This window comes from Nothoprocta perdicaria, unplaced genomic scaffold (genome assembly GCF_003342845.1).
Source record: "Nothoprocta perdicaria isolate Ctin4 unplaced genomic scaffold, notPer1 scaffold_95, whole genome shotgun sequence".
NCBI classification, from domain to species: domain Eukaryota; kingdom Metazoa; phylum Chordata; class Aves; order Tinamiformes; family Tinamidae; genus Nothoprocta; species Nothoprocta perdicaria.
The window spans coordinates 1,187,466-1,306,536 of record NW_020456254.1 but is presented as its reverse complement, the minus strand read 5'-3'; the positions used below and the strand labels follow the sequence as shown (position 1 = coordinate 1,306,536).

The 119,071-nt window shown below is 40.7% G+C and overlaps 2 protein-coding genes across 3 annotated transcripts; one reads left to right on the top strand and one right to left on the bottom strand.

The window, feature by feature from the left end:
* The first annotated feature begins 10,410 nt into the window (after window positions 1-10,410).
* Window positions 10,411-72,123, top strand: LMBR1 (limb development membrane protein 1). Its single transcript, XM_026052976.1, has 17 exons — window positions 10,411-10,520; window positions 23,293-23,365; window positions 25,065-25,104; window positions 26,926-27,065; window positions 31,656-31,759; window positions 47,841-47,967; window positions 48,364-48,432; window positions 49,404-49,468; window positions 50,521-50,593; window positions 56,241-56,321; window positions 57,355-57,431; window positions 57,658-57,735; window positions 58,323-58,396; window positions 58,631-58,721; window positions 60,178-60,244; window positions 64,538-64,699; window positions 66,172-72,123. Exons 1-17 carry the CDS (start codon window positions 10,458-10,460, stop codon window positions 66,252-66,254), a joined length of 1,467 nt encoding a protein of 488 aa, XP_025908761.1. The 5' UTR covers window positions 10,411-10,457; the 3' UTR covers window positions 66,255-72,123.
* Window positions 72,124-72,724: 601 nt separating this feature from the next.
* Window positions 72,725-86,120, bottom strand: RNF32 (ring finger protein 32). 2 transcript variants are annotated; one of them, XM_026052988.1, is made up of 8 exons: window positions 86,076-86,120; window positions 85,275-85,545; window positions 80,228-80,370; window positions 78,528-78,560; window positions 77,986-78,110; window positions 77,657-77,765; window positions 73,418-73,582; window positions 72,725-73,063 (listed from the first exon to the last, which is right to left on the bottom strand). In XM_026052988.1, exons 1-8 carry the CDS (start codon window positions 86,097-86,099, stop codon window positions 72,824-72,826), a joined length of 1,110 nt encoding a protein of 369 aa, XP_025908773.1. In that variant the 5' UTR covers window positions 86,100-86,120; the 3' UTR covers window positions 72,725-72,823. The 2 variants fall into 2 exon arrangements, with proteins under 2 accessions (XP_025908773.1, XP_025908774.1); XM_026052989.1 differs by lacking the exons at window positions 72,725-73,063; window positions 73,418-73,582 and adding an exon at window positions 76,043-76,205.
* Between the last annotated feature and the right edge of the window lie 32,951 nt (window positions 86,121-119,071).

The window sequence follows — 119,071 nt, the reverse complement described above, 5'->3', positions numbered from 1 at the left end:
AATGGAATTTGTTCTGCTCTAAGCTTAAAGTGAACTTCTACAGCAGAGATGACTGAATGTCACGGGGCGTCCGACAGATTTTACCTGCTTGTGATTCCAGATATTTGCTGGCAAACAGAAAGGCTATGGCTGGATTTCAAAAGAATGAAAAATTAGAAGTCAGCCCAGTTTCCACTTTTTGTGTAGAAACAGAGGTGATTAAGCAAAATTATTTCAAGGCTGATGTCGAACATTGTTTTAAAGATCACAGTTTAAGATTTATGTTACCAGCAGACTCTTGATGCAGGCTGGGAATGTAGCCATGGAGCAACCCCAGCCTCCAGCAGTGAGGAAGCAGATTCAAGGTCACTTGTGGGCATGCGTGCTTTATATAGCACATTTCACTGCCTCTTGGGCTCCGCACTGACCAGAGGTGCTGTGGTGCCGAGAACTGTCCTTTTACAACATAATCGCTACAAGTGACTATCATCATGTTGCCTTCATTAGCAGTGATGGACACTACAGCATCATTCTGAAAGAGATTTTGAAAACATTATAGCATTTTGTTCTTCAGTAACTAGGGTTAAAGAGCATATAATGCAGTATTACTCTCCAGTTCCTTCAAAAATAATTACACGCTAAAAATGTTATACATCAAAAACTTAATTACATTAAAAGTGCTTGCTAATGTTTTGTCACCAGTCTGTTTAATCTTGGCATTCGCATGCTATCTCCTAATCTATTCTGGTTCAGTAAAAACTGTAGGTCACATTGTGAAGTCCTTATTATATTCCTATGTAGTCAAAAGTTCATTTGTTTCCAGAGTGTGGCTTCTGTAAAGACACTGATTTGGGGTCCGTGGCTGTGTGAATGCAGTGATACATATAACAGAGAGATAATTAAGATAATGCATCATTTAATGCAGATTTCAGATGTCTGTATAAGCATAATGTTTCAGTTTATATTACTTAATATAAGAGATCTCACAAGCCTTTCTGGGTAACAGTGGTGGCTGGAGCAGCTCCCCCCGCTCAGTTACATCTCCCCTTCTAATTCCTCACATAATGGACTGGCCTGAGAATTTACTCTGAATACAATATCAAAAAAATGTTTTTTGCTCGATTATTTTCTCCCAATCTGTTTGGCCAAGATACTGTCCTGTCAATACTGCTGCAGGGGTAGTGGGAACGACTGGAAGAGAGCCCGGATGGGCAGGATCAGCCCTGTGGCCCAAGAGATACTTGCTTAGGTACCATCACAAAGCGATAAAATGAAAGCAGCTCTTGCGCTTTCTGGGTTCTTGGGAGATTATTAGCCTGCACTAATATAAAAATAAATTAGATGTGGAGAGCGTGGAATTGCACAGTGTGTGCTGCAGAATTACTTTACAAGTGCCAAATTATGTCATAAATTTTAGAACATGAACAATCAAAATAGTTCTCAATTCAGTCATTTGTTGAGGTCCTTCAGGCCATGGAGAAGGAACCTGGGGCTCCCCTCAAAAGCTGTTTACCAGGAAGGCTGTTGCTTTTTCAAACCTGCTGTGCAAGAAGGTGTGACCGGGCAACAAGGTGGACACAGGGATGTACTTCCAAGTTTTTCTCCTGCTCTTATTTGAATGTTGGTTTTTAGCATTTTGTAGAGTTTGTTAAGTTTTGCTGTTGTCTTTGTGACATATTTGTAAACTTATCAGTACCAAAAATGGATATATGGACATTTTCAACTTTACAGGGGTAAGGCTGAGAGATGTCCCACTCTTGCCATGTCCACCAGCAGCCTGTAGGGCATTAGGACACCCCTGGTCAGGCAAGGAGGGCCTGTCGTGTTTCAACAAGCTCGAGATGCTGAAAGTAGCAGTGCAGGCAGAGCCTCCTCCCTGCTCCTTCACTGAAGGACAAGGCAATGGGAGACACCTCCTTATGTGTAGGACTTGGCTGCTAGTAAAGGTGCTTGGAATGACTTCACCCAAGCCAAGGAAGAGGATTCCTGAAGGGAGGTGAGCAGACAGGGACATGCTGCAGCAGCAGAGAGCAGTGACACCTTCATGAAGAACATCTGACCATGCCTCTCCATCCTTATGGGATAAAACAGGGAAAAGGCCAGGTGGGATGGTGGGATAGTGACTTGGAGGGTGCACCAGGTAGAGTCTGGTCAAGCATCATCTCTGTGCCTTGTGGTTTAGAAACATGTGGGACATTCAGTGTGGAAGAGCTCTGCAAGTGCAATCACTCGCAGGCTATTAGCTAGTTTAACAAGCACCAGCTTCTTTTGGGTAAGAATTCAGCTATATCTGAGTCCAGCTGGTGAAAAGAAGTATTGCCCTATGCTATAATTCATTTTCATGTCAACATTTTCTGATAGACTGGTGGTAGATCTTATTAATACTATTTGTTCTGATTTCCTGCCCAAATACACTGGGACCTGCTCAGACCTTAGTTCTGAGTTAACTGAAGTTCTGAGAACTAAGTTAGGGACCTTAGTTTTTGGAAGGGGTAACAGCAGACAGGGCTCCTGATGAGCACAACCACACTGGTCCTTCTTGGCCTTCCAGCTTTTGAAGCTCAGTGTAAGTTTATAGGCTGAATCATGGGCAGAGCAATGAGAAACTTAGTCTGGCAGCTAAAAAATGCACCATAAATTGAATTTTATCTATGATTATTGCATGAAGGAATACCTGCGGAAATTTATTTGCGGTGTCCTTGAACACTATTGAATTCTCCAGATTAGGTGGTGCCGGTGGAGCAAACCTATTCATTTCATTAATGAGACAGAGGAGGAAGATAACGATTTTAAAAAATGCCTGGCATCGTATTTTATTAGTCACCCAATATAATTATTGACAGGGATCGAGGATGTTAAGTTCCAGAAAAGGGCTAGTTATTATCTTAACACTCTTGAGATGCATTAAACACATTTGTATTTAATTAGAAAGGAGTATCCATGATTTAAGAATAAATCTTGCTCCTATTAATTTTAAGAATTAAGATGATTTATTTCCTTTAAAAATTTGAGCATTTTGGATAAAAAAAGTCCTTCAGAAAAGGTGCATGGCTTACTGTCAAAAACAAAATTTATATAATGTAATTTTGCAAATATGACTGAGAAAGTGTTGTAGTTTAATAGTAGATGGATTTTTGAAATGCCTTCTCTGTGGTACTTAACAGTGCAGTCACCTTAGTCATGATGAGTCAGATACTGCATTTAAAGAGGTAAAAATAAAATAATTTAACTAATACCATTTTTTATTACTGCTTAAAGATTTGGCAATGCAATCTGTTTTATCCAGAAATTACTGTAAAATTTCATTTGTCAAAAATATAGAACTAATGAAAAGTATATTGAGGGTAGTTCAGAATAAGCACAGATGGCCCAGCTGATTAATGATGGTTTTTGAAAGGACAATACTAAGTAGTCAAGAATTGATAATAGGGGTGGATATTTGCATTTGCATCTTTATAATACAACTAATGCATGGCCATGTGCTTCATAATCAATAGTAAAGTGGCACAGGAAGATGCTAGGGAATGATGTTGAATGGTCCACAAATCAAAGGAGGATATTCAGTAAGGACAGGGAAATGATAAAAGGTAAACAAGGAGCAAAGCCCGCGGAGAAGGCACAGCCATAATGTTCTATGGAGCCCTATAGCCCGTGCAGCGTCTTGGATGCATGTAAAGCTCCAGTGCTGTAGAACCAAACAATGTGGTTGGAGCTGCAGTCGTTTTGAAAGGCGCTTCAAGAACGGGAACTTCAATACAGAAACTGCAAGAGCCTTCATAGTTTTGTAAGAAATACATAGGCCTCTAAGAAACTTGTTAGACTTCAGCTTGAGACATACGCAGGTGCTGTCAGTCAACCAGTGGTGAAAACTCATTAAAGCTTCTTATGATTATTTGTTAGCAGAAAATATGTCATCTCCAAATCAGATAACTCTTTTAGATGCCATTAAGATGTTGCCATGGAATTATGATACTGGCAAGATCATATTCCATAGGGGCAAACACAACACTCCCAACCAGTAAAATAGGTATTATGTGTGGTACGTGTGCTTGGCGCTTCAAGGAGTACCCACAGATGAGAAAAAAAAAAATGAGGAAAATCAATTTGGATTAAAAAAACAGAGATTGAAAAGATTTATTTTTAAGGATGTATTTATTCTGGCCCACAAACTATTGCTAGCAACAGTGGCAGATGATGCGCAAAAGTTGGCAAATACAGATAAATAACAGAATGGTGAATTACAAGGATAAGCTGAATGATTATTCAGAGCAGTCTGGAATACTTCGGAAGCAGCAAACAAAATACCCTTGAATTGAGTCAGCTGGAGACTCATGCAAGTGAGGAGCAAGGAAGCAAAGTCCTCTCTGCAGAACAGGGAGTGAATCGGGAAAACTATTCAGAAGAGGAATGGTGAGGACAGCTCATGAGAAGATTGGAGACATAGCCTGGATTTACGCAGTATGAGTGTGCCCCCGTTCCAGATCAGAGAGCTCTGGCCACCATTTTTTTCCCCACAGTGTGCGTGTGGTTTGGTTGGTTGGTCCATAGGACGGGTAGGCATCCAGCCTGGCTATAGGGTGAGGCTGCAGAGCATTGGGTGCAGCTCTGGGCTCCCCAGCGTGAGAGGGACATGGAGCTTGTAGAGAGGGTTGAGCACGGAGTGACAAAAATGATTAAAGCACTGGAGTATCTCTCGTATGAGGAAAGACTGAGCTGGGCCTGTTTAGCCTGGAGACATAGCAAACTATGCTTCTCCTCTGGTTCTACTGAAGTTTCCAGGATGACCTTCAGCAAGTTGCTTGCCCAAGAGAAGGTTAAGAGGGGATCTGAACAATATGTATAAATACCTGAGGGGAGAATGTAAGGAGGACGGGGCCAAACTCTTCTTGGTGGTGGCCAGTGACAGGACAAGGGGTAATGGGTTCAAATTGAAACACAGGAAGTTCCATGTCCATGTGAGGAAGAACTTCTTGACTGTGAGGGTGACAGAGCCCTGGAACAGGCTGCCCAGGGAGGTCGTGGTGTCTCCTTCTCTGGAGATCTTCTAACCCCCACGTGTGTGCGCCCCTGTGCCCCGTGCTCTGGGTGTTCCTGCTGGAGCAGGGAGGTTGGACTAGATGATCTCTAGAGGTCCCTTCCAACCTCAACCATTCTGTGATTCTGTGATGAGAGACCTAAGAGCATGTGAAACTCCACAGAACTCGTGCCTCAGGCTTCAGGGGTAGCCACTGTTTTCCATCTTGAGCAAGCAATTGCTGTAGGATTTGGATTAACATTACTCTAACGTCGGTTTTACTCTACATTAGGAAACAAACTGACATGACAACCCAAAACAGTTATAAAAAACAATTAACCTTACTTCAGATCAGGCATAAGCAAGACTTGTTAGCATAAACAGAGGGACAGACACAAATGTCTTCTGTTGCAAATCCCATTTCCTTCTGGAATAGCTTTCTTTACTGTATATCTAGTGGGAATCATATTTTTCACCTGCTTCTCAGAAGCTGGATGGTGTTTCCCAAGGTAATGACTAAAATGGTTTGTTACAGGGAGCATAAAATAAGAATGGAGAGACAATTTTACCCCTGTCCCTGGAACTGCTCAAATACTGCATTTTATTTTTTCTGCTTGCATTTTTAAAAACTGTGTTAAAAGTTTGGAGAGAATTCAGGGAAAGGAGAGGAAAGCTTGTGTTTGTGGTTAAGAAAATCATTAAAGAACTTAGAATCAATCCTTTTAACTGACTGAAAAGAAGGTTCTGAGGTGAATTGCTCTGATTACCAGGAAATACTGAATATTAAAAGGTTCTTTATTGTAGTGGGGAAGGACAGAACAAGAACCGCAGGTAGAAGCTGAAGGCAGTAAAATTCTTTTCATAAATAAAGTGCACTTTTTAATACGGGTGGCAATTAAATGTTTGATACACTGCAAAGAGAAGTAGTGAATTTTCTCTCTCTTGATCCATTTGCTCTAACTGAACCCCTTTCAGATGCTACTTTTAATTAAACACTAGTTTCTAGGCTCAAAATAGGCAGAGGAGGGTGAAGATGAGACTCTGACCTGAGCCTTTTCTTTTTGGCTTTCAGGTCTGTAAAAAGTATTGTTCCTGGCTGGAATTTAGGAGTTCTGCCCTTAAAAACCTCCCTAAAGACCAAAACAGACACGGACAGCAAGCAGGGAAGAGTCCCTGGGTTTGTTCATAGCATAAAATATTGACAAGACCTTCTCAAGAAGTGTGGTTGAAGTGTATGTACAGAAGGTAAACTCAGACACATACAAGTGTCCTTGAATATTTTCTTTTATCTCACTGTTGATTCTATTCTATTGTGATTCCGCACTATGAAATACAAAAGCAGCAGCCAAGGGGAATGGAAGCAACATGAGCTTTCAGTCCCTTGGAGCCTGCTAGACATCCAATTGAAGCTGTTTTCTCTTGGGGACGTGACTAAGCACTAGTGAAATGGCACAATGCTGAGCAGGTTGGGCATCAGGCAAGCCCTGCACTGCCTTTCCTTTGGGCATTGGCAGCTCCTGTGTGTGTCTGGCATCACAGTCATGTGCCGTGGCCAAAGATGGGAGCTGAGCCGAGTATTTGCTATTGCCATTTTTCTACACTAAATGTCCATCTTGGAAGTCTTCCGACTCTAGCGTCCCACCAATGAAGCAAATGTAAATTTTACAAATTTAAGGCATATAGAAGGCACTTAAGAAATGATTTTCTTAGTCACTGAATCTAGTTCCTCATTACAAGTCATCCCACCTTAACTAACCTTTTAACAATTAGACCAACCTTTAAGTTAAAAACAGTGGAGATATTTTATTCTACTTTTCCTCTTGAAAGCTTGTTCGAAACCTTACTTCAATGCTGCATTTTTCCCTCTATTTTGGGGTATTATAGATTGATGAATCTATTGATGGATAAAGTCTGGTCTGTACATAAACATGTCCATACCGAACCAGTTCATGTGCCAACATTCTCATTTAAGTTTCTTTCTCTTAGCTCTTTCAGAAATGTATGTATTTTATACATTATACATTTATACATATAAATATACATCTATACATACAAAAATTTATGTATTTTATGGTACAGTAATGGCTGTTAGCTGGGGAGCTACTGCTACTGGGTTGACACAAAGAAATGACACAGGTTGGAAGTATCCTTGAAACAAACAAAAAAAACTGTATAAAAAAAAAACAAGAAATGAAAAGAAAGAAGGAAGATGGGCACAAACACAAACTAAATGCCAGTCAGCAATATTTCAAGTTGAATCCAGACCAAGATTGATTGATCTGGCTTTCTCAAGTTATAATGCAATTACTGCTGTGCTTTGGCCTACAAAATATGGGCCTTTGAAATGATTGCCCAATATATAATCTTAATGTGCATAATAATGATAGTGTAGAATAGCTCAATCATGGTATAAAATAAAATGTAACTTTGCAGTCTCGTCTTGCATAACTGGGGTTTGAGTATGTAAAGTGCTGGGTATCAACTCTGTATACCTAGTTGTCTTTAAAAACAGTGGTCACCCTCAGCAACTTATTAGCTTGGGCTTTAAACTTCAATCTGGCCAAATCTTAAGCAGGATGTAAATGTAATCAGGGAGTAGTTTTAATAACTAAGTGAACTGCTTCCTATTTTCTGTTTAGCCCAAAGTGCATTTGGCTGAATAAGGACTGAAAAAAAAGCATTATCTGTTCAAATGATGCTGAATAACCTTAGATTTAAAGGGCATGGTGCCAACTTTACTTTTACAGCTAAAGATGGTAATCTAAAATCCATTACAAATTCTTTGGGAACCTTCCCAATAAAATAGTTCTAACTTTAGCAGCTTCAATTTTAGCCAATTCAATTAATTTCAGTAGCTTGACTATTCCGATGTCTTTCAGAGTTAATCAGTGCACATAAAATCTTCCTTGGGAGTTCAGAATACCAGACATTCATATTGGGTTATCCTGAGGTTAAAAAACTGTTATTTTAAAACTAGGCTGTGTATTTACTGGAAAAAGAAAATGAATTAAAAAAAGTCTTTTAAATCTACTCAGCTTTTACACTAAGGGATTAGGCAGCACTAAATTTTGGTTTAATAGATGTCTTTGCTTCGTTAGGTTCTCTCTCTTTGCATGTATATATGCATGTTTGCTGTTGGGTACAAGGCTTTAACATCCCCATGACCTCCCATGTCTTTTCAATGAAGATCCCATTCAAGAACCTTTAGGATAAGAATTGAGGGGAACAGTCATTCCATCATCTTCATTATTCCCCAAGTGTGAAGTAGGGAGGAAAGAAAAGACAAATGGCTTTTAAGCACCTTCTGCACAGACCTCAGGCCTAATTTTGGATTTTTTTTTCTCTTGGTATGCTACAAAATACTGCTTTTCCAAGCCCAAAGGGTCATCAGTCAGTTTGTTTGCCACAGCTGTCTTCACTAAACTGCATACCCTCAGGTATAAATAGATTTTGCTGAGGTGGCTGCCGTGACCTTCCTTGTTGATATAGAGACCTAAGGAACTGAGCAATAACTTCTGCACAGGAAAGGAACATGGCTGTTTTTTTTTCTGTAAAACTCAAAGATTTCTGTCTTTGTAGAAATAGGAATGTGTATCGTGTTTCTGATGATTCACCTGCTAAAAATAAAAGGAAGAACTTGCTAGTCCATAGGATGAAGCTGATTATGTTTCTGTATCTTCTCAGGTGTATTTCAAAATCAATATATTAAAAAGGAAACACATAGACCAAGTGGAAGAAGAAGATTCAGTTCTGCTGACATCTGCTATGTCTTAGAGTTTATTTCCCTAGCAGTTATAAAAGTACTGCTCCTTTTAACCTTTTGTTTTAGAGGTGTGTTTAGCATGTCTGCACATAAGGGTGGAAATGTATAAAATCCTTGGCACCTCAGTGCAAATCTCAGGCCTCATTAAAGAAATAAACTTAGTTTCGGATTTAATAAGCTGCTCCTTAGCAGAGGCTGAATCATTTCCCTAGTAGCTCAAAAACTCAATATGACCTGGAGCCCAGATTCATAACCAAATGGCAATAGGGATCTGTGTTTACTGGCAGAGGCTCCCCAAGAGTCTATGGATTGTCCTGAACCTAGTTCCTTTTCCTGACTCCTGACCAGGACTTCCTTGGTCTGTTTCTCCACACTGCTGCTCTGCTACTGCTTTCTGCAGGTCCTCCTGGTTTCCCAGATCCAATGACTATGGCCTGAATTCCAAACATGTCCCTCCTTTCTCTTGCTGTAGGTATGTGTTGGCTTTATGAGTGATTCCTCGCCTAATTTTTGAGCGTTCCCATGCTTTGAGTGTAACCTTCTTGCTCTCCCAATTCTTGTCCCTGTTCTGTTCGCACTACAACTTTTGTCTTTGTCACAAATCCAATTAGGGCTTAAATGCGGTTCACATCCTGCTCGTAATACTTTAAGAAGAGGCTTTGTCCTTGAGCTAGCGGCATTATCTCCACAGACAACTCAGAAAGGCAGGATTTGGCTTCTCTGCAGACAGGATCTTGCTAACAAACACTTGTCTAGCTCTTCCAGCTGTATTTCTTATTACAGTAAAATATATTACTTCCATCTATAAAACTTGTCTGCAGTTGTATTTGCCTACCCAGATCAAGTCCTAACAGGGACATCACACTTCCAGAATCAGAGGCTGGCAGGTAAATGTAACTGGAATTCTAACTGGCATCTAGAACATTATAGATAATAATTATAACGTTATAGTTGTTTGTGTTTAATGGATCGATAGAGGTGAGCAGGCATGAGGTGATGTTATCCATATTTAAGTGTTCTTTGAAATAAATTTACGTGTTTGGACAGCAGCCAGGTTTTTGGCTTGGTAAGTCACCAGCTAGAACTGACAGCGTGTCCTGGATGGGCAGTTTTGTGCATCTGGACTACTGAACTCCTTGCAAAGGGCATCCTGGTTTTCGATGGAAAGTGGTGGATGCAGCACCTCCCTCCTCTATCTGGAGGAGCGCTCCCCGCGAGGCCACAGGCTCGAAGCCTCTCCGAAACGGGCCCAAATCGCCCCGGTTCCGTTAAAACCGGCCGGCCGCCTCCTTCCCCCCGCCTTTCCCTCAGGGCCTCCCTCCCCGCGCCGACCCCTCCCTCCCGGATCTAAGCCCCGCCCCCGGGGCGCTTTAACCACGCCTCCTCGGGGGCGGGGCGCTGCCCTCGCTGGCCACACCCCCTGGCGGGCGGCCGTTACGCCGTGACGCAGGGGGGCGGGGCGAGCGCTGCCCGGTCTTCCTCCTGCCCTCCCCGCGCCCCCCCCCCCTCTCCTCCCCCGCGCCGCCGGTGACCGAGCGGCGCAGCCGCCGCCAGCGCCGCCGCCAGGGCCCGCGGGAGCAGCCGGCGCCGCCGCCGGCCATGGTGGCCCGCCCGCCGCCGCGGGGGCAGGCGCAGGAGCCGGGGCAGGCTCGGCGGCGGCCGCCGCCGCCATCGCGCGCGGGGGCCGCGGGACTATGAAGGATGGAGGCGGACGAGGTGACCATCCGCGAGCAGAACTTCCACAGCCAAGTGCGCGAGTACACGGTAGGTGCGGCGCCGCGCCGCCCCTGCGGCCGCGCCGGGGCCGCCCCGCGGCGGGAGGCGGGGGTCGCTGCCCCGGGCTCGGCCGCCGCCTCGCAGCGTGCAGAGGCGCGTGTCGCCAGTGAAAAACAGCCTCGTAATTCGGGTTTGTTTGCCGCGCTGTCAGCAGCCACTCGCGTGAATCGCTGCTGAGTGACCCCCTGGGCCCGGGGAGAGGCTGTCCTGCGCAGCAGAATTGCTCAATTGGGCCCCCGGTGGGTTAATCTCTTGTACGGGCTTTGAGGATCCCCATGTGGAGAACTCTTGGGTGTGACAAAATGTTGTTATATTCTGGTTTTTCTTAGCGCAAGCCTGTATGAAGGGGCATCTTATTCAAAGAGGTTTTTCTGGACTTTTCCTGAGTGAATGTGGGGTACCTTGTGAGAGCAGTGCCCAAGGGAGGGGAACTGAAGGAATAGTCTTCTTTTGGGTAAAGAAGTCATTAAACAAGGTCTTTATCTCATTGGTGATATGGAAACATACCTTTCTGTGGAAATCATGAATGTTTTCTACATCCACTTGGTTCTCTGGTGTCTATTTTTCTCTATATACATTTGTTTACACTCCAAATGCCTCTGTTAGTCTCTTGTGTGACAGAGACCCATCCTGTGTATAGGGTGCTACGTGTGGTGCTTTGCACTTTGTTAACATTTACAAGTGGAGAGTTTGCAGGAATGGCTCTGTGCAGCCTTACCAGGTATTGCTGACTACTGCTTTGAAGATTCCCCCCACACACCCCGACCTAACTTGGTGAACTTTCGTCTGTGGAGTCTTATGAAAAATCACATGTGGCATCATGAACATACATTTTTCAAGCACAGTGAATGCTTTGTTTGGACAGACAGAATATCCAGTGAGAGATTTCTTCTTCTTGAGCCTGTACCTTGACCTTTAGCTTAGTGACAGTCCCTCTCTGTTGCTGTTTTGACAGTGAGGATAATAGTAAGAACATCCTTTTGAAACCACGTGCTTACAGTTGTGTTTATTTATATGTAAAAGACAACAGGCTTTTCTGAGTGTGTAAATCGATGTCATCTACAGCTAAATAAGATCTCCTTGTCTTATGGTAGGTCCTAAAGAGCCACAGCAGGATATTGCAGGTGTGATTGCTGCATGGGCTGTTTTTTCCTGTGTGGTCAGTTTAAGCATCAAGAAGAAAGGAGATGAAGTACGTGGCTTATATGTAGTGTTAGGGTAACATTCCCTCCAGCCTTCCTGGTCTTGTGGTTATACAGTGAATATCCTTCCTTAAAATAAGCAAATAAACAGTGCGGTGCAAATCAGTTGTGCTGTGAGCAATGGGGAGTGGGTGTAATAACCCCTCTCCATATTCCCCTGCTAAATGTGCCCCTTCCTTGCTCAAGCCCAGGACTTTAATTCCATCTGCAGGCGTAGTGGGGGCAGCAGAGCTGCTAATAGAAGGATGTGAAGTTTTCTGTGTTCTCTAAGAGTGTAGGAACTTCTGCTTGCCTGTTTATACAATTAGGTCAGGTTTACGCAATCCGGCAGGATCTTAGTGCCTTTGGGACCTTTATCATTTGGCACAATCTTTGTGGAATCTTTGCTGAAAGATAAAAACAGTATCTTCATGAGAGGAGTCAAAGCAAGTTGATGCAAACTCTTCTTTTTCTCTCAATATTCTTCTTTAAATGGCTGCAGAATTTATAGATTCTGCTTTTTGAGGTTTCAAAGTTATGCTGAACTTTATTTCAATGAACTGTAATTCTGTTTTATCTGCTTTCTGAGCTGGCACGCTAGAAACTTCTCCCTAAAGTTCTGTTATATAACAGAAATCAAAAGCTCGTTATCCTTCTGCTGGCAGTGTCTGCCTCTCTGTAGGTGCCAAATTCTGATAGTTCCACTTGTGCAAGAGAAATGTTTCTGATGTGGTTATGGATAGAGCAAGGATGGTACAAGGTTTTTAATAAACCCATAGCCTACTAGTGGTGTGACCATCTCTGTGACCTAATGCAGAATCGAACTGAGGCCTTTTCATCTTTTGACCTGTCATTGGGGCTCTGTGTGGTACCTGCTCATGCAGCAGTGTTTCTGTTTGCAAGGAAGTCCTCTGGCTTGTGTTTTATCCCTGTGTTACTGATGGGAGTAACACTCTTCAAACATTTATCTGCTGGTTTTTGAGGACCCCTTGTTTGGAAGAGTTGCTTTAAAGAGAACCAACAAACACTTCAAGAATTGAAATAAGTGAAAACTCAATGTTAGAGACTAAAGACACAACTGAACCATGTTTTCTTTTGCCCCAAGTGAATGGGAGCTTGGACTTTAGTGCAACTGTGCCTGTGCTTGGTCCTAACTGAAAGGTTCATCTTTCTGAAAAACAGCTTTAGCTGGCTGCAAAATATAAGAAGATTTAAGCACTCTGTATTTGAGCAACAGTTACGCGAAAGAACTGGCACAGGCAAGGCAGTGTTTTGTTAGTCTGATACTATCTGTGATTTTTGTGTTATTGGTTTGCTTATCTTGATTCTTTGGGAGCGTGCTGAGATCCTGCATGTCTGTGAAAGATATTTAAGCTTTTGGTGAACTGCTTTTCCTAAATGTGTTGTTGTTGCATCTGTTTATACAACCTAATTATGAAGTGTTCCAGTTTCTGCTGGTGGTGTTGTGTATTGTTTACTCCAAACCATGCAAGTGCAATGATTGTTTCTGCCTTTGTGCTCCTCTGTATTTACTTTTAAGAAATATTCTAACTCTTTTTATTTTAGTTTAAGTGTTTTTTTCTGATGTATGTTTTTGAGTTTAGATGTACTTTTTATTCTTATTCTACCATTTACAGAACAAAACTTTTTGAACTTAGTACAGATATGAACTTGATAATGAGGTTTTCCTTGGCAAAATAAATGTAGGATGCTTGCATTTATAGTGTGGGGAAAGTACGGAAGAAAACAATTGCATAGCCATAAGCTTATTAGCTAAAAAAAACTGAAGAACTAGTCTAGTATATTTGGAAATGAATTAATTATACTAAACATATGAGAAAAATCAGTCCTGGCAGAATAGGTTCAAATACAAAAGAGCTATTATAACTATAATTACTTCATGCAAGACCAGGCAGACATTAGAACTGGTAAAATACGTAGTTTAATGATTAATGCTTCTGTATGAAGGACTAAGTGTTTTAGGAGGTGCTTGTTAGACTTCAGCTGCTAGATATTTGGAAGAAAAAATTCTCTATTTAATGTGGCTCCCTCTACAAGAGAGCCCCTTTAAACTATATTAAACCTTATTACTTAAACCTGTTTTTCATTCAGAGGTACTAAGTCTGTCTGCTACAGGTGATATGGTTATTTAATAGGGTGACAAATTCCATATTTAAAAATAATTTCAGACAGCTTAAAAAGGTTTAGGTAGTTGCAATTGTACGTGTGTGTCTTACATGTTTTGATTGCAAGTTCTCACTAATACCACCGAGTTTACTTTCTGTTTTCTCTGTCACTTGGAGCTTTTTTGTCCTCTTTCAGGGCACAGAGATATTCAGGATTCTTCTTCTGTATGAGCTAGTGCAGGGCTGTTACTGCTGGTGTTTGTCCCATATATGGCTGTAAACTGAGAGAGCCCATGGAGTCCCACATCCTGTTGGGAATGTGGTATTGTTCCTGACCAGTCCTGCTTCCTTAAATTTATGCCCTGGACAAAAGCTGTAGTCCTCCCAGAGCAGTGTTTGTGCCAGAAGCAATGCTGTTCAAGGACTGGGCCAGAAAGGAAGTGCTGATTAGAAGCGCTGGTGATTTTTGAGAGCAAACACTAAAATATCTTTGTTTGGATATTTGTACAAGTTTCTCTCTTACTCCATAAAACTAATGCTTTTCAGTTTTTATGTAAGCACTGAAAACTTCAGTAATGACTTGCATCTTGAGCATTTTATCTCGTGTATTTTTTCCTGCATTTCTCAGATTCTTCTATTTCCCCTTGTTTTGGAGAAGATTTGTAACAGTGGGTAAAGGAGTATTTACGGCAGTGGCTTAAAATCTAAACCTGAAAGTAGGTGCACATGTAGTTGTATATACAAAGTATTGGCATCGTGATGTCATCTACAGATGTTCTCTTGTAAACATGGTGCCGACCTCTGCTCAAAGTGATGAGTTGTCTTGTGGCTGCGAGAGGCCGAGGTCAGTCCTGGTGCAGCCAGCTGGAATCAACAGGAATCTCAAAACACTTGGCTGAGACGAGTGGCTAGAGACGCTTATTCCCCAGACAAATCAACGTTTGGAGAGTTTCACGTTTTCCATTTATATAAAAGTGTGGATGACTGAAGTATAAAAAATGTTTCTATTACAGTTCAAAATAATTCCTTTTGAGTACTGGTGCATTTATTTTTGCAGTAGCAGATGGCAAAAGGAAAGATCTATTTCATGCAAGGTACAGACATATGTTTAAGATCTTATTGTCCCGGAAAACTTAGCCTTGAGAATGACAAGGTGCAGTGAGGAGTTGAGAGACTGCGAAGGAGCTGACAGCAAGCACGTCAAGTCATTGTACGAGACCCCAGCCCTTCTGTCCCGGGTGACTTCTGTTGATTTGAGTGGCTGAACAGGTTGTATTGCTCTGTTCTTTGCCATCTGTACTGCCTCATACTTGTTATTTTACTGTGTTATAGTTGTGGTTATTTGGTAGGAAGGAAGCAGGAAGGAATGTTAGAAACTGCCAGGGAAAGGTGCTGACCCAGTGCGTCCAGGTTAAAAGACACTTTCCAGTTCAATAGCTGAGACAAATCATCAAAAAAAAAAAAAAAAAAAAGAACCAACTGTTTCTGCATCAGCACTAAATACAATATTACTGTTTTTTGGTTTGAGTTAGATTTTTTAGCTGTGTGCTTCTTTTTAATTAAAGAAAAGCATTGGAAATAAATGACAGGATTAAGCTGGAGAAGGATAATTCAGTTGTACTTATTTTGAATGTGGAAGCTTAGTTTAATTCCTTGGTCGATGTGGAGATAGGGTGAGGCTGGAGTTAAATCTTCTGAAAATGCTGCACAAGTCGCCTTGCACTTGGTTTTTTGTCAGGTGCACTTGTTTTTTTTTTGTGTCAGGTGCTATATGTGGGGTGCCCTAACTGGGTGAATATAGCCAGTATCGGGGTCGTATCTACTTACCACATGTAGCGACTGATCTGTGCAACACAAAGTAATGTCAATATAATCTTGGGATGGGACCTCTCTGGTGATGGATGAGTTTTCCAGATGAGCTTCCGTAACTGTAGCCTGTATAGAACCAGCTTTTTAGCAAGCTTATGACCAATTCCTCCCTGCCCCTCTAACGCATCTGAACAAAACAGTATTAGATGGATCTAAACAAGATGTAGAGGGATATAAGTGGAAAGTAGTAGGGGTTATAATGAACATCTCAGTCTTTGCTCCGGGGATGCTCTGTGTAAGTGACTCCAAGGCAAGAGGAGTCTCTGGAGACGTTGAGGGCCGAGTGGCGAGTGTGCAGCAAAGTGGCAGGGGACGTGGTGGCAATGTTGGAGTCGGGGGACAATCAGAAGTACGTTGTCAGTGACGTGGCAGGTGAGGAGCCCAAGTCAATGTGCTGTATCCAGCGGCACCTGCACTTGAGGAGACTGTCTAAATGAAACCTCCCAACACTATTTTAAGCTTATATAAGTTATCGTTTTCTTTTAAACTGCAGTGTCTTCTCCTGCCCTTTCTTTCTCACTTCCCTTTGTGTTCGGTATTTGTTGTCATTAGGAGGGCAGCGCTAAGTCTTGCTGAGGAAGCCTTAACTTGTGTAGTGTTCTTCTAGATCAAATGACCTGGATGCTGACTTCTCTGTAAACTTTAACTCTTGAATATTAAATGGTTTATGTAACTTGTACCACAGAAGCAGGAGAGACTTGAGAAGTTGCCATTATAGATTTTATACATATAATTATTAGAAGCCTCGGTTGTTGCATCACTGTAAAGTCTGAGCGTGCAGGAGGGTAGAGATGTCCTGCAATAAGATGCTTCTGTACCTGCTTATTAGTTCATGTGAAAATTAAAATTGCTGCTTGCTTTCAGTAGCTTTCCTGTTGCCTTTTGAGGCCTAGTTTGTTCTCATGAGGGTAGTAGCAAAACTCGTGTTGACATTTCATCAGCCTAGTGTTGAGTGTGTGCTGTAATGCTGCTGACCTGCTTCTCACACAAACCTTCCTAGTGTCTTGATTAACCAAAGGTGGCAGAAGTTGTTTTTAGTTCAGTCAACACTGATGCAAGAACAACCCCGATGCATTGTGCTCTTATAATACTTGAAGCCCATTGGTAAATGGGCTTCCAAATATTTTGCTTGGTTTGAAAATACTCTTCTGGAGCCCTTTTTTCAATTGATGTGCTGATATTTCCTGCGTTTCCCCTTGGTAGCTGTATAGATAGTGGTGAGGGCTGCACATTGGGGTGAATTTTGCATATGGTGCCTGGAAGCAGCAACTGGGCTGGCTGCCCCTCTGCTTCTGACTTGGAGGGCTCTGGTTTCCAGCCTTAGGCTCCGTGATCATCACCCAAACATGCTGCTTCACTTCTCTTGTTCATCCCAAGTGTGCATTCTTCCTTGTCGTTCCCATGTCTTTTATTACTTAATTATGCTGTCTGTTTTTGACATACTTAGCTGATATAGAGACAATGCTAATGAGTATGTATTAAATTTGACAGTAATATATCTAAAATTTGTTATTTGCAGAGATATTTGACTTTATGAATAGAAGTCTGCATAATGGGGGAATTACAAAAATGTACATGCATTGTAGCTTAAACTTTTTTTTGTGGGGAAAGAAGTGAGGTGCGCTGTTTAAACGCTGAAATATATATACACATAGGAAAAGGGAGAGGATTTTAGATGCATTAAGACAACAGCAACAAAAAAATCTATCTTCTGAGATTGAGCATCTTGTGCTGGTAGCTAATATTGCCTGAAATTGTGTCAATGCAAACAGATAATGCTGAAGAATTTTGTAATTTTGTATTGATGAGGCCTCCCTCATTGGTAATCATATTATTTGGTTTAACTGTTTAAAAAAAAATGAATTATGCCATTATTTGATGTTAGAATATTTGTCATCTAGGTCAGTTGCAGTGGTGTTAATTTTAGAGGATGTTTTACATATTTTTTTTTTCCTGACTTTCTGATGTATCTTGGGACTCTCTCCTTTCTGGGCAATGCTGGACACACAGCTTGTGAAGAATAAATGATTTATGTCTCACTTGGAGTGACATCACCTGCTTTGCATATAACCTGACCTTATACCAAGATCAGATTTAGAGTAGAGGTTGAGGGTGTGTGTGTGTGTGTACATATACATACATATAAATATTTGTGCGTATGGTTGTTTTATTTTAGGTAAGGTACTATTGATACATCCCAACCACATGGAGCTGCAGTGCTTTCTTAGATGTCCGTAGGGTAATGGAGTTTCTAGATATGATTGAGGAGAACTGTTTGTCTCCACCTGTGTCTTTCCCACTCTTTCCTCCTGCCAGTTCCGCATGTAAACAGAAGCTGCTGCCAAGTAGGACAGTGGGAGGAAGCTTTCTGGCTGCTGTGTGTCATTTAAATGCACGTTTTAAATCCTGTAGCAGCCTGGGAGCAGTAATAGGTGGGTGTGCAATGCTGTGTTGTTATTCAAATTGAACCTTAGAGCAGTGCTGCTTCTCTGTAGGTAGCAATCATTCAAGCACAGCATTTGCAGTTCTGATTCTGATTCTCACATGTTCTGCAGGATGCTGCTACATGGATCAACTTCTGCCTTCTCTTGCCTCTGTGCTTTTTCTTTGCTATTTAGGGAAAACGACCCATGCAGGCAGAACTGCAGGCAGGAGAGAGATTCTGCAGTATGTGCATAGCTTCTCCCATATTTTGTGAGCAGCAGTGCTGGCTGGATGCAATAGCAGTAGTCTTTTAATTCTAGCATAGATAATACTATAAAAATCGTTCCCTTTATTCCTTGGTTCTCTGGCTTGTCTTGCTCTTTTATTTCCTATATAGCAAAGTAAAAATACTATTGACTACTGCATGACTGCTTCGCTCCTCTGCATTTACTCTCCGTAGCTGGATCACTTGGCTACTTTCTTTCTCATGTTTGAAAGTGTTAAAAGCATCTAACTTCATAAGATTAAGCTTATCAATCTTAAAACTGTTGGCAGAGGAGCTTTCTAGAGTGTTTTTATAGTTTTTTCTTTGCCCTGTGACCCATGAACCAGTGAGGAAGTCCCTGAAGGCTGGAGCAAAGTCACTGTGCTCGTGTGTGAGTGAGGGGTGAGATGGGCAGTAATCCCCTGAGTTTGCAACTGTGTCAGTGTGAGTTACCCACGAGCTGAGGCAGAGGTTCTTTTAAATGCAGGTAACAAAAGGGCAGAAATAAAAAGCTCACATTTTCATACCGGAAGGGTGTTACCAGCCTAGTCACAAAGATCATTGCTTACACTAGTACTTTTAAACACATTAATTTATGAGCTGGAGAAGGGTGTCAGTCATGAGCTGTCCAACTTTGTGTTGATCTGAGGGTAGCAGGAGTGCTGACTCCTCCTGCTTCAAGCAAGAGGGGTGTGTGTAGGGGGGAAGCTGAGCTGCTTGGGGCTTTATCCTTCTGCGTCTTGAAAATCTTGAGGGATGGAGATTGTTCAACAACAAAGTGGAACAACCTGTTCCACTACTTGACTGTCTTCTTGGGAGTTTCTTATTTCTGAACTTCTCTTTTCAAATTGTGCTTCATCCTCCTCACAGGTACCACTCTGAGGAGCCTGGCACTGTTTTTGTAATGACCTCCCTGTAAGTCCTGGGAGGCTGCCCCAGCCTCCTGGCCAGTTCTGGCAGGTTCCCCCAAAACCTCATCAAACTTCAGGTTGAGCCAGCCTAGGTACTTCAGCTTCTCAGCACAGAGCAAGTGCTCCAAAGTGCACCTTTTTCCTCAATTTCTTTCATGTTAGCTTGTGCTTTTTGAGGGTTTTCTTACTTAAAATGAAAGTGGAGCTGTAGCACTTGCAGCAGAATATAATGATTTACCAATCCAGACCATTAATTAGAGTGCTGAGGTGCTGAAGTTCATCCATGTAGACAAATTAATGTCACTTGATCTTTAGTAGCTGCCAGTGGGATAAGTACCAGGTAATTTGAGTTGGTAAGAGCTTTAATGTCAAAATCCCCCGTGCCCCTGTGGCACACACGGACTCTGGGGTCCGCGTGGTTTGTCTGCAACTCCATCCTCACCAGAGCTTGGAACTGTCTGGTGTGGATCCAAGTGTCACCGCCTTTGGAAGAGGTGGATACAGAGTTCAGTGCAGGGCACTGCTAGTCACAGCATCACTTGGCAATCCCTTTGTGTACCCTAGAGCAAAGCATAAAGCCTGTCCTTTCCCACATGAAGACCTTCAAAGGGAGATGGATTTCTTCCATTCAGAGATGCAAATGAATTACGTGCTCAAAGTCCCCAGTTATTTAGTGTCCCTGATTGAAAGGGCGTCCCTGTATCTGGCACAGAATCCCTGTGATCTGCTTTCAGTTGCTGGGTAGTGTGTGAAGAGTAAAACCAACCCTAAAAAAAAAAAAGTAAAAACTGTTCTGGTTGGCTTTTTGGGTCTAACAGTATAGAAATCTCACATTGCTCTTAACTTCCTTAGTTGTTTTTTTTTTTTCTGGGTAAAAGATGAGTGAAGCTTTGTGTATGATGTGCTTGGAATTGCCTCCTGTTTCAGGACATCTCCCTAGCTGTGTGTGTTTCTAGTGTCAAGCCTGGCATCCGTGAAGTGCAGGAAGGCTGTTGTCCCTTTCTTACCTGTGTGAAGGGCTGTGTCCAGAAAATGTGTGGGCAGCTGTTAGCTGAGCTGGAGGAGATGTGCCTCAATAGAGGCTGTGAGGGAAATAAACTCCTTGCTGTGAAGGAAATAAACTCTGTAGTGTGTGGCAATAGGTACTGGCCTGGAAGCAAGCTGCTGCTGGAGAGCCTTGGAGATCAGTATTAGAAGCTATATTGCTTGAATTGCAAGAAAATGAAGTAAAAATTCCTGACTTCTAGATGACCATCAGCTTTCTAGAAGATGTAGTCAGTGCAGAGGAGGCTTAGAACATTGCCCAGAGAGGACTGGGTTACCCCGAAATAAGAGGTGTAGTATGAAGCTCAGGTGTGGGGAATATTTTTTTGGGGGGTGGAAAGATATGATGCCCTTGAATACAAATAATGAGGTTTCGTTGTAATTGGCGAGTTCAGCAGCTGCAGAGTGGATGGATTTGGTGTAATCAGGGTGCAATTTTAGATTGCTGATGTGGTTTTTCCAGGTGAGCATATTGCAGTAATGGCAGTAAAGAAAGGCAGGGTTCATACTGTTGCCACAGGACCTTACCTGGAGCAGTGTGTACAGTCTGACGTGTGTAAGAAACACACACTGAAACTAGAACATGTACAAGTAAGGACTCTATTTTCTGCTGTACACAATATCCTGAAACAAACAAACAAAAATCTGAAGAGTAGGAACAGAGGACTGCAGTGTGACTGGAATGTGGGGTCTCTTCTGTTGCCATTCTCGGCAACACATTCCTTGTCCCCAAATTAAGTTTTAGGATGCTAGGTTTGCAGCTTCAGGAAGCTCAGCATGTGGCTGCGAACATCTCAGGATCATGGGTTTCTCTAAGTATAAATGGGGGCTGAAAGAATATTTGAGTTTGCTTGTTGGTATAAAGAACTCAGGACTTCTGAATACTGAGCTTGCATCCTAATATCCTAACAGTTTTATTCATTAGAACTTATTTCTGTGTGTTGATCCAGGAAAAACTATTTGTATTCTGTAATAAACAATCTCTATCAAATATTTAGTCTCAAAATTGTATGTATCAACTCCAGCAAAGGAGAGGGTTAATTACACCGAGGTATATAATTACACCTTATTGCTGAGTTGCAGAGTGGGTGTCATGTCAAACTAGAAATCCAGTATTTGACAGTTCATGTTACTGGGCAACTCTCCGATGCTGTGCCCTCAAAACGGGGATCTCAGCAGTGCTTTCGAAGGACAAAGTCGACCCCCGCCCTTTTTTTTTCCTTTTAAAGTACACTGCAGATATAAGTCAGCCATTTCTTTGAAAATACAAACAAGATTGTCATATTATTACCAAAAGAGCTTAACCATACCCTATTTGTACAAGAAAAAGCGTATTTCTTACAGGAACTGGATTTTTGGGCTCTTAACTTGCAAAGGCTTTTTCTGGCCCTGTATGTGATACCCAGTTTTCAAAGGTGGATGCATAAGTTCAGATGTTACTGTCTGTTAGCTTGGTCTGGTTTTCAGAGAATTGGGAACTTGTCCCCTATTGGCACTGTGACATTAACTGCTCCTGACAGCCCCGGCAGTCTGGACACCTGAGGTGGCTCCCAGTTTACCTTCATTCTCTCAGATATGAAAATACACCAGTCTGTTTCTGTTAAATCTTATTTCTGTGGCAATAATACCTGGTGAGGCAATGTGCTCTTCTCCGGTCTTACTGGTCTGGATGCGATGCATTTGCTCGGGTGTGAATGTTATAGGGGATTTATTGCCCTCCCTTTTGCAGATGGACACAGAGCTGTTAACCCTTTAGCAATATGGCAAACTATTTCAGTATTAAAAAAAAACCACAACTGGACGACAAGTGCTGCCTTCTGAGCCTGGGAAACTGCCAGTATTGTGTGTGTGAGCAAAAGGATCCTAACAGATGAGAGACAGGGAATTTCTCAGGTTGTGCAGCACGGATAGTGTTTCCTGCAGGTTTATTAAAAGAGCAGCTAGGCTCGGACGCAGCCCCGCTACCCTTCAAGTGGCAGTGAAGGTCAGAGCCGCCGGCCTTGCTGGGTGCCCTGCTTGGCCGGGCAGCTTCCGACTGACTCTAGCTCTTTACCAGACATCAGCAAGCAAGATTAGGAAGCAGTGCCGGGGGGGTTTGTTTTCCTCAAGGTTTTGCAGGATTAAAGCTAGTTGGCCGTGTGATTCCTCTCAGCCCGTCTCTGTAGCTGTTTGGGTCCTGCCTTGTTTTTCTGTTCCAGTGCTCAATTTTGGAAACAACTTTGCTGTAATGGAAAGATAAGGTGCGGCTGCTTGCTTTTCTCTTCACCAATTGATAGATTACTTCAAAACAGGATTACAGGAGCTCATCTGTAATACACAAACCTTGCATAAGAAGGAATACAAAGGGTGACAGCTTTCCCAACTCAAAGGATTTCAGCTTAAAAATGAGACAATCAGAAACAAGGTGTATTTTCTCCAGCTGGAGTTGATATAACATCTTCTGGACTCACTTAAGGGTTATTTACATGCTGGGTCCAGGCAGCTGGCTTGAGCCCTGAGCTGACACTTCAAGTGAAGGATCAGTGGCTGCCTGAGCTCTGGGCAGTGTTGACCTTCATGATTCTTTTCAAATTGGCCTTTTGATGCGGTTGATTTTCTTTCCCTCTGCTGATAAGTTGCTTTTGCATGGGAAATAAAGACACCAAGAACTTGTTTTGAAAACTCTGTCCTAACTCTAAATACTTGAACAGTTTGGATCTAGAACTGTAACCTAGTTGGCTGTTTTTCAAGAAATATTGTTTAAACTAAGAGGTTATACTCATTTAACTATGTTAATATAGAAAACATGTAAATGTCAACACTTGTTTTATAGTATGATTTTGTTGACTTATGTAAATACTACAATACCACTTCGAATTTGTTCACACATTATGTTCTGTTTATTCGTATTATAATCAAAGTTTTTCCTCCCAAGCTAACAAAGCACCTTTTTCTTTCCAGATTTGTTTTCTCCTGTTTGCTGTTCTCTACATAGTTTCCTACTTCATAATCACAAGATACAAAAGAAAAGCAGGTGAGCAGGGTCTTTTTTTTTTTTATACCTTCAAATATCAATCTATTTTTCAGGGGCAACAGGTGATTCCTGCCCCATCTGTCTCTCCCTGGAAAGCAGAACCACCTGCTCAGAGCTCAGCTCAAACCTGTTTCTCAGCCTGCAGCTCCACAGCAGCCTGGGCAGATGTGTCTCTATCCTGCAGCCTTGCCCTCCACTTGTCCCTGCCCCACAAGTTGCTGTCCCCTCCCTTGTGCCAGCTTGGGCACTTGTCTCTTCCCTGAACTGTGGCTCCCTGTCAGCTTTGGTGTTCACTGATCCTCCTCCTGGGCTTCATCTCCGTGCATGAAGCTCCTAGGGCTGCAAGCTCTGACTGAAAATGCTCATTGAGCTGTAGCCACCTGTGTTGTGATGGAGGTGCTTTCTTTAATGGCTTCGTCAATAGAACTGTGAAGACCTCAAACTGAAAACTCTTCCCAAAACTGTCTTTTTACACGAGTGGCTAAACTAATGAATAGGACAGATTCTACCTGCTGATCTTGATATGTATCTGGGATACTACAAAGTTACTGCTGTTGGGAGGTGTGGAAGAAGGGGAGGAACTGGCTCAGCAAACGCTGGTGGCAGAGATGCTTTTTGACAGTTGTTCACATGGACAAGGAAGAAATGGAAAGGAAATGCTCAGATGCTGTCATGACTTTATGAAAGCTTTGAGCATTTAGCTAGATAGACTTTATAGCCTGCTAGGATCTTCCTGGTGGCACACATTTTAATTTAAATTAGCACTTCTGGAATTCCTTTGGGAAGAATTGCTGCTCTTCCCTCAACAAGCTCTTTAGCAGAAGTAAATCACAGAAGAGCTTGACCTGGACTTGGCCTCTCAAAACACTGTGAGATTCCTGTCATGAAACAGGAACAAGAGCCCCATACCTTAGCATTTCTCAAAGTAAATTATTTGGGAAATTACATGTTTACCTCAAGATTATTGCATATTATTTATTGCATAAAACTGGAACACCTGGCTTTTTCTTAGGATTTGCCTTTTATGTTTTCTTTCATGAAAAAGCTGTGAGACTTCAAATGCTGACTAGAAAATGATTTCAAATTTGGAAAAAAGATATATGTAGAAAAATACAAAAGATATATCTGTGATTGGTTTCTGAATTAAATGCTGATATTCTGAAAGGTCAGTGTTAATTAAGAAGTGGAGAAAAATGGTCTAAAATGCCAAGTATCTGAAGGGAAACCTGGGTATCACTTTAGGAGTGGTGGTGGAATGAACAAGAAGCAGCAGTTAAATGGTCATTACTATTATGGGCCATGCTACCTTGTTTGGGGAAAAAAAATATATCATTAATGCTGAAAAATGAAAGATCTACCTAGGGGGCATTAGTTAGTATGTATCCTGCAGCTTTTTCCTGTAGCTTGTTTGCTCTGGAAGACCCGTTATTTTATTTGAATACACAGATCCAAGCCAAGTCAAATAACTTTGTATTTATATCGATTAAAAAGTGCTTAAAACTATCAAGAGAATATGAAATCATTATTTTTTTCATTAGCAGTCTTCTAAAATATTCATGCTAGTAATTTATTTTTGCTTTAGTAATCCTAAATTTTAAATTTCAGCTAAAGTTAGTCCTTCATATATGCACTTTGGCCTGAAGAAATACAACTATACGTTGAATATAATCTGCTGTAACTTGCCGTTTATTTTTTCCAGATGAACAAGAGGACGAAGACGCCATTGTTAACAGAATTTCGTATGTATAACTCCTTTGTGCACTACTGCTTTTTCCTGTTCATATGTGACTATAGACAGAGTGCTATTTGCTTCTAGATTAAAAAAATCATCCATTTTAAATATTATGGCATGTGGATTGTGCTGTTGGGGAAGCATGAGGAGAAAGCTGATCAAATGGCAATATGGATTTTGAAAGGAATGTCAAGAAGGAAGCCAATTTGATCTAGGGCTTTTCCTCGTAGGCTTGAGGATCTGATGCTAGAGGTGAAATTCAGTTCAAGGCTTGCACCCAAGTTTCCAGTTTCTAGCTCTAGATGTTTACATGTGAGGTGAGTGTTTAAGTCTTGCTGCAGTCAGTGGAGATCTTGTCAAAGGAGGCAGTGGAGCCTGGAGAACAAGTCAGCTCATCCCGACTTAGACATCTGCATTTGGGTGCCTGAACAGGGCTTTAAAATAAAAGGAGAGGGCGAAGGAAGTTAACTACTTGTCAGACCTGCTGGTCTGCCAGGGCCTCACCTTTTTTTGTTCCTCTTTAAAGCTAGATATTTATCTCTCCTGTTTTAAGTAAGTAGCTGAAGACTTGCCAAGCGTTTGTGAACTGTCACTGACCTTCCATTTACTGACTTGGACAGTTGAGTTTGCTGAATTAGGGGGACTTGCCCCTTGTGCAGCATTCCCAGCTCTCCCAGTGGGGTTGTCACCCTACTGGAAGGGGAGCTCTTCGCTCATCGCACTGATTTGCCTGGTACTCTGGGAAGGTGCTGAGCACATTGCAAACTGTTCCTTTTCCGCTGGGCTTTCCTGGCAAGCTCAAAACATGTACAGAAGTGCTTGTGTGCACTTCAGGCCTTCTCCCAATAGTATTTGAGAACAACATTGTTTTTTATGAATTTGGAATACTGATTTTTCATCAACTACTTGAGATCTGCAGAGAGAAATACACGTTTTGTTGCACTCACTCTGAAGTGTCAAAAGCTTCTAAGAGACTTCCATTAAAATTATTCAGTTTTAAAACAGCTTCCATCCCCTTCAGCTTAAGTTTTTTCATTCCTCACTTATGCACATTGATTTTCAAAAAGTCCTGTCAGGTGCATGCAGGTTGACAATGCTATATGTAGTGTAGCTGTTAGGACATTTAACAGTGATAACGATTTGAAAAAAAGGGGGAGGTTAATGGTAGTAAAAACAGCCGAACAGTCGCGCTTTGAATCACTTTAATGTGGTTTTAACATTCTGGTTTAGAATACTTGAACCTCCTTTTATATATATATATATATATATATTCTTAAATTAGTCAGACTTTAGACTTTTCATTTGTATAGTCCTATAAGAAAAATAGATTTGTAAGGACAGATTGTTAAGGAGAAGATTTCTGTGAGCGACTTGGTGACCTACTTGTTGTAGGAGGAGTCGATTTCAGTTCATCTTGTTCTGTGATTTGAAAAACTTTCAGTTTTCTTTTAGCATCAGACTAATTTGCTAAGTTTTCGCTGGTCTTGTTTTCTGAAGAACAAAGTTCTTGATGCTACAAGATGGCATTCAGTGTAAATTGCATTTAGTATCTCAAAAGCCAACTTAAGTATTTTAACAAATTCTAATTGAAAGATAATCCACTTGACCTGTTTCATCCTGTGTAATTTGTGGTAGTTAAACTAATTGTTTTTACCAAGTTCTATAAATTTGCCATTCAAAAAGCGGAATATTATGAAATTCTGGCTTCTCCTGCCCCTTTGCACCTAAGAATGGGTCATCCCCAGACACTGTCAGGTAACTTGTTTCCTCCTCCCTTGTTTGTAGCGTGTTGTTGGTGGTAACAGTGGTGCCTTTCTTTAAATTTCAGGCTGTTCTTGAGCACCTTCACTCTAGCAGTTTCCGCTGGTGCAGTCCTGCTTCTGCCCTTCTCAATAATCAGCAATGAGATCCTGCTCTCTTTTCCACAAAACTACTATATTCAGTGGTTAAATGGCTCACTAATTCATGGTTAGTACTCAGCATCTTGTCATTAAAATGAATATATTTGTTACGCAGTCCCACATACGTGTTTATTTGTTAGCTAAAAGAAAATATTTTCATTTAGGATGGCAAATGAATTGTGTGGTTTCTGGCTGGTTGGTTGTGTTGTGTGCATCTTCACTGTTCGGGGAGTGTTGTGCAGTGGTTTGCTGTGTTCATGTTTTTTTCCTGTTTTCTTGAATTGTGCATTTTTGAGGAAACTAACGTTCTCTCCTTTAAATATCAATATAGAATAAGAACTCCTGGGAACTAGTAGCTTAAATATGATCATTTTTTTTTTTCTTGTGTGTAAATCCCAGCTCCATAAGCCTGTTTGTTTATGATGCTGCATACCAGTTTATTCATACCCCATATCACAGATGACTTCAAAAATTTTTCTTTGAAGATATTTTTCTCTGATTTGCATTACTGCTTACTTTTTGCCTCTAATGCGCATTTCTGCAAAATATCTAATGTGCATGGATGGCAAAAGGATGGATTGTTGATTTGCAGGGTCTTAAAAATAAGATGACAATTTTAGAGCAGAGGGCATGTGCCTAATGTGCTGTCTTGTCTGCCGTCTTCCTGAGAGCGCTTGCAGGTTCTCTTCTCTGGGCAATAAACATGTTTTGATCCTCCTTGTGGGTGAGGAGGGACCTTTTGCTTTGCCTGGGCTGTGTAGTTTGAAGATCAGAGGGAAGGGAGGAAGGCAATGGAAACAGGATGCTCTAAGAAAACAGTCCTTGTCCTCCTCAGGAAACTTTGTGCGTGGGATCCCATGGGTTTGCATGGATATTTTGACAGCAAAAAGACAAGCAAGAAAACCCTGTGTTGGAAAATGTAACGGGCCTGTGCCCTGGGCAGCCAGGTTGAACCTGCAGGTTTCCTGTCTTAAGCAGGAGGCCCCACCATGTAGCTTCAGAGGGTGTTTCTGGGCAAGTAATTCTGTGATCAGTAAAACCTCCTGCTTAGGATGGGGTGTTGCTGATTTGACATGTCTCTTATTTTAAAATGATAAAACCAATTTTTATTTTTCAAAGGGCTTTAGCTGCTCAGAAACTTTTCACACTTGGTATTGAGAATCTGGTTCTTATTAATGAAAATTTATCAATTCTTCTGTGTTTGAAATGACTTTGGAAAAGTACAATAGTAGTAGTACAGGGAATTAAAACTATCTAGTATGTATTTCAGATGTTTTCACTCATTTTAGGTGAAAGAAACTTTGAGTTAACTTAGAAATCTGCTCTACATAAGAAGTAGGCTTCTCATAAGAAGGTCTTTAAAGTTTCCAGTGACTATCTTGTTTTGCTTTACTGTGATAGATAATGTGTCGAAATTGGCGTGTTTCGCATATAAAATATAACTTTTGTATTTCATAAGCTCAGAGCTTTGTTAGCTCCCAAGCTGCCTAGCATGGAATTAAGCCCAGCAGCCCTGTGTCCAAGTTTGGCCATGTTCTGCAGAGTTTAGGCGAGCTGTAATCACGGCCAAATTAAGACAGATTTATTGGAGTTGCTACGAGGGCTTTATAAACACTTGTACTCTTTGGGATCAGGTCTCAGGGCTGTGTTACTGCAACTTAACAGTTCAACAGAACATTAGAGTTTGTTATTTTGGGGACGGGCTCCCTCTTGTGGCACCAGCTGGGTTTGTCTGCACGTGCTCCAGTGCCCTGTAAAATCCTCTCACCTTGGTAAAAGTAACTGTGAAACATGTGCAGCCTTTGGGAATTCGTAGTGCCATCTCCAAGAGTCGAGTTTGGGAAGTGTTTGCCCCCCTCTCCATAGTTCTTCATTACGTCTGGCTCAGTCTTTACACACATTAGCTTAATGTTTTGCCAAAAAAAAAAAAAAGTTAAATTGGAAAACTTGATTGCAAACACTTCATTTTTCCTAGATATATCCATTATAAATGCTGCCCAGTGTCTCCATTACAGATTTCAATTTTAAGGGTTTTTATACCATACGACTGTTAGATTATTTGTGGCATATAGAAGATGAGAAAATTATACACTTTTAATTTTTAAAGTGAAGCAGAGAGCCCATAGCTGTGTCCAGTGTAAGTGATGTTATCCAGTGAATGGTGAACTGAGCCCAGAAATCCCTCAGACAGCAGGAGATGGTCCCTTGTGCTGATGTTGGCCATAGCCACCAGGTGGAGGTAAAACTTAATGAAACAGGACGAATAAGAAAAAAATGCTGAGAATCTGCTCTGTTTGCCAGACTGAAAGGTTTTAATTGTTTGGGTTTTTTCATTGTTTTTATGGGAGATTTCCTTAGGTATGTGAAAGAGCCCATGCAAAAAGAGCTATAGCTGCCTTTTTTTTTAATGCTGTGATCTGCAAGTGCCTCAGAATTTCATCATGCCGTCAGTTCCATAGGAATAGTCTATTTTCTTTTAATTTGATAATTTAAAATTTTTAAAATTTAATTTTTATGATAATTAAAAAAATAGGATAATAATGAGGGAGGGGAACAAGAGAATCCAGAAGTTCTGGCTTCAGAGAACCAGGTGGTGGGTAGGAAGAGCAATGGGAATTTGCTGATGTTTCTCTCAATCCTGAGTTCTCTTACGCTTTCCTTTCCCTCAAGCTGCCAGATCAGCATTATAGCACTGCCGTCCCCTCACATAACTTTTCCTGTGTGCTCCTGCTCTGTATTCAAGATTCTAAGAACTTGTGAAGAACTTGAAGACTGTGAGGGTGACAGAGCCCTGGACCAGGCTGCCCAGGGAGGTTGTGGAGTCTCCTTCTCTGGAGATCTTTAAAACCCGCTTGGACACAGCCCTGTGCTCTGGGTGTCCCTGCTGGAGCAGGGGGTTGGACTAGATGATCTCTAGAGGTCCCTTCCAACCTCACCGGTTCTGTGATTCTAGAAACATGATTCCAATCAGCTGTTAATGGTTAGAGATTAAAAAAGCATTTCAGCTTTCTAAAAGCAGAGCCCAGGTAGGCACCACGTCCCCCTGTAAGTGCATCCATGTCCATGGCACATGGGGCTGCTCTGGGTCTCCCTTTTACTGCCCGTCTTTGTGCACAGGTCTTCTCTGTGATGTTTACACTCATGTTGCTGCGTTTGTGTGTGATTTTTGTGTCTTTTTTTTTGTTAACTTGAATGTAGATGTCTTTAGGCAACCTTTAGTATTTGAATATTGCCCATGGATATTTTGGACTTTTTGTGTTTGGTGTAACTTAACTGGTTAATCATATATACTGTCAATTCCTGATAAAATTGTTTTTTTCTTAAGTTGAATTGTTTTTCCTTTCCCAAACTTGTCTGCTTGACACCAAATTAAATCTCCTCATTTGAGGAAGAAGGAAGTATTTATGGTGAAAGAAGTATAAATTTTCTGTAAGAGGAGGTGAGGTGAGGACGGCTGCTAAGCCATTTTTGCCTTTGGAACTGCATACAAAATTCAGTAGTTTTTCTAGGCACACAGTAAATGCTTGTTTCTTTACACTATCTTTCCAAAATAGTCAATTAAAAAAGACAGGCCTGCATTTCAGATGAGGGAATTACCCAATTAAAGCTGTTTTAATTTTAATCTTGTTGTTTGGGGTTGCTCTTTTGCATTTCAGCTGTTACATAGACCTGTAGGACTGTGGAAATGCCTAGCCTGGGGGAAGCTTAGGGACTTGTTTTTATTCCTCTATTATCTAATTCTGTATTTTATTTTGTAGTTTAAGTGTTTTCAAGATGCAGAAAGTACCTACAATAGCCTTAAATTGTAGTTAAGCTAATGCTATTATAAAGAAGAAATGTAGCATCTTGTAGCATCTTGCACTTCTATTGATTTGGAGGTCATGGGGGTGTTTAGCTACCAGAAACTATTGAGCTGTCTAGGGAATTTTTGGCTCAGAGAATCTCCAGGAAGATCTTGATGGAGATGAATTGTCCCCTTTGCCAGAGGTCCCATTGCTGGGTTGTGGTCGTTCCTGGTGTCCACTGGAACCTTTCCTGCAAAGCTGCTGAGCCCCAGTGCATGTTGGTGCATGGGTGGTTTCTCCTGCACTCAGGACCTGCATTTTCCTCTGAGCATCATGATTCCTGTTGATAGCCCTCTGAATCAGCCCAACCATCATCCTCTGGATATCCTCTCTTAACGAGGAGGTGATGACAGGATTTGTGTATTGCTAGGTTAAAATCCGTGGTTTGCCTTGATTCCTCATGAGGAAAAATAAAGATGGTAGGAAATACATGGATCTGAATTTCTTGAGATTCACTGGTGGGAGAATGTTTTGTCCTGAGAAGAGTTTCAACAAACACTTTTTTTTTAATTTATTTGTTTTCAGGAAGAGTAGGATATTGTGGAAATAGTCAGAAGACACACTGCAAACTCACGTTGAAGCTTCATGATGTTGCTGCTGTTTAATATTTGAATTTTCTTTAAAAATGAAGAGCGTTACACTTAGAAATGGGTATTTTGCAACAACAACTTGTGAGGCCCCCCTATGCATGCCTGAAATCCTGACTTCTGTTACTACTTGTACGTGTACTGCTTTGTTGTTATGTAAGAGATGAGCATGTAGCATCTTCTAAAGTTGAAACCCTTACGTGCACTTTTTCTGATTTGTTGCAGGCCTGTGGAATCTTGCTTCTCTTTTTTCCAATTTATGTTTGTTTGTGTTGATGCCCTTTGCCTTTTTCTTTCTGGAATCGGAAGGATTCGCTGGCTTAAAAAAGGTAGGAATGTACAATTAAGAATCCTATTCCAGTCCTCCTTTCTGATGAAGCTAATATTGCAGACTTGGAATAAGTTTTGACGCAGATCTATCTAAATGTGTGTAAACACAAATGCATTCTCACAAAAGCAGGTAAAGAGAATATACAGTATCTGGCTGTGAGTAACTTTAAGGGAAAAAGCCCTTGAAAAGCTACTAATACTGGGATAAAGAAGGATTTATTTTAAATGCTTTAGCTTTTAAAGACTTTGCTTTTTTTAAATTGTTTTCGTAATATGCCTCGATGAAAAGAAAATGCACAAAAGCAAATGTGACTATATCTAGATGAAAATAAAGGGAAATATGGATGATACAAGCTTAGGAGCCTCTTGTGAACAAAAAGTATACAGAGCAGGAAATGTTCCATTTTATCAGGTAATATTGTGGAGAAGAACCTGTAGGTAACTTGTTTAGCTTGCTGTCTTCAAAAGCAGAACCGCAAAGAAACTAAAATATCATTCATGTTAACTTCTCTTTCTGGAAGAAGTAAAATGTCTGTCATTTCACTTTGGAAATATTTATAAATTACCTGGCTGTGCTAACAAGAAAATACCTGAGGATAATGGTTAAACAGTCTAAAAACTAGATGACCGAGAATATTGTTTTTCTACCATGTAAGAATATGACGGTTAGTATAATATTAACATCTGAAATAAAGAAATGTGGTGAAAAAGAGATGATTATAATGGAGGACACAACAAAAAGAAGTTCAAAGGGTGAATATTGTACTCAGATGGGAATGACTGTTTGGAGACTGATACTACTAAATGTTTTCATCAACTTTTCTAATGACAGTGGGTATGTTTTTGGTTTTTATGATACGATATTTGAGAGAATTCCACATCCTCTGTGTGATGGCACTAGAACGAAAAGGATCTTGAGAAATGCCCTGAAATTAGAAAAAAGCATTAAAGACAAATGCAATACTGTACAGAGTCTTTGATGGATCAGAAATAACATGTAGATCAAGATGGTCCTCAGTGGTGTGGGAAGGAAATGTAGCTGTTTGGTGGCATTGATGGGAATGTGTCGTGAGGAAGGTCTTGTCCTTTGTTGATCTGTGGAAGCTTCAAAGAGCACGGCATCCAATATGGGGTTTAAGCTGCTTGCAGGTGCTTGAGAGAACGAAAATAAGAGGAAAATAAGATTCCTAAAGTACTGCATGAGGAAACCTGTAACTGGGATAAAATAATGTGAAGAATTGGATTTCTTTTCTATGATGGAAGCCCCTGTTTGGGTAATACAAATTGAGCAATGTCCAAACTGCCCTGCGAGACCCAACGAGGATGGCTCTGTAGATTTGTTTGTCTCACCTGTCCTGAGCAATTTGGTGCCACCGCCTTGCATTTTGTTGCCTGAACTATAGAAGTATCCAGATTATTTCAGTATGGGTTGAGGTGGCCAAGCTAAAGGGGTCAAATTGGCTAAACTCTGTTTAGCCAGTTCAGCTCAAAACCGCCATCTTCTTCCACCTACATGGGCTGAACTTAAACTGACCTTACAGCCCTTTATGTTTATTTTCTCAATACATGAGTACCTTCTCTTCACTAGTTTTTTTCTATAAATTAAAAATGGCAAATGTTTATTTCTCAACTAAACTAGTTGGCTCTGAAGTCCTATACAGCTTACTTACGTTTTTCTGGTCAAATTCTGATGCAGATGCTTTATTTCATAGAATCGTAGAATCGTTAAGGTTGGAAAGGACCTTTAGAGACCATCAAGTGCAACCCTCCCCTGCACACACAGGGTCACCTGATAAATTTTGTATTTCTGTTGCAATAAATACAAAAATAAATCACTTAATAGAATGATTCAACTCTGGGAAAACCTGTTTAGTTGAGCTGAGGATGGATGTAAGCTTTTCAGTTCTGTCATCTTGGAGGAGTGTTCCCATTTCTTCTCAGATTTTTGGCTCTTTGGTCATCTCTTTTTCTTAACAGACAATTTTAAGACTGTGACTACCTCTTATTCTGGTAATTTTGCAAATCATTATACCCATGTAAACTTGAAAATGAACAAATAAATTCCACCAGAACTGCCATTCATTGCATAGCCTAAGAGGTAGAACATTCAAATTATTGCTGTTAGATGGCAAAATCAGACTTTAACAAGCCAGGTTTAAAGGGATGTATGCATTTGGCAAACTCGCAGCATTTGGTGAACGGAGAATCCACCGTAAATGTGAGGACATTCAGTGAACAGGTTTGCCAGAGGGTAGGGACAGCAGTTGACTTGATGGTTAACATGGTTCAAATTGGGGATGAAAAGGCTGCTTCAATGGAAGTGCTTGTTCAGGTCATCCTGAATGTTGTAGATTGACCTTCCTTGTTGTGAGTAAATAAGGGCTAGAGTCACATTATCCATTTGTAGGTGCTCATGTAAGAGTTGAATTTTAAGTCCTGAAACAGAATGAATAAAAGATTTGACTCTGAAAATAAATACAACTTTAAAAAAAAAAATGGATTTCCCTAAGCTTAACTCTGACAGTAATGTCAGTCTTTATTGTGAATGTGCTAAAAATCAAGTTGTGTGAGTATTGAACATAGAATATAGAATGCTCAGAATTGCTTTTAATCCCTTTGCTACTGTATGAGCTTGTTGATATTGGAGGTAGTTTATAGGTTGGCTTTATGTGCTTTGTGCAATGTTTTTTTTTTTCCCCTGTCCTTTTAGGGACAAGTATTACTCCTGCTTTTTAAGCTGCATGGATCTGAATGGGCTTGATTAACCATCTCCCAGTTTCCTGTGCCTTTTTCCTGGTTGCTGGTGCACTTTGGAAATGGCACATGGCCCCTCTTACAGGCTCCTTTTGATTCCCCAGGGCACGAGTTTAAAACAGCCAAGGACTGGAATCTTGTGCAGAGGAGAGAAACACGAAAATCAGGCGCTCGCCATGGATGAATGCAGCTTGACTCCCTGTCCAGTTTTTAATTAAAATCACCATGCTAATGCAAAAGGGGCATTTTGAGCCTAAAGGATCTGCTGGGCCCCTTTCAAGAGCCCAAGTGCTCCTCCTTGGTACAGCTGGTTCCTGTTGGATGGCAGTGGCAGACTTCTGTTATCAGGAAAATAGCTGTAAGAGACAGTGTAATGTATGCACACATCTTTACATGCATGAGTTTCCCATGAATATAGAAGCAGTTGGAGTTCATGATGGTATGTGATGCCTTGGCTGTTGCTGCTAACTGAGGTGTTGGAGTAGCCTGGAATAACATCCATCTCCTGTAGTAATGCTGAAGCCCCTTTTTATATCTCTAAATTCTTCCTTTGAAGAGTGTGTGTATAAAGACATTTGTTGTTTGGATACTCTATTCAGTTCTGCATTTTTGCCCTTCACAAATTCTCTGGTGTAATTACGAAGCAAAGGTGCCAATTATGTCTCTTAATATGAGAGCTAATCTCAGCTCTTTACTATTCTCTCCAAAGGAAAACTGTGGGATTTGGAGTTGGGCACTGACTGCACAGAAAAGAGCATCAATGCTGCCGTGTGAAGAGGCAAGGATCTTTGGGGAGATAGTTGCTCTGCCTTTTCTTGGCCTTAAACTTGCCTTCTGTGGATGTAACTTTGACCCAAAGCTGTATTTGTTCGGAGCTCACAGAAATGAAGCCGTTCAGGAGTGATCTGTAAGGAAACACAAGCAGTGAGTTTTACCACCATGAGAAACTGGTGTAACTGGGTATTGCGGAAGTGCAGGTTTGGCTTTTTAAAAAGGCTTTATGGAGTATTTTACCTTAATACTGATCTTTGAACCCGAAGTCACGGCATAAAGTTTACCATGAGCGACAGCAACATCCTGACCAATTATCCAAATTATCCAGACATCCCAAAACGTTCAGAACACAACACACATAGTCTGTGCATTAAGAGGTTAACTCCTGGAACATCAAAAGGAGCGCATGATAATAAAAACCAATAGTACAAAAATTTGAGGTAACTTCCTTGCTTAATTAATTAGGTGGACCAGGTGGAAGCGAAGAGGCCAGAGCTGGTGCTTGGAATGTCTATAAAGCCGAGCAACATGACAGCACAATGGAGGAGGAACAAAGATTTTTTTAATATACTTCTATCCTGTGTCACAGTTTGAAATTGTCCTGGTTTATGTCCCTTTTGGCAAACTTACATAAAAGTGACCCTGTACTGTATTTTATGACCAGATGACTTTTTTTTTCCCCCCAGTGGCTAATTTGTCTCAGACCCCCATCTTAAATAGACACAGGGCTGAGTAGGAAGTCCAAGCCGCTTTGTCTCAAGGAGCTTTCATTGCGTGCTTTCATTATTTTTGCTCGTTTTTGCCACTGATCATCCATAAATTGTTGGAAATGAGTGATTAAGGAAGTGCTGCTTAGTGTTAGCGGCACATGCACATTCTTGGTATGGTTTTTGTGGGTGAGAGGAAATCGTGTCCTGCCCAAGCCAAAAGGAAGCCTCCTGCTGGGACCCTTTCAAGGAAATTTAACTTGCATAATGTTTTGATCTCGGTGTTTATTACAGAAAATAAGAGTAATATTTCACTGGCTATTGTTACGTGGCACGAGGCTCTCCCTTTGCTTGCCTTGTCGTGATGTTTCTCCCCAAATCCTCAGCGCGACTTATTTTAATAAAAAACACCCCTAAAAATGTAGCAGTTTATCCATACGCTTAAGGCAGGTGAGATGGACCAGCGTTCAGAGCAGTTTATTGCTGCTTGCTACTGTATAAAGGTTTTGGCTGCCACATCTGCAGGGTCCTGCCTGTGTTAGCACGTGCAGCTCAGCCCTGCGAGCAAAACTGGCTGCTCTTGCAAATACTGAAATATTGCAGTTTCTGCAGCCTTTTTTTTTTTTTTTTGTATTCTTCTCTTTTCCTTATGGGGTGACTTATTTTTAAATGTCTTATGGAGGAAAGCTCGAGATGAAGTGAAATGTTAAAACTTTGCCCAAATGCCATTACTAGTGTTTTAAAATGTATTTAATTATGCTCTTCTAAAATCCAAACTATTGTAAATTGATGCTTTAGCTACAGTGTATGGATCTTTCACCACTCAATGTCTTAGTATTTTAAAATGGTGATGATTCTTCCTGGTCAAGATGACTTAAAACGCGTTAGAGACTTGCAGCCTTAGTTGCGGTTTGCAGTGTTCTTGCACTCCAGGTAACTAAACATCGCAATGAACGTAGAAAAATAAATAAAATTAGTAAAGTGGCCACGTGGACGTGCTGTGTTCGCCTGTAGATGCAAGATGTGTGGGGAAATAAGGGAGTTTTCTGGGGTTTTGCTGTGAGTGCCAGTAGAGCTCTGGATTGGTTGCAAGGGGAGAATGTTAGAAAACACAGTGTTTCCAGCAGGTATTGAAGCCAATGCCGGAAATCCATTTCAAATTGAATTTGAACAGTTTCTTTCAAGAACCTCTTTGCTAATCTCAAGATACATTTCATGGGAAGTGTTTCCGTGATTCAGGAAAAGTGTGATACCATGCAAAGGGACGGGCAGATCACTTCTAATATCAGCTTCCTCGAATTAAAAAAATGTATTTATCTTGCCTGCTTTTTTTCTGGAAAAAAATGACTTGGAGAGTCGAAGAACCCTGAACTTTGGGTGGAAACAGCATTTGGCTTCACGTTTTGCGCTGCCTCTGCCTTTGGCCACGGTACCCACAGGCCCCTGTGAGTAACAGCTCAAGCAGTCCCCAGGTACCCTGCTAACAGGGTATGTTTATTTGGTATTTAAGCTCATATTTATTTGTCTATAAAATCATTCGGCATGAACTAAAACTTTAGCTCTGATCCCAGTGAACTGTTTACTGGTATGTAACCGAGTTGTACGTTATATTACAACCCATTTGCTCCTTCCATTAGTAATGCCAGAGACAAAAGCTGTTTAATCAGTCACATCAAAGGCAGCTGTTTGGCTTTGGCTTTTGGACATAAGCTGCTATCTTAAATTCAGATACAGAGTCCAGTTTTTTAAACCAGCGTAATTTAAAATGACACTACTTAAAATTTATTAGACTTTGTTGTTTAGAAGCAGATCCTGATTATTATGGATTTCTGATGTGGCAAGAAGCTTGAGGAGGGTCTTCCCACTCCCTCCCCACCTCCACTAAAATAAAAGCATATTTCACTGACAGTTATACAAACATATAAAATGCAACGTATTCCCTAACATAAAAGGTAAATCCAGGGTAGATACCACAAATTCACAGTGTTTTTCTGCTTCTGCTGAACAAGCAGAAGCACTGTTCTCTGGAACAGTGTCTGTGCAGCAAAATACAGAATGTTTTATAATTTGTAACATAGATGACAGTAGGCACCTCTAATACTAAATATAAGAAGAACTCAGGGAAGAAATGAAAACTCATGGAATGAATGGAAGATGAGAAAACTTTGCATACTTGTTAGCATGTTAAATGTACCCTATCTGAAAACATGTTAAAACTACAGTTTAAAGTTTCAGAGCCGTTTTTTGTAGTTCCCCAAATGCCTAAAATGACCCAGTTAGCTACTGGGGTAGCTTGTAGGTGTTGGTGACAGGCTGATTGTGCAGCTCTTGGCGGCCTCCCCGGGGTACCTGCCCCTCTGCAGGCCCATAGATGAGCAGGGATTCCACGCCCTGACGTGGCTCGTGTGGTTGAGATGGTGGCTCCTTGTTTGGATCAATTTCTTTCATTTGGCTAGGAAAGCAGAACGTGTCCAGCTGGTCTGTGCTCTTGTGGAGCTCATCCATTTGAGCTATAAAAATTACTAGAATTACAAGAATAAAAAAGGGTTGTTAATAATATTGGAGCAAGATTACTGTGCAAAGAATGTCCCCAACACACTTAATGTTATTTCATGATGTGGTTTTCTGGTCATTCCCTCACTAACATATAGTGAGAAATTGTATGGAGACTTCTGTGTTTGAGTGGGCTGGGTCCTCTGCAGAACTGAGTTTTTTCAGAAGCTGATCCTGGAGCATCAGTTCTTCACCCGAGCTAGGAGGGAACCACGGGGCTCAACTTTGATGCTTTCCCCTCTCCTACATATTTCCAAACTCACATGTTTTGGGCAGTACAAAACTCTGTTCCGTTTGGCTTGTTTGTATCTTGTGGAGTTCTGCTGATTCCTTGCTAAAAGCCTTGCTGAAGCCATAACCCTGCGGATGTGTTAAATACCCTGTGAATCTCTTCCACGCTGCTCTTAGTGAATAATTTTATGTAAGCATATTCGCTTTTTGTATCAGGAAAATTTCAATATTGATAGCAAGTAGCAAGTTTTAATGCAAGTCTCTTGATTGAAATGTTTTCAAAGTTTGGTATTTAGAGCTTTACTCAAGAGTTACATGGCTTGGAATGCCTTCCACTTGCTCTCTCTGAATGGGCAAGGCAAGGAAGGAGCTCCTAAGTCCACAGCATGGATTTGCATGACAGCCTGTTACTTTGTTGTAGTAGTAGTAGTAGTAATAATAATTAATAATAATAATAAAAATAAAATGAGTTTATTTCACAGCCCCAGCCACTCCTGCCATTTTGCTTGTTTCAAAATAGCTTTCCAAAGGGTTTCCAGCCTTATTCCTTGTAGATTCCAGGCCTTGTAGACTCTAGTCTACAAGGAAGGATTCCTCCTGATCCAAAAGAGAATGGTCAGAGGGAGACGTGTGGTGTGAGGATTTTCCCAGCTCTTGTGCTGCAGGAGGTGCTTTTGGGAAGCCCAGGAAGCAGGTGGAGGGAGTGGGAAGAGCTAATGGGAAGCTGGGAAAGAGGGAGTGTTGGGACAGCTGTAACCTTGCTGGGTGTCCTCTTGTTGCTCTTCCTTCCTCTCTCCCACCACCATTTGGCTTGCGTGTTACCCCGCTTGTGTGTCAATGGGAGATCAGCAGCTGCCCTTTTAAGAGGAGCTTTGACCTCCACAGATGGAGGGAAAGGAAAAAAAAGACCTTAGCAGCCAGGCAGGAGATGAATCTTCACATGGTCCATCTCCCTGCATGGGTAGATAGATCCTAGGAACAAAAGTGAGGAAGAGCAGTGGGAACTTTCCTGCTGGCTTGGTGCTTATCTGCTTGGGATGCAGCTTGTGTTGATGCAGGGAGGCACTCGCATTCAGCGGGGTCAAGGGGAGAGCTTCACAAATCTGCATCCCGGGATACTCTCTGCTGCAGTGGTAGGGATGCTCCTCTGGGACATAGAGAACACTTCAGTTTGGCAGATTGGACAATTCCAGTGGGCGTCCTGCCTTTTGAGTAGGCATCCCCTTCAGTCTATCAAATATCAAAATATGAAAAATAATGATATTTTTGTCCTGCGCTCAGGTTATGCAGTTATAGCCTCTGTTTGTTTTGTTTATCTTGGAGATTCCTGAAAACAAGGGCTCTATGGCAAATTCAGTTAACTTTGCTTGGTTTCCTCCCAAAATTAAATTTGGTTTGATCAAAACTTGTTTTTCCAGTGTGGCGGACAAACTAACAAATGGGGTTATTTGCGTTGCTCTCATGCTTGCTGGTTTGTGGTTCTTAACCAATACTGAAAGATTTTGATATTTTTAGCATTTTTTTCCTATTTTGCGTTTTCCTCCTTGATTCTCAGCTTCTCTTTGAAGATTCTGGGTTTAGTTAATTACAGTGTACCAACAAATGATTTCAGTTGCCTCTTCCTGCTGCTGATTGGCTCTTACTAGGATTTCTACCTCTGTTCCACTAACAAAATGGTAACTATTGTGTGAAATAATTTGGGAAAAGTTATTACAGAAAATCAGCTCATTTGAACCCAGTTCATGACAAATTACAAGTCTCAAAATAATTTCAGTTAGATTACATGTTAATAAATTCCACATCCAAATTATTTTTACTGTTTCACATCAAATGCTATTTATAAGACTGTATTCTATTTAGCTATACCTAATCTGCTCTCTGATTATCAGCTTAATTACATGATCCTAAAGGACATGGGATGATCTGATAGCCTGTCACTATCCTTTATAAGTGACTGCTCCTTTGCAGTTAGAGATTTTAAAGCTTAAAATAGAAGAAAGTCACTAGGGGCCTGGCACAGAAATGGGAGTTGTATTGCACAACTGGCTCAGAAAGCTTTGTGAGTTTGATTTAAGATTTGCATTGTGTGGAAAATGGATATAAACTTTGAAATCTTCCATACAGCATGATGATGCTGTTATTTTTAATTTTTTAAATTTACATGGACCAAAACAGATTCTATGCTTAAGAAAGACAGTGTAAGAAAAGATACAGTCAACTTTGGTTCTTGCATGAGCAAGGAAATTTTATCCTGATTGCTGTTACTTATCTTTTATGGATTTTAGTATGTGTATTTTCAATCAAACTACCTCATTGAACAAATCTTGAAGTTAGAAAGACTCCTTTTTGTCACAGAAAAGCTATTAGGCTTCATATTTATTTTAAATGTGCCATCATGGCAGAAATGTTTCCCAGGCTTTTCTGATGGGTCAGGGCACACTGTAAAACGTGATGTTTGTTGTTAAGGGCCTGAGGTGTCTTAGCAGAACTTGTGGATGTAGATTAATGCTTAAACTTTTGGAAAATAATATTTGTGTTTAGAAACATAACTGGATGAGCAAAGACTAGCCAAAAAAAAAAAAAAAAAAGACAGTGTTGGTTTGCTAGAGCTGACGCACTAGTGTTGCTGTTACCAGAAAACCTCCCTTATTGAAAGCTGGAAGAAGCGACCACCAAACACGTCCCATAACAAACTGAAAAACAACCTCTAGGTGTTAAGCATGAGCACGCTTAATGTTAAGCATATAACATAATAAATATGTTGCAGTTGGCATAATAATCTTAGTTAACACTGATTTACTTGGGAGGAGAAATGGTTTACTTGGTAATTATATCTTGGCTTTCTTGTGTGATATGTCATCCCTTCAGGACAACTAAATTTGGAGCCATTTGTATTTCCTTTGGGTTTTTCAGCTGAAGAATGAACTTTTTATTTAGCCAAGTGCTGTTTTATAATATATTTTGAATATTTATTATCCAAGATGACTTATTTCCTGTTGTGATTAAAACTGAAAACAAGTATGGTCAACTCATGTTGATGCCTTCCAGAACTGAAACTAAATATTTGTCAGAACGCTTTGCAGAGTAATTTAAACATCTCTTTGCCAAAACTTCGCATTTTTGGGAACAGGAACCCTTCGACCCGCTCTGTGAGCAGCGTAAGTAGCTCAGGATTAAGCACTACAACTTCTGAATGCTTCAGCAATTGATTTTAGAATCAGGCATCTCCAAGGCTTTGCAAACCAGATCCTTACAAAGTGTCCTTCGGAGAGCTTTTATTTGCAGGCATGCCTTGAAAGCCTGAAATGCTCTTTTTGTTCTGCTTTTATTTTTGGTATCTTCCTTCATTAGTGTACACAGAAGATGATAGATCTTCCCGGGCTTCTGGCAAGTTCCACTCTGCTGGGATTGATGCCTTAAGTGTCTTTTCTTTAACAAAACCTTTCACTTAGTTAAGCACAGGCTTTAAAGAACCAGGCGAATTTTGAGAATGTGCTGTGAGGAAAAATGCAGGTGAGCTGCTGGGTCTCAGTTGGGCAACCTTTGAAGTTTAAAAAGGGTTTTCTTTGGTGTGTGTGGGGGAGTTATGTCATTTTTCCCCCTTTTCTTAAGCAATTTATTTGCAGTTTCTCTCGGACTATAGTAATTAGTTTCTACAAGTGTCTGTTGACTGAACAGTGTTTCCCGTCCCTCACGAGAGGCCTGGTGGTGCTGCCCGGGCGCTGCCGCGCGGCTGCGGCCTTGCCAGCCCAGGGCAGCGCGGGCAGCTCCCGCCCCACAGCCTGCTTTGCTTCACCTATAATCCGAAACGCACTTCAGGAAATTGCAAGCTGTTTGAGGTAGTTTGATTTCCTGTTTAGCACTTACTAAAGATCACTTTATGTGCTTGCCGTATTGTAAATGGCCATGCGTTTTGTCAGTTGTCTTCATGGATAAGAACTCTGAAATTAGTCGACTACAGCTAAAATTGGAGTCCAGCAAGAGATGCCACCTTCCGTTCCTAAAGTTTTGCTTCACTGTTCCCAAAGGATGGCTATGAACAAAATTCCTCTCATGTTTTGTGAAATACCAAAGATGGGGTGACTCTTCTTAGCACTTGTGAGCCTCTCTCAATTCACATTATTGCTCTTCTTTCTTCTTGCATGACCCCATGCAACGTGCTCTAGGTGCCCCTGCTTGTGCAGAGGGGTTGGACTAGATGATCTCTAGAGCTCCCTTCCAATCTCAACCGTTCTGTGATTCTCTGCACTGCCTCTTCTCTGTACATTTCATTCTTGCTTCTTGAGACCTGCCTGGAGTGCTTGAAAAAGGAAGCAGGGTCCGTTTTCTCTTCATCCACTTTGAGGCTTGTGTGTCCCGGTTACTCATCTGTGGTCTCTAGTCTTCCTGAATGACAAATGGGCTTTCCACTCCCAGGATTTATTCCAATTGAGTATTTTTTTAAAAGGATTTTTTTTGAGTTGTTCTCCTTCCTTTTTCTCATGTGTTTCACTTGTGCACACAAATGTAAGGTGAAGTCACAGACATATGTCTATATAAAACACCACAGATTTGAAGAAGTACCACTCTAACATAAAAGGAAGTGAGGAATGGAAATAAGTAGCTTCAAGCTCAATTACACTGTGTTTTTGTTTTGTTTTGATAGTTTTTGTTTTTTCTTTATTTCTCAGGATGTCTAGTGCTTGTAAAAGGCTAAATATATTTTAAAATGGTGGTGTGGCGTTTTGTTATTTCTCCAACATGGCTAATTGACCTTGAGGAGGCGAGTGAGTTGATCCTTAGACCTGATGTGCTAGTAGAAGTAGTGCAGCGATACAGGTTACCATGCTGAAAATAAAGCAAGTGCAATAAAGCCTTCCTGCCCATTCTTTCTCTTGGAATGATTGCTATACTTGAGCAGAACTTAAGCTAAGCTGAAGATGAAAGGGGACATGTTTCATTAGCGGCTGTGGTGGTGCCTCATCTGGGAAGTTTTACAGCATGGGAGCAGTACTTAGTGCTGCAGTTAATGCTGTGCTAAGCTGGAGGTTATTTGAACTGATAGCAATGTCAAGGTTGCTGTCTGTACATCCCTTCATGAGCTGTATAAGGTTATTTATAGCATGTTTCAGTGTACATCTTTTGACTTCTTTTATAAATACTAGGATACAGAGTAAAAACAAAATAGAGCCTTTATTTTCACTGTTCAGATATCTTTTTAGCTCTTTACTGTGTGATAGACACTTGCTTTGGCAATAAATTCTTCCGCTGAAAACACAGCAGGTTGAACTGCATTAAATAATTCATAAATTAGTTTTGTTTTTCACATCACTTAATCATTTTGCTTTTAACAAAGGACACCGTAGGGGTGAATTGGCCTTTTTATTATTGGTTGCACATTTTTAAGGTGCAGCTTAGAAAAAACTTTTGGAAAATCATGATGTAAATTGGCTGGTTTTGTACTGCTTGTTTCCCTTGGTCTTACTGGTCAGAACCACTAGGAAAGGAAGGCTAAATGAATAAAGAAATGGCCAACTTTATTTTCGTTTTTTGAAAGCAATATAGAAAGCTAAAAATTTGATGCATCTTAACATTCCTCTTCCTTGTAATACATTTATTTTCCATGTTAAGCAGGAGCTTATGACTCAGCCTGGGAGCTGATGAAACAATTTGAAATGCATTCAAATGCGATCACTCTTCTTGGCTTCAAGGTTTGGTGCTGTGTGACTGGTTTTCCTTGTGTAGTTGAAGTGCTGAATTGAAGTGGTTTGTCCCATCTATGCTGCACGTTTTTTCCATATTTGACTCATTTGTTAACCCTGTCCATGAGTCAGGGTGTAGACTGAGTATCAAGAATAAATGTCCTCTTACAAGCAGGTTTGAAATGTCCAGTTTTAGACAAGATTCTTGCTGTCTTTTGAAGAGATTAATGATTTTTATCTGTGAATTAAATGTTGCCTCAGTGAGAAGGTCACTTCTTGGTATAGAAGAATGTGAAATCTCTTGTTGTAGATAGTCAGCACACTAGCGAGAGTCCCTGCTTTAGTTCTCTTAACCCTGAATCACTGTGAAGATTAAATGACTTCAAAAAGTGCAGTAGGTATTGGGTGAAAGAAGTGTCAATATCCTCAGCAGAAAATGGACCATGGCATTTTGTTTGCCTAAGAAGTCTCAGTAACGTAATAGGACGGTAGGAGAGGAAAAATGAAATACCTGGAAGAACTTGGAAGCCAAAAAGAAAAACCGGCCCAGATGATTTTGCTCAGAAAACAGACAATTTAGTGGTGAGTTTTGAGGTTTGTTTGCATAGCTTTGCCTTCACTGAAATAAAATACAACGTTATACAGCTCCCGCTTAAAATGATTTCTCTCTGTTCCCAAAGCCAGGAATGCAGTTTCTGCTCCATTCTCAAATTCGTGGTGCTTGTGGTCATAATGCTTATGCTTGAAACTTAGGAGACACAATCATGTGAAAGTACCCAAACAAAAATGAAATCCCACCTTCAACAAATAACATTGAGGAAGGCTGTCCTGAAGCTCCCTCCACAGCAGTCCTCTGGAAGGAGGAAGAACTAGAGGTTGCAGATAGCATTATTTGACAGATATTCTAATGTGTGTAAGTGTGGACGGGTGCGTCTGAAAGACTAATGTTTTAACAGGACACAGTCTCGTGCATGTCAAATTGAGATTAATTGCTTGTTTGTGTTCTAAATAAACGTACCTGGCCAATTATGAGATAACCATTAGTGCTTATCCCGGACTGTTTCCAATGGGTCATTCCAGTGAAGTTTTAAAAATCCTGTCCTTTAAAGGCTCATCAGTGTTTGAATGAACTTGTATTGTGTTCAGAGGTCTGTGTTAATACCAAATGCTCCTTCCCTTGGAGCGAACAGCTGGTCCTACCTTTCCGTGTGAATATGAGACTCTTCCATGTTGTTGATGGCTTGTGTGTTATGGTAGTTTAGCCCTTTGAGACACAAAAGGTTGAACAAAAGGTTGATGTAATTTTCTGATGATTGGGTTAATTACTGTAGTTAGCAAACGAAACTGTGTCTGGGGAAGTGAGGCATGTGAGTTGGTTTCCTAGGGCTTGAGTGGGGAATCCTTCCAGACCACTGCGATGGTTTCCTCAGAGGACCTGCTGTGATTGTCTCTTCTGGAAAGGTGTTATTTACTCTTACTAATCTTACCTGTTTTCAGAGAACAATCTTCAGTAAACATTGGGGAAGAAAATTACGTATGTTTGGCAGTCTTTGTTGCAGGATAATTTCTTCATGACAGTTATTCTCCTGTTCATATTGAGGAAGCACATTTGATATTCCAAGTTCTGTGTGAAGGGAAATTCCTTCCAGGTTTGCCAGGAGGGATGATCAGGGGCCTGGAACATCTGCCCTATGAGGAAAGATTGAGAGAGCTGGGCCTGTTCAGCCTGGAGAAGAGAAGGCTGAGGGGGGACCTGATCAGTGTGTATAAGGGGGCCGGCCTCTTTTCGGTGGTGACCACTGATAGAGCTAGAGGAAACGGCCACAAACTGAAGCACCAAAGGTTCCACAGGAACTGAAGGAAAAATTTCTTAACAGTGGGGGTGACAGAGCCCTGGAACAGGCTGCCCAGGGAGGTTGTGGAGTCTCCTTCTCTGGAGATCTTCACAACCTGCTTGGATGCTGCCCTGTGCTCTAGGTGACTCTGAGTGTGCAGGGGGTTGGACTAGATGATCTCTAGAGGTCCCTTCCAACCTTAATGATTCTTTCATTCTGTGAACTCCGTGCGCTTCCTTGAATGATTTTATATTCTTTTAATCTTGTGGGTTTCATTCATCATGAGACAAAGGCTGGGTATCAATGCTGATCCTTCTTATGTGGACAGAAGGACAGATGCCTGATAGAGTAAAATTTGTTAAAGCTACATGTATATGATTTTTAAAGCCACATCACCAAGTTTTATATAGCTCTTCCTGAAAGTAGCGGGAAATCTGTGATTTTAATGCGATGGGTTGGTAATCTCTTTGTTTCCTGATAACTTATTACTCAAGTTTAAAACTCTTAACATACAACTATGTAATGTCTTTAATCTTCAAGTATATATTTGGCTTAGCTCACCTTCAAATTAACTTGTGAAATGCTGAAACCCACTTGAAGTGCTATTAAAAGAAAATAGTGACCTCTAAGCCAGGCTTATTGCATATGAAATACATCCTAGGAACAAATAGATACCTGCGTAACCTTTAATTTGAAGTTTGGTGTTGGAGGGCCTTCATGGAGCTATTAAGTCCCAAGTATATTAGGAGCCTAGTTAGTAATAAATATTTTTTTTGTGTGACATTTGATATATTTAGATCTGTGATTGTAACATTGTGCTGCCTGTGACACTTTAAACCTAACGAGCAAATGCTGGAGTGGAACCTTATAGAGCTGCAGTTTCTGTGCCCTGCGTGAGACCTGCTCCGTTCCTGCTGGAGCACCTATAGACAGGCACCTATAGGCTGCTGTATGGGGCGAGCAGTACTCTGGCCATACGCTTGAGGGCTCTCCAGACTGTGAGGAGCGGTGCGGACGCTGCTCCACTTGAAGAATGTAGTTTAAGTAGATTGGTGCAATGTACCTACGCAGGGTTTAATGCTCGCTGGGCTATTTGGCTATTTGCCATAATTGGCTTTCCATTCCCTTGATTGGAATTATAGATAAAAAATTTGCTAATCCACTTTCTTTGCTGGAAGTCTTAGAAAAGTAATCCATCTTTTAAAAATGCTCGAGCAAAATCGTACAGTATAAAGAATATTTTATGGAATAATGAGATTAATGAGGACCGTGAGGCATATGTAATTTAAAATAGTTTTCTATGGTTTTAAGAGTATAACACAATCTGGGTGCTATAAAGCCCTAAGTACTTCCTTTTCTTAGGCACGCGGAGGAATGAATTTTCTGTGCGTTATATATTGTGCTTTCTGTATGTGAATATGTGTGTATATATCTGAATATATATGTTGTATAAGGAGTAGTTATTTGTATTTTTCTTATGGATGAAAATACTTGATTTCTAAGTTGTGTGTGCTGTTTCCTCCCTCTCCGCTCTTGTGCCTGCAGGGGATCAGAGCACGTATTTTGGAAACTCTTGTAATGCTCATTCTTCTTGCACTGCTTATCCTTGGAATCGTATGGGTTGCTTCAGCTCTCATAGACAATGATGCTGCCAGTATGGAGTCTTTGTATGGTATGGCATTTGGAGCTTGTTTCATTATGAAAGGGATGTTTTTAATTCAAAATTCTAGTAAATTCCATGCACAGGTTGAGAAAGTGTATCAATTTGGTCAGTAGTTTGTCCTCTGTTCAGTGATTTTTTGTTTATAATCTCCCTTCTTAGCCTGCTGAGAAACTGGGTGCTCTGTGGACAAGCTGTTATATATTTATGCTAAAAACAAGTTACTTAAGTGGCAGCAGCAGTTGGAGGGGGTTAGTTGGCTGCAGCCTTGCAAAGTGAGTCAATCTAAGAACACAGTTGTGCAGCCTTGGAGAGGAATGTGTCAGGAAAGAAGTCAATGCAGTTGTATTTGTGATACCAGAAGCCTATTGTGAATAAGCTAAAGTGGTGCTCAATATTTCTTTACAGATCTCTGGGAATTCTACCTCCCATATTTATATTCTTGTATATCGCTGATGGGATGCTTGTTACTTTTGTGTAAGTATTCTCTCGATTCTTCCAAAAGAGTAGTATTTGTTACTTCTATGAGTGAAGAAAACTACTGTTCACTTTGAAATATATTTTTAGAGGAAAATATTTATTTTTCATTAAGCTTAACATTCAGTAGAAGGACTCTTCTCTGCTGTTACAAATCCCATTCTTATCCTACAGGCTTCAGTATTTGGATGCTATTCTTTCTAAACTGCTGATATTGGAGAATTATTAGTAAAAATGATGATTCGTGAGCCTTCCTCCCAGCAGGAGCTATGCCTGGAAATGCTCTCATTCATGCATGCTGCTATCCAAAGGGGCCAGGTTTTCTTTCATTAAAGAAAATCAGTGGCTTAACTGAGAGCTTCCCTTCTACCAAGGGAAGTTGCTGCATAACTTCCATAGCAAAGAAACATCTCGATCTCTTCTCAGCTCTGTAGCTGCGTCTGCATCGACAGAGGGATCCATCCCCATCCCTGCCTTGCCGTTCCCAGGAGGAGGAGGAGGTGCTGCCCGTGTCCCACGTGCCAACCGTTCTGGGCTGTGGGAGCTGCACCTGGGAATTGTTTGGGAAGGTGCTGCCTGGCCCAGGGCAAAATCCTGCCAGGGATAGCTGTGTTTCCCGGAGTAGACGATCAAGCCTCAGGAATGTTTCCTGGCACTGCCCCGTTCGCTGGTGTAGACATAGCCTCTGGTGCCACGTGCTTTGAATAAATAATTACCGAGCAAGGTCAGATATAAGATTATGTGCTGTGCTGCGATGGCAAAAATCACTCACCACCTCTGGGAGTTGCTCGTCCTGTTCAAAATACATACAGCAGCAGCGAGCTTTAACGTGTGGGTTCACATCCATCACACCTCCCTTGAAAACTGTGCTTGGCTGTTCTGGAATTGCACATTCAACATGCAAAAATAAAAGAAGAGGCCTTTGGACTTGCAGCCTAACTGCCCTTTCCCGCGTTGTGTTCCCTCTGCAGTGTGCACTCCCGTGGGCCTTTCGCGGATGTTTACAGTAATGGGCCAGTTGCTGGTGAAGCCAACAGTAAGTGCTGCCTAATTCTGCCCTCGTGTGCTGTGCGTTAGCAGCTACTGCAGCAGCAGCATGTTAAGGGCTGTCTTTCCCTCCTCTTCCTCCCCTTTCACAACGTATGTACTTACACATAACCTTCTCTTGAGCTCATCTGAGTTTCTAGAGCTAGTATTTATATACATACTATTTTTAATAGATTTTTTTCTGCCTTTATAAGAAAAAAACACCCCTTTTGCTGGTACAGACATTCCCTCGTTTCTCACGTTTCACAGCTGTTGTCAGTATTACCACTTGTTTCCAGTATTGCCTGCTATGTCCAGGTCTTACAAGTGCCTGAAAAGTTTGTTTCTGTTCCAAGTTCAGGAGCTAATGGAGCTAAGACCAAACTAAAGCCAGAGGGCAAAGGAGAAGGGAGCTCCTTATGTCCTCAGTGGCATTAGCCTGGCCTTTGGGTACTTGATGTCTCTAAGAACCTCTTCAGCGTAGAGACCAGGCTGTCCTTGTAGGAAACTCCATGTGAGGGCAGGGAAGGTTTGTACCATGCAATAATGCTCTGGGGGGCCTTGTTGTCAAGTTTTCCAGTTTGTGTTTATTGAAATCTGGACATGTTTAGGGCTTACATCCCTCTTCTTTGTAGTTTCAAGGTTGAACTGAATATGAAAACATATAGAGCTTTTTTGCTCTCTATAAGCTTTAAAGTCAGCGCACTTGATCGTGCTAAGATAAACAGTCTCACTATATTTTACTTTTAGCTTCCAGAAGAGATGGATATGGCTTGAAATATTGACTTGTATGAAAAATGACTTTTGCAAAAATGTATAGTTTTTTGATTATGGTTTTAAACACTTGAAGTTTACAGTGAAAAAAAATAATTCTGTAATAGAACTGAACTTCTATGGTAGTCTTTTCTTGTATCAGTGTTGTAGAATGTGTGTGTGTGTGTGTGTGTGTGTGTATTATATATATTCAGTGTAAATGCTGCTGAAACAAAACAAGCCTGGCTACTTTACTGCAGGTGAATGTTTCTGCTCATAATCAATTCATGTTTCTGTTCCCACGTACAGATCCTTGAAGACCTGGATGAGCAGATGTACATCATCACTTTAGAGGAAGCAGCAATTCAAAGGAGGCTTAATGGTATGCATATTCTGGAATTGCTTCAAATCTAGTGCTTATAATAGAGTTTTTTGTGGTTTTTTTTTTTTTTTCTATTTTTAGCATGTTCCTCAGGTCTAGTGCATGAATATACTGAGACTGAGAACCTAAATGGAATAGCTTAGCAGAGCCACCACCCTTACTGCAAACTAGTCTAGGTTGGCAAATGACCATATTTTAGTCTAAGAAAATATTAGCAAGAGGCTCAGCTTACTGCACTGAGAACTTGTTTGTTTTGTTTAATGAATTACTAATGTAAATTCTCAATAGCATAATAATTCTTCGTATTCTAGTTGCTATATGGTAAGTGTAATAATTTCTTTGCATGCATTACAGTGAATGATTACATAAGTACTAAGCTTCGCAAGCTTAGTTTTACAATTTTGTGCTCTTATTTTTTTGAAGTGTTTCAATATCAATAAAAAGTTTTACTTTGTAGGATAAAGAATATTACAGCACTGTGGACACCATTTACAGCAGCTGTATTGATTCTAACTCTCCTAATCTGGTGACCACGTTATTAAAGTTCTCTTCTAAACTGCTTTTCAATGTGTGGGTCGATGAAGCATCCACAGCCTACACAATCACTCAAATTGGGCAAATGAGGCATAGTCATGTCATGACTTTTTTACATTGTTATTGTTGTTCTGAAAGGCAAATAAGGTTTTTATCTTAATTTTCCTAATTTCCTCCATGTTTCTTGTCCTATTCTTTCTTTTTTTCATCTACCTCAGTTTTTCTCTCTCCTAAATCTCTGTATGTCTCTTCTATATAGCTTGGTCAGAGAATCTGTTAGAATATTTAGGCTCAAATTTTGAGCTTCCAATTTCCATGCTAGTTCTGACACTTTGGGTACGTCTGGATCAACATTTCATGGGGGATAATTGTGTTCAGTGCCTTTAACAATATAGAACATAATAGTTATCTTTACTCCTGTGTTGAAAGCTTGGGGAAAAATAATGACTAATTTTTCCATGCTTTTAGTGCTCTTCATTCGCAAGGGGCAAACACCCATTTTTTGGAAACATTTTTACTTAACTTTCTGAAGTTATAAGCATCTTGACAGCATTCATCATTGTACTTTTGTCCCAGATTATGTCTTGCAAGTAACATTTACCTTGGGTTTGGAAGCTGTTTTTGCATGGACACAGGCACGTGTGTGCACACAAACAGTGGTGTGTGCAGCAGATGTCTTTGAAGCTTTGCTGGGGTAATTACTATTATTGCTGTGTTTTTGGTGTTAGCTAGCAACTGTAAATTATTTGTTACCAAATATGTTATATTGTCATGCTGATGATGCTTACCTACAAGGAAAGCTTTACCAAAAAACGACTCAGTAGTTACTCAGGTATCTATTAGAAGTAGTGCTGAGTCGTATCAGCCATTCGAATGGAGAAGATATTTCAGATTTTTTTGCTTTTTTTCCTGTGTATGTGTAAGGGCCCTTGCTCTTGCCCTCTTGCTCCTGAGATGTGGAAGACACAGGGCTTGAAGTTGTTTCAGGAGAGGGAGTTGAATTGTTTCACGTGTCACAAATCGAGGGAATGGCGTTGGCACTGCCAACGAAAGGAATGATTGAAAACCTGCAGTTTGGTATACAGAGAAAATTAATGGGCTTTCACTGAAAATTAGATAAAAATTAAACTTGAAAATAGCGTGTAGGTGGAGGAGAATATATTGTGTGTGCAAGGAGATATTCTGCAAGATTTTTATGAGTAATTGTTTAAGTAATTTTAAGTGTGGTTCTTATTTATGTGGCAAGGATGGAAACCTTCATCACCTCTGCCAGAACTTTCTACTACAAATTACACCAGAAAAACAAATACAGTATTTGTTGGAAGTACAGAGGCTTAAGTACCTCATGCTCAGAGTGTTTACTGCATTTTGTTGAAAGGTGTGCAGGTTAAGGTGTGGTGCTAATTACATTAATAAGTGTAGTGCTCCAGTGTTAGAGACCCTACTCTGGGATTCACCATGAGGACTGTGTAAGTGATTTCTGTGGCTCTGTTGGAGCTGCTGCATTAAGCTAAGGACTTCTGTGTTGTCTCTGCAGTTCTTCCACAGTTTTAACAGTGGCAATGAAATATTCCAGGTATTAAGGGCTCTAATTCAACTAAGGCTGCTGGCTAGTTTAGCAACAAAGTGTTCTGAAACATATACTCCACTTATATGAATAACTAAAGAGTTATTTTTTATTAAAATTAAAGAAGACGAGAGCACAGGCTCCAGCAGTACATGGTGATGGTCAGTGCCGACTAATTCTTGGTAAATAATTGCTGTCAGACTCCTGGCACTGCTTGGGCCTCTCCTAATGCTTTTCCAGACAACACCTGGGCATAGCAAGGGAGTAGCCTGAGTCACTGTTTGCACTGGTTAGGCTGGGTTAAAGCCTCTGGTTTGGGAGGAGAGTTTAAGGGCGAAACTATGAGCTATGTGGCTTTTATTAGTGTCGATGTAGCTGTCGTGGCTGTGGAGCCTTTGACAGCATTTTCTGCAAGCCTCCTCGTATTTGAAAATAAATCTAACTATGGGAAGCATGTTTTCTTTGTGGAAGCAATATATATTTTTTTTCCTTCTCGGATATCTCTGATGCATAACTGAAAAGTGAGGAGGAGGGAGGGAAAGTTTGATCATGCTATCTACCCTAGTATTTCTATCTATTGAAGAGATACTGGGCTTTGGGAAAAACATTTGTTTCCAGTGTATTATATTTCAGTACCCACATCACTCCTACAGTAGAAGAATAAAGCTGGGACTTTTTTTCTTTCAATATTAAAAAAAAAAAAAAAAAAGTTGCCTTCAGCTATTAGTTTTCCTGAATCCAAAGAGACGGGTGGGGTAGGATCAAAAATACTTACTTGATCAAAGTTATTGGCTCTGAAGGTATCCTTACCTATGTAAGAAAGATGAAAGGTGTTGTTTTTATTGCACGCTAGTAACAGTGTAATTTTGAACTAATTGGTGTTGAACTGCCAATCACCTAGGGGGAATGCAAATAGATACTTTTACAATTTCCTTTGAGGTACTGAAATCTTATGTCGGGGCTGGAAGAAAAACAGAATAATACCGTTAAATTGACCTTAAATGAGCTGCTTTGTGGCTTTCTCGGAGAATCCCTTCTGACTTTTCATTGCTAGTCCAAACAAGTCTTGTCTACCCATTTGATTTATTGGCTAGACAGCGCTGACATTGAACTTTGTGCATGTTTGAAATACAGCTAATGTTAGAGAGCTTTAAGAATTGAGGTACATCCTCTTCAAATACACTTTTGACTGATCTAAAACTTTGCCTTCCCCTCTTGTAAAATATCCTTTTGCATAACAGCCTGCTATTTGCTACCAATTTTAAGGAGGAACTACAACTCTTATATTTGATGCAGAATTTCTACTGAATTTTTTTTTTTGGATCTAATTCAATTACATTGCCTTAGTTGGAAGGATTCCCATGGATATGGGTGTCTTGAGCTCTGAATTTTCATATTAAAAGGGAAAAAATATATCTCCTGTCAATAAGACTTCTCCTCAGAGAATGAATTTTAGAGGAGAAAAAAAATCCAACATGAACTTTTTAAATACTGTATTTTCAATTGCTTCCAGTTAAGCTCATGACACTTTTCTGCCTGCAATTAGTCATTCTACAAAACAAATGTTTCAGACTCTGTAAATCAGTGTGTAGGGAATACCTCAGTACAAAAGCTTATCTTCATTCTGAAGAGACCTGCTTAAAAAGCTTTTCAAAAACAAACAAACAAACAGACTTGCCTGCTTCCCTAGTAAAATACTCTGAGAAATCCAGTTGACTTTAGTATTGTAGATATTTCAGTTAAAGCAGCTAAATACTGCCACAAAGCTGGTGGTTTATCCTGACTTCAGTTGCTTGGCTATTGGTAATTCCTGGTAATTGGTAAAATATGTTTTATGTCACTGGTGCATGTCACAGTTATGGTTATGACTGGTTATGTCAGTGGTTTATGTGCAACAGAGCTGACATGTTGTATGTGAAAACATACATGCAAATGTACATGTCCAATTAAACATTGCAGAAATAATTTGGAAGCATTTAGACACCTGTTTGAAAATCGATATTGCCTTGAAAAATAAATACAATCAAAAGCATCACTAATTGTCCAAGACTCTGGTTTATCTTGGTGTTCAGATAGGCCCTTGCTGGGTCGGAGGCAGCGGGGCTGGTGGTGAGAAGTTTGTCCCCTCATCTCGGGCTGAGGTTGCTGCATCAACAGGGAGCCAAGAATAAGGAAGGGAGACTGGGCCGTAAGGTAGGGTTAGGATGCCAGCAACCTGAGTGCTGTTTAGTTTTTGCAGGCAAATGGTTAAGATCTGAGATAAAAGCCTAAACAAAACTGTTAAGTTTCATGGAGATTTATTAGAGATCCTTTGAGAAACAGTATCTGAACACTGTGCTGTTCCCTTCCACCCGGAATCAACGGTGATGCCAAGAGTATGGGAATGGCTGGTAGGCAGAAGGGTGTCTGGGTGTCCAAGTAGATCAAGAAAGAGGGTATTAGAGAGGACCTGGAGTTTACTGAGACCTTGAGCTGATGCCACCACAAAGTGTTTTGGCAAGATGAGACTGGCTTCGAGAAGGCATTAAATATATATAAATATAGAATCCTCTGAACTCATTCTCAGGTGGCAGGATTCATAAATAAACAGGATGTGAGTGGGACAAAGGTGAGGGTGGAACCCACTTTCCGGCAGATCTTAAAGTACTTGCAGTTTGTGCCTGTGAAGAGTAGGAGCTAAGCTAAAGGTAATGGGATCAGAACTGAAGGAGAGGCTCTCGGGACAACTTCTTGAAGCTTGAACCCTGAGCGCTTACTTGAACTCTGCTGAGAGAGTGGAGTCAAAAGAAACCACTGTGTACAAGATGGACAGTTGGAAGACAGAATAGGAGGTTGAAGAGGAAAGGAGAGAGAGAGGAGAAATAGGCTGGATGTTCTGAGGTATGTGGAGAGATTGGAGGAAGAGATCGCCTGATCAGTGTATTTTTATAGAGGGGGAAAAAAGCGGGGGAAAGATGAGTAAGGGGGAGAGGAGCCAATACTGCGTTTGTCTATTTTCAGCTGGTGTGGCACTGAGTTTGAGGAGCTGGTTCCTAGTGACGTACGTGCGAGGACTGTGGCTCTGGTGGCAGCAGTGAGGGGGGCTCTGGTGGGTGGCGGCCGCTTGGAGGCCGCTGCCCTGCGCGGACTGAGCACCTCAGCGTGGGCGCCTGGCGTCCATCTTGATATATAAACGAGATGGAGGCAACCGAGTGAGGCCTTCAAACCATTCTGCCTCACCAAAATTGTTTTATTTTGGAACTGTGCATCTCAGATATCTGTTCTCCTCTAATGCGCTGTGGCTGGCTAGCAAAATAGGAAGGGATCCCAGTAGATCACACAGTTAAACCGCTGATGTGGAGAGCTCTTCTGCTTAGACAAAATGAGAGGGTTCTTGACTAAGCCTCTTGTTTGAAAGGTATTAAAGTATCTCAGCGAGTTGCAGTTTTGAGGCAACAATATTAATGTCTTGTAAATCTTGTATAAAAAAAAAAAATTCCCACTACATCTGTCTTATGGTAGTGTAGTTAGTGCCATGCAAATTCAAATTGTCTTTGCTTCTGACAGGTATATCTTCCACAGTGGAGTATCAGACAGCAGACTTGGAGCGGGAGCTTGAAAAAGTGAAAAGCAAGAAAACAAATCTAGGTACGATTTAATAAACAACTTTAAGATATCTGCAATGTGTAAGTGTCACCTGACCGTTACCAATTTTGATGGTAAGCAAATTTGTATGTTTGCAGCCCTTTCAAACTTCTGTCATTACCACAGAAGCATCACATGGAATCACTCCACTCTTCTAGCAAACAAATTTAACAATAGCAAGTCTGATTTGAATATTATCTCTACTGTAATTTTAGAGACATATTAGCATTTTTGACTTCCTGATATGCAGCTTAGTATCACATTATTTTGTAAACTGATTTATGTTTATGATTATTTGGACTGACCCTAAGACACTGGTTTCCTCCTAGTGTTTGAATTGCCTCTAGAGCAGTCATATTGTGCTTAAAAACAATAAAATACTTCGTAGTTGGCTCGTGTATTTTAAAGCTGAAAAGTGATGCTTCCTGTAAGGGCAGTGGCTGAAGAAGAATCTCCCTTTCTACTAAAAAACTTGTAAGATTTTTGCTTTGATCCCTGTGAGGATCAAACATGTAGGTAATATTCTGCTAAGAAAAAAGTTGTTGGGATTTTTGTTTTTAGAAAGACTGGTGATGCCCAGTAAATTAGTCTCATCTTTGTGCTATAAGAGGGCACACCTCAATGAATACACCTGAAAAGCTTCTACTTCCTATTATATATCTCAGTATTAAGGGTAGTGCTACCTTATGGCAGCCCAGACTGGAGTACAAAGTTACCTAAGTGGCTTGATTAACCGTGCAAATAGCATATTTTCCAATTGAATATATTTGAAATTTTGCAAAACTGCAGTATGCAAGAAAAAAACAACATGGCAAAACATGACCTCTCCTTAAATAGACTTTGTATTTTTAGCATTGCTTGGTCTGCCTCTTCAGGTTGGTTATTATTAGGAACTGTTTGGTGTCAGTTCAATCTAAAATTATTTTGTTACTTATGGTTATAATAGGAATTTATAGATATCTAACTCTTTGTTTTAATCTAAGGTATAATGCTTGTATATTTTGGGTTTTTTTTTGTTTTCCCCTTTTCTGAACAGAGCGTCGGAAAAAAGCTTCTGCTTGGGAAAGGAATTTAGTCTATCCAGCTGTTATGATATTGCTACTGATTGAGACGGTAAAAATTTTACTCCCTTTTCAACAGAGAGCTTGTGAAATTCCTCAGTCATTTGGGTAATGGTTTTAACACTTCGGGATAATGTGTATTGAAGCAACAAAGTTGGTGTTCTTCTCTTGGCCTTTTTTAGAAAATCTTAAAGCTGTGAAATCTGGGGAGGATCAATATATACATTGTGTAAATGTGGAAAAAATAGTGAAACCACTTTTATTTTTTATTTTCGTAGTCTATTTCAGTCTTCTTAGTTGCTCTCAACATTCTTTACCTGTTGGTTGATGAGACTGCAATGCCAAAAGGATCGGGGGTAAAGTAAACTCCTTCTTTATGATTTTGATAAGTTTAGTAAAGCCTTGTATGGTAGAACTGCTTTAATATTGAAAATAATGGGCCTCAGTCTTGATTTAGTTTGTCTTGTACACATGTAATGAAAACAGATTGAAAAACAATTTGAAAAGCTGGAGAACACTTGTTCCTCTCTCAAAACATGGTTTACCTTCATGGAAATTACGAAGGTTTTCAGTCAGTTTGGTAAAACTTTCTACTTCATGCTTTGTGCATGTACGTTCAGATTGAAATCTCTTAATGCTCTTAATTACTGTTAATTCTGCATGCATAAAATGAGCATAATGGGTATGTGCAGTGTGCATAAAATGTGAATTGTAATACTGGAAAGCTAAAAAATGCTCCTCTATCTTGGTAATACGTCTTGCTCAAGATTACAAGTTAGCTGATACAATTGCGTAGAACGCGAGACCTGCAGATCAGTTCATTGTAATGAAATACTTGAGAAAAACACTTTATATCTTCCAAAACATCTTTTTATTTGGTACAAGTTACTTTATAAACAGTTATGTGCTCATTAAACCATCCAAAGTATTTTTCTCCTCGCAGGGCCCTGGAATAGGAAATGCCTCCCTGTCCACTTTTGGTTTTGTGGGAGCAGCACTTGAAATCATTTTGATTTTGTATCCTTTCTCTAAGAATTCAGTCTGTTAACAAGTATTCTGTCTAGTTTTCTGGGACACTGGTAATTTACTAAGACACTTGCCTGGAGAGAAGAAAGGACAGGTCAGTCCTTCTGAAGCACTCCAAGTGTTTGTGTTTTTTTTTCCTGTGGTTCTTAAGACTTTCAGGAGACTGCTGAGATCTTGAGTGAAGCTTGCATTCCTCCGAGGCTCCTTTTTCCTTGATTCTCACAGCTATCTTATGGTATCTTCTGTCGTCGGCTTCTACAGCCTTCGTTTTTTTGAAAATTTCACCCCCAGGAAGGATGACACAACTATGACAAAGGTAAAGGCTGGGATGGTGACGACCCCCTCCCCTCTCCTGTGCCACCCAAGACAAACTGACTCTCTTAGTTAGTAATTGCCCTGAATGGCTCATTTGCAGTGATCAGTATTTGTTTGTAAGCTGCGTAAACACAAACTGGAAGATTTTCAAAATGCTGAATGAGTGGGAAAAAGGATGTGCTCTGTTTAGTTTGGATGGCATCCATTCACTTGTAAAAAGGCTGGAATAGCAGAGCTTGTTAACTAGCTATAGAAAAGCTAGTGAAAGAACTTGTTTCAAAGGAAACGTATTGCTAATGAGTAACTTGGATTGTGCTAACTGTACTTCAGGGAGCTTGTTTGAAATCTGAAGAACTTGGTTGCTACAAGGCCTGCAGACAGAGTAATTCAAATTTGAATAATTAAAGTAAGACTGAGGCTGTCTATTCAGCAGCGTTTTCCAGTCTGAGGCTAATTTGACTTTGTACAATTTAACACTGGCTTCAGAATAGATGCTCTTACCTAGTGCTGAGGAACATGCATAGGTTTCTGGCAAAATATTCCCACAGCTGATGAGGGGAGGTGATCAGTAAGAGAGAACCAAATGTTAAATTTAAGTATTCAGTGTGTTTCATTGTACAAACTAATTGATAGAGCCACTTATTTTTTACTGTAAATTTTTGGAAGTGAAAAAGGAGGGTTTTTTTGTAGAATTACCCAGGCAGATGAGTAGGAGGGCATTGTTCATAGTTTTCCATTGCTTGTTTACAGGATACGAAGAGTAATGTAGAAATAATTAGTGAAGGCACAAATGCCTGTTGACTCATCAGAATCTCTGTGTTTTGTTTTGTTTTTATTTTGTTTTAATTTTCAGTTCCTTTATTCTGGATTTAGAGCTGAAGATGGTAATTCCCTGAGAGAGAAAGAAGCTTCAGTCACTCTTTATAAGAGCTTCACAAAAGCTGGAGTAAAATCTAAACAGCTGTGAATTTTTCCATACCATTTGAAGTAGTCAGCGGGCATTCACTTGCAAGGAAGCTCTTTGTAGTGTCTTAAATAATGCTAATCCTGTAAGAGTTACCTATAAGCTTAAGCTGATGTATAAATCATCTATTCCAGGTGCTACAATAATTCTTATATAAAAGTTAGCAGGAATTAGGTAAACAGTTGATGCTTTGCAATATGCTAGTTTGGAGATATTTTACATCTAAGTATAAAAACACCTACACCTAACAACTTCAATTTAAGAACAAATAATCCTGTGTTTACTTTCTGTCCTCCTTGGCAAACGTGAGCTGTATAGCACCATATGGAGAAGCATGGCAGAGAAGCAAGACTAGCAGTGTGGAGCTGGCAATTCCTTGAGGTTCAGTTTAGCCTATGCAGCTTTGAGGAGTTGAGGATGGTTCTTACCCAGACCACTGTTTTTTGGGGGACAGTCCTGTTTATAGTTGATGTGTTCGTCTTCTTTTCTACAGATCATTGGGAACTGTGTGTCCATCCTGGTGCTGAGCTCCGCGTTGCCAGTCATGTCACGAACGCTGGGTGAGTTGTATGGAAGAATAAAAGAGGAAAATAAAGGTGTTATTGGAGGAATTGAAAAAACGATGACAAACCTGCTGCTGGCCTTTATGGCATTTGCTTCGCTATTGATTTCAGTGAAAATCGCATGTGCACGTGGCCTTTTTTTCCACATGAGCATTGGTTCTGTTTAAACACCAGAGAATGTGCATTTAATAAAGATGCTAAGCGTTTTCTTGGTTATATTCTTTTAAAAAAGCAGGCCAGATCAACTTAAAACAGGGGATGATCAGAAGAACAGATTTGGCAAGTGTTAGTTCAGTGAAAAGTAATTTCATGTTTGTTATCTTACTACAACTTCTTTTTATGAACAAATATATTTTGAGGATTTTGTGAATTAATTTTGTGATTGTAATATCGAATGCAAGTATGTGTGTAATGAGAAGAGCACTATTAATATCCTAACTTTGTGATGGCAATATCAAAAAGCAGCCTATTTGCATTTTCCTTAAAATCTGCTTGTGATTTCTTTTTTGTGTTCTCCAGTTTTCAGACATTTGCAATCTAGCTTAATTAGAACTCAAGAAATTTTGACTTTTCTTGTTAGGAACTGCCAGGAGTATGAAACTGTTTTAGCAACTTGCAAACACAAGGTACTTAGTGCCTTAGTTTTATTTAATTGGCTGATTTTCAGTGTGAATTCTTGAAGCTAGCCTGTAGCGCTGCCATGGGTTAAAGGGGTACATGCAGAGGACTTGCAGCTAATGTGAATGTCATTAAGAATATTGCAGACAGAATAAAACTGTCGGAAATATATAACTGTCGGAAATAAAAATTTCGGAATTTAGACTCAGGCCCCAGACTGGAAAAGTTTCATAGCTGGTTATCTTTTCAACTAGAGTGCTCTCAAATCGATAGTATGCAGAATTTTGCAATAAGCTGTACTATATTTTTATGCTGTGTATATCAACACATGAAGAGTCTTATTTACTAAATCTAATTGATTAAAAAAAAAAATTCGTCAAGGTAAATAGGCAAATGCCTTTGTAGTATGATATGTTTTGGAGATTCCAGTTCTGAGAAAATACATTTACAGGTGTTTCCCTTTTAAAAAATCTGTTGTGAAACTTAACCAAAATTTGAAAGGACAATTCAAATATTTAACGCAATTTAATTCTAAAGAGCTAATTCTAAAGAGATGATAAAGAGCTAAGAACTCACTGTTCTTTCACTTACAATATGTTGTGTTAGGAAAAAAAGAGAAAGTGTTTTGGATTTTTTACAAATATAAGTAAGTCTGCAATATAAGTATTGGAGTTTCCAAATATAAGCATTGTCTCCAAAAACTTAGGGCATGTCAATTTTTAATTAAAAAAGTCGTTGTTAATGATCTATGAGATTAACAGCTGATAATAAACAGATTCTGTAGAGGAAAGTGGACATGCTGGGTGTGTTGTTGTCACATAGGAAACAGATTAATGGTAAAACTCCCTTTAAAAAAAAAAAAAGGAAGAAAAAGGCTAACAAATGAAATTCCTGAATAGTTTGCCATAGAGATAAATAAAAGAAGAAAAAAGATGGAACAATTAACACACAGCTAACAAATGCACAGACACAGCTGTCCAAACAGGATTAATAGTGTATTAGAGTACAGTGAGTCATGTGGTGCTTTCAGAAATATCGTGTATTGCATTACATGCTACCGCCCTGTGGCACTGAAGAGATGAAAAGAAATAAATGTTAAGCAGATTCATAGTCTTTTCACATTATTAAAAAAGCAAGCTTCTAGGCTATGCAAAAAGGAAAAAAAAAAAAAAAAACCTGGACTTTATCATTATGGAAAGGTAAATTAGCGAAAGTTACCCAATACATGCACTGACCTCTTTCAAGTTGTAAAGATGGAAATATGAGAATTTGTACATGTTTTGTAGCACTCATTAAATACATAAGTGGTGGATGTCTCTTATCTGTCACTTTTGAGAACTCCAGAATGGTTTGTACTAAAATAAATTAACTCAAGTTCTCCAGTACATTTCAGCCTTTGAGTCGTGCTGCTCTGACAGATGTTTTGCCGTCAGCGCTGTATTGCTAACCACTGTCAGACAAATTGGGAAGAGAGAGTACCTGAGAGCCAGGAATGCACAGGGAAAGAACTGCAAAGCAAAAGAAGTCTTCTGGTAGGGATGGAGGGGGCGGAAAGAAAAGTTTTGCAACAATTTTCCCCTTGATTGTTGCTTCCTATGGTTAAGGAAATATGAAACTTACTGAATGTAAAAACTTGTGTAAAATTTGAAAGCATAGGGATTTTTGTGGGTTTGTTTTTTAACCCGTTCAGTATATTTGGTAAATTATCATAAGCTTTTTTGGAAATTTATTTGTGTCTGGTAGAGCTGTGGCTTTCTGTCCTGGTAGCTAGCAGCTAGTTTTCAAGCGCAGTCTGGGGCAACTTTTTCTCTAGGGGGCCCGTAGATCCTTGCTCTGCAGGTTGGTAAGAACTTACTAACACTTTTCTTTCCAAGACCTACAAAATGATATGGTCAGATTTTTTTTCAGATATGCAATGACTTTTCTATTCAGAGGAGGAAAACAGATGTGATTCATGGATTGTAGTTTACCTTCCTGCTCTAAACAGATGTATCATATGTCATTTTTGTTTGTCCTTCTAACAGTGCCTCTTCCTTGCTAGCTATTCTTCTGAAGGAGGAAGAATACTTCTTGTGTCAAGGAGTATTTTGTTTTTTTCAAAAGTTTTTAGCCAAAATCCTACTCATGTTGTTCCTTTTCCTTTGAAGTTCTCTCCACATTCAAACTTGATTGAGTGTGGAGAACCTCTACATTCCAACCAGCACAGACCTCTACATTCATACCTGATTTCGCATAGCTCTGCAGCAGGACTAACATACTCTCCTGTAAATGTTCCTAAGGACATTGTTTGGCTATAAGTGTGAAAAAATTGTTATTTTTCCTTGTGTATTTCCCAGTACGCCAGTCAGACATCTTCCTATATGTCTCTGCTTTTTTGACGTTTCTCCCTCCCTGTGCTTTTTCTGATAACCTTCAGTCCTTCTTTTAATTCTTTTAAACCCTCATTCCTTTTACTTTCTTCATTCTTAGATGCCAAAGTTGATCTTTGTGTTTTTTAATTTAAATGGCTGATGCTGAACTCAAAGAAAAGTATCTCTTAACGCCACCATGGCTGGATGAGGGACCTTGGGTTTCTTGGCCAGGATCTCTCATCCGTGAGCTCAAACACCTTGGAGGTGACTCCAAACTTGTTCCCACGAACCTCAGTCGAGGTATTCTCTGTTGAGAAGATATCCTGGAGTTTCCTGCTGTTTTGATTATGAGGCCACTTCCAACCTCTGTCCTTCCCACCGTTTCTCTCAGTTCTGAGCATTTACATGGATGTTTCTGGAATGTGACGACTCAAACACAGGCAGCAGTTACCTAAGGGTAACACCCCTACCTAGGGGTGTTACTTAAATGTTTGGTCCTTTGTTGAGTTCTGGCCTTCTCAAAGCCAATGTGGCAAAGAAACAACCTGCGGCTCTTTCTGCTCTCTCCTGGGATGTGTCCTCCAATGTGGAAACAGATCTGAGGAATCCTGCTCAGTTAACCTGAGCTTTAGCAGTTGCCCAACTTGTGCTCAGTGCAAAGCCCAAGCACTGGTGCTGCAGGGCCGTTCAGCCAGACTCATCCTTCTGTTCAGATACTCCATGGTTGGAGTTCCAGCCATGTATATCCAAGTATAGTGGCAGCTACTTGGAGAGAAACTGCAGTGGGAAAGGCGTCTTTAAACCTGGATCTCAAAAGCAGTGGCTCTGGAAAGCCCTTGTGAAGACTTCACTGCTGCTGGGAGGCTTTTGTCTTTGCCGTGGACAGAAAGGCCCTTTGTTACCTGTAGTTTTTTATTCTGAAAGCTCACAGTGCTTCCAGCCTTTTCCGAGGTAGGCAAGGAGCCCATAAAACTGACATTTCTCCCAGTTTTCACACTGGTATTGATTTTTCTAGTTATTTATTGAAATTATGAAGGGGAAATTCTTATCTAGGATAAATAACGGTAACTCACATGATTCAGTCATTTTGCTAGGAAACTCGACCTTTGATTGATAAGTTTGTCTTACAGTTTTATGGTAGACAATCAGGAGGCCAAAGCACCTGAACACTGTCTCATGTACTCAACCAGGGGTCTGACGCTGTATGTTGTCTGCAAGTATTTTCCTTTCATATATAAAAAAACAAGAGAATGAAACTTGTCTGTTATTAGAAAAATGTAATCATGATTCCAAATGTGAACTGTCAATGCAATTTTCACAGGAATTACCAGATTTGATCTTCTTGGAGACTTTGGGAGGTTTAACTGGCTGGGGAACTTCTATATCGTGTTGTCTTACAACTTGCTTTTTGCTATCGTGACGACGTTATGTCTGGTCAGAAAGTTCACCTCTGCTGTCCGAGAGGAGCTCCTGAAGGCCATAGGTAATAAGAGTGACAACTTAGTTTGTGTTTTATCTGTTCCTGTTTTTTCCAGCATGAAGTTAGGTGCTGCAGTTAAAGTTCTGTGCAACTCACAAAGCTGCTTGTTTTCAGGCAGGTTTCAAATATTGTGCTGTCCCCATAGCCTACATTTGAAACGAAGAATAACTTTTAGGATTTTTTGTTTGTTTAAACCCACTTATTAATTCTATAAAAATATCTTAGTGGAAATCTTAGCTGCCTTGTCATGATGTTTTTCTTAAGATCTGCTTGTTCAGAAAATCAGAATATTTGCAATTGGCTTGAGTAGAACCTCCAGTTGAAAAACCAGAGCGTGAGGTAGTCCAGAATGGTCAAATTGTGTATTTGTGGTCCGAAGAACTTCAATGTGACCATGCAGGAAAGGTTGGACATGATAAATCCATAGAGTAGAAAATGTACGATCTTCCTGTGCTGTTTCTAAACATCATCTCGACTAATCAGTGAAGCTTCCTACCTCTCCAGGCTCCTAGAGCCAGGCCTTGCTGAAAGCCAAAGGGTTGGGAGTGAAGCTTTACTAGCAGGTGCTGACAACCTTGTCCATGCCCAGGCTGCAGGGCCTGAAAGATGCAGGCACTTGGCTTCAGTGCTCCCTGCTTTCCAGAGTTGGGAGCATGGGGAACAACATCGAAGCACTTCCCGGGATGCACCTCAGCTGGGGGCAATTAAATGTTTTAAAAGGTTTGCAATTCTACTGGAAAGTCATTTTGTAGAATCAAACCTACTAAACTGGAAGTGAAATACAGAGCCCTACTGATACAGTACGGCTAAAATAGAATTCTTATTTTTTTAAAGTTTTGGGGGAAGATATTAGGTGTAACTCTGTCCATGGATTTCATGCTGTATTTTCAGGGAGTTTGCATATTGGCCAAGATAGAATTATGCAAGTCTATAACAGATGAATCAAGGTCTTCTCGTAAAATGAACTTAACCAAACCTTGAGAGTTAAGTCGGACAGATCATACCACGTCATGCATCAGTTTTTGTCGTTGTTTTCGATATTTAAACAGTTTAGAGAGGGCTTGTTTATCACAAATGATCTTAAAATCAGCAGTGGGTGCTTCTCAGAAAGGTGCTGTTTAAATTATTTCAGGATGTTCTTTGGGCCTGTGGTGTTGATGGACAGACTAAAGAACGGAGGAAGAATTGCAGCTCTCAGCTGCTAAATCTGGCATTAAGGCAGTGTAAAGTCAAGCTTCTGTCTCTTCTATGTTTTGGTAAAACAAGTCCATTTTAATGGACTCTTCCCGCTTATAACACAAGTGATGGAATTTCCTGGAAGTGTTTCATTTTTGAATCAAAAAAATCAGTTCTGGTCTTCCATGGAGACCTTCCCCACAAGGTAGAATTGAGTTTGTCTGCAGTATACTTTGGTTGAACACGTGCATGAAACGTAAGAATCCTAACTTGTCCTTATTCCTTGTCATGTTTTGCAGGATTAGATAAACTTCATCTATCAAACAATCCAAGAGACTCGGAGGCAAAGCCCTCTGCAAACGGGCATCAGAAATCACTGTGATGAACAATCATCTGCACTCAACAGAGCTGAAGACACCAACCTCACGTGGCATTCCCGTCATCTCATCAACCTTTCTGTCTTGATTTGACTTGGTGATAGTGTGGGTCCAACCTTGTCTCCTCTTTGGACGCTGTTGGGCTTCTGAGGCAGTTGGCTGTAGCAGCTCCCCCTTTCCCCAGTTACCTTGTGGTCTGTTTGTTGATTTTTCCAGTAAGTTCATGCAGGAGGTGCCTTGAAGACTGGAAGCTGAAGAGAAAAATGCATTCCTTTTTATTTTTTTTGACAGTTTCATATCTTTAGGGATTAACTTGCTACCATTTAAGTGCACGGTACCTCCTGTTGTAATACAGAAACAGCTATAAAGACTTGAGTTTAAGAAAAATAATGCACTTGAAGTCCAGTATGACCCTTACTGGAAATGTGAACTACCCAGAGCAGGTCCCCTTGGCAGCAAGTGGACAGTTCCCCTAAGAACTGTTGCAAAACCAAAGTAACTGGTGGAGGTGCCAGTTCCCTTGGTGAAGGACTCAGCAAGTTGCTCGTAGTCAAGCATGAAGCTTCCTTGGAAGTCAAGTATGAAGCTTCTGGTGTCTGCAGCTTCCAGTTCTTAGCCCTGAACGGCCCTTGTTTCCCTGTAGTCAGACAGTGTCCTCTCGAGCAGAGTGACCCACGGGATGAAGATTAAACTTCAGTGTTAAATCTGAGCCTGGCTTTGTAAAAAGCTGCGTAGCCCCCTAGTCGCAGCCTGTGTGGTTTTGTGAGCCGTGGAGGTTGGTGCCCTTCCAGGGACACCCCAGCCCTCAGAGATGCCCGTCAGCTTCTGCCTAGCAGCAGTGCTTGGAGTCAATGCAAGCAGCGTAGGCCTAGGAGGCTGCAATTGCACAGGTGTTTTTTTTTTACAACCTTTTCATTTGAAGTAAGTTATTTCTCTGAATTTATACTATAGTTACCGGGACTTCTGTTCTGTGGCATAACCCAGTATCTTTCACCAGTCTGTTTTGTAATGTATAGCCATGAACATGTGTATAGGGCTGTGTGTGTAGGTAGCGTAAATTAAATTCTAAGCTTGTAGAACTGACGTAGGTTGCTTGGTGAGTACCACTCACGTGTTCCACCTGGGTAGTATAAATTCCTGCAATATTCCAAGTCAGCTGCTCTGAGGCTGAGCTTCAGGATGGCCTCAGTGGGTGGTAAAGCCCCTTTCTTAATGTTCCTGCAGCTTTAGGAGATCTCTGAGCTGTCTGTGAATCCCAGACACCACCAGCAATCCAAGGCACCATCCAAAGGGTGTTTTCCCTTCCCTTTCTTCTGCTGCGAGTCACGGTCAGGCAGCTGCAACGGGGGCGACGCCGGGAGCTGCCGCCACGCGGGGCCCGCTCGGCCTCCCGCCCCGGCTGAGCCCTGAGCTCTTGCACTGAACCCGCCACGTGTGACGGGTGGTGTCCCCAGTGGGGCTCTGCAGGGAGAGAAGCCGCCTCAGAACCTGCCGGGCTCTTTCTCTGCACAGCCACACGGGGCTGTAGCCCTTGTTGCCGGCTGGATGTGACACGTGTGTGTGTTGGGCGTGCGGTTGTTGCTGCTGCTGTTGTCTCCTGTTTGGCCTGGAGCGTCTCACGGAGCAGCTCCGCTCTACGTGAGGCTTCCCTGGCTTTCGGGGGCCCCTTTCTGACTGGAACCGGAGTGTTAATGTAAATACTGCTGTAGTAACGTGCCGGAGAGCTGCCCGTTGTTGTGTGGCATTAGCATCAATTCAAGGCTAATTAAATTGACTCTTGGTGTGTTGTACTGAGTCCCAAAGACCTAAAGTAAAGTTGTTCAATTTCACTAAGATACACAGGCATCTCTTAAGTTGTTTGAATTTAATGCTGAAATTTTGGACAGAAATCTCTTTTTTTTTCTGAATCAGAGTTCCCCAGCAAAGAACAGGGAGCTATAATTTAAAAGTGTTTTCTTTTTTTTCTTTTTGTGTCTATTTACATTTAAAACATGAGGACATTTGTTAGGGGCATCATTCAGGTATTCAGAGCTTGGAGCCTTATGTGCTAACATTGCAGTGAAAAATAAGAGAAATGTTGAAAAATAAGAGAAATGTCCCCACTTGTCCATGCAGGTGAGAGTAGGACTAAAATTCTCCTAGTTTCTTACCAGGGCTGCTGAGCTGCAGTGTGTAAGGAGGCCAGTTCTTATTAAAGGCTTTCTGTTAGGAGCTCAGTGCACCTTGGACTTAAAGGGTTTCAGGAGGAAATGTGGAGATGGGAGCCAGCCCGAGTGCCCTCTCTGCTCATTCCCAGTAGCCAGCGATGGGACTGTTGGGATTGAGGTTTTCCTTGGCATCAGTAATCCAGGAACACATGATCCCAAGTGGAGCAAAGACCCTTCCTGCTGAGAAGCATGGAGGTTAAGGGGGACTTTAAAGCTGATTTATTTTGGGGGAGCAGGGGAGCTGTGCCTCCTATGGACTCTGTGGTCAGATCCATGGGTTGAGTGAAGATTTTACACTGAGATGCAGAGGCTGGTTGAGATTCTGTGGCTCCTGAGGTGGATTCGTCTGCAGGGAGGTCCAGGACTCCCCCGTGCTGACACTGACAGTGTTTTAGCTCAGCTGTTGTGACACCGCTGAGGCCACGACGTGTTTGGCCTGGAAATGGCACTGCTCCTGCGAGGCTCCTTGCAGACACGGCTGCTTGCAGACAGTCTCAGTGTCCGATACCCGTCACTATATCTTTTTCACAGATACATTCACTTAAATGCAAGCAACTGGTAATTCCTTAATGGATATTAACAGCACATTCCGAGTAGTTTTGACTCCTGTAGAGTCGGGTGGTCTGTACCTTCCAGGTGTGTACAGCTGAGCTTAGGAACATCGACACCTGCCTCACTTCTTATGAGGTCCGAGCTCACGAAAGCTCCATCTTCAAGCAGGTACCACACAGCAGGCCAAGAAAATGTAAACTTTTAAGTAGCTATTTGGGGCTGTGTTTTGTGTTCATAGTTCAGTACAGTGGCAGAGTTGTAGTATTGTGGGGGTTTTAAATCTAAAGCCCCCCCTTCAAAACTTGAGCTTAAGAATGAAAGGCTTGGGTGGCTGGGTGAGTTTTTGGCCTTCGTAGTGAGCTTTGTTTCCTGTGTGTGACATGAGGCTTCTGCTCGGCCCTGTTTTCCCACCTCTTCTGCAGCGCCTGTTCCACAGCGTCCCAGAAATTAAAGGATTTGTGGAGACCTTTTCTGTGTTCGGTTGCCGAGTGGCCCTTGCTGCGGAGCCAGAGGGAAGGACCCGCTTCCTCCCACCTCCCTGGGGCTGTGGGTGCCGGGGCTGCCCAGGCCCCATGGGGCAGCCCTTGGCTTCAAGGAGCCCCATGAGAAAAGGGTGGCCAGGGGGAGGACCCGGCTGCTTCCTGAGTGGCCACCCAAGGAGCCCATTTTCCTCCTGGACCCCTCTGTGAGAGGAGGCGGAGGGACCCAGCCCATCCCTGCAGCTCGGCCGGTGCTTAGTGGAGTCCGGGCAGCCTCTGGAATTGTGGAATAGCAAATTCAGGAGGAGGAGAGCCAAGTCCTGGCGCTTTACATATACTTGGATGGTTTTACAAGTCTCTCTCACCTAGGGAAAGTCACCCTAGTGGGGGCGACACGTTAAGGGTAATTGCACAGCCAGGGTAAGGCGGGAATGCTTTGGGTTCCGTTTGATCAAACAAGTGCCGATCTGAACTGTGAGCCTTTGAGGGCAGTGAGATCCTCTACCCACTGCTGCTAATATCCTGAATAATGTGCTGGCCTTGGAAAGGATGCATCCAAAGCTGCAGAGACCCTGCAGATGCCTCTAAAGGTGCAAATGCATTTGCAGCGCCCTCCAGGAGCTTATACGTTTGGTTCCCGAGTATTGAATTCACTGCAGGCACCTTGGCGGGTACCTTCTGTGGCATTAAAGCCACGTGAGGCTCCCAGCAAAGCCCCTGTCCCTCCCACGCTGCAGGGCAGCCCCAGGCCCTGGCTGCTGTTTGATGTCCTCACGGATCCGTCCCCTGCGAGAGCTTCCCGTCCCATCCGCAGGGCCCTCCTCGATTGGCCTGTTGGGTTTTAACAGTAAAGGTGACAACGTCTGTCACACGGGAAGGGGAAAAGGCCGGGAGGGAGGTGACCTGGAATGCGACTCCCAGGGCCCCCTGGAGCCGCCTCGTCCCTTGGAGGGGCAAGAAGTCAAGTCGGCCACTTGCCAAGTGCAGACAGGGAGAGGCCCTGGCTCGAAGGGCCCTGATCTTGCTGCCACTTCTGCTTGCTACCACTGAAACTCCATTTTTGTGAAAGGAAATACCTTAAATGGGTTTTTATTTTAAGCTCCTGAAATTTGGGAGCTGGTGGAACATCCTTTTTTCTAAATTTGGCCTTAATTCCTTAGCACGGGTGCCTTGGCTCGCTTTCCTCCATCACGTTGCCGAGCCATTTACCGGCTTGCTCCGTGGCATCGCTGTTGGGAATGAAGTGACTCCAGAACGAGAGACCCTGAATAGAGCGGTGACAGCGCCCACTGGCACGAAGCTTAAATAGGAGGTTGTCTCCTTATTTTTCTGAGATGCTTCAGTGGTGAAACACTCCAAACCGTTGCTTCAGAAAGAAGAAATGTATGGAAATCAACAGCTTGTTATCCAGAAAACCCAGGACTTCTGTACTGGAGAGACCTCATGACTTTTTACGATGCCGATTTTGTGGTTCGTGGGGTAACAGTGCCCTGATTCCTGCTTCATAGAGGCCTCTGAAGTTGTGAATGTAGCTCTGCTTTGCCAACGGAAACCTGGGCACATTTGCTAGTTCTCTATTAATTATTGTATTTTTCTAAGTAAATTTCTACTTCATTGCTAAAACATACACTTTATATCCCTGGCTTTGAATGTGTAACAAACACAGCAGCTGGCTCCAGGCAGGCACAGTGAGAGCAATGTAATCATTTTATCCTGTAAAGGATGATAATTCTGGAATTGTTAAATCCAACCTCCTTAAGAGCTGTACCAACAGGTCTTTCAGACCTTTCCAGGCCAAGGCTGCGCTCAGGGAATCCCAGGTTTCAGAGGCTCTGGCTGTCCCAGTCTTCATCTAATCCTGACATTTTGCTGCTCCCCTTCTGGCCCTCGTCCTTCTCTCTGTTGCTGTAAAATGACGGTAAGAATCATAAGAAAAAGCAGTGTGACGGTGGCACCTGCCCTGTGAACTGCAGGGATACCTTGAGCTCCCTCAGGAAAAGGCTCTTGGTGCTCCATGACCTCTTCCTCATGGATGTTCCCACTTTGGCTTTGTTACTGAGCCGCCCCGTGGTGGAACCACCACCTCCCAAGCTCCTGACCAGCTCCGTAACAGAGGGTCGAGTTGAGCCCCTCTTTCCTGTTCCAAAAGTTATGTGGCCTCTTACTGCTCTGAGAAAGGGGGCAGGAAAGGATGTTTAAGTCATGGATTGGAAGTCTTTAACGTGTCAGAAAATACATTAGACACAGCAAAAGAATGGTGCTGAGTACTAATATGGGAAAGCAGAGAGGCTTAATGGGGATGGGGCCGCGGAGAAGACAGAGGGTCTGTGTGCAGGGAACTGCTGGGAGCTGCACAGGGTCATTCCACAAACCCCGTGGCCAGTGAGTGTTGGTGTCACCAGCCACCGCCTGGCCTGCACTGCAGCTTGGCCTGCACTGCAGCTAGTTACTTTTCTAGACTTGAGCTTTTAGAAATAATTGCGCACAATCTTAACCTTGTTTGAGGCTGCACGACGCAGTTAGGCCTCTGCCCTTGGCCTGGTTTGTGCTCCAGGGTCTCTAGGAGCTGGCAGCGTGTTTATTTTGCTTCACGTGAATGTACCTTGGAGGAGGGTAAAACACGACTGAGAATTCCCTGGACCATCGTTAGTGCTGCTGTCATAGGAAACTGTTGCAATGTAACATCTGCCCTCCAGACCCTTCCTGGCTTATTTTAGGCCATGCAGAAACAAACAAATGACATAAAAGGAGAAATGCTGTATCAGGTTCTGTGCTGTGGATGCTTCCCTGTGATACAAAGCTGTATATAATAATTGCCTTTTTAGCTAGTTGGCATTTTCATGTGGAAAGCTGTAGTAGCGTGTTTCTTTTCTCTTCATTTGAGATGTTGCAGTTTTCAGTGTTTTGTAGGAAGATTTTTTTTTACTGTGTTTTCAATAAAGTCTGATTCACAGTGGGGTTTTGATGCTCTTTCATTTCATGCCACTTCAGTGCCCAGGGAGCTACCTTGGTCAGAGGCCTTCAGGGGGAAGAGGCAGCCACGTAAACGGCTCCGGTCTGCGATGCTGCGGACACAGATTCCATCTCTTGCCCCAGTGGCGCTGGGGAAGGGGGGTGACAGTGGGAGGATGTCGCTGAAGATGCTCTAAGACCAGACACGAAACTGAATATGAAAGGAAAACAACTGGGAAGCAGCGTTGCCTCTTCTAAATTTTATTTTGGCATCGTTGTCCATTAAGAAAATCACGTTTTTATTGGAAAAATGGGCTCTGGAGTTAGAAATAAAATCTGCTGTCAGCTAAATTTGGTTAGGTAGACCAGTGGAGGATGTTTACATCAACATTCAAGAATCTTCTTTTGATAATATGAACGGCATAAAGGACAAATGTGTCTTTCTCCCAGGGAAAACTCTTCGAATGCTTGAAGACAGGTGTGGTGAAACAAGTGTGAACAAGAGAGCAGCACCGTCTGCCGGGAAAACGGGCTGCTCTTCCCGGGAAGTGCAGAGGGAAGGGGGAGAGCGGGACTCAGGGGCATGATGCAGATGGGGCAGTCAGCGATGTCCTGCCGAAACGCCTGAGTAAGAAGAGCAGAGCAAAAGGAGTCAGGAACAAGCTGTGGCCCACGGAATCGGGGAGGCAATGACAGAAACAATAATACGAGGGTTGAAAAGTATTGTTAAGTTATGCACATGAAGTGCGTTTTCATTACACTAGTAACACTTGAACTCTTGGGGCTCTTTAGCTAATTAACAGAGAAATGCTGCTTCAGTAGGAGCAAACCACAGTTTTAAAATCTTTTTTAGAAATTTGGAACAGTTGGACTAAACTAAGAACAGACAGATATGCTGAAAGTCTCATGCCTCTAAATTGATGATGTTGCTAAATGCAAAACTATCTAAATTTAATAATAATAGCAGCACTAACTGACCTGCATCTGTACCTTCTCCCAGTCGGGTTTGCCTAGTAACATTTCTTTTCCTTCCACCTGCTGAAACGCATCTCGACTTGCAGCTAGAGCAGAATCGATTTCAGAAAAAAACCCATCGAGATTTTTATCATAGGAGCTCAGCAGCCGCCTGCTGATGTGTTGAACCTGAAAAGAAAATAAATGGTGAGTGGAGCAGAACTCTGAGTTATTTCTGGGTACAGGCGCAGATATACGCTACATCTGTGCGTGAGTAATGCGGGAGTGGACAAGGGCTGGGATTAATTCCACGCTCTCCCCAGGTTTTGTTTCCTCCTACGCTCGGCGTCCCGGGGCTGCCGAGGGACCTGGAGCAGCTCCCTGGGGCTGATGGAGCAGGGAGCATCACTGGGAGCACCACCGGAGCAGGGAGTGTGTCCAAGCCCACGCCGCCTTGCCCAGCTGGAACAATCTGGCCTGAAATCCACGCTCAGAGTGGCTACTGTTGCCATCAGCACCTCAGTGGCTGAAGGGTGTGTAGGGAGTCCCACAAGTCTTAGACTCGTCCTCTGAGACTCTTCTGGAAGGGTTGCCATAGTTCTAAGAAAATGGGAGAGGTGTCAAATGGGAGTCCCTCTACATTTGTTCTTTGGAGTGCCGACTTAACGGGAAAAAGGCCGAGCTGCCTGGTCAGGGAGCCAGGAGCAGGCAGGGGTGGAATTGGAGGCCACGGAGCTCGGTGGGAGCTGGGCCTTTCCTGCCCTGTTTCTCTCCCCTCCTCCTGCAGCTCTTCCAGCTCTGGGACCACTGCTGCGCTGCCCCTTCCAGCACGGAGAGGAGGGGAAACCCACAGGGATATTAATATTAATACAAATAATATTTAATATTGAGATATTAAACTTTGAATTTCCCATGCCTCCCCCTCAAACTATGAAAAGCCTCTAGCAGCACCTTCATATGATGTGCAAATACACAAGTGTCTCCCACAGAAACTCAGACTGTTTCTCCTTGAAGATTCAAGGACAAACGTTAGAAGTGTCCAAATAAGGGACTCTAACAAGCAGCACAGGTTTCCTTCTTGGAGTCAACACTACCTCTTCTTTTTATTTTACTGACTTGGTATTTTTATTATTATCATGACTTAAAATATCTGCAAATGGCTTTTAGAACAGGCTGTGGAAAGGAAGTGTCCATTCAGGTTTAGCTGTATTAGCAGATAGAGCCGGTGTAAGAGCACAGTGCAAGGAGGAGCAACGCCCAGGGGCGCCAGGTTCAATGAGCAGCGGGAGCTGAAGGTCTCTGTGGAGATGGAGGGTGAAGCTCTGCGCCTTGCCCAGGGCAGAGGGGCGCCCGGGGCTCCCTCGGGACCCTTCCTGGCAGGGAAACCAACCCGCCTGGCACAGAGGCCCCAGGGCAGAACAGGCACCCGGTGCTGCTAACAGCCCCACAGCGTGGGATTCAAATGCCACTCGAGTTATTAGTTTGTCTTGAGTGTTTTAATGTGATTATGTATTTCTACTAAAAATTTACTAGCAATGTTACTAGCAATGTTAATCTAAACTGTTTCACCTAGGCTGAACTGTCCCACATTGTAGTGTGACCTACTCTTCCTTGCTTCATTTTTAAAGCTACTGACTTCACAAAGAATAGGAGAAGATTAGATCTAAACCTTACATCACTGCTGCTTTCTGTTCACCATTTCCAGCCTGATTTATGCTTGGTCTTCATTTATATTGGTATCACACGTGAACACCTGCATGGTCTCCATGAGAGAGCCAGGGGGGGTGAAGGAAAGTCAGAGCTGCCCTTCCTGTCGCTTCCACCCACAGCTGCTGGGGTCCCACCCTGGAGAAAAGTGACACTTTTAACTGGGCCTTGTGCAAAGGCAGGGCCAGCCCAGGAGCAGGTGGGCAGCCCCGGGACAGGGATCAGGGAGACTGGAGCCCAAAGGAGCCCAAAGCAGAGGGGCCCAGGCTGCCCCACTCTGCGCTCACCCTCTGCTTTCCCCTTTCACTAAATGCTACTGAGATTCCCTTTTCCAACAGAAACTGTGAACAAGGAGGAAACCCCTCCTGTTGCCTCAGACAGGCATCTATGAGGTTCCTCTGCTGCTAGGGTAGTTCCTCACGTGCCTGGAGCTCCTCCTGGACTTTCTGCTGCATGACCTGGCCCACCCCATACCCACCGGGCAGCAAATGAAGTCTAAGGGTGGAAAGAAAAAACTCAAATTTATCCCCAAATTTATACTAATTGGCATTATCAGTATTAAGCAGCCGTGTGAACAGTGGTCAGAAAGCAATAAGCATTTTTTACAGTTTGGGTGTTATATACTAGAGTGCAATTTAAACATGTACTGGGTGAACTAATGTGGAATTTAAATGCTAAACCCATCTGTGTTTCAATCAATAATACTGATTTTTTTTTCCAGAACTGAATCCATTTCTAAAAACACCAGGCCTCTATCTTCTCTGTCTGTGACTTCTTAAAACCAAAATACCATGGCAGAAACCAAGGCTCTGCCATCCTGTACCCACACCAGCAGCCGCAGAGCGGCACAAAACGATGATAAAATAAAGCGAGGAAACAAAGCAGGGAGCTGAACTTTGCTCACGGGGAAGCCTTTCTAAGTGATCCAGTGTCAGCAAATTGCTTACTAATGTGTTGACTTATGGCAGCCCTCAATAGTAAAATGAAAAGGCTGGAATTTACAGCGTATCAATGCATCAGCTGATAAGCTTTTACTGGTTTAATATCCTCCTCGTTTTGCTGCTTGGAGCCGCTTCAAGTTAGCAACAGAATGTTTGCCATGGCCCTGTGATAAAGGAAGTCAAAGGACTAAGCAAATTCGAGGGCCATTATAGTGTTTGGGGAGATTTAAATTAAAATTGTTGAGAGGAATCGCGGGGAGGGGGAGGAGGCAACTGAAGTCGGCCACATGTCACGAGGGACTTACCTGCCTTCCCGGACAATGGGAAGAGTTTTAGCGGAGTTGCAGATAGGGTAATGCGTTTGGAAAGATTTAACTGCGCCAATAAAGGGCCACGCTGCAGTTAAATGACATTTGCAAGTGACATTTATAGGCAGGATCAAAGAAATCCAGTGGGCAACACGCTGCCTGGTAAGAGCACACTGCTTTCAGTGCAGTGGTGTTAAAAAGTAACAGCGTTTGGTTGCAGTGACCCCCTGTGTCTCCTTTGATCTAAATTATTAAAAATTTGATTGGTATAATAAGAGCTGTATCCCCTTGAAGCAAGTAACGTGCATGTTTCCCAGTACTAATATTTCAGGTGTTATTTCTTATTTTGTGACATTTATTCAAGAGTATGCAACTTGACATTTAGCCCTTGTGATCCTTCGAAGCGAGGTAGGGTTATTAAAAATCTAACTGCTAACTTCTGATTTTCCTTTCCCCACTTGTCTTGCCCTTTGGTTGTGCTAACATTTCAGGAGTGACATTTGAAAAGCACAGCCCAAGTCAGAGAGAGAGAGAGAATTCATTCTAGAAAAGCTTTCTAGCATCTGGGAATGGATAGCTCCCTGTGCAAAAATACCCCCGTGTTTTCATTAAGCAGCACTTAGAAGTGTAAGAGCTAAGAGCAGGAAAAACTCATCTCCAATTCTCACTTGAACACCACTATGAAAAACAAGCATATATCCTTTAATCAGAAATGGTGGTAAAATCCTTGAGACCTGACTAATCCATGTGAGGACACCTTATAAATTTCTTTTTAATAGAAGGTAGGAAAAGCGTTGCTCATTTTTATTCCTTGCAAAATGCTGAGGTGTTAATATGAGAGTTATTTCCTAATGCTGTGTGGACTACATGCAGAAACTGCAGTATGGGAAGTATTTACTGTGGGTTACAATCAGCTGCTAAAACATGGGCAGTTTCTATCAATTCATTTCTCCCTAAACAGTAGTTCACATAAAGTGTCCTTAAAGGGAGGCCACTGCTGTTAGTCCTATATGATTAAAGTGGTTAAAGAAATAAAATGATTGGTTTGAACCTTCCACTGCCTTGGCTTGGAATTTGGGTGAGAGTACTTTCCCAGTTGTGTGCACTGGTTGTATGAGTTACTTGTATAAATTTTCTTCACTTGCACCTTGCAAATAAGGTGAAATGAATAGACCAAGAGAACAGCTGCTTCCAAGGCTGCTTGTTGGATATAAGAAAGAAGTAAAGGCAAAAGTACAGAGCTGATGTTGAAGAGTTTTGGTGTAAGGGAGCTGAATAAAAACACCAAATAAATAACTGCAACATACCTTTTCTTCAAAGAACTGTCTTCTTAATCTGCTATCTTTAGGAGGCACTGTTTTTCTCAAGTTTTTATACCATTTTCTAACAACATATCCCCTCCATGAAGCTTGAATTCTGTAGGAAACAAGATGTTATTGCTCAAGAAATACAGATTTATCCAATTTTATTCTTTATGTGAAACAATCATTTTGCACATCTAAATAAAAAAACCCATTTCCTTTAGTAGTGCACCCATCCAGGCTGTAGTTTCTGATTAAATCAGAATCTTAACACATATGGATTGTTATTTAGAACTAAATAATGTCCCACGCCAGCATGTTTGGGAGCGGCTTACCTGACAGCACACTTGACTCGGAACAAGCGTGCCCCGTCATGGATCACTCTGGTCTGATACTGTTTCTTCCTGCACATAGGACAGGACTTTTTACCTGTAAATTTTTCAAAGGCTTTTAGGCAGGCCTGAAAGAAATAACTGTAATTACTTGCAATATATTTACATATCATTGGAACAAAAGAAACAGATCAGATATCATATACGAACTTTTTATTCATCAATCCATAAACATTCTATAAAATGTATATATCTGTAAAATAGATTTTTTTAGTCTCTATATAATCCTGTGAGTTTTTGTGAATTAAACTGTTCCTGTTTAGTATATAAATTTGTGTCTCAGTTTTCCCATATATTTGACAAAAAGGTAATAATATGGAAAAAAAAGAACTCAAAATATCCTCAAACTATATTTCTTAGAATAAAAATCAGGACTCAAGATTGTTTTTCAATATGGATAGATTTAACTCATTAAGCTATTGACTTAAGTAGTTTAAAATGCTCATGTATTATGTGCTTGAAGAGTTAAGCAAAAATGTACTCACTTTATGAAATACATGGGAACATGAAAGCAACACCTGTTTTTCAAAGATAAAAAAAAAAAAGACTTTAAACAGTTTGGAAAGCTGAAAGGAGAAGAATGTTGACAATAAAAATTGTGACTGTCAGAAAGGCCAGCAGTTTCTTTCTATTATTGTAACAATCTTTCTGGTGAAAGTAAAATGAGTCTTTGATAGAAGTAACTTTATAAAGTTACTTTATAAACTACATGTTAAACCAATGTGTGAACTTGGTGTTAACACACGTAGAGTGGCAGAAAGCAAGAAATGCCAACTGCTAGTTATGGGAGCAAAAGATTATCAAAAAAGATTATTACTTAATAATAAAAGATTATGAAAAAAGATTATCACTTAAAATGAAAGCTGATTATTTTTATTTCCCCTTTCCCCACAACGACATTACATTTCAAGAAGTGGTAAACATCAAGTGCAGCATTCTACACATAAAAAAAAAAAGCGCATGTTCACCGGCAACAAGAAAACCTCACCTTTATCTGACCTAAATTCCCACCAAATACTGGTGATCTCCAAAATGACAAAAGACATAGAATTGGACAAAAAAGGCAGTTGGTTCTTAGAGGACAGAAAAACTAGGAAAGGAGTGAAAACTAGAACAAGTAGTGTGCACTATTGAGCTGGCAAACACAAAAGGATTAATGGCTAGCAGCCAGTTGAAGGGAAAGCTTTCAGATACAGTGCCTTTTTTTCCCTTGAGCTAAGAAACATTCAGGACAAAAAGAATTCCAGAGGCATTTCCCTTTTTGTGCCAAATCTCAAGTAAGTAACCTTTGAAAGAGCGCTGTCTTTTGCTCTTTCTTTCAAGGTTTAGCTTTTTAGGGTAGCCACAGATTGGTAAAATGGTCTTGTTAGGCCAGCTCCTTCTTCTCCTTGGGACAACTGCACATCTCCTGCTAATGTGGAGGTGGAGGGAAGCAAAAGCTCTCCTTCTAAAGTCATTAAGAACCCTGATTCACATCACAGACTTGGTGGCAACAATCTTCAGGGAAAAACGACACAGGGAGCAGACAGAAAAAAAATAATCATAAAAATAACATGGAAAGAAACTTGTAATCAATTGGACAATTAAGCTAACTACTCTCATGACCTTTCTAAAGCAGCACTTCAATCAGTCGCTTGTGCCTTTTGTTTTAAGGCCTTCGGGATGACACTAGAACCTCACAGAGCACGATGTAAATACAGTTAATGCTGCACATATGCATTGCGTAAAGGTACCGAGGCAAAAACGCAAGCAGTTCTCCAGGTGAGCTGAGTGAATGGAATTAAGAGCACCCCTACTTCATTTTCCAAATACAAATGTCCATTGAACTGAAGAGTAATAAACTTGTGAGAAAGGAAAATGTATTTTAGAATGGTGTAACTGGTGAATATTCACCATTCTGAAGGACCAAAGCTAAATCATAGCTAGCTGGAGTTAGAAGAACCTACAGAGTAGCCTGCATTTGCTTTGCAAGGTTGGATAAAAAGCTGGTTTACATTCTTTCCTACTGTCCTAACTTCAGCAGTGAGGAAACCTCACCAGCCTTTCTCTATCATGTTTAAGTGGCATCTTAAGATAGAATTTCATTTTTCTTCCTTCTTCTTTCAAATAATGGCTTTTAGCAGCAACCATGGAAAAATTTCTTTGCAGTACACTATACCAAGTCATGCTACAGTTATATATGTACCTGAGGCTGGAGAGCAAATTCTTCCCTGCAGATTGCACAAGGCTGCACAGAATCTCCCTGCTTTATGGATCTCTGCTTTATTTTTGCCCATTCTTCAGCAGTAAGTGGCAAGGGAGGAGGCTCAACCAGGCCTAATTTCTGAGCTGTGGACAATAACAATAGCAAATCACTGAATAAAACCCACTGACATAGGTCAGATGCAGATAGCAGATTTCTTCCCCCACCCCTGAAGTAAAAACCACTAAAAATACTTTTTTAAAAAAGCACTGTATACAAATTTATCAGACAAATTACCATAAGACAAACTACTTCTAACTATTAGTCATTCAATAATTATCAGAACCAGAATCATCTTTTTCAAATAGGATTTATACAGGAAAGATTTAAGTGTAACCTTTTATTTGCCAAAAATTAATTTATTTTGATACCTGTACACACCTATTAAGATAAGGATTATTAATTAGATTGTAACAATGCAAAATAATGTAATTTTAAATCATAAATACATACGCAAAATCTCTGTTAGAAGTTATTTTGACAGTTTTAAAACACTGTATTCTTGTATTCTCAAAATTTAAAAAAATCATAAGGCAGTACAATTAAAACCAGCTGCTGCTGCAAAAAGCTGAAGTATGAGACTGGAGGATGCAAGAGGAGGAGCATTAAGAAAGAGCTGTCACAGGAAGCCACTTTGAACGTCACTGCAGTAGCTGAGCTTGTCAATGTCTAATCACAACAGCAAAGTCCTTTGCTGGAAGCCCATGAGATACCTTCTTAAAGAGGGAAACAGTGAAGATGTCTGCAAATGTTCCCTGCAGATTTAAGAATATCAATGCCATTGAAGATGATCATAAGATCATCATTGTTGTATTTCAACAGGGAATAAGGTGGGAGTAGGTACAATAAAGCTTGACCTACAACAAAGAGGAACTTTTTTGTCTTGAGGCCCTGGAGGAAGCAGCTCGTCTGGACCGACCCAAGTGTGTAGAAATGCCCGAGACAAAAGCCAAGGAAATGAGTCCATGACAGGATCTGTGATGACACTTCCTAAAAACAGAAAGGAAGAGGGACCTGCACTCACTCACTAGAGTGCAGGCTGATGAGGCACAGGTGGGAGATTTAGCTGTGCATAGGGAAGGGAAGGTCAACTTTCATTCATATTAAAGAACAGAGCTTACCAAAACCTTTGCACAGAACAGACATTAATAAGCAGCATGTATTTGCTCTAAATAAATATCAAAACTCAACCAGACACAGTGTCCAAACCCATTATATAGATTAGGCACAAAAAGGGTTCCTGACAAACCACTGAAAGGAGGGGGTGCAGGTGGTCCTCTTGCCCAAGTATACCATTATTCTGGAATAGCACTTTTGAGAAAAAAAAATCTGCTTATCTATCCACAGATATGTATTGTCAATCATTTAAAATTTGCACAAAACTGTCTTTGATCTTTTTGCTAGAACTTCTGTGAGGCACTAAAGGAATTCTTCAGAAGGTTTTCTGCCTTTAGCTCACACATAACTTTCTTCAAGTACACACTAATTTGTCTGCACGTCTTAGAACAAATGGATGACTTGGGGATTTCAAGCTGTGCCAGGTTATACGTTTGGAACTATATCTAAATAGGACTAAACAGAAGTAGTGTCTCCTCTTCAATGTAAATTTATATGACTAAGATTTAATTAGCTTCTCAGCCTCTCCTACTTTGGTCCATAACTATGATTTTTGGCATCAGTGATTTTTTTCTGGACTAGTTTGTATCCAGAAATGCTCATGCAGGAAGTCTTCCCGAATGACCACTGATTGCTCTGTCAACTTGAGCAAATCTTTGGCAATCCTGGTGAATCCAGGCTGAAGCATTCCTAGTCTTGAAGTTGAATTTTGTAGCATTACACATTCCAACTTGAATTACTGGTGTAAGTGGTTCCAAGTCCTTCACTACCCTTATGTAAAACCATGCACATCATTTGTTACTTTTGTTTTCCTTTTAAAAGGTATCAACCACGGATTTCATAGTGCCTATAAGCCCAAGTATCAAAAGCAAATTTTAATCTGTGCTGTAGATGACATGGTGACCATATGTGAATTGTCTAATTGTCTTGCAGACACATTGGGTTAGTTCCCAGACAACGTGGTAAGGAGATACTAGATGTGGGACATTCCCATATGTTCTGAAGCTTTTAGTGTTTCCTACAAGCTACAGACTAGACTTCAAGCCAGTCAATGCCAAGCAAGCAGAAGAGTGCAAGTATATGCACTTACAGGACTCTTGTTTTCAACATAAAAATCCACACTGCATTAACTAAAACCAGCATTGTCTGTCCTCTCATCTGGGGCTACCGTTGGTACTGTAAAATAATGTGAGCTTCAAGAGAAACCACTAGGGATTCTGTAAGCTGGAATCTACAAACTAGCTCTTAAAGACCATGTATGAATTACACAAATGGTTATCAAAGCGGCAAGAAAGTTCTAACCAGAAATATCTTCTCTTTTGATCATCCTCTTGAAGAGCAGAGATAAGTGTTTCCTCTACAAGAGTCAAATTATATTACAGACAATAAAGGTTTTTGTAAGATAAAAATTGATACATATTTTTACTATCATATCTAAAGGTGAACGAATAAAGAAACAGGATAACATTTTGACAATCCAAAACACACCGTGCCCATCATTATAATGACAAAACATGAATAAATGGAAAGGGCCCAGGACAGCAAGGCAGTCACAGTATGGAAGACAGTAAAATGACATATAAAATGTTTAGCAATAGCTTCTTGCAAGTACTGTGATCGGAGTGTGTGTAAAGGAGGACAGCAGGACAGTTTTGGGAAAGTCTTTCATATCCCCTCAGGGTAAGAAAAAAAATGCTTATTTGAGATTTTCACAATGGATGATTAAGGGTGGAAAATAGGAAGAGACTTGATGTGAGAACTGACTTTCAAGTAATATAGACCAGATAGAACACCTGGGAGAGCCAGGCTATGCAGAGGAAGGAGACACAGTTGAGGAAGGAGAAGTGGCAGCAGGACATCAGTGATACAGGGTTGAAGCAAAAGGCTCCATACAGATAGTCTCAAAGCAGCAGTTTGAATAAACACAAGCCATAAAAGCTGTGTTATTACATCAAGATGTGCACACGTTTTCACCCTTATGCACCAAGTGTTTACCAGCCAAATGCATTTGCTGACGCACCCATTTATAATTGAGTTATTTATCTTAAAATGAACATTAGCAATGCAATTACATACATTAACCTTCAAATTCTAACTACTTAGCTTTCAAGATGCAAGTTACTCTTTAGAAACATATAGTTTTGGGGGCCTCTGAGATGTTGTTTGATATCCACAGACTCAAGAAGGGAAAATTGCATTAAATTACCTTTTCAGTGTTGTTTCACAACTGTAAAGTTTAAAAAGCACAATCCTTATTAAAAGAGAAAGGTTGATAAAACTATTAAAAATAAGGCAAACTATATTAATAAGCAAACCCCAGAAACAATTGAAATGACTTTTTAAGATTTTTCAGCACGTTCTTTGGAATCACTTGCACAAACAGCCATGTAGGACCTCAGTCAATGCTGCGATTTAAAGAGAACATACTTCGTGTTTCTCATAATTGCAGAGGAACATGCTCACACTTGGACTGCATTTTTTCCCCACAACCTTTAGCTTCCATAATCACTTGCTATTTATATTTGTGTTAACCTCAGTCCCTCTTAGCTGTTTTTTTCCCCACTATCCTCTCTTCTTTCAAATTGCTCTTCAGACCGAACCAAACAAAAAAAACCCTCCCATCTTTAGAATTACAGCCATGTAAATATACTAATAATCACCTTGTCTTGCTACCTTTTGTTCCATCCCTTGTTACACTCATTTGTTTTGTATTATCTTAAGTTACCCTCGTAACCCTTGCTTGATTCCAAAAGGCAGATGCCTGTGCTTGTATGGAGCCTCACTGATTTACATGGTTCTCTTCAGAGCTGGGACTACTGTGACAGTTTCTACTGCAAAAGCAACATGATCTTCAGAGCAGCCTGAGGGCATTTTTAAGCAAAAGAATAAATAAAACAATTAGTAATGATGATGAAAGCTTATTACTTAGAATTGCCATTTGGGGCAATGGAAGGCCCTTTAAAAAGGCTAATCAAGACAACCATGAGGATGGAGAAGACATTCATTGTTCATTGCAAGGACACTATAGAAATCTTTAGAAAAGAGAGAAAGAAGATTGAAACTGACAGCTGGGAAGCAGATTTTGACTCCTCATCTGCTAAGATGCTCCCTGGCGTTGTTTCTAACAGCAATATTATCTGTCACTGCTGTACTATTATAATGCTTTTTAAATGTGAGTTTTCTCACCAGGCATGGTTCCAAGTCCTCACATCTGTGACTTTTATCTTGTTGCATGTTTGCTTCTCGATTTGAAAAAGGTATTTAACTACAGGTGTTAATTCTTCCTGGGTTTAGCCCCAGGACCACTGTAAAAGCAAACCTTTTTAACTTTGAGCAAAGGTGGGTATATATTAACAATGAATACATTTAACACAGCACTAGTCATGTCTTCTTGCGATGTAAAAAAAGCAAACAGTTTCAAATAAACAAAGAATTATCTTACCCCTAAATAAACACAAAATCCAAATAGTTGATGTTTTGAGAACATAAGATTGTGATAGTGTGATAGTTACGACTATACATATATAAAATTTGTATTAAAGAATTTAAAAAAACACATAGAAAACTGTCTCTGAAAAATCTCCTTCAAGACATACCAGTTTCCTTTTCTACTCTCATTGTCAAAAGCTCCTAAGATGACAATGAGGGTAAGAAAAGTAAGTTTTAATATATTTCAGATAGAAAAAATCCAAATTTAAGTAACTGATGAAAATTCTGCTGTTTAAATAACTGTTTACATCATGGCCTCAATTGCTCTACAAATTTTAAAGTAAGATCTCATGTTGGTTAGCATTACATTTGAAAAGAAACTTTAGCTTCTGTGCTTTAGAACATATTAAAGTAACAAATCACGTATCAGAATATAATGGTTTACCTAAGGTTAGCTGTGGAGGATTGGGATCAAGAACATACTCCTTTTCTGAATCTTCCTTTTTTTTGTGCTGAGTGCTCTTTTTTCTTAGTCCAGTATCTACTATTGCTCTGACCATCTCTGTGTTCACAGGCTTAGAAATGTTCTTTATATTCTTTGACTTTGACTTAAAAGGATCCACTAATGAAAGATTCTGGAGCTGAAGTTCACGTATAATATGATCTTGTAAAGCAACTGCAGTAACTGTTATCATCTCTTGTTTGGAGGAACGGCCCTAAAAAAAAAAAAAAAAAACCTTTCCACAATTAATATGATAAATGCTTTTTAAAAAGATATATTATAGTAAATTAAAAGAAATTCTGCTCTTCACCAATGTTTTTTACTTGCCAAAGACTTTTATACCCATACAACTCCTGTACTTGAAACCTAACATACAATTATCACAATATGCAATTTAAGATTGATGTTTCTGACGCATCCTAGTTTCGGCTTATAACAAAAATCAAAAGAAATATTTAATATAAACAATAAATCAAATACGAGTAATGTTTAAGTTTTAATTGCTTAGCCCATGATTATTATATGCAATAAACTCATCAAGAACTACAAAAGGTTGGCATGCCTGAACACATTTTCTTCAATATAATTAAAAACAATTCCAAAAGCTAACCTAGTCTTCCAAAACACTGAATGTAATCAAGATTATATTCTTTTTTTTTTCTTTTATAAAGAGAATGGTCTTTGCTATCTATTCTCCATCAATCCCCACCCTAACACCTTATTTTAAAAGATGTGAACTTATACCTTGCAAAACCCATGCTGCTCCATTGACAATCCTCAGTTGATTTTGCAAGTCATGGGGCTCTACGAACAGAAATGCACAAGAACATGAATTTTATTTATCAGCGGAGACAGTCTCATCGAGAGCAGAGTGGAAACTCACACTTTAATTCATCTTTTCATGGGCCTGTCAGCACGGAGAGCTTAACACAACATGTGTTTGACCTGCTAAACTCTGGATCTGTAAACAAGGGATTACACCTCCTCTGCTGCCAACCTTATCCTACCCCCTGTGGTTGCTCTTAACGTGTACAGAAGACCTTGAAACAGCAGCTTGGGTGAAGAGGAACTCCCTTCGCTCGTATGTATTCCTGAACATGTTACCTTAATGCCCAGCATGCCCACAAATGGTCAGGAACATGATGCACTATAGAAACAAACACAAGGTGAAGAGGAATCCCTTGGAGAAGGGGAGCGCACCCCAAGGAGCTCCATACACAAGAGCTGTTGCCTCTCCTTGCACCCAAGGATCTGGAAGCCAGTTAAACGTTCACATTGAAAACTCTCCCTCCTCCATCCCTTACGGATAAGCTCCCACAGGGATCTCATTCTCTTAGGCTATTTCTCAGGTCATTTCACCTTGGCCTTCCCCCGAGGGTGACACCAGCCTGCCCGTGTCTTCCCGCTGACCCTCCACCTCTCTCCGTGCACTCTACCCACGTGAGCCGGCGTGAAGCCCCTCACCCTGCCCTTTATCTCGGGAAGCCCTCACAAACCTGCCGCCCTCACTCCTCACAGCTGCCTTAGCCCTTGCACCTCCCTACCTGCCCCAAGGCTCTGCGAGGCCTCCTCTAGGGGAAGCTCCTCCACGCTTAATACTGGCTCTCGGGACACACGGGCTTATTACTCTTTATTTACCTCAGTTGTCTGGGGTGGGAGAGGGGCACGGGCCGCCCGCTCCTTCCCCTCAGACCTGCCGCCCCCTCCCCCGCAGCACCTGCGCTTTAAGCGCGGCCCGGCCGCGTTGCCTAGCGACACGGCGGGCGGGGTGGCTGCTGCGCAGGCGCGGGCGGGAAAGGGAGGAGGGGGCGGCCGTTACGGCGTGCGCGCTGCCGCCATGACAGTTGGCTTTGAGGACAGCTGGTCGCTCTGATTTATAAATAAATATATATTTTTGTCCTCTACAATTGTTTCTGATATGGCAGGTGGTTAGATGAGAGGTCTCCCATCCCCCATGACATGCCTTCAGTGGAGGGGTTTCAGCAGTGCCCTCCAGCTTCTCTTGAAACTTCCCAGAGATGGAGGGTGGGTCACGCAGTCTGTGGCCAGTGGTCCCAGTAGTCCCCCAGGTAGCAGCGAACACTTGTCAACGATGTTTTGGTTATCCCGTAGTTTCATAGTTTTTGTAGAGCCATTATTATTACAAAACTGTTACCACACATAGAAAACATCCATGAGGAAAATCCATAATATATATATATCCATATATGGATAACCATATTATATATATTAAGGTTATATATCATATATCCATAAAAGCATGAGAATGGGTCAGTCGGAAAGGCTTTGTAGCCCACTGTGCTCCCTACCTCTGGCCTTGGCAAAAAGCAGGAGCCCTGGGGAGACTTGAGCCCCTTTTTCCCCCAAGTGGAAAATTGATAGAGAAGCTGAACTGGGTTCAGGTGCCCCATTTCTTTAGCATTTTGGATTAAAACACTTTTCGGGCTCCTCAACCACTACTGGCTTGAGAAATTTGTTTCTTTGTAAAATACATGGTTTCTTATGAAAGAAAAAAAAGAAAAAAAACAATGAAGCTGTCCTGAGAGTCATCCTCCTTGCAGCATATAAATGAAGTGATTAACCCACAAGATACGTTTCTGCTCTGTAATTATAAGTAATTACTTAAATTCAGTTCTGCAAATGAGGATACCTCTATGTATTGTGGGGGAAGATAGAAAAAACGACTTAAGTGGCAGGCGTTAAAATGACATTAAATCACCGATTGTTGCTAAAGACACGGAAAGAGAAGACAACATTTTAGAAAATAAGCTAACAAGTTAGCTTGATTCCGAAACTGAGTCATATCATAAAAGAAGATTTTTGCAATATAAAATTAGAATTATTTTTGTAATCATTTTTTATTAGGAAATAGCACAAAAAAACTGTGATCTACTAGTGTCTAAAATATAAATGAAAAAGGCAAATGCTGCAATATTTGCAAAAATTACCCCATTGATATATAGAAAGGTCCCTAGTATGTATGAAATTTAGTACGAAGCTCCTGAGAAATACATCCTTTGTGTGTTTTCATTTTCGTATTTATTATGCTTAAACCTGGTCCAGCCTTCTTGTGTCCTTTCATTATTACTTTTTTTTTCCCCCAAGAATCCTCAGCTGAATATTTACAGTTGCCAATAAGCATTTTTTAACGAAAACGGTTGCCTTCTTTTCCATTTCTGTCATACTTCATTAAGGTGATCCTGTACACATGTATGCTTAATTAAGGCTTTTCATTAAACTAAGCCTTTAATCCAGAGGTGCTGGGCCTTAATTGAAACTCGGGGAAGATTAGTGTCGTCTCTCATTTTGGTTTTCACTGCTGCTCTGCTTCCTACTGCTTCTAAACTAAAACGTCTGTATTAGCCCTAACAGATACGTGGTCAGGCAGAACTTAACGTCCATATTGCAGCTTTCTGGAAGCCAATGTGCTTCTGAAATTGCCTTTTCTTCCTAAGTGCCACCGTTCACCACTTCAAATACTCAAAGTTGTTTGAAACATTCCAAGGACATGACCCTAATGAGCCTGTTTCAAAAGTGACTAATACCAGTCTTTATCCATGTGTATAATGCACCTTTAAAGTGGTAATTGTATGTTGAAATATTGTTGGAATCATAGATCTGTCCGTGATGGATTTTACAGAATTCTTCCAAAGCAGGTTTATGAAACATGAGATTTCAAGTCACACAGTAGCAGCACTTATGAGATACAGTGTGACGTAGCAAATACCTGTGAAGGATGAAGGTCCAGAATCAGCAGTTTCTGGTCTTGTAGTACACTTACCGTTGAAGAGGGGAGAGTAAATTTTAGAGTTGGGCTGATGAGTTGCCTGGGTTGAATGAATTCAACTCAGAAAGCACAGAAGAAGCAATGCTAAGACATGGATTTGAGCTAAACTAAAACACAGGGACTGTAAGGAGCGTTTTGAATAGATTTAAGGCCATGACTCCATGTGTGGCCTTTGACTTTTCTTGGAGGATTTTCTTGGAAGATTTTCTTGTATTCTAACAATACACATATTAGTGGTGCTTGTTACACTTATTACACTTATTACACTTATTAGTGGTGCTTTATATTTAGGAAAACTCCTTTCTGAGGCAGTAAAAGGATTCATTGAGAATTGTGTAGGCAAAGATGCTGTAAAAACCAAAACCCACCTGGTCTGCAGCATTTCAAGCGCCTGTCTGTAGTCACTGTGTAGGCTACTGAGATGTGCAGTGTTGCAGATAGATGAATATTTAGGTTTGGAGGTATCTGGGCAGCACCACATATGTCCTACTCTGTAATTTCCATTTGGCACGTGGGATTTTGCCTAATGCAAACAGTGCCCATTTTGTGGGAAATGCGTTTAATTAAGCAGAAGCAGAACTTGGTGCAAACGCCTGTTGTTGGGAGCGGATCTCGGTTTCCCGCAGCGCCTCTCGGGCTGCTTTGGTTTCTGCCTCTCTGTTTGTGTTCTGAGAGGCGCTCATTCCTCGCGGGTGAAGTCAAGCGCCGGCTCCATCGCCGCCACCTTCAGAATTAGCACTGAAAACACGGGATTCCTTCCCTGGCTTGATGAAAGTCATTCCGTGTTTGCCGTGTCAAACAAAGCATGCTATTTGTCACGTTGTGGTTTGTGTGTCTTTTGAGAAGCTTTCAACTTTGATCTGAGGCAAGGTACACTCAGTAGCGCAGATGACAGAAGTAACAAACTGGTGATGTGCATTGTCATTCCTACAAACTCCTTAAGTCAACAGATACGGAGACTTAGATGTAGAAAACCCTCCTGCTTTTGAGGGGACTCGCGCATTCTTGCGAGGAAACGCAGACCTTTGCTTTTCTTGTCGCAGACAAAGGTGGGGAACAATTTATTAGCAGGGGATTCAGTTCAGTGTCTGCAGTCAAAAGGTGGCTCCTCTAGGCCAGATCCTGGCCCTTGCTTATAGTTTCTAGGTAAACAGTTGCATTTAAAAGACGTTGTAAAGGTGGGCTCAGTAGCACATAAAAGCTGCTTTCTTTAAACTGTCATCACGGAGGTTTTCAGAATGTGCTTTTATTACTTGGAAAGCTCACGTTTGTGAGTGTGTCTCTCTCTGCTAAATGCTATTTAGAATATTTTTTTAGTGCGACTTTCACCTGCTTTATACCTGATCTGTCTTTATGGAAATTAGCCCTCTCTGTAGCAAGACAGATGGTTAGAAAAGGGCTTCACAAAATTATCTTTTTAAATGTCACAACATTATCAAAAGCCCACGTTCCAGCACTGCAAGGGAGGGTGCAGAGCACCCAGTGCTACAGCGAATACGCAGTTGTTCTGCATGGCCATGCAGTGTGCATCCTATACAAAGGAAAGATTTTCTTTATTCTTTTTTAGTAAATGCATTTCCTGATGCAAAAGTCTTGGAACAGAAGCCCAATCAGCACAAAACTTTTTTTTTCACATGAAAGAGTGTTTTTGCCATAATTATTTTATTCATTTTCTTTTCTCCTCTTGGTGTCTTCATCTACAAATGTCCAGTTTTTAAACTGCTCTTCAGGCCTCCGATTATTATAAACTCTGTGTACTGTGTGGAAAAGGCAGATTAGGATGTGGAAGTGGGAGAGTGATCCTGTAAATTGAAAATCCCATGGATTTTTCTCCAATAAGAAACATGAAGAGCAGATAGGGCCATAAGAGGGTCTCTGGGCTAGGAAATACCTTGAGCAGGGTGAACGTCACGGTAGAAGAGCACAAAGCAAAGACCATCTTCTGCAGTGGGAATTTGAGGAGGTTGGCACCATTCCACATTCAGTGAAAATATGGTATAAAAAAGAGCATAAACTTAATACTGCATAAACCTAAAGCTTTGTAACAAATCTTAAACACAGAGTGGAGCTTTTGGTATGTGTCTTTCACCATAGACATTTACTATTATTTCAAAGCCGTAGCCTTCTGATGTAAGATTAATTTCAAGTAAGATGGAGGAAATCAGAAGAGCACTTGGAGACGTAATGAGAAGGGATATGCTAGAGGTATGACAGGAAGCACATGGGGTGTCATTGGCACAGGTCAGAGATCTTTCTCAGATTCCAGGAATGAGCCTAGTGAATGTTACTTTGGTGTCAGGGAACTTAATTGATAAAATCATTAAGGATAAAAACCCCCATGAAGGACGTAGGTGGAGTGTAAATCTAAGGAGATGCCGTTGTGGCTTGCAGCAGTATATGGTGCTTTTCAGCCTTCTGGTGTCCTTTAAAGCTTAACAATTTAATGGAGAAGGTTGCCAGTACAAGTTCTAATAATTATATCAAAAAGACACAAGTTCCATAAAAATATGAGCCGGTAGTAACGCAGCTAATAATCAAAATGAACTTGATAATTAAGGCGACAAAAACACAGGCAGCATGTAGGAGGAAAGCCAGGTGAGTGACACAAGGATTTTATCAGGAAGATAAGCCGGTTCGTGGGGCCGTTTGGAGGGCTGGCTACAAGTGATGACGAACGACATCCCCATTTGCTGATGACACAAAATGAAGCATTTTTGTCACTACGTTTCTAAGATGAAAAAAGAAGAAAAAAAACCAAAAAGCCCCAAACATAGGAAAGGTCAAGAGGGAAAATGGAAATGATTAGAGGCATGTGGGGAGCTTCTTTACAAGTAAATTAACAAGAATGATCCAGATTTGCAGCTGATGAAAATTGGCACGGTTCCACTGCGATCCGTGGCGCCGTGCCAATTTACACCAGCAGAGAATCTATCCCAGCACCTTTTTAATATGTAAAAACTGGGCGATTAGAGCGCAGACCGCCAGTAAAAAGAGCAGTGTAATTACAAAATCAAGGACTGGGAGGTTAGGAAATGCCGGAATTCACACCGCTCGAGTCTTTGGAGCTCTCTTCCCTTTTGTGTGTTAAGAGCAGTTTGTTACAGCAGAAGCAAAGTCGCTTCCTATTTCTGCCCTAGAATCCAGGCTTCTCCTGTTGAATCCCAACCCACTCCAGCCTAGTGTGTTCTGTCTTCTCCTAGTTCCTCTTCTCTCCTCTTTTGGTGTCAGGATTTATTTTTTCTCTTTTGCTTAGGAACCTTGAAGCGAGGGGAGCGCTGGAGGCGCAAGGAGCCTCTGTCCCGCTGTGCCCGCTGTGTCCATGCTCGCTCTGAGGTGGTAACTCAAAGCGTGACCCTGCGGCACAGAGCTCTGGAGAGCTGGAAAAGCTTCCTGGAAAGCTGCATTACCGCCAGGCTGGCCCAAGCTGAGCTCAAGGCCATGTCCTTGTTAAGCTACCGGGGTTGTGTCATCCAGCAGCATATTCACAAGCCCTTGGGCTACAGCGTCAGGCTCAACCTATAGCTTCCATAGCCTACGTCCCCATGCCTTGATGTCCCCAGCAATGGGTGCCCTGACTGCAGAAGTCCAGAGCAGGCCTTCAGGCCAAGGATAGAGCACTCTTAGTCAACTGCAGGGCTCATAACATGCTCAGAGTGGTTTAAATTTAAGAGCTGTGGGAGGAGGAAACGTATTAGCAGTTGGCTAATAACACTACCCCCTTGAGCACCGGCAGAAGGACGGGCCCAGCAAGTTAAGCACTAGCGAAATGGGGTGGCCTTTTCACAAAAGTGACACTACTGTTTCCCAATTTTTATGTCTCTTGTCATTGTGGCAGCAGCAATATTAGGAAAAGACGTGTTATTTTGAGCACAGACCAAAAAAAAAAAAAAAAAAAAAAAAAAAAAAGAAATCGGCTCTCATGGAAGGTTTCTAAGAAGCTTCCCAGAAAATTGTCTTCTTGAGAGAGAAAGCTGGCATGGAAAACAGCTGAAGTTTGGCAAGGTTGTAAGCAACTGAGCAGACGTAATGAAGTGATGTTAAACCACTTAATTATACACAGAGTTACCAGATAAATAATTTGCATAGGGAAGACTGCGTGATGCAGCTAATTGCACTTCCTGATACTACCTGAAATAAAAGGTGCATTAATGAGAGGAAAACACAAAGCTAATGAGAGTTAATAAGATTCAGGAAAATGTGCCTATAGATATATACACACAGGGGAGAGAGAGCTCACGTTGCTTTTACAGGGCAAGCTACTGCATACAGTAGTAATTCCTTTTATTACTCGGTTTCTCCCTGTAAAATTCCCATTTGTTTTTCCAATCCCACTTTATTTTGTAATCTGCCTTTGCAATCTGTCTGGGCCACCTCCTTGTTTGGCTTTTTCCCTCCTCCTTTATTCAGCTTGAGGGGGGATAAACAATTTTTTACTGAAGAAAAATTTCAGATGAAATGGTGTTCCAAATGGGTTGTTTCTAGCCATAGTCACTACCAGTTCCAAAATTTCATATAAAATCAAGAGCTTTCTGTTTTCTCTGAGTATTGCATTGCACAATAGTAGGAATTTTAAGAAACTCTTCATTTGAAACAGAAGTCCCAAATTTTTAGAGACTTGCCATGGGTTATGGTTACACACTGGTGCCCTCATATTTCTAACAGTTCAGTTCTTGTTAAAAAGGAGTTAAAAAGATAATAATATAGCTACATTTTTGTACTCCCTTCCTTTCTTTAGGACTTCCTAATGACCCTGATTTTCTCATTGGAGTTTATCTTGTAAAGGTGGATAAACCAATAAAGTATTTAGTGCATAGGAAACCAAAGTTTGAAGGGGGAGGCACTTCTTTTTTTTTTAATCGGACCTGCAGAAGGGCTCATGTGCCTGAGAGGAAATAAATATTTATTTCTACTATATCTGTTAGTCCAATAAAAGTGTTTGGAGTTGAAAAGTAGAAAATTGATTTTTTTTTAAAGATGGGAAGAATTAGTTGAAAATCAGGTATTCTGACAGAAAAAAAAAAAGGTGAACCTATTGATAGTAATGCCTATAATTCAAAAAGCAAATCACAGTTTAGATTTAGCCTTTGCCCTGTCAGTGCGGAACGGAAGGTAGCTGAGCAGTTCCCCTTGGATGAGATTTGCTCTGATGTTTAAGCCACTGATAAAAGCCCTGGTTAAACCCGTCATGAGGAACTTAAGAGTTGGCTGATGGGCGTCACATGGTTAAATCAGCGCTTGTTATTCATAATTTATTCAATGGTTGATGGAAAAAAATTGTCCAATTATTTGACAAATACTGCTTGGCAGGATGATTTACAGAGAATAATGCAAGTATTTGTTGAAGAATTTAAAGTGACAAAAAATGCCCAAATTACGGCCTTCATTCTCAATGCGGTGATTAGAGCTGATTGAATGATATTCAGACAGTTTGCTCGTTTTGAATAGTCCTTACACAGGCAATATTCCCATTGACTTCAGCTGGAATTTTGCCAGAGGAAGGGCTGCAGGATTGGGCCTTGGAGTGTAAATGTCTTGAAAGGGCCCCTTTATGCAGCAGCATCTTAAATTCCGAGCTGCTGTGAAAACTTTGCCTGCCCTGTGGAATTGCTCAGGATGAATGTTAATCCCATTCCCTCTTTATCAGCAGAGGGTGCTATGGGAGTTTTGTGCTCGCCTGTAGCCTTTTTTTTCTGCCCAGTTCAAGCTAATTTAAGGAGAGCTGACCATTTCAATGGGAGTCAAGTGTGTATTTAAATGCGGGGTGGCAGAGCCATAATTTAATGGGGAGCCATTTCCTTAATTGATCCGAGGTAAAGAAGGGAAGGGTTTCAAAGCGGATGGTCTCAGGTGTTCTGGCTATACCTCCAAGTCTCCTAAATGTGGACCAGTGAACATAGTCCTATAGCAGAGTTACTCTTAGGCATAAAATGATCCCATTTTGGGGGACATATTTGGACGTCAGGTTCAATATTCCAAGTTTCTGGAAAACTATTGCAAACTGTAACAAAAGTATATTAGCACACAAAGTACGGTGCCTTGGTAAGTTCCTGGTTTTATTACAGGAGTAGGACTTAGATACAAAAAGATGTTTGCAAATCTCTGACGTGGAAATAGTCACAGCTGGAAGAACTGTTTGGATAAAGCAGCATGTTGTGTGCCAAGGTAAAGGGGTGTCAAGGCTGCAAAGAAGTGTGGAGAATACAGAAAATACATGAGCAATCCTAAATCTGGCAGTTTTTCCCCCATTGTTTATCCGCATCCTGGCAGGGGTATTAAGTTACCCGATACCTTTTTCTCCAAGACGTCTGTGCTTTTAGCACATACAGACACCACTGAATGGAGCTTTATTAAATGTTCCTTTTCATCTGAATTCCTCGGTGTCTTGCCATGGAGTTTCTTGCTGCCCGCCACTCTGTGCAGCAGTGAGGGCCTCACTGGCATCTTCCTCAAGCACCTTCCTATAGCGCTACCGTTTTAAACAGGGGGGTTTATTAAGATTAGAAGTAATAACTGTTTAATGTATTTTTACTATTCAAAAATAGAGTTGGAAAAACAGGTAAATGGGGGGTAAATGTGTGGGATAGATCTGCCCGTCCAGTCTGAGCTGCCCAAAATGTGGCACGTCTCAAATACTTGGATTTGCAGAAAAGGTGGGCCGTTCTACCAGAGTTCGGTACTGGAGAGTTTGGGATGATCAGAGAGGCATATTTTTATTTATAATTTATATTTGTATTTATATATATAAATAAAAATACTTATTTATATTTGTACTTATATCTCAGAGCCTTGCAGCCAGGCTTTCCCCTTTCCTCACGCCCTTCCTGCCTTTCAGCTTCTGCCACGAAGGAGCCAGGTCTCAAGGACGGCCGTCCCCTTTCCTGCACAGCTGTGATGAGTTCTGGGGTGGTCAGCCGCTTGCGACAGCGGGTGAAACGGGCTCATTGCCCGTCATGTGGCCTGGCCTGGGCTGCTGCTTCATAGTTGAGCTTTTTATTCAGTCACTCCTCAACCCCCTTTTTTTTGCCCCTGGTCCTCGTTGTGCTGTGTGCAACCTGCAGGATTCCTCTCCCGCCGGGCCCGAGGAGCGGAAGGATAACAGACGGAGGCAATAAAAGTGCAGGAGGGAGGGAGAAAATTTACTGCTTTCCTTCTCAGGGCCTGGTGGCGACAGACCCACAATCCTGAGAGGATGGGGCCCTGTGGCTCAGTGGGTTTAAGTGGGTGATCCCGTTTATCACAGTAGATCATCGCAGACTTGCAGTGTCCCTCGGCCCGTGTGGACAGGCCGTGCAGCTCCCACTTGGCAGAGTCCAGGGATGGTTCCTGAGGCCGGCGGGCCCAACAGTGCCAGCGCTCCCAGGCCATGATCCCGAATCCCGCCCCGAGGAATGCGGGGAGCCCGTGTCCCCACCAAACAGCTCAAAAGAGCATTTTTATTTTTATTAAAAAAGAAAATATGAGGGGGAAGTGATTATCCTCCCATCTCTGTTATTTGAGGCTGCGCCTAGGACACATGTGAGCTGACACGTGCCCTAAAAATGTAGTGTAACAACAAGTTGTTTTGGCTTTCTAAATGGAAGCATATTCATCCCTTGTGTGATGGTGACCGTAATCATCAGGGTTAGGCAGCTCCAAAGGTTCAGCCCACGTGTATCTGGGTGGAAACTCTGCGTCTTGCTCATTTGCACAGTTGCTCTCTTTGTGCCTGCGGTAACAGAGGTTTCTCATGGGTCAAGGTAATGTCATTGTCACTGCTCCACAGATGTCTGTCTCCCAGCCCCTAAGTAATAAGGATATGACTGCTAAGGATATTATTACAAGGCTTTTAAGTACAGAAATGAGTAGTTGGGAGATGCAATATAATACTCTGCTTAAACATTATACTTTAGGAAAAGATTAGCGGTTTTTGAACATTTGCTTAGAGTCAGTGGATTGAAAGAAGATTTAAAGTGATGATCCGTATTGGAAGGAATAGGCACAGAGTAAGAACTGAGTCTAGGGACATTTCCCAGCAAGTCTCTAACTTCATTTAATCTTCTGTGCTAAAGACGCCAAGAATGAATGACCAAAGCATCAGCATTTGAGGGGCTGAAGTATGCATACTTTGATTCTGGAATAGAGAATAGTGAGTTATGTTTAAGTTCGCCTTTTCTTAGGCCTGACCCATGCTTTTCGTTTGCTTATAACTGACATTTTCCATGTAATGAGGGCCTCGTCACTCAGGACCTAATCTGCAAAGAACCCCAAAAAAACAACACTTGGGTATGTGCCTCATTTGGGGCCTGTGAACCAGGCTATTGACTTCATTTGCACTGAAGAACATGAATGTAAGTAAGATTGACTTCCAGGTTCAATCCTCTGGCATGACCCAATATCTGCAATGACAATTAAGATGATCAGTGTCTTGGGTACAATAATCTTTGCAATGCAACTCACAGGCATTCCAGGTAATTTTATTATTTGCATCTTGTCTGTGTTTTTCTGTTTCCAAGGTCTCTAGAGGAATCAGCAGCATCTCGAACCACTTTTGAATTAGATAATTCAAATAGGAGTTGTTTTCTATAGATACATATTTCCAGGTGTGACATACTTTTTTCTTGGTAAAGGCCACAGAAGCATAAGTGGTTTTACAAGTGCAGATGAAGACAACGTTACCTTGTCATTTGATCCTGCAGGCCAAGCCCATTCAGTGGAATATTAACCTCATACCCCTTGAGAAGTTTAAGGACGGGCTAAGTTTCTTCATGGCAGGCAAATGTGAGGATGTATATGTGTTTTTACTGCCATTACAGCCCTGTTTAAGAAGTGCTGAGCCCCGAATCACACGCAGGCAGGAGAGAATAACCAAATGAAATGCTGCACTCACCTACCAGGAGCTTTCTTGCAGTGCTCTGCAGCATACAGACATTTGGGCTTTACTTTTGCTTACTGCTCCAAACGCCTCCTTAGCCTGCTGTTCTGCAGGTTGCAGTACAGAAACGGACAATTTCCCCATATGCCTTCCTAGTTCACTGAGCTCACTTGCAAAATTATTAGCAGCAAACTTAGTACTGATCTTTCCTTTTCTGATTTTTATGTTTTACCACCATCTACTGTGTGTTCTTATGTTGTTCTTATGTGTGTTCTTAGGCTGATCTGCTCGTGTTGATCCTTGTAGTGACCTGCTGATCGCTTCCCTTTGCCTTGCACCCCTCCATTCACAAGCGCCTTCTTCCTTTGATATCCTCCCTGTGCCACAAAACAGCTCCTTCTCAGTGCTGGGGATGTTTAACATTTAGAATAGGGCATCAAAGGCCTACTTAAATCTCAGGCGTATTATATCCAAAGCTGTTTTATATTAACCTTTATCAGGTCTGCATTGGCTGCAGTCATCTAAGTGTTTTTTCCTGTTCTGTACCTCGAAGTTTCTGATTTTATCTCACATATTATCTTTAATAATTTTAATAATACCAGTAAACAAGACCCCATATGATTATTTTCACATAAAGTTCCTATTTTGAAAGCATTTGGGTATCCTCTCCAAGAAAAAATGGAGGCACTGCAGCAGGGAATACTTACATGGGTGAAGATACTGGAAAAATAAAAAGGAAAAGAAGGAGCAAAGCTATCTAGTTATTAATCTCCTCTACTTATAAGCTTAATAATTAGGAGTTATAGCTCCATGTGAAAGATACTTATTTATTATTTTTATGTAAATGCAATGTAATTTTGCCAGGACGCTCACTGTACACTCTGTGAATTATATGTACAAAGTATTTATTAGCATTATGGCGTGTGTTTGGATTTTGACCTGAAGACCGAAGTGCCCTGGGAGCTTTTGTTCATGATGATCCAGATGCTGCAGGGGACCAGAACTTTCGAATCTAAGTCACTTAAATTAGACAATAAAATCAAAAGGCCCAAGCGTTGAGAGGGCAGAGCACATACAGTGGGATTGGAAGGGATGGAGAAATGGGCACTGCTGAAAATCAGACTTTATACAGATAAAAATAATCAATAAACCAAACTGTGAAGAAAACATGTAGGACTTTGTACATTGTCATATGCTCTGAGGTTAATTTGCCTACTTTTATAAGGAGGAATGAGGTAAAAGAAGAGCCCTTGCATATATCTGCTAGACCTACGCTCGTGTGATTTCCTTATTTCCCAATGTAGGACTTAAAATCCAGCTTCCCGTCTGTCTTCACCAGTTTCCTTGTTGCCACAGGCACATGGGGAATTACCTGAATGTCCCCGTTCAACAGGCAGCATAGGAAATTCCAGCTGAGGCTGCTGATGGAAGCTTAGGCTCAATCGAAAGGCCACGTGAGGCCCTTTTGTACAGCATTATCTCCCACACCTTTATCCTGGGAATTCCAGGAAGTTGTTTATCTCATGGTACAATAGCCTTTGGTCAAGAGCTTGTACACATTGTACCCGGAGTGGATAATGGCCACAACTAACATTGTCATGGGAGTGCGGGGTGTAAATCCCTCCCAGGAAGCTGGGCAAGTACCCGGGTATTTAGCAGGACTATCCGATGGTGGGTCCCATCTGGGTATGGCTTTGGGCAGTGACAGTGGGTAGACTTGTGCCAAGGTACCTAGGCTGTGTAGGTGTTTGCCACCTTAGCTCTGCTTGTTCCATTAGTGGCCCCATTTCCATAACCTGGTAGAGAATAACAGAGAAAACTGTACACAGTGCACTGGCTGGTCTGGTACTATTCCTGGGTATTCATTTGGGAGAGCTGAGGTTTCATTATTATGAGGATTTCATAAAGCTGATGTCAGGTTCCTGTTTAATTCTTCATCTGTCACCTCTGCATATCCTAGTGCTGGCTGAATGGTGAACACACCCTTCCTTTGTCAGTATATATATATAGAACAGTCAAATAATTGCCTAATATTTCAGTTATTCTGTCTAATTACTATCATTCTGTTATCAAAAGCCCTGTTGATATCATATTTCTGTCACTCGCATGAAGTGAAAGGATATAAGCTGAGGTGTGACGTTCATGAAGTGTTTTGATGTTTGCTTTTTCTTGTTCTACTGCATTTAGAAAAACAAACCAGAGCAGCTTCTGTTATGTTTTTATTTACAGCTTGGAAAACCCTTGAGAACTACTTTCCTGAAGACTGAACCACATGCTCATTTTCAGCTGAACTTTGGCACAGGCTGGAGGTGCAAATGTTCTGTGTTAATTTTTATCGTCCCTTCTCTCTCTTCCTGGGATTGCAAGTTAACAGCAGCACCTTGGAGAGACAGCGTATGGATCTGGATTTCTAGGACTGTTACGCCCAGTCTTCTTTCGGTCTATAATTATTTCTTTCTCTTGCTTGAGAACTTGGAAGACCTAAGAGCAACCAGAAGAAACTGTTTGGATTTAGGCTGCAAGAATCTGGGCCATGAGATATGAAGAACTCAAGTGTGATGCTCAATGCATTTCTTAAAAGATGTTAAAATGAATAAAAAATGATGTTGGAAGAAAAGCAGGGACTGTTTTTTTGTTAGTGGCTTTTTAGATACCTAGAAGACTCTGATAGTAAGACAGTAATGCCACCTTACAGCAGCTCTGGATATTCTTTAGATTGGAGTGGCCAGCTGAGAGGACTTGATTATGGTTGGACTTGATGATCTTGTAGGTCTTTTCCAACTATTATGATTCTATGAGGTCTGTGTTCCTTCACAGACCTGTGGATCTCAGATGTTTGTCTTAACACATGGTCTGTTCTTTCTCAGATCTTTGCCATGATGCTCTTTATCTGCTATCATGAAACTCTTAAATGAATTGACTTTCTGGGAGCCACCTCTACACATCTGAAAAATGCAGGGTATCCAGCTCCAAGACTAGGAGTGCCAGAATACTTCATTACATTTTCATTGGCAAATGGGAAAAGAACTTTGCCATCATTTTGTTTTCTATATTCAAATCCTATTTTAATTCTCTGCAGTATAAGCAAAGTAAGAGACAATGTTGCTGGGCAGTAACACTCTTGAGTAAAATAGAAAAATATTTCTGGATGTTTGCAATTTGTCCAGATTTCCTAACTTCGGTAGAGTTTGGCCTGTGTTATGTATCCCATATCCAACCCTTAAATAATGACATCACGTTGTACAAGGTTATGTTTTCAAGAAATTTCCCAGACTATATTCTCACAAGAAGTATGTTTTAATACGGATCTCCCTGTTTTTTTTTTTTTACCTTCTGTTCAAAGAAAATATCAACTCTCTTTACATACTACAAATGTTCCTTAATTGAGTTTAGATGCATTCCGTGCATTTTTACACTAGCATCAAAGAAAACATCTTCCCGAAGATAAGCAGCTTCTCCTCGTATTTCAAAAAATCATCACGTATTTTCATCAAGCTTTCAGGAATGAAAGCTACTGGACTGCAGTGTTGTCATAATAAAAAAGAAAGGTGCACACCAAGGTACCGTGATGCCAAGGTGACAAGTGCTGAACAAGCAGCACGTGAAGATTTCTTCCCAATGGACATTGTCCAGCTCCATCTGTTACTGCTCTCGCACACTGGTTCAAATAGGTCTCATCAACTTCTAAATATTGCCCTGGCTGAAGCAAGTGAGAACAGTGCTGATAATTTGACACAGGGTAAAGTACAAGGCTGTATGAAGGAACCTTTTGTTAGCAGTTGATACCGAGTTAACAGTGAGATTCGTTAAGAGGAGGTCGGGATGAAACAGCTCTCCTTCCCTCCTTTCTGAGACAGATTGGTCCCCATTGTATGAATGCAGAGCTCCACTGACCAAGATTTGTCTAAATACATCTGTTTTTCAGATTTACCTTTTCCAGATCTGAGTGTAGAAGTCCTCTTCCTCTTCTAGCAGTCATTTATTTGCATGTAATATTTTCATCTGAGATGATTAGCCTTTCACTTGGCTTTGACTTTCAGAAGTTGCTCTGAAAAACACCTATTCCTTGTGACAAAAGTAATGCAGTTGTCTGTGCCTGGTTTCAAAGCACTCCACTTTTCAAGCAGCTCAGAGTAAAGCTCCAAGCTCCCAAAAGCCCTCCCCAAAAAAACTCCTTCCCCAAAAGAGGTTGATTATATTAATAGTTGCAATGTTATCACATGAAAGCAATTTTATATGAATATTTCTTGCTTTTTGTGTTTAACTAGCTGTGTGGGAAAATAAGTAATTTTTATTATACCATGGGATTGAAATTCTTGTCAGCATTGGAGTGGTAACATCACGTCACACCAGCGGGGTTATCATATCACTATGTTTCATTTAGAAATTCTTGGAACCTGCTTTTTTTTTCTTTCAAGGCCACCTTACACAGACAGAAAGGAGTCAGAGCTCCACAATATGAATGTGAGTTGGGCCAGTGGTGTATTTTCATATTCCTAATATCTGTGCACCGTGTCACATTCACCTGATCTCTTTGTCTTTGGATATAATTTCATTCACCTTCTATTTCATGTATCTCACATCCTCGCCTTTCTCTTTTAATCTCTACACTTCTCATCATCTCTGATATTTTACAATCCTATTTGATCCTAAACCTTACGTGAAGCATCACAGATTAATCAAGTGTTTGACTTTAGGTGGCTACTAACGTTACCTGCTAGCATTTGTTATCAAATGAGAAATTGGGAAAGAAATGCCTTCTGTATTTCCACACTTGACATTTTATCTTTACCTTTTATCAAGTATTAATGTTTTGTAAAGTATCATATGCCCTATATCAAATTTTCTCCTCTACTGTAATGTAACTTTTGCATATTCAGTTCATAATTTCTTCAACAGAAAACTCTATGATTATTCTCCACCTTCTGTGCACCGCAAGCCTGCCAGGAGTGAGGTGAGACTGAACCACACTGGTGCATCCAGGCTGATGAACGCTGGGAAAGGGGAGCTGTGAAACAAGACAACCCACCCTGGATTCTTTGGAATCTTGACCGTACCCTGTTTGCAGACCTGAATGGAAATTGGGTTACCTCCTCACCTGAGTAAAATAAAATGAATTATTAAAATTAAATTCTGCATAGCCAGATTCCACACACCTTCTTTTTGCTTTTTCCTGTTAAATTAGCAACCTAGCTGAATAAATCACATTTTCTGCAATAACTTTTCACTTGCATCTGCAATGAAGACCTATCATGAGCCAAAGATTTATTATTTATAAAAATGTAAAAGTGTTTCCTATATTATTCTGGGTGCCTTGGCGTAATATTCTTCAACATCATGTGAAAGTAGAATTTTCCTGCATGGAAAAGAAATTATAGCAGACACAATTAACTCAAATCCAAAATGGCTAGCTCGTACAGGTAACAACACCCTGTACAAAGTATTTGCAACATCCTTGCTCTCTAATGTATATTAAATTGCTAGGTGACTAGTTTGATGTTCAGGCCAGTTGTTCTAAATGAAGTGTACAACATTTACCTTGTGGGAAATACCTGGTTCTTGATGCAAGGAGTGTTAATAGGGGAAAAATCTCTCTTAATTCTGATCAGTGCTGTCTTCTAATCTGATTTCTTACTGCATCAATGATGATCTTAAAAGCAATGTAAAGTACCTTAAAAATGTGAATAATCTGTGGCCAGCAAAAAGCCGTGCAGCAAGTATCTTCCCCCTTACACCTCAAAGCAATAACTTATCATAATAAACAATGTTATTTAAATCCCTCTAATGACACTCACAAGCTAGTGAGTAAAAGTCAGGGCAGGATGAGTTAAAATTTTTTGGATAAAATGATTCTTACATCCTGGGTGAAGAGAAGTAAAGCGAGATGTGTTTTCATGACTGTGTTTTGAAGACAAAATGATTTTTGACATAAGAAGATGCACCTTGAAAGCTGAAACCTTGAAATTCCCCCAAGTACTGTCCCAACAAATACCTAATTCTCTATTGTAGGCCAAAAACTTTTAGACTCCTCTGACTCTTTTTTTTTTTCTTTTTTTTTGACAGTGACAAATTGGCAAAGAGTCTTTAAGCCTTAAAATGCTCACATTCACTCTGTGCGTTATTTGAAGAGAGCATATAAAGCCAAAAGGCCCCTCAAAGTACATCAGTAAACATTTCACAGAATATAACAATTGTGGAAGAGAACTGAGAACATTTTTCATTCCCAAAGCAGTTGTTTCACTGGTCGTTTTGGGGATGCACCCTTTCATACAAAACCAGTGCAGCGTAGGAAAGAAAGCATCACTGATTTGGGGCTATTTGGTTGTACGTGGGGATAACTTCATTTTACCATTTCCCTTCACTGAGTTTGAGCCCAGGGAATTTTTTCTCAGGAGAACGAGGGACACCCGAGGCTTTTCTGACAGTTCACATAATTAAAAATGTGAAGAGAGACCAGGCAGAATATGTCAACACCATCATTTATTTAGTAAAAAATTATGAATGTCCACAGATAAAGGCAAATCAAAGTCAGTGTCTCCACTGAGTGCCTAGTCCTATTCTGTCCTATTCCAAAAACATCTTTAAAAGGGGGATTAACTAGTGCCCAGCTTATCAGAGACTGACTGGCATCAAATAACTGAGCAAGGAGAAGCTCCAGTTCTCCAATTCCCTGTAGCTGTGTGTATTTTTCCAGCTGGGATAGGCGTTCCTCAGCACTGGGAAAGCAGGGAGGGAAGTAAGCCACAGCTCCAAATCCCGTTTATTTTCCCCATCCCCACAGGACAAAACCACTTTGTGGTGAGAAAAGGTGGTTGGAAGTTAATTGCAATTTAATTACTCTGCGTGTATACCTTTGCAAATGAAGGAAAGGAAAAGGAGGCCTCTCAGTTATCACCTTCAAGCTTATAGATGAGTGAGGTTTTCCAAAAAGGTCTATAAAACTGGAGTGCAATTTCTACATATTCAGTCAAGCAGTTTCCTAGTCTTGCTCCCACAAGGGCACCCTTGTGTTTTGGGAAAGCATCCATGTGTTTTGTGCTTTGCATGTGATCCAAAATGTAGGATTTTTGAGTCTATGCTAGGTGTCATCATGCATAAATTAATACAATGCTAATGAAAATATTACTAGTATTACTAGCTTTTTACTATGGTCACATGTAGGGCAAGGTCTTCTTTCCTCCAGGTCCTGCACAAACATGAAATAAACAGTCATCCCATCTCCTAAAGAACTTAAAGTTGAAAATATTGTCTTTAATGGGCAACTTTTCAGATAAATCTCAGAAAAGCTAAGCTATTTTTGTGGCCAGCTCTGTTTTAAAAATAAGATCCTTATTAGGCTGACAGTCTTGTAGCAAATTTTTATTGTACCATTAACTTGAAAATATTGTAATATGATTTATTATTAGAGACTGACTTGATTTTATGGGATTTGTGTGATTAATTTTATAGAAGCTTCTGTAGTGAAGCTCAAACATCTGAATTCCAAAGTGCTTTTGTTGGTGAAAGTTTACTAAAAAAAGTGATGTGCAAAGAAGTGGTGTGAAATTATATGTATAACAAAGTAAATGTCAGAACCGACATTTTCTGGGGTAGCGGTTGAAACACAGAGCTGCGTTTGAGGAATCAAGTGCTGCTTTTTTTGTCGATGTTGTTTTCTTTGTAAAATGTTTCAAATTCTTGTGTGAAAAGGCCTATCCAAATGCTAAGTATTGGCTTGTTCCCGTTTCTTGCACCAGCTCCTTGTTTAACCAGGGACTAATAATCGCCTGGCTTTTGTACGGCTCAGTTTACTCATGAATGTCCCCACTCTGAGTATTTTGACTGAAGTGCCTTTAGGTTCCGTTTCTTCTTGAATCCTCAGATGAAAGGCTTTATTTTAATAAGAGTCTAATTCCTGAAATAGTACTGGCATACTACATAAAATATTATATATTTTTTTGCCATTGGTTCTATTAAAAATAGAAAACAATTTCAATTCTCCTGAAAAATAGACACAAAATTTTGAGACATTTTTCTCATCTTTACAGAAGAAGGAGGAAAGATGAGACTGAAATAAGGAGGAAAGGTAAGGCCAAATGTAATGAGACACCAAAGCACAACTTTATTTTGAATAAGATTGCTCTCTAAATCAAAATTCAGCACCTGATCACATGCTACACGCTCTTGTAGGCTGAACTGCTTTCTTGAGGTCATGCAGCAAACATTTCAAGAATGAAGACTAATGCTTAGATCTTGTGACTCACTGTGAAGCTGTTCCCCTAGATCAGAGGTAACAAGAATGAAGATAAGAAAATACAGTCATTAGAAAAGAGGTAAACCTGACTGGTCCTTGGTTGATACCTGTTACTTATATAATAGGGCATTTTTCTGTCTTTGCTCACATTAAGTAGCAAGAAACACTGATGGTCATTGCATCAAAGAGAATATATTGTGGGGGAAAAATGCAGAATAGGAGATTTCAGACACTGTTTGAGACTGTGGGAGCACTGGGGAAAGACCACTGGACTTTCCTGAGGACAGCAAGCCATTATTAATAGCAGGCTATTAAGAGGTGATTCCTTTGATTTTCTCTTTGGAAATAGTTTGACTTTAGTGCTCAGTCTTGTGCCTGCAGATGTATAGAACATATGCATTTCCCATAAAGAATCCCTATAGATTAATGACTTTTATGTCAAAAAAGTGTATAACATTCAACAGATTTATTATTGCTAATGTATTTTTTCTACTTTTATAAAAAAGGTGAAAGTTGTTGAGTGCAGCGTGTTGTATAGCTAACATATTATTGGTATCAAATTGCCCCAAAGTCCAGCTTTGGGCTTGGGAAGGCACCAATGGTTCAGAAGGATTTTTTTTTTCCCCCCCAGGAAAAAAGAATGTAAAGGAGTGTTTGTACTAAACAGATTAAGCTGTTTGTAAACATGTCCCCTTTAAATTAAGTACTGCTGAAGACAAAGAAAGTGCTTTGTTGATGTCAGCTGGATTTGTCTTAAGTCAAATGGGCAAACAAGTTAAACATCGGTGCTCTCTAAATCCCTAATGGCTGTGCAGATTAAACCTCAAAAGGTCTGTAAAATGAGTCCAAAAATTAAATTACCTAACTTTTCCCTCTCGTTTACTTTGGCTAAAGCATTTTTGCTTCCTGCTTTTCTTTCTTCTTCTTTTCCATCTTTTGGGAACTTTGTTTTCAAGCTGCATTAACATACAGACAAATATTAAGCAAGAATTTCACTTCTCTGCGGTCTTGTCACTTGTGATGAATATGTCCTTGCTCAGTAAGTGCAGGCGACACATCATTGTGGCAGCTTCTGCCTCTCCACAGAAGGATAATTAATCTTGCTATCTGTGGTCCTAAGCAGGAGGGGCGAGTTCAAAGTTTTGTTCCATGGAGCTGCTCTGTGTGAGGTGGGATGTCTTCGTTTGAATCACGGCCTTCATGCAAGTAGCTTTTCTTTGATGCTAGGCGTGTTGACCTGGGTGGGAGCCACAGAATGAGCAGCCTTTGTGCTCTCCTGCCCTGGCTTTTCCTTTTTGCCTTAGTAAAACAGGTGGGTGCAGCATGCAGGTCAGAAGGGATACCTAGAGCTGTCCTGGCTCAGTGCAGCGTGGAAGTGGATTCGAGGTGTCAACGTGCGGATTCCTCCTCCATCCATTCACCATCCACCATTCGAAGGTGTTGGACAGGAAGCAATCCTGAGTGAACACAACACTTATCCCAGCTGAGTGTTAAGAGGTTATCTATGAGCTTTGCAAAGGCTCATCATCATTAGAGGTATTCCAGCAGCTACGTGATGCTGAAAACCAACCAACAGAGTATTTGCTTCAATGATCTTTTCATTCAGCTTAATAATAATAAAGAAACCCAACTTCATGCATATTAAAGGAATGTTGATTGAAGGTCACAGAGGTGTTAGCTGTGGTGTCCTGGCTAAATTCCAGTTGGCTAATTACAATCTGCCTTCCTAAAACTCCCTTGAAGTTTCATTATTTAGATCATCAGCTCTTTATTTTTTCTTCCACATTCTTAGTAGCATGGTCATATTTCTGTTACAGAGCAGTTGAACATGTTTTCTGATTAGCAAGTGAATGGCAAAAGCAACTTCTGCCTATTAAAATGCAGTATCATGCTTATAGATATGATATTTAGGTGGAATTGCTTCTTCCTGCCTGTGGTTAGTCGTTTATTCTAGAGTCTCAGGGATCAGTTCCTGCAGTAAAAAGCAACTGAGGTGTTTTGTTACAATGTCAAGTCACGTGCTGTGATAGTTACCATCATTTGTACAAGAATTAGATGACACACATATGGAAAGGTGCTTTTTTTTTTTTTTTGCTGTATTTTTTCAATCTTCTGAATCCATCATTTGACAAGATATGAAATCTCCTGAACTGTTTCACTGTTGAATTCCATGTTCTTCCTGCTTGCCTGATGCTTCCTACCATTCTGGTGGGCATCCTTTTCCTGCAAAGGTCCATTCAACAAAGAAGGTCAGATGGGCAGCCCTATTCATGCTCCATTTTTTCTAAAGACCTGTGAATTCTCTGTGGCCCTTCTGAAGGGATTTCCTTAAGAAGAACATAAAAATATATTTTCTATGATGATGCAGATTATGATTGTCCTCCTTCCAGCCAAACTTCTGTTTGGTCGGGCCTCCCTTGCATTGCAAAGCACCGTGTCATATCTTTGCAATCAATCCCAGGTAACGATCACTGTGAAAACTCCCTTCTCTGGAGCAAAAAGATGGGTTCTGCACTCAACTGACCAGCAATCACGAGGCAGCTTGCAGAACTAATCCATAAAGTTAGCCTTAGCATCTGCAGTAACGATTTCTCTCTGAACAGGGGCAGCACATCAATGTTGTCCAGAAGTGATGGCTGGGTGAAGGCAGCATGCTGTGTTCCTTTCCATATAGGTTGCACGTCCTTCGTCTTCAGTGGTTGCAAGACTGCAGGCATAAACTTTGGTCAGCTAAAGGAGTGGAGCCAGCACTCCTAGGGCAGCCAATATGAGAAAGAGGAAACAGGAGCAAAACACTTTTTGTGTGTGGTTTTCTCTACCTATCTTTGAAGTGATATCTCTACCTATCTGTGAAGTGATATCAAGATCTTTAAATAATCTTTTCTTTTTTTCCTATTTTAATTATTTGTGTATTCTTAGCCACTGTATCTGCCATTATTTTGCCATGAAGATTATTTTTGGAGTTGTACATTTTAGGAGCAGTGGGCCAAATCTGCTGCTGCTGGAACTCACTACAGTAACAATAATCCTGTTTACCCCAGCTAAACATGTGGTCAAGCACTGGGATCAAACTTGGCCTTCATCTGTATTGACTTTTTTCTTCTGCCCTGCTTCTGATTTTGGTTTCTAAAGGTCCATTGTGAACACTGCTGAAGGAGCAGCAGTGAAGTAGCATTTTAGAAATGGGTTCAGATGCAATCGAAATAATTGTCTCTAGAGATTAGCCCCATGCTATTTATTGTGAAAGGAAAGGAAAATGATTTATCAATTATTCAAGATGTTTCTTTGTACAAAAATGCTGATTTTTTTATAAGTATATGTGCTTCAATATAGTGTTTTTATTGAACTATTAAGTGTAATTAGAAGCCAAAAGGTAAATGGTGTCTCAGAGAGTCAAGATTGCCATGGAGGAGCTGAGTGGTGTCTGTAGTGTTCTGTCAGTACTGTCAGTTCCCAGTGAAGCCTATCGAGGGGTGATTAGCTCTTTACTCACACTTACTTCAGATTGTTTCCAACTAATGATGATTTACCATTTTGCTAAATGCTAAGCAGCATTTGTTTGACAGTGCAAAGTGCAGGCTGAGCGAACAGCAGGTAAAGATTCTCTACAAAGGGCCTGTCAAAATACTTCTAAAATACACTGTCACGGAGTTAAACAATTTCTTAATAAGCTTATTAATACCCAAGGATATTTTTTTTCTTGGTCTTGAGGTTCTGTTAAAAACATCAGTGTTTAAGATGCTATCCACACAGGCTTAATGCCAGGGAAAGCAATCCCATTAAATTGGACCTCATAAATATTTCATGAGGTCCAATTTAAAATTAATCTTGGCATGAAGCCAAACCAGGCAGTATATTTGCTACTGTATTAAAAAGACGCAGCAGATGAGGTATTTTTTTTCTCCACAATAGTAATCTGACTGGATTTTTGCACAATCCTAACAATATTTTTAATAATACAGCTGTTATTTTTGGCAGGAAGAAATGCCTTTCTTTCATCACTATTCTTGCAAGAATCATACTGCAACTAATATATTTTAAATGTCATCATCCTAGAAGAAGTTCTTTTTTTTTTTTTGCAGTGATGAAAATATATTTTCTGAAAAATTTGTCACCTTGGGACTTGAAAAGAAATGGACAGATCTATAACTTCACAGTGAGAGCATAGACTTCTTTGGGAAAGGGCTATGAAGTCGTCAGTTTTAAAAAGGGGATTCAGGCAGATACAAGGCTTTAATGTGAATTAATTCTGAAGTACTACGCGACTGGGAAATTATGTTTTTTACATCATTTTGGTAGACTTGTAAATTTGACTCCTGGCCATAGTATTAGTAGGCAAATGGGAAGCACTGAGATTAAACAGCAGTTGAGATTCAGTGAAGAGATATCCTGAAATATGATGGAAATCTTACAGAAAGCCTTTATATATATTTCAATAACAGTATGTCCCAATCTGATGCCCTTTTGAGTCAACAGAGGTCTTAACTGGTGGTTACAGAATACAGATACTCAGAAGACAGAGAAAGGGCAACTCATTTACTTTCCGTCTTAGGAGATCAGGTGGTTCTTGGGAACAACCTAACTGGAAAAGACTTCAGACTGCAAAAATGTCTCAGATAAAAAGACCCCCCCAAGTTCATTCCTGACAAGCATATTAGAAAACTTTTTATTTTCTATCTTTCAAATGTTACTTGTCTTCATATGTTTGGTCCTTCGTAACCAAATTCCAGTCCTGATAATTTTCCTTATACATGTGGACAATAACTAAAACTATATATGTAAGCATAGAGAATAAGTAATAAATACAATGACAACATATGGGCTTGAGCAATTGTTTGTGTTGTGTTGAATGGCTTTAAAACTGCTTTGAAGGTGAAAGAGAGAGCCTTTTATGCTGAATAATTTCTGGGAGACACTGGTAAGGACCAAGATTACAGGGTGTTTAGCGACGTGTGTTTCAATAAGGAGCAATCACCATTCATATGCATACGTTTCATTTAAATGCATTATATGCACTAGCAGACTGGGAGGCAATCCTGAGGCTTTGAACGTAATTTATTTGGATTTGAAGAAAGCCTTTGCTTTTGTGCCGTACAATCGATTTGATTTACTAAGTCGGGAGACACAGTGCAAGCAATTCAGATGGACTTGCATTTGGCTGAGTGAAGGGGAAGAACAATAATATCTGCATGGCAATGGGCAAGGGTGACCAGCAGGAGATGGCAGCTTTCTTTACTGTATCTTTAGGATGATGTTTAGCTCACTTGGCTATAGCTGCCTGACATTGTTCTTTAGGAAGTGAAGGAGAAGGGGAGGCTTTGTGTTTGCCTGATAGGTGGTTCATCTCTCATTTCTTCTGAGAATCTTCTATCAGACTTCTCCTGAGTCCAATTGAGCAGAGTGTCTGTGTTTTATATATCTTAGTACAACCACAGCAACATTCATCCGTCTTCATCAACAGAGCTGCGTTTAAATGTGCTAGGTCACCAGGATAGGTCACCAGGATTGCATCTTCTGCCTAAGGAGGACTGCTTTAGCAATGACCTATCTGAAAACCTTTCCAAACTTGGCTTGCCAAAGGCCAGACTTACTGGAATCCCCTCTGCTTTATAAGGGACCACTCTGCCTCAGCAGTTTTGGAGCCACAGAGCAGGTAACTCCACAGACCGTCAAGTTCTGAGAAGCCTTTTGCTTCTTATTGACAGTGAGGTAGAGCAGAAGGCATCTGATTGATCCAGAAAGGATACCATTGATTTCTTGCTGTGGGAATAAAGGTGTACAGGAAGAAGAGCTAAGACACAAAAGCCTGTTTGCAACTTTGAACTATACCAAAAATACTAGCAGAAATGCTGGCATACAACAATACAGAGAGAAAGAGAGCTAAGGCAGCATGATAAAGACAGCAGCATGAAGCCTAGGACAGCAAATACTGCTATTTCTCTCCAGAGCTGCCTGTGCTAGGAAATTGGTTTAGAAATAAAAGTCGGAGTTCCCTCTTTTCTCAGTCATGATAGTGAATATTGTTGCTTATTTGGACATTTCTGGAGAATTGGAGCGGAGCGAGGGAGAAGGTAGAACACACAATCCACTCTGGAAGTTGTGCTGTAGGGCTCCATGAAATTTTGTGCATACAATTTACAATGAAGCTTTTTACAAAAAATGGGTGACATAGTTGGGAAAAAAAAAGCTTACTGAAAGGGTTGACATTTTATTGGCAAAAAACGTTATAAAAACAGTGTTTAGGTATGTGTATTTTTCATTTTATGAAAACTGTATTTTAAAATCAGATAACTACTGATCCTTAGTAACAATTTTACATTCTGTAGGTTCTAGAAAAACATCTGTGGGGAAAAGAGTAAAAATGTCAAGCCAATTCAAACTGTTCAAAGTAATAAAGACAATATATATATATTTTAAATCATTAGATGTTGACTTAAAAATGTGCTTCCTCGAGTTCTTTTTCCTAGATCCAGATAAAAGATGATATAACACAGCTTGGAGGTAGAGTTAAAGGGAAGAATGAGAGAAAGCAGATAAGAGCTGAAAGGTCAGCAAGACAGGTTTTTTTCTTGAACCAAGTTTTATTCTGTAGGACCATCCAGTACTGAGTGGCAACTCTTGGAGAACAATAATACAAGGGAAGACTTCTGTGATGAGCAGCCAACCCATGGTACGTACTCCCTTACACATGGGGGTACTTAAAGCCCCTGGTATTGCCTTTGTTGTAAGGCTCATTGGAGCTTTTAGCAGTGCTCCATGTCCACGCAATGCCACTTAACATGCCAGTTACCACACTACATACCAGATTTAAATGCCTAGATTCAAGAAATCAGCTTGCCCAGATGGCCCAGAGAGGGAAGTGTTTAACGGGGTGGATTCTGAGCTCCCAAATGGAGAACCTCAAATAACATTTCTGGGCATTAGCTTCTCTTGCATATGTGGGGAGCACAAAGAGCTTCATCACCTATTGGAGTTACCTAAGGCTCCACAGTGTGTTTTAGCCACCCTCAACTCCTTTCTCCAACCTGAAGGCCTACAGCATATTTTGCTGACCACCACTGGTGGCATCTATATGAGCAGTCACTCCAGGAAGAAACTTTGCCTTCTCCAAACAAATCCATATCAGACCAAAACATTCTTCCATTAATTTCGAGTCTCTTGGATGGCAGGAAAGGAAACTGCACTCCAGACACTCTGGAGAGCTGCAGTTACTGCAGCTAATTGACTCGTCTGCTTTTTCTTGTTCCTTTCTTGATCATATTCTCTTAATAGAAAGTAACTCTTCTTGGCCCAGGATGTGAATTCTGAGGTAATAAAGACCTTCCTCAGCTACACCAAAGAATGGAGGGTTTGCAATGATTAAGAATGAATGTATGAACTAGTGTTTTATTAAAGAAAGACTGAACTATGTCAAAGATAACCTATCATGTATGAAAGAAGGAGAGAGAGAAAAGAATGAAATAAAATCTAAAGAATATAGATTAGAGTAAATAAAAAACAAAATCTGGTGTAATCTGGAAGCTCACCCAATCAAAATGACAGAGTAGAAAGACTTGAAGCTGCTAGATAAGAGTGGGGTGACTGTGATTCACCAAAGTGACTGCAGAAAAGAGAAATCATAAGTCTCAGGCAAGGTGATGCGGAGTGTTAATGTCATCAGAAAAAAGCATTATTAGAATCTTGTGCTGTTTATCATAGCAAACCCAGTGCTCTAAGTGGATATGGTTGCTCTCTGTAAACATACCAAGGAAGGAAAACACTTCTTAAGGGAGAGGATAATGATATCATTAAAAGAAATGTGTATAAATCACCCATGAGTAAGGTTGACAGTATGAACAACATCTGCAAGTATTAGAAAGAACAGTAAACTTCTGGAGCCCCCTCTGACTACAACTGTGGGAAGATAAAAATTTAAATAGCTTTATGATGGAGGGTGAGGGGGTTATGAAAAAATATGGTGTAGCACCTTATGACAGCACGTATTATATCCCAAGAGCTTTCTTTCAGACCCTGCATTGTTAAAATCACAAGAGACTCTGGTATTTCATATGGGGCTAGGTGCCCATGCCTATGCAGCCAAACAACAGGGTCAACAGAAGAGCAGGTTCTTTCCTTTTCTCTGCTTTGTAGTGATGTAAGGTGCAATATCCAGCACATCATGCTGACACAGCACACCCTTGCCCACTAATGAGCTAGTGCTTATTGGCTTTGGTAGATGTGATCAAGTTTTTTAATAAACTTGTTAGAAATGAAGGAATTAAAAATGTATAAAACATTTTGAGAGTTCAGCAATGGTGAATATTAAAGTATATTGTAGAGGACAACATAGGAGTAGCTATCAGAAAATTACCCAGTACAAACATTTTTTCTATCATATTTTTTTTCTGTCAGTGGTCCATACCATCCTCTCAACTTCTGCAACATTTTATTCAGTAAGTAGTGTTCTTTCACATTTGAAAGCCCAGGGTAAATGGCAAAATCTCCAACCTTTCTTATAAATATCTACGTTCTAATATGACAGCTTATGTGTTTTACAATAGAGTCACTGTATAAGCCCATTTTAGATGTCTGTTAACAATGGATGTTTGTCTTAAATGAAAGAAAAGGTAGACTGACTGCAAAGCCCACTGACATGAATAGTTAGTTGGATGTTATATTGATTTAGTGAGATTTAGCACAAACTATGCATAGGGAGACAGAATTAATTCATTTTTAATGTCTGCCACATTTAAGGAGAATGTTCTCCAAGAAGAAGAGGTAGAGGTGCCCTTATAAGTGGGACTGGATGATATTTAGTGAAACATTGGAGCTGGTATTAGATAACTCTGGCACTCTATGAAAGAAGATCAGCATTCCATATGAGCTGTCATGTTCCCCTTGCAGAAATAAACTTTTATTTTCTGCCTTCAGAAGGAAAGTATGTGGTTTTTTGCACCCAGGTGTTTCTGACCATATGCCAATATTATTAATATCAACATATTAATATTATTAGAAGATTATCCACTATGCATAAGGACCCACATAGCATTTACAATTGCATATTGCACTGAGCTGAGGGGATAAGATGGAAGTTGAAATAGATTTATATCTCTACAAACAGCATGAAGTGTCCTGATAGCATTCTCCTGTTTCTCCGTTGTATGGAGGAAGATTTATACCAGATTACTGACACCAAAAGGTAAAAGTACATTTTACATGTACATACATTTATGTACATTCATGTACATGTAAAATGAGTACATACATTTATGTACGTGTAAAATGTACATACATTTTAGGAGGATTTTTGAAAAGAAGGAACTTGCTTGTTAAGCTAGATAAGCTTGTTAAGCTTTTCTGGGGAAATTAGGAAGTTGCAGCTCAGGTATGCCATTTGTAGGCTTCACCTGAAAAAGGAGAAGGAGTCTGACTGCGTTTGACTTGCCTACTTACAGTAGTTCAAGAATATATATCAGATATAGGTGATGTACACCGTAATACGGACACTTTCTTTCCAGTAATGATCAAGTTTGAGTTACAGCCTGGCAATGCTTTAGTCTCACTTCTCTTCGTGCTCTTTTTGGAGCTACGAGTTCCAGTGCTGAGCACACAGCAGTAGGAATGGGTTTATGACTGTGGTAATTCTGTCCTACACATCTAAATCATTTAGATGTTTAATGAGCACCCGAAGCAAAGACCTTTTGGATTTTTCATAGCGTATCTAGATTCAGCCAACAGTTTAATTTTGACTCACTTTATGGTGTGAGAGCCTTATTTTTGGAATCTATTTTCTATCCCTCCTCTTCCCACTTTAAAATAAACCAACAAACCACAGTACTTTAAGCGGCTTTCTTCTGCATATATATTTTTAGACTGAACAGTGTTATCCTATTATTTATTAACTTCCAGTCTTCTTACTTTCCTTATGTATTTAGATGACCCTAATGTACTTTGATGTCATCTTATTCTTTTATAATACTGGGATATGTCTCAAGACATATGAAGAGAAGTTCTTTTGTGCAAAACCCTCAGGCTGTCAACCTGAGGCTTTTTTTAGGCTGAATAATTATGAAACATTAAAGCATAAGATGAGGAAAGGCCAGTTTGGACCCATATTTTGCGGTCCAAACTGCAAAAATATACTCTTGGATATGCATACTTTATATGCATATCACATTGTATCTGCACAGATATCTGGAATCTACAATGTGATTACACTTAGATTTAGCAGAAAGCAAATCATTGCTTGCTTAGACAGGCTTAGGCCGCAGCAGAGGAGCTATTGCTTACTCTAATTTTATGATTTTTATGTAGTAGAGATAAACAACAATTCCTGAATTGAATGGAAGGTCTTTTGAACTCTCTCTGGAATCTCAGAATTGAAATTGCATTGTTCTTCTGGGGTAAATGGGAATAGGTAGGTAATACAAGGCCAGGTGAATTGTATCAAGGAGGTATTTTTATTAATTTGGCATTCTTACAAAATGCTTTTTAGCCTGGATGACAATCAAAGCCCTGAGATTTGAATTAATGTCAAACCCTTAGGACAATTTTTCTTGTCCTATTACCACATAGCATGATGTTTGCAGAAACCTACAGAAAGCTGGCAGATATCATACGTTTGGCATAACTAAAACATTCTTTTGGTTCCCCAAGTGTAAATTGGGAGGGATAATTAGATGTCCCTTTTGACAAGTGTGAGTGGGTAAAATGATCAGTTCTGATAAAGGAACGTGTATGGAAGTCAGTTTTAAAATTTATGCATCTTGAAATGTTCCAGGAAATTTGTGGAACTCCTTACATATGCTTAGACATCAATTTGAATAGTGCTTACATATGGTGTCATTCCAAAGTTTAGAATTTCTACAAAGAGATATTTGTGATTTACCCTTTTCAAGACCTATGATACCACGTCAGCCATAGGTGCTTCCTCCTGGACCAGGAGCGTATTCTCCTGGGTGAGACATGAGATGTACATGATATGTTGGCCTTACTAATCCAAATGTCTTGTCTTTATCATACAGTTCTTATTCCATAGATAGAGAAGAAGAAGATGGAGAAAATTTGATAAATAACTGAGTTTGTTCCAAACAAATTGGGTGGCACAAACTAGGGAAAATATATGAAAGGTGGTGGAGGGGGTAAATTTACCAGAGCTGAGTGTAGGAGGAGATGAAAGTAGAGATGTGTATTTGAAAGAGAGCTTTGAAAGGAAGAAGACAAAGCATGGATAGGGAAGATTTGATGAGACATAATGATGGGAGTAGTCATAGGGAGCTGGGTTTCGAGTGGAACAGAGCTGGAAGGGTTGAGAGGGTAGGAATGTACCCTGCAAGACAGGAATATAAGTCAAGTCTTAGCAATGAGGATGAAAAATACAACTGGGGATGAAATGTGGAGAAACTTCAGTGCCTGGGCATGAGGATTCCACAGCGGAAAATGATGAGAATTCCAACAATAAAAAAGATGATGTTATCAAAGGGCAAAGAAATGCAGAATTATTCATTTTGGGTCATGATCTATTTGCATTAAATTATCTTTAAAAAAGACAATTTATCTACTGAGGTGTGATACTAACTTATCTTGAGGATTAATGATCTCATAAAAATATAGAAATCTAAGATATAGCAGAGTCTTTTTAAAACGTGGAGAGACAGACTGTTAGCTGGGCCAGAGAAGGTCACCTAAGAGACTAAAAGAGGTAATTAGTCTGGAGGAAATTGTCTTAGAGAAAATCAAAAGAAGAGCTTCAAAATGCAAACTGAGAAATGTCACTGTTTTTTATCAGTTCTGCCTCTTCTAAAGATTTGTAGGAGACATTTATTGCACCAAGCAGTTGCTACTATGGTAATGGAATACAGATACGGGAGCGTAAAGATTGGTATTTGGAACAGATGTAATTGCCTCTTGAGAAAATTAGGTGACAGTCTGCATTTTGAATTTTGCTTTTAAATATTTATTTAATCAATTTACATATTCCATTAAAGAATAAAGAGGTTTGATCTTAATAGCATTTTTAAAACCCTCTGATTTTGACTCTTATTTTAGTGAGTCAGCATGCTGTCTGAGAAACCTCATATCTAGTCAGACAATCTGACATTTTTATTCTATTTTTTCTGAGTCGAATTCTACGTGTGTTTGTGGGAGGTAAATTCAGACAAACTTTATATTTGAACCAAACCACTGTGTTTCAGGAAGCAATTTAGCATAAAGTATATTGTTTCTATTCCCCTCTGCATTGGAAATCACCAATTGAGATTTGTTGTGAAAAGAAGGCATAGTTTTCTTAAAAACAACTAAATACTAAAGGTACTCAAAAGAAATGTGGGAATTAAGGATCTCTTGATTTCTATATGTTTTTTTTTTTTAGTCTCTTGAACATTGCTCTTTTCAGCATTAAAAAAGGGCTCGGAAAAAGACAGTGACTTTTGAGGATTTCACTGTAATATCTTCTTCTACTGCACTGACTTAAATCAACTGATTGACTCTGCTCTGAAACTGAGTAAGCCTTGCTCAGTCTTATCGCACGTATTTATCAGCACAGTTCTGTTTCCAAATGTTATTGGCTGTAGCAATTACAGTCTTCATAATTTATGATATTATAATATAAGTTCTTATTTTCCCCGGAGCGCTGTAATTTATTTATGCGTGTTTTTATTTACATAACATATTTATTACTTATAAAAGACTTTTCAGTGGTAATGCTGAAGAACAACAACATGGAATGCGTGCTCAGAGCAGTGGTTTTAGGGTATGTGCCATCTTCTTGCCAAGCTGGTGGTTCTAAGAAGAATCCAGAAATGATTCATTCCTTTCTTCAAACTCAGTCTGTTCCCATTGTATCAAACTACTACATAAATGGCAGGTTTTCAGCTCTGTGTGTCTCAGAT

Excerpts from the sequence above, each read along its gene's own strand:
- LMBR1 (XM_026052976.1), top strand. The coding sequence starts at position 10,458 with ATGGAGGCGGACGAGGTGACCATCCGCGAGCAGAACTTCCACAGCCAA. Across the intron at positions 25,105-26,925 it reads GCCATTGTTAACAGAATTTC|GCTGTTCTTGAGCACCTTCA; the intron begins GTATGTATAACT and ends TTTAAATTTCAG. Across the intron at positions 60,245-64,537 it reads AGTCATGTCACGAACGCTGG|GAATTACCAGATTTGATCTT; the intron begins GTGAGTTGTATG and ends CAATTTTCACAG.
- RNF32 (XM_026052988.1), bottom strand. The coding sequence starts at position 86,099 with ATGGAGCAGCATGGGTTTTGCAAG. Across the intron at positions 78,561-80,227 it reads AATTTGCTCTCCAGCCTCAG|GTGTTGCTTTCATGTTCCCA; the intron begins GTACATATATAA and ends TTTGAAAAACAG. Across the intron at positions 73,583-77,656 it reads GACAGTTCTTTGAAGAAAAG|GTTCAACACATCAGCAGGCG; the intron begins GTATGTTGCAGT and ends TTTTCTTTTCAG.